The following is a 143,719-nucleotide window of genomic DNA, read 5'->3' on the forward strand; positions in this document are numbered from 1 at the left end:
TATTCAAATTTAAAAATATCATTTATTATGAAACCAAATAAATAATTTTTAAATATAATTTTAAATATATAAATAATAAACATTAAAATTTAGTTAATACATTAATAATAATAATCCTACGATATACTATTAGTATTATGATCTAGCTAATTTTTACAATAAAGTGAAAACTAATGAACACATTATTTAATATATAGTAAAATTTTTTTTACTAATAACAAATTTAATTTTTATCTCTTTAAACTAAATTAATAATTCTATTTGATATCTTTACACTAAAATATACTATGAGTAGGCTATTAATACTAAATGAAATAAAATATAATAGAGTTATTAATTTAGTTTAAAGAGATAAAAAATTAAATTTGTTACTAGTAAAAAAAAGTTTACTATATATCAAATAATGTGTTCATTAGTTATAATACTAATAGTATATCATAGGGTTATTATTATTAATGTATTAACTGAATTTTAATGTTTATTATTTATATATTTAAAATTTATTTATTTGGTTTCATAATAAATGATATTTTTAAATTTGAATAACTTATTAATTAGTTTGTACTTTTTTATTAAAAAAAGAATATTAATATAATGAATAAAAATATAATTAAAAATATTGTTTAAAGAATAATAAGGATAAATAAACCCCTAACCAATTTAAATTTAGAAACAATTAGATCCCTGTCTATTTTTTAACCTGACACGTTAGCAATTTCCGTTAAGTTTTTGCCGGAAAACTGACAGAAGGACCGAGTTGACAGACGGAGTACAGGGTCAGGGACCGTAATGAAACGTGTTTTTGGTTAAGGATCGTCTTGTCATTTTGAGAAATGGACAGGAACCGGGTTGGTATTTTTTTTTTTTTGGTTTCCCACGGTATCCCCCAACCCGACAGGTCAAGGACTAATCCGTCGCGGTACTGAGCTCCATTTAAGGGTTTGCCGCTGGCCAATAGGTTGCTGCATGCACAAGGCGACCGGGTTGGTATTTTACTCTCCAATATGTGGGTGTTTCACACACTGGTCTGCTGTCAAAAAAATAATTAAAAAAAAAAGGAAAAGGAAAGAAAGAAGAAATCCCGTACAGTTAGACATTTAATGGGCCAAGAATATTCTTATGGAGTGGGTTTGATTTTGGGCTTTTACCAATGTAAAAAAAAATACTGAAAAAATTATGAAAAATAAAACCAAAAGAAATTAGATAAAAGACACCTCTTTCTGGTCAAGATGTCCAAATCCATCTAAACGATTATAAAAAAAAAAAAAAAACATAAAGTTGCAACATTATATAGGTGAATGATTCGGTGGTCCTCACTTGTTTTTTCACCAATTGTGGTGAAAACTTAAATCAACGGTTAGATCATTATTAAATTTGATCCAACGGTGGGTTATATTTTGTCAATTATAATCAATTTTTTTTTTTGCAATTAATGGTATATGAACTACGGCCCAATAGAATTTGTTATTTTCATAAAAAAATTTGCTGAATCCTAAATTTCACCCACACAAAATTAAATTTCATAATTTTCAACTAGTTAAACACACAATTATCTCCCTTCGTCAACATCAACATCAACATCATTATCTTCTTCTTCACCACTTTAATATTAGTTCTGTTGATGTTCAACTATACATCTCCTAAGTTTCATATTTTACACCCTTACAAGCTTATTTCTTTATCAAATTTACGGTGTATATCTTATCTCTCAATCTCTGCGAGGAAGCAATCTGAATCTCAATGTCTAATGAGGTAGGTTTTTCATCAATCTGAAACCCTAAGTCACACTCTTAGGATTAATTTTGATAGATTTCTTGCATCATGCCATCAAATGCCTAGTCTAAATTAATTTGTTCATGTAGGATTATGTAGATGAAACCAATAATGTTGACGGGTTTTACGGAAATTTGGAGAATCCCTTGAGAAACGGTAATGAGCTCCTGGACGACGATATCTTCATGGATGCTAACTTGGCAAATGCAGAAGTTGGTGCTTCTGAACCCAATGAAGGTGCCCATTTTGATCAATTGGATGAATCTTATAAGATTGATGGGTGGGAGGACATAGGAAAGACTGAGTTCTTGAATATTGTAGATGTTGATATAAAAAGATATCATTTCAGTGATCTAGGAGTGGCTTTTGATTTCTACAATGCATTTGCCAAGTCAAGGGGATTTAGTGGTCGAAAAAGTAAGACGCGAAAGCACAATGGGATAATCAATCGACAGAATTTTGTTTGTTGTCGCGAGGGCTTCCGACAAAAAAAGCCAGATAATATGCATACCAGAAAACAAGAGCCTAGAGCTGAAACTAGATGTGGCTGTAAGGCAAAGGTTCAGGTGTCGTTTGACGCTGTTAGTGGTCGCTGGATTGTTTCAAAATTTTCTGATTTGCATAATCACGACCTTCTTCCTCCAATTTTTACTGCAATGCTTCCTGGTCACAGGAAAATACCTGCTGCAGACATTGAGCAAATAAATATAATGAGGAAGGGTGGATTAGGCACTGCACATATTTTTGCAGCACTCTCAAGCCAATCTGGTGGTCACCACAATGTTCCCTTTTTGCCCAGGGACTTGTACAATCAAGTCGCACAACAACGTCGACGGTTGAAGGGTGATGCTAGTGCGGCTCTTCAATTTTTGAGGAAGATGAAGTCCATTGATCCTGTCATGGTTATAAGATATGAGGTTGATAGGTTTCACTCGATAAAGAATTTATTTTGGTGTGATGGAATAAGCCAAATGGATTATCAATTGTTTGGTGATGTATTGGCTTTTGACGCTACTTACAAGAAGAACAAATATCATTGTCCGCTTGTCGTTTTTTCGGGTGTTAATAACCATAACCGCACAGTTGTCTTTGCAGCCGCTCTTGTGTGTGATGAGTCGGAGCAAACATATATTTGGTTGTTAAAAAGTTTGCTGGAAGCAATGAAGGGGAAGGCCCCAATTTCAGTTATCACAGATGGTGCCCTTTCAATGAAAAATGCAATCGAAAAAGTTTTTCCTAATGCACATCATCGCCTATGTGCTTGGCACCTTATTCGCAATGCCACGAGTAATGTAGGTAATCCTAGGTTCACATCGCAGTTTAAGAAGTGCATGCTGGGTGATTACGAGGTTGGTGTATTCCGTAGTAAGTGGGATCGGATGGTTGAAGAGTTTGATGTGCAAGACAAGCAATGGATAATTGATATGTATGATAACCGTCATAGTTGGGCAACAGCACATATCCGTGGGAAGTTCTTTGCTGGGTTTAGGACCACTTCTCGATGTGAGGGGTTGCACTCAGTTATTGCAAAGTATGTCAAGTCCAGGTATAATTTAAGAGATTTTGTAGAGCACTTTGATAGATGTGTTGCCTACATTCGTTTCAAAGATAGTCTAGCAGACTTTGAATGTGCACATGGAGTACCTGTGATGCAAACTCATTTATTGTCATTGGAGAAGTCTGCAGCTAATTTATATACAAGAGAGGTATTTTTTCTATTTCGCCCTATTATTATAAGGTCTGGTTCAATGAAAGTGTTAGATTGCATTGATGTTGGTTCTTATATGTTATACACGGTGGTTAAGTATGGTAGTCCTAACGATACATGGCAAGTATCTTTCTGTGATTTACCAATGGAGTTTACTTGCTCCTGTATGAGGATGGAGTCATTTGGCATTCCTTGCGAACACATTCTATCTGTTTTAGTTACACTTGACATTTGTGAATTGCCAAAATGTTTAGTTCTAGATAGGTGGACCAAAAATGTGAAACAACAAATACAAGATACAAGGGGGTTCACTTGGGATTGCTTAAAGTCTACCCAATACTGGTGTTTGATGGACTGGTTTAGATTGGTGGCTACACTATCAGCAGGTAAAGATGATAGGTTCAGGAGCATGAGGGATTGGGCAATAAACACAGTGGATAAAATGAAAGCTGATGATATTGCTAGTACAATTGCTTCTAGTAGTGCAATTCCTGCCACTCATACAGATCCTCGTGACCCCCCAATTCGTAGAAGAGCTAAGGATCGTGCCGGACAACGGTGTAGTATATGCCGGGAGCTCGGACATAACAAAACTACATGTCCAGATCGGAGTAAGTATGATAGGGATTCACATGAACGGCATAGTCTACCTACAGATGATGATGCATATGAGGCTATGTGGGATGAGGAAGAAGACTTCATTTACGAGGAAGATGAAGGTGAATGTGCGGTAAATTCTAGTTCTGAATCTAGCAGAGATCAAGTGAGACATTTCTCAACTTTGATATTTTATTTACTGGCTACTTTGGGATTTTTCATGTGTTGCTCATAAATTTTGTGTTATTTCAGGATATGGAGATAGATGACTCTAATTATGAATTTGGAAATGAGGACGATGGAGTCAATGAAATTAATTAGTCCTATATTATTTTTGTTTCATTTAATTTGTAATGTGTATTACGTATTATTTACTTGTTCCAGCTCAAATTACCTTTGATTTAACCTTTAGTTTTTTTGTCTTTTTGAAATATGGATATCTTCTATTTAAATACAACACAAATGTGGAAAACTAATCCTGTCTAATTTGGTGTATATTGGGTTTAAGTTCTAACTTTTAATTATGTCTAATTGATTTTGTGTAGTTACTGATTACCAATTTTAGGCTACATTGATGAAAGATGAAAGATGAAAGCTGGGAATAAATATGGTGTTTATGTTAAAATTTGAGGGATTTTTTCATCTTGTCTTTTGTTTTGGGTAATAGTGTTTCATAAGTCTGAATGCTTGGATCTTATATTACTCTTCATATAATAACAAGGATATTCAAATTCATGCACTAGTAATGTTATGTAATTTAGTTGGTGGTAGATCATACAATGGCAAAACTCAATCCTTTTAACTTCAATTCATTCATTAGTTATGCTATGCAAGTTAGTTAGTGATAGATCATACAAAGACAACAATGGACTCTTTTAAATCCATTATTCTAAGTTGTCTACTATTTTGTGATTATATTTCTATTTTAAAGTGCTACTTTTTCACTAGTGTGAGACACAAGAGACTTACAAAAATACATCCTATTAGTAAAAAATAGTCACTCAATTTTTTTAATTCATCTTAATTTTTGAGAAATTGGGATGAGTTAATTATTTTATCACACATTGAAGTCTCTAAAAATAGAAGAAAATAATGTAAAATAGTCCTTTGTTATCCTCTATCATCATCTTTGTGACTATTTCTATGACAGGTTTCTTTTTATGTTAATAACATAGTGCTTTAAACTATGTGCTCTCATTTCATTGTTCTTTAATGATGAGAAGATTTTTAGTTATTAGTTCAATTCTAATATTTTTTGCACCTTGCAGCAAGATTGCTATGTGCATCAGTTTAATTCAATGTGAAAATGAGTAAAAAATAATTTAAATATGATTAAAATAGTTTAAATCATAAGCATGGATAATTATCTTATCCATAAGCAAAATAAACATTTTGGAACTTAAATTCAAATATCCAAGTTAATAACCATATGATAGAAATATTTTTGCACTCAAATTCAAATATCTAGTTAATTTTTTGCCACAACCGCATTCCACCATCGATCTGTGCTTATTTGAACGTCTCGCTTCCTTTCGTTGCTCTCAGATAATACAAGCTTCAAGGTGCTACTCATGCGGACCTTCTCATCCTTGAGCTACATGTTCACCAAATTGGCACTTTAATAATACAATGATTATAAGTAGAGCTAAGACAACTCAAGGTGTGTACCCTTACCACTCCAAGGACAGATGGGGTGAAGTGAGATTCCATATTCAGCCATTGCATAACCCAACAAGCAGAATTTTCACTGTGTCAGATTGTTAAAAGTTTGATTAAAACCTCAATGGAAGGATGTGCATTGACAAGAGAAGCGAAAACATACTAATAAATGGTCTACCTTGATTCCAGTTGTGGTAATCCATATCCTCTAAGTATATCCCATTTTTCAAAATGGTCCTTACCTGGCATTCCATGTTTGACATAATCTTCCGATAATATTATTTGAACAAGCACTTGTTCCTGTAACCATGGGTTTATGAGATACAATGGATCTTATTTTAGCATATCATGTTACTTGCTATATTGAGATACTTACTATTACTTTCATGTTCTGGAGCCTTTGTTCCTCGCCATGTTTTGGTGATAACACATCGAAATAATAGGTTACCTTGTCTACGATGCTAAAGACTATAAGATACCAATGACCAACCTTCTCCTTAACTGGTATATATACCTAAAATTTGAAAATTTTTTTGATTTAAATATCATGTACACAACAAATGATATATATACCTAAATTAGTTTTGTCCTCTAATTTTAAATACTTAAATTAGTTAAGGTCAGTGGATATACCCACTTAATATTCTTGTTGGGTTGCATAAAATCTTTCCCATAGTCTCTGAGCAAGTCATCCAGTGTTTTATCTCTAAAGATGTCCTCCTGAAATTTGATAAATAATGTATAGCATAACACACAAAATATGAGACTAGTCAATTCAAATTGTATTAAATCCAGTTAATCATTTACACAATTGTACAAGTTTCTCGACATAACACTCATATTAGACTTACTATATGCTACATTGTTACACATATTTAGAATTGTTATACTTAATAATTGAGATTACCGCAAACAATGGTGGTAAGCTCCATAGTATCCTTTTGTTACTCTGTTCATGTGTTGTTCTAATAACCATCAGCGTAAACACCTGCAGTTTTAAGGTAATTTATATTATTGTTTCGATGTGTAAATCACTGAAGAATTAATGAGTTAGTGTTGTTAATTTTATGGAATTTTAATTCTTAAATGCAAACCTCTTCTGAAATCTCATGCCCCGGACACATGCATGTTAGCTGCGCTCTAGAGATTCTGCAGTCCCCATGCTTAATGATATCCTCTCTACAATAGAGTTCAGTGAATTGGATAAACAAATTTTAGTTCAATGTCATCTTCATGTAAGGTTTAGATTGGAGACACTTAAAAAGCAGCAACTTACTCCCCATCAAGTGATGAACAAAAGATATATGCTCCGATTTTCTCATGTTCTTTTCTTAAATTCATCTCAGGGACTGGTTTGAAAGTGAATGATAACTCCACTAACGATGCAACATCGTGATTGACTTTTTTTCCTGATAGGATTTTCCCTCTTGGTGCAGCAGCTTGGAGATGGAGTTGAGTACTTAGTGTTTCAACGAGGGTACTGCGATGGTTATTCTTTGGTGGGACAGTGCTTGAGGCATTTCCATTTGACAGCATATGCTACGTTTTCCCCATCCATCAACATTAGTAACAGAACCATATCACAAGATAAAAAATGATAATACAAATCGGAAAATTCATAAGATGCAAAGTGTTACCGGTGTTCGAAATCTTGCCGTGCTACCTATTGCCACTAAATTTCCCTTAGAATTGGTGCCAGTGGGAGCTTTCTGGGTTGGCTTAATCCTATGCGGTGGATGAGACATGGTTGTAATCACGTGACTCCTTGGAGTTACCACCCTGTTAATGGATTTTGGAGGTGGCATATCAACTGTATTGACTTCAAAAACTTCCTTTGGGTCCTCATCGACATCAGTAAGCAAGGTAATCAGGTCCGTTTCTTTATCCGTGAGCTTAAAATTTTTTTCCTGTGCTTTGAGTTTGGTAGTAGATGCTGATTTTAGTTGTTGTTGGACCCTCTCAGTGGCACCTTCACTGAACACACCTGGATGAGGTGACCTCATTCTCTGTTTCTTCCTCCGCCCTCCTTTGATCCCACTACTTGAGTCACCGTTGGCAAGAAGGATAGACTCGACGTGAGCCAGGGCGTTTATCTGCGTATCAATTTTTTTTTCAATGTCGTCAACCTTTTCCCGGAGTAGTCGTATCTCAGACAGCAGAATATCCATCAATGTGTTATTCCCCTCCATATTGAAAATGGATGAATCGATGATCCTTGCATTCTATTGCGTACGCATTCTTTTGTGGGGGTGATTTGCTACTGAGGAGTGTATGTGTCTTTTCGACTTCAGCCACCTTATTTGCTTACACATGGCTACACAAATTCGCCAAATTAGAAAAGCACATGTGTAGACACTAATGTCCTACTACTACTGCCAGTGAGTGTGACATAATTTTGTCTCTTTTGTGAGCCTTAGCAAATAGTACTGCATGCTCTCTCTTTTTTGAGTGTGTTTGTTGAGGTTGTACCTGTATACCAGTCGCCCAGGCTGTATTGACAAAGTTGTGGACATATATGTGGTCTGGTTTGTCCTTGACATAAGCTTTTGGGTGGTGATGATATGAATTTTTGATTAAAAATCATGCCTTTTCTTAGAAATTTATTCTAATAACTGTGGGTGGTAGTGAAATTAAAGAATTTAAATGACCTAAAAAAGCTTATGTGGAAGTGTATAGACTAAGGTGTCGTTAGCTTAATTAATAGTAAGTTTAGACATTAGATAAAATTACATTAAAAATAAGACATAATAAAATTAGATTAATTAACAGTTAACAATTTGACAAGAGGTGAACCCTTTCAAAAATACTAAATGACAATCAAAATTTACCATTTTAAATAAATATTTAACCAATTATAAATCTTAAATACTAAATTTTAAATTATAAACTTATAAAATAAATTCTTGTATGATATTATTTTATTAGTAAGAAAAATTTAGCAAACTCTTTCTATATTACTTTATTTGATCTTCATTTAATACTCCCTCAATTAAAGACAGGATCAGATGTGTGGGATACTGGTATCACATAGGCTGTATAGTAATCCGATAGTAAGTAACTATTATAATCAAACAATAGGCTATTATCATTATGTAATCATATACTATGACAACCATAACTCATGCGACCATCTCTCGCATTTGTCCTCCCAACTGCATTGCTCAATATTCATACATGATCGTGCCTTGTCCAGAAATTTTCTGCACAACCATATTTTGGCGCCAATATGAGTCCATACAACTTCCTATATCCCATATTATTCCCTATATAACATATGTTTCACAATTCACTATTACACAGAAGGAAAACCAGTCACAGAAAAAACTCTTCAATGGAATTCCTGAACTTGGAGGCATTTGACATCACTGGCTCTGTTTCACAAGTTTACGACAGGTAACAACATTAAGATTGCAACTTCAGTGTGTATTTTAATAAAAGTTTTTATTTGTTGGGTCCAGGTATACTAACTTATCTAACTATATTGTTCACCATATGCTTGTAGTGATGCTTTTGCCAAGGTTGAAAGCAACCATGACCATGCTGTCCCAGAAAAAATGGTGGAAGTTGGACAAGTTGACAACACCAATGGAACAGAGTCTCTGCATGGAGAGTCTAAAGAAGGGACACATGCAAACTTCAATTCTAATGGAGTTTCGATTGAGACCCCGCATGATGCACAACAATTGAATGAAGTAGTTGGAGGTGGACAAAACATGCTCTTCGTAGGCTCGAAACAGCTGGATCCTTCCCAACACGGCTTTCATATGTTTAAGGAGAGTTTGGCCACTGGGACGTGCCAACAACTGGACATGGAGACAAGGCAATTCATGCGGCAGCTGATAAGACTCTTTGAGGTAAAAAATTCAAAATAAAATTATTATTATTATTATTATTATTATTATTATTATTATTATTATTATTATTATTATTATTATTTAATGGCCTGTCATTCACAATGCTCTCTGAAGTTTTTTAAACATTTATATCAAGCCAAATGCTTCATTGTCTTGTAGGAGCAACAAGTTCAAATTAAAGAGCTGAAGGGCTCAGTTGAGAAATTACAGGCTGAGAAAGAACCAAAAAATGATCTTACTGAGAAGCCTGCAGAAGATTTAATATATATTGATTCTGATGACAATTTGGTTTACACAAACAAGGAAGAGAAAACCCCAACTAACTTGGTTCCTTCTGGAATTCATAACATCTCTCCTATAGCTCCCGATACTGAAGAGAATTTAGTGCAAGCTCCAGCCTACACCAATATCATAAGGAATAGGTTGTTCAGGACCCCTTTTACTAGAAAACCAAAAAAGGAGAAGGGAACAGGTTTACCTACAGTTAACAGTGCAGGTAATCAGGGGCCAACCAGGAAAAGCCCTCCGTTGAAGAGGCGTTGTGTAGGCCAAGGATCTCGTCGGACCAATGCTACCACAAAGGTACCTTGTTTAATTTTGTGCTAAACTCAATCACAGTCAATAATATAGTTGCATTACTTTGTCTCTATAACTTGTATTAAATATATTTTTTGTGCAGAGCGGGAGAAACAAGTTCAAGGTAACACCTGCAATGGACTTCAATGATGTGCAAGCCAGGATATTTGCATACATTTTCAACAGCGGAGTGTATCAAGAGTAAAAATCTGAACTTTATGTGTTTGCAATATCATAAAAAAAGACAATAACCACATAGTCAAATTATAATTATTGATTAATCCATGTGTTCTTGTTGACTCTACAAAGGGAGTATCTGGTGAAGATGGGCGAAATGACAGCTACAAGAAAAATCATGCATAGCCTTCTTCCTGAAAATGATATAGATGAATTGGTCGTGCAAATGCTATGCAAAAACGTGACACTTGCTCAATTTGCTTACCCTGACCCCTACATTTGGTGTCTTCCTCCCACTTTTGCGGTTAGTTAGTCCAATTGCATGAAATATTATGAATATTGTGATCATAACATAGCATATTTTAATAGAGTTTATCAACTATAATCCAATAATTTATTTAACATAAATTTTGATTGATAGGAGGATGTGCATGAGAAAAAGAGTCAAGCACTCATGCAGATGGAGTATATGGACACTTGGATCAAAGCATCAACACAATTGCAATATGTAAGATGACCCTCTCCTTTAAATTCTACAAAATCTTTAATTTGGATACAGTATTGTTTATTGTTACCTTTAAGTTTAAAGGTCCTGTGTATTAAGAGTAATTATGATATGTGAATATCCTATATGCTATCTAATTAATCCAAATTTCAAGATCTATGTGCCAATTGAGGATCTCGGTGCCAATTGGTTTGCGATGGTAATTGGAATGCACCAAGAGGCTTTATATTACCTTGACTCTAATCCACAACCGTACTTGGTTAGAGATAGAAAGGCTCGGATGCGCGATGTTGTAAGGCTTCTTTTCATAAGATCAAAAATTACAAATCAGGTGCTTGCTATCAAATAATTTAACCACTCAAAAATTCTTGGTAATTTGTAGGCCAGAATGTTGTTCAAAATAACAAGTGAATGCTTTGACACGGATGAGAAATTTCTACCCCATGGCTTACCGGATTGGCCAATTATAGATGGAAAGGGCATACCAAATTGTCGCAGCGGGTAGTTGTTAAGCCACAAAAAAATATTTAGCTGATAGTATAATTAAATAACATTGTATAGTAATTGTTTGTTGTTACTGCAGCACCAATTCTGCTAGCTGGGTTATTTCATGGATCAACATGGAAAATCAGTTTGATTATGATCTCCCAGGCATGGTGAGCTACCTGGCTTTGATTACTAATTCTTATCACTATATTAATCAAGGCAATTTCTTTTATTATTTTATTTGAAAAGATAATTGAGTTTCTCGTATAAAGAAAAACATTATTCATTGGATTGCAATGGGGAGGACATTAAGAATGTTAGAAATTATCCTATCATTTATCCCATCAAATATATATACTAATAGATAACCAAACTCTAACAAAATATAAATTTCATGAAACAGTTGGAACACAACTTGCTTCGTGCTAAGTTAGCGGTGGACTTGGTTACTAGTCCCTTCAATCAGTTGAAGAATGAGATTCTTAAAGATGCAATTGAGTGGGAGAAGCACCAGGTGGGAGCATGAAGGACCAATACCTAAGCATTTTCTTTGTGGCATATGTAGCCCGTATTATGTAGTTTGCTTTAATTATAAACTAGTTTTATTTTCAAGCTTTAATTATCATCTAATTTTATTTTAGTTGTGCTAGTTTGGATATTATGGGTGTACTTACAAAGGCTTTAACTTTAATTATTATCTATATTATGGATGAATCACTTATTTATCTTTCTCTTTTATTTTATGGCAATCAAAATATTGGCTAGTCAACATTCATTATTCTTATGAGTTCTTTCATAAAAATGTTATTAAATGCATGCTTTTAATTTTGTAGTTTTATTATATGAAATTTCTCCAAATTTATATCTATTTACTGACTGAAAGACTTGTATGTGAAGTCATGATACTATTTATTTTTAGAGTTCATGAACATATTTTTACAAAACTAAACATGTATTGATTGCCAACTATTTATGTTACTCAGTGACACAATCATATAATTATAAAAGCATTAAATATTAATTTATGCACAATAGTACATAACATGACATTACATCACAATCCAAGAGTATTAGCAACATGAAATTATGGCCTTAAGTTGGACATAAAGTGAAAGATACTAATTATTGAGTCTTAATTGGCTGCATAACAATGTCAGTTACACAGAATTATGAAATTAAATTAAATAGCATAAATCAAGCTCTAATTAATGGTCCTTTGTTTTGAGACTCATAACTAGTAAAAGAAATGGATATTATCTATATTAGTGATCCAAAATTCCAAACTGTGCAACCTGGGAAAGAAGATAAAGAAAAATATTTTAGAAACATAAATCTAAGTCACAAAGAACAATGTAACAGTTTCAAATCAGATGTTATATAACTTCAGTGTTGATAATCTATATTATAGCATTAAGAAAAATATAATATTTATTTAAATTGATTTATTTATATTAAAAGGAAGCTCATTTAAGCTTTACATATTATGCAATTCAGAAGAATTATACCAAAGCCCTTCAATTTGTCTTTAACACAATGAATGATAAGTATTATGAGCGAAATTTACTTCATCAACTCACTAAAAACTCAGAATCATTTACCTTCAAAGAAGAATGCATTAATTAATGTAAACTACTTCAGCAAAGCTGATAATTATATACACAAGGAGATTTGAAGCCAACCCCTCCTCAAGATTTGTATAAGTTCAAAAACAATTGAAGATATATATGAATGCATAATGTATTCTTAGTTAGATTTTCCGATAAAGTGGAACTAATTTTCAATTTGCAGCATAATAAGCAACACATAATCTTTATCCTTTTCAACACATTATTGCAGGAAGTTAAGTTGTAGTAGTTACTTTAAAATCAAAACCAGTTTCAGTTGAAGTCACAATTACAATAGAATAATCAATAAAAATCATAAGTTAAACATGAAGTGACAAAATGAAAAATACAAAGAACAGGGTTAGTGTTATCTCATAGAGGTGAAGCTTTTTTTGGTCTACTGCTAAGTCATGGAGATAGAGGAGTTTGCTAGATTTGGTCCACCACTGTAATGTAGAAAAACTATCTTCTCGTCCACCACAACAAAAACTACAAAATTAGAAAATTTTATGTCAAAACCGAACAGGGGACAATTCAGATAATGGGAACGGGTAGTGCAAAAGAGAGCATTTCTAGAACAATCGATGAGTCAACAATACTCGTCGCCACTATCGTCCCCATATAGGTGACTGTCTTCCACCGATGCTATGCACCCAACAAGAATACAATTTCGACAGTTTTCTCCTTATCTAAAGTCGTTAATAATTTAACATTGCTTGCAGTTGATAAATAATAATCTAATTACATAAGTAAATAATGCTAGAAATAACCTAATTTTAGGCTAGGTATTTGATGGCATGATGCAAGAAATCTATCAAAATTAATCCTAAGAGTGTGACTTAGGGTTTCAGATTAATGAAAAACCTACCTCATTAGACATTGAGATTCAGATTGCTTCCTCGCAGATATTGAGAGATAAGATATACGCAGTAAATTTGATAAAGAAATAAGCTTGTAAGGGTGTAAAATATGAAACTTAGGAGATGTATAGTTGAATATCAACAGAATTAATATTAGAGTGAAGAAGAAGATAATGATGTTGATGTTGATGTTGACGAAGGGAGACAATTGTGTGTTTAACTAGTTGAAAATTATGAAATTCAATTTTGTGTGTGGGTGAAATTTAGGATTCAGCAAAATTTTTTATGGAAATAACAAATTCTATTGGGCCGTAGTTTATATACCATTAATTGCAAAAAAAAAAAATTTTGATTATAATTGATAAAATATAACCCACCGTTGGATCAAATTTAATAATGATCTAACCGTTGATTTAAGTTTTCACCACAATTGGTGAAAAAACAAGTGAGGACTACCGAATCATTCACCCATTATATACATATTTCATGGCCAAAAAAAAAATCATATACATTTATTTCGGTATTTGTAAGCCTAACTAAGAAAAAATATATAAAAGTCATTCCATGCACTTGAAGTAGTTTGTTTGATTCCCATGTATTCTTAAATTTTAACACAGCTACATATTTAAAACTTAAAAATCAAAGCTTGTACTTAAAATTAGCATAGCCCTACTTATGCTGAGCTAAGTATTCAATGGTACATTCTCATGGCTACACACCATATGCAAATTCACTAATCTCTTTTAAGTTTTAACTTTTAACTTTCCATGTGCTGTGGCACCAAAATAATATTATATTTTATGGGATTCATAAGCATGTTTCTCTTAATAAAATGACCAACCTAGAAGGAGATAAATTTGTTATTCTCTAAATAGTACATTTGTGCTATTTTATAAACGCAAGGATTGGTTAAAAAGAAAAATATTAAGAAGTTAATTGTTATAAGTCTTGAGGAACAAATACTTGAAAAAAGAGTCTCATATTGAAAGGCTAACACATAAAAAAAATAAAATGCTGAACTCCCTTATCATAATAGTTAGTTTTTATAGTGACAGTTCTATAAATCATTACAAATGATGTTTTTTAATGAATGACTATATTTTGCAATATTTAATACAAAAAGTTATAAGATTCTTGATTTTCTTGTAATATGTTTTTTTTTTCTAGGAAAAGGAAAAATAAAAAACAAATAGTAACACTTCCATAGTGGTAAACTAGTTTTTTCAAAAGCATTTTGAAGGTGGGTGGGGATGTTGAGCAACCATTCCATCTTGTTACACTGGTTTGGTCTAGTGATAAATAATAAATTCATCTCATTTTTAGATACAAAAAAATAAAAACTCGTCTTAATTAAACCCTAAATTTTAAAGATATAATCACAATTTCATGAAAATGCTAAGATCATTAAAACAATTAAGAAATTGAATAGTGATAACAACAACAATAATTTCTCTGAGGCAACAACAATAACATAGAAGAAGAAGAAGAAAGAAAGCAATAATAATCAAAACAAGTATCATGATTCACCAAATTACAAGACTCTTAAACCTGATCACACTGTGTAGGAACAAAAGTAATAGTCTCCTTCTGAAGATCATGATTCACCAACAAATTCTGCTGTTGAACATTTCCAAATATTGACATGCCAGTAGAAGAACTACCCATAGCCAAACACGCCACACCCAAATTCACATCACCAATCATGTAATTCTCAGCAGGAAGCTCTAAATCCCCACCTCTGAAGTGAAAAACAAGTTTCGGAACCTCGATTCGACCCGTAGCAGACTCCAAACTGAAGCACACATCAAGCCCCGTTGATCCAGAATTATCCACTGGCAAATCCATTTGTGAAACAAACTCCTTCTTCAATGCATCAAAAGCATTTTCTTCAATGTATGTAATTGTTGTCCCTGAATCAATGATCAAGCCACCACTTCCGTTATTGCCGAGTTCAAACGTCGATTCCTCAATGCTCAATTGAGTTCCACCAACCGAGATTCCTTGCAGATCAAGGAAGTAAAACGAAGGCTGCATCGGATTCTTAAGCAACGGTGTCGTTACAGCTCCTTTCGCGTTTTTCGTTTTCGGCAATGATCCTAACAAAAGAACACTGTTTTTTCTGTCATCAATGGATTGTAAGCAATACGAAAATTTCGGCTCTTTGAGCTGCGAAACAAGCGATAATGGCCCCCGGCCTAGTCCGACTAGACCGGAAGCTTGTTCGAATCCACTTCCTTGGTTATCTTCGCCGCATCCAAATCCAATGCTTTTAATCTTAGAACTGCCAAAAGTAAAAGTCTCCGTTGCTAAAACGCCTTGTGTGACGGAATAATCGCCGTATGAGTACATATACTGGCAGCCTTCGCTGTCGCCGCCGCCGCCGCTGCTACAGCTGGAGGAAGGTAGAACGTTGCATAGATTGCTTCCGCAAGAAAGCTTCGAGAAACTCGAAGATTTCTTGGGGTCGAAGATAGGTGTTGGTTGCTTGTAACATTGGGAACAAGGCTGGCATTGTGTCCATATGAGGTCGCTACCAGTGTCCAATATCGCGGGGTACGACTTTGGAGGAGTACCTATGGCTAGTTCCATTAGGTACTCCCCGTTCCCCGCGTGTATTGGAGACTGGATTTGCGAAGAACTAGATTCAGATTCTGATTCTGAATCTGAATCTAGTTCTTCGCTTTTAGAGAATTGGGATTGTTTTTTTGTTACCATTGCGTTGAGCCGCTGGAGGCGGCTCTTGGCGCGCTTCATGCCGTGTTGGACACGCTCCAGCTTGGTTAGGTTCTTGCCGGAGTCAACATGGCGAAGGTTGACTCTGATGATCCCTTCATGGTGATTCTCATCAAGAACTTTTCTTGATGTTGAGAATGTTGGAACAATGAGGAGAAGAGATAGAAGAAGTGGAGGAAGTAACATTGAAGATGATGATGAAGATTTCAATTTAGACATTGTGGTTATTATGATGAGTTTTTTGTGGGTGAAATGGTGAAGGAAAATATAATGAAGTGAATAGAGTGAAGAACAAGGATTATAAAAAAGTATGTGTAATTTATATATATATTAATGTATTAATGTATATGCATATAAGGTTGTGTAGCTAATAATGTGCTAGAGAAATGGTCTTAGTCACACTTGAGAAAAAGAAGTCATATATTGTAACGTTTTTCCATCTAATATGGAGGAGAAGATAAAGGGTTTTTCTTTCTTGGAGAAGACCAAGTGTGTGTGTGAAGAGGTTGAGTTCAGGGTTGGTTGTCATGAAAAAAACAAGGGAAATTATTATGAAGGAAGGAAATAGTTTTTGTTCTGAAGGGAAAGAGAAGAGAGAGAAATGAAAATGAGTTTGATGAGTGTGGAAGTTGAAATATCAAAGGGCATTCTCTTGGCTAGAAATAGATTTTTCTTAATTTTTCATACTATAACAAAAGGTTTATTATATTTTCTTTTTTCGTCTCACTTAAATCTTATATAATGTGATATCACATTTAACAAAATCAATTGAGAGAAAAAAATGTTTTTTTTTTTTTAACTATTTAGGTATTTTCAATGTTGATGTTATTAATAAAACTAAGAATGTCGCTAAATTCTTTTAAGATTTTATAAAAAAATATATGTATAAATTACCCATTAAATTACATTAGTAGAAAAAAATTAAAGTTGAACTATTGCAGGATTAAAAACTATTTTACCAACTTTGTTAACGTTCTATTCAAATATCAAGAAATATATTAATTATACTTATTTTTAGATTATATACTAAGTCATTGTATATTTTTTTATTATTGAATGGGACATATCTCATTCTAGGAACATCATAAATTCGATAAAAAAAAATACTGGTCCAATTTTAAATCAATATGACTGAATATTTTGTGAGGTTTCTCTTTTGTTGTTGAGCAAATATTCAAAGAGGCATCAAATATGGCTGACCAATCTAAGCGTAATTATATTACAATGGACCGTGGTTATTATTATCGATGTTGATCATGAATTGGGTGAACCACATACTTCACATAAATCATGGAAACCATCGATAAAGTGTAGCACTATATTATTTCCATAGTATATAAAAACTATACAACAAGCTTGTCATTCAGTCATTCCCTCTATCCTTACCCTTTTTGGTTTTACTCTTTCTTTAGTTTCATCAATGATTAAATTTTTGTATAGAGTTGTGATGAAGGGATTGGATTTGATAGGTTGGGTGGACAAACATGTTTACCAATTGCTCTAAAGGAGTAGAAAATTTAAAAAATAACATAAATGAATAAATAAGTAGCTTTGTTTCAATTCCACGCATCTGTGTAGGAAAAAGAAGTAGGTTGACGATCCTTTTTTTTAGTTAGGTAAGAAGACCTTATAAGACAAAGATATGGCAATCTATTAACAAAACCTTCATATTTACAATTTTATAGGGCATTGGTCAAAACTTCATACCAGTATGTAACACCTTTGTTTTTTCAGCAATTATCCATTATCATGTATTCTGCTAAATATTTAAACAACATACACAATTTGAGAAATTAACAGAAACGCCAGGGGGGGGGGGGGGGGAGGGGGGAATTGGAAACCAAATGATCACTTAACCTAATGATTCCCTATAATTAGAATGAAAGCATGACCTATTTGTCCCAAGCAGAATTAATGGAGCAATATCATAACCTTAGTCTTTTTTTTTTTTTTTTTTTTGGTTTACTCATAAGTCATAACCTTAGTCTATTTTTTTTTTGTTTTTGGTGAAATAACCTTATGTGTTTTGGGAAATTATATCAAAGTGTCCATCTATTTACATTTATATTTAATTAAATTAATTGTTTTTGGGAAATTATATCAAAGTGTCCATCTATTTACATTTATATTTAATTAAATTAATTGTGTACCATAGCTACCTCGTTCAAGTTTTGAACAATAACAATCATGCTATGCAATAATTAACACCAGCTGTGTTAAAAAAAATTAACACCAGACTTCAAATATGATAATACTTTGGTTATTATTATTTTGATTGGAATTTGGACACTCTTGTCTTGTAAGACATATAATAGGACTCAACCTGTGTCAATCAAGGACAGAAAGGAGAAAAAGAAAAAAAAATCAATTATGAAGATCCACTCCCAACAAGTAATATGTTGATTTTTTTTTTAGTTACCACGTAGGAATTTGTTTAACCTTTTTTTCCCATTTTCAGTTAGTAAGTGTCCATTTGATCTTGAGTGGCGCAATCCAATTAGTGATAGATTTAGGAAGATCACCTACATTAGCACCAAACAATTTTAATAAAGAAAAGGGTAAATGTTCTGGCGGGTCCGGAAGCATTTTTTACCTGTTCCCATTGAGTAAAGTTACCTCTTACTCGATTCAGGCATGATATGAATATGATTATTAATTGTTGGTATTGAGTGCCATTCTTGATACATCATTCCTCTATCTCAATTTAACTATGAACCTATAAGTCTCCAACATAACCCAACAATACGCTTTAGTTTGAGCTTATAAGATCATCAGATGATGATCATGCAACTCACTTCATTTCAATTTCTTGTCACTGAACCACAGATCAATTCATAAAAAGCCTACATGGGTTGTAACGAGTGTTTGTTGTTGGGAGAACCCAACTCTGAAAGAACAAGGGTCCCAAAAGGTGCTGTTCGTTACAATTTACTCGGTGATACTTCACTCGATCACAATCAATTCTTTCGGCTCTTAACACCTAAATGAGATCTCAGAATAACCTTCCCTCAAGAATAGGAAAAAGGGGAACAACCTTGGGAAGAGGAATCAATTAAGTAAGAATTGGAGAAATTAATCCCTGAGATACGTTAGTGGTTGAATATTTTTAGTCATTTACATCATATTGAAAGTTCATAGTTTAAAAGTTCTAAGCAAGTCCATATGGTTAGGTTTGTAATAGAGAAGCATATGATGTGTGGATTGATAAATGATCACCGGTTTTAATTTCAACAAAGTAACTAAATATACTTGTAAATCATCTGATTCTAATGTAGATAACCTGCCCATCATGACATCAGATAAGAGAACTAATTGAAATGTGTCAAACAAACTATTTATTATTTTAGAAAATAAGTACTGCAAACATGGAAAACTTTCTAAGCTGGTGCACTTATATGTCTGACCTTTCTAGATAACAAATATCACAACCCTAATTCAAATACGCTACATGCACAGGTTGCATATAATTGTCCTCCCAAGAAATTCACCATAAAAATTACTTGCACTCTTAATAAGTTTAGATAACAAGGCTTCTAACAGCGCAACTAGGTTTTGATTTTCTATTATTCAAAGCCAATTGTTGACCTTTCATTGTGAAGCAGTACTGGCCTGTCAAAGAAAAGGGGTATTATTTGGCTGTTGTATTTTCCTTTGCTCCTTCATATAGTTTTGGTAGGTATAGAAAACATGCTTCTGCCCTACAAGAAACACTTGTATCCCACAGGAGAAAGTTTGATATATGCCAAAAAAGATTTCCAAATTTCAACCACTTGATTTCATATATATGTATAATGTTTGAAAATTATTCAAAGAACAAAAACAAGTGGCTATGGATAATTTTGACACACTACAAGATGACGAGTATTTCTCACATCTTAACACAAGACCTATGGTATATTTTTGGTTACCAGCTACTGCCTCCAAACTAAAATTTGAAACCAGCTAGGTGTAGCTTCCAGCCAAGCCGGGGGACAGTAGTGTTGTCATGCAACACAAATAAAATTGAGCATAGCACCTAGAATACAGAATATTTATAATTTTATAAATAAATTAGTTGCAAGCCATGGTTTTTAACAAGGTTACAACAAGTTGGGGAAGGACCCCAGGGACAATACATAATAATAAATAGATAACTACAAACCGTAAGATTTAGGCCTAGGTTTGTTCTTACCTAACGAATTCATTCGATTGGCATGTTCTTCTTCCTCCTCCAGCTTCTTTCTCCGAGCAGCCTCCTCTTTCTGTCTCTGGATCATCTCTAATTCTCTCTGCCGTTCCTCATCCTTTCGTTGCAGCTCTAGGGCTTCTCTTCTCTGAGCCTCTTCCACCCTCCTCCTATTCTCTTCAAGCATCTTATCCAGCTCTTCCCTCTCTTTTCTAGCTTGTTCCTGCATCATATCAAGAATCCCCAACCAAATGAGGACATTCTCTTTTCTTAAGCTTTGAAATCATACATGTATCATAAAGATGTTATGAGACCAGAAAAACAAAAAGAAAACTAATTAGGACCTCAACCTGCATTTCTAGAAGAATGCCATATTTTAAGAACATTAAGCAAATTTAGATACAACAACAAAACCTTCTCATCCTAAATATGTTGGTCCTAATTTTCAGATGCAAATGGCAAAGTAATATATTGGTCAAGCTTTTCACAGACACACGTTCAGTACAGTTTCCTGATGATTGATAGTGTTAAGGAGTGAAGATAGTGAAAGAGATAGTTATTTATGTAAGAAGGTTCAGTATTAATCTAGAATTAAACCTGGAAATAGCATTTCCTGTCTAACATAGTAATTTGATTAATATAGGACACTGAAAGGGATTCATTTAAGGATGAGGGATTTGACCATATTTTAAAGATACTCAAAGGTACCAAGATTACTACAAAATTTATTCACACTAAAACAATTGTTGAAAATATGACAATTTTAGTGCTTGAAACTCTCTCGCACTATAATACTATATATAATATGGGCTTTAGAGAATAAGTAATGACTTGCCCCTGATATTTCTTTCCACTAGCAGAGAAAGACGGGTAAAAGAAAAAGGAAAGTCCCAGTTAGCCTACTTACTTCTTTCCTTCGAGCCTCATTAAGAGCATCTTGCTTTTCCTTTTCAAGTTGAACTTCAACATCATCAAACAATTTCTTCACACCCTCTGCTATGCGCCTTTCTATTTCCAATCTAACTTCCTCTGAATCAAGCTTCTCCTCAACATTTTTTCGAATTGCTTCTTCGATTCTTCTTGCGGTCTCTTCTTCCAATTTTTTCAATTCCTCCTCGTGTTGACGCCTGCTAGCAAATGCAAATATTGAGAAGATAAATAAATGTTCTTTGATGAAAAAGAACACAATCAATCTTTTAATTTAAGATAAAAGCATAGTATTAATATAGAGAGCTAAATAATACAAACAGAATGGACAACAAGAGATCCTCCTTGCAGAAACAAGAACTAACAATGGAAATAAATAAAATAAAAAATCAAAATAACTTTGCAATCTCTCAACACATCTGAAAGGGAAAGTTCTCTAAAACAATCACTAACTCTGCACCAAACCGAAGTCAAACACCTAAAATCTTACTCCACAAGCAAGTCATAATAATTTCTAGATCCATACAAGAATTAGATAAAATAAAGGCTTCACTTTCACATTTGTTTAATATTTTTCTAGCCAGTTCATCCATTGACTTGGAAAATATGAGCTTTTTATGCTCACAAGGCATACCTCTCTAACAAGTTTCTGATCCATAACAAATGAAGTTTCAAGTGGAACAGTAGATAAACGATGCAGCAATTGTTTCATCCTAATAAACAAGTTGGACAAGGCAGTAGCTTCCTTCAGAAAAGCCAGTAGCGAAGAATGAAAACAACCTGTTGCATTTTCAAATTGGCATCACTTACCCTCAGAGAAGAAGGAAATTCATTCCAAAAGATCTACCTAGATTGCAAGCATGCTACATTTAACTTTCTAAAACCATTTTAAAAAAATCTCTCACAGTCAAGAAGCTTTTGATGATAATCGATTTGTCAGACAAAAACAAGCTTATCCTAATTCGCACACATACCGAATCTCCAAACTGCTATCAGATTTATATCTTCATATTCATGTTAACTGTAGAAATACAAAGGCTCACCCTCTCGAAATTATATTTGATGTCCCCAAAAACCTAGCAAGCATTGAATAACTGCTATGCATTAATTTCTCATATAAAATTATCACGCATTTTCAACCTACCGAATTTCCAGCGAGGTGTATTCTTCGTAAATTAAAGTTCAAACTAGCAAGCACGAATCAGAAATTGCTAGTCTCAACCAATAGAATTCTCTTCGTTTCACATTTTCTCACCAACATTACACACTAAATTATCAACCAATTCAGGAACAAAATCACGAACACAAATTACAAAATAGATAAATAAATGAAGGCATAAATAACAAAAATCAGTTACCTTCTCTTTTCTTCTTCGTCTTTTTTGAGCTTGTGATGGTTCGCAACGACACTGGGACTGCGCGATTTAGGAGGAGGAGGAGAGGGCGAGGAAGTGCTTCTGCTTCTGTGCCTTCTGCGGCGCCTCGGCGAAGACGGTGACCGCGTTCTGCTTCTGCGGCGCCTGTGGCTAGGGGATCGGCTTCTTCGCCTGAAAATTCGGAACTAATCGCATGATTCAAAAGCAAAGTTGAAACGAAAACGAAGAGATTGGAAATGGAATTACAGAAGAAGAAGATTGATAGCGGACCTTGAGGATGTTCGATCCCTTCGAGAGTGAGAGTGAGCATGACGGTGAGAAACAGGGGAACGAGAGTATCTTCTTCTGTGGGAAGGTGAACGCGAACGAGACAAGCTCCGAGCCATGGATGAGCGAGTTTTCAAAACCTAACTCGGTAACTCGTCGACAACTCGCAGATCCTCACTCACTAATCACCACTGATAATGATTCAGGCTGTCCTTCAGTCCTTCCACAGTTCCAACCATTCAATCCTCGCATAATTTTTTTTCAACTGAATAAAAAAGGATTAAAAGCTAGACCAAAAAAAAAGGATTAAAATGTAGTCTTACTTTTTTTTTTTTACCAAAATAATGTATCAACTATCGAACACCAAATCCTAAATTTTAATGAGATTTGTAGAATCTAAATTTAAAAAATTATATATTTGTGTAGAAAATAATCATTAAAATTTTTGGTGGAATTTAATTTTTTAAATTTAACAAACAAAAATATTAGATAAAATCAAATTTATTCAAAGATTAATCCGACTACAGGAATGCAATTTTATCTTTTTTGAATCGTAATTATACTGAGTCTAAATGATGTAAAAATCGAATTTAGATTATATATCTTGATATTTTAGACTTAAATTAGATTATATAATATGTCAAGACAACATACACTAAACTAAAATAAAGATAATCATGATTTTTAAATAAGTTAAAACCTTACTTGAATACAATAATTTTATTTTTTAACAAAACATAACCTAAAAATATTCATTACTTTTTAATCTCTATCACATCATTTACTATTATTAGGCTTAAACTGAAAACAGCTAGTCCATGTTGCAGCATCATAATACAATAGAAAAAAAATGTTCCAACAACCTTACATATTACATTAACAACTTTCTTACATATTTTAGTTAAAGCCAAAACTTCTAATTCATTTTTTTTTTATTTTGGATTTAATTGAAGTCAGAAAACCAAAACCTTAGTCCTGATCCGGTTGAATAGTTTAGCCGGACCAATTTTTTAAGTTTTGGATTTGATCGAGTCATAATAAAATTGGATCAAACTTAACTAAAAAGCTAAAAAATTTGGATATATATGGAAGTAGAATGGGTATTATATCTTAATATGATAATTTTTTTGGTGTTTTTTAAAATAATAGTAGGTACACAAATTTGACCATCCGATTTGTGTTTAAAAAATTTTAGAAGTTTGTACTCCAAAATTTTTAAATTTTTTCAACAGAAATCGGACGGTCCAATTTATGTAACTAAAAATCGGTCCAATTTGTACTCCGTACATTAAATCATCCCCCATTTTAGAAAAATACCACAGTAAATCATAATTTAAAAAAATACCATTATTAATCCAATATTAAAAATAAAAAAATGTAATTAAAATTGGTCTTGAATATTTTAATGTGTATTTTATATTATAACATATATTTAATATGAATAATTAATTTAGTAATTAATTTTTAATTTATATATAATATTAATTGATTAGCAATACTTTAGGGAAAAAATATAAAGTGGAATACTTCTTAGTTATCTTATTAACAATTAACAATTAACAATGTCAAGCCTAGACAAAATTGTAGAGAAAGTGAGAAACTAACTTGAAATTCATGATCTGGCTAATTAGTAGGTAAAAAGTTTAAAATCAAGTTAAATGTTATATCTATGCTTTAAATCATGTTTTTTTTTTTTTTTTTTTGAAATTAAGAGTGGTAATAAACTAGTCGGATCATGTCAGATTAAATTCAAAATTAACTCACAAAAATTAAATTCAGTTGACTACCCAATTCATTAACAATTAAGTTTGAATGTAAGATTTAAATTCAATTCATAAAAAAATCAACAAATTACCTCAAATTTACGAGTTAGTTCAAAATCACAAACTTACTCAAATAAGATACACATAATTTTTATAGAGTATAAACTATATATAAAAAAGACTCTTAACTATATATATTGCATTTAGCCCATCTCCTCTATCATAATAATTCTCTATGTATATAAAGATAATTATAATCTTTATATCAAAAGATCATTACAAAATATGTTTCACATTTATTAAAATTTAAAAGTATACAAATGATTGATATATTTATCAATGTAAATATTTATAATAAATAATAATATATAATTATAATTTTATATATAAAATAATCGAATTAATTTATGAGTTATGAGCTAAATTTATCTAAGTTTAAGTTCGTCTGCTAACTTAATAGTTAATATACAAATTTAAATTCAAGCTCAAATTCGATTCACAAATTCATGAACTTAACCTATTTGTAACGCTATTTCTGTACAAAAAGATGTATTCTACTTCCAATAGGAGTAAATAATAAAATGAACTTCCACCCTTCATGGGTTCATTGGCAAAATCCACCTCATATGCTTGTATCATGTTCAAACTTTTGTTGAAATGCCGTTTCTTCATATAAAAGTTTCATGATCCAAATCCAATGCTCCTCCCTCGCCTTCAGAAACCACAATGCATGCATTTTCTCTAAAACATTTATGTACCAAAGTATCAGTAATTCAGTACAAAATTAAAATAATTAGCAATCTTTCTATACAAATATAAATACTACAAGCTTTTCTACATAGCCTAATAACGCAAATATATATATCTATATTTAATTTTACAATAACACATACATTTAGACCCCATCATCAGGTAGCTATGCCCTTTTTATCTTGCTGCTGAAAGCCTTATAGCTTCTTGATCAAGGGTTGAATATTCAGCAGTCCAAACAAACTGGTGAGACATGAGTTGATTACTAACCTCTTCTTCATTATTATGTTGCTCCAATTCATTCCATCTCTCTTGCAAACCCACTCCTTGAAGCATTTTCACTATCTCTGACATTGTTGGACGTTCCTCTGGGTAGTTTCTTGTGCAAAGCAATGCAACATGAATTATTCTCTCTACTTCCTCTGAATCATATGTCTCTAGGTTTCTATCTACTATGTCCTTCACCCTGTCTTCCTTCAATAGTTTTTTTATCTGTTTCCATAACATTCATCAACATAAAAGGTAAACAAGGTAACTGAACTAAAATTTCATTTTGGGTGTCGACTTTGTATGCACGATTTATTTTAGTCCTTAACGTTTTGAAATCACTGTTTTGGTTATCGATATTGCACTACTTAATCTACATTTCAGTCTCATCGTTGTGAATTAGCTAATGTGTCACATTATCATGACCACATGACGCGCCACGATATTGTAACAGGTTAGCAAATTTGTAACAATGGAACTTGAAATAACTACTAGTACACAGTTACAAAGACCAAAATGCTAATTTTAAATTGTTGAGGACTAAAAAGAATTATATTTACAAAATCAATGGCCAAATAAAATTTTGTTCATCCACTTATTTTTCTATTCAAAACCTCAACTTATAGAGAATCAATTAAGTAGAACTAAGATCAACACCACCTATCTAAGCAGGTAGTAAAGTTAATTAAATAATGATAAAGCAGGTGTGATTCAGACATTACATGATCAAGCAGAAGAACATCTTCCTCCTCCTCTTGAAGCCGAAACAAGTCAACGGCGCGTTGACCGGTGACCAATTCAAGAAGTGTTATACCATATCCAAACACATCAGTCTTCTCTGATGATTTTCCGGTGCACAAGTATTCAGGTGCTATATGACCCATTGTGCCTCTCACTTGAGTAGTAACATGAGTCACCCTTGTATCAACAAGTTTAGCTAGACCAAAGTCTCCAAGAACAGCTTCAAAGTTATCATCTAATAAAATATTTGCGGCTTTCAAATCACGGTGAATTATCTTAGGGTTGCATTGATTATGTAAATAATCTAATCCATGTGCTGTGCCAAATGCCACATTTTTCCTCATTGCCCAGTCTAAACCTTTCTCACCTTCTTTTAAATCTGATGCAATATATAGATACACAAATGTGTTACAATCCAATATGATTTACCTTGAAGTTTGAACCTACATGATAATGTAGATAACTGCAATATATTAGGGGTAAAATGTCAATTTACCTCTCAATTGATATGCTACACTTCTATTTTCCATGAAAGGGTACACTAGGATTCTTTCAGTTGAGGTTGTACAGTATCCAATTAATCTTAGCAGATTCTTATGAACTGCAACACTTATAAGTTGAACTTCTCTTTGGAATGCAGCTTCTCCACCAGGAGCCTGATAATCGGCGAGGCGTTTCACAGCCACTTTTGTGCCATCTGAGAGTACTCCTTTATATACTTTTCCAAATCCTCCTGTGCCAATTACATTGCTTTTGCTGAAATTTTTAGTCGCGTGTTGCAGTTCACGCCATGAAAATCTTCTCAGTTGCCAAAAGGAAATTTGGCTCTCATCTTCACCTGCAAATTTCATAAGGTACTTAACTTCTGTTATAAGTTTTCTAGATGCCATCACATTTATTATGCTTTGAAGGTATCTAAAATCATTCATATACATATATGTGCACAAATGTTTTTTTGCATTTTAATTAATAATTAACAGAGACATATTATAGGTTGACAATTTAGTTAAGAAAAATTTAGTATGTGAAAATTTCGTTTCTAATAACGTGGGTATGTGAAATTTTGTAAAGAAGTGTCTTTCAAGTATCATGTGCTTGTTTCATTCTTTCAGGACGAAATTATCAGCATTTCAAACTTTATTAGCAGATAAATTTGTGGTTTACTTGTTATTAATGTGTGCTATGAGAAAAGAAACTTGCATTGAAGGGAATGCTTTTTTTTTCTTACCTGAAACATCAAAAAAGACATCAGTTTTATGTCTGTGCATGTGATGGTATCTATATACAAAGATAGCCCCAAGAATTATCAGTGCAAATAAACCACAACTTGCAAAACCAACAATCTTTACAAGTTTTGGTTTGTTGGTTGAACCTGCAATAAGAGGGAAAAATATAAGCACCACTTCTTCTTTCTTAAACATTACTTAAAGCTATGTGGACAGAACATAGCAGTTTATGCAAACAAACCAGGAAGTGAAGGTTTAGAAGCACAAGGCTGATCCAAGCTAGAGCCACAACGAAGAAGTGTGTTCGAAAAACTGAAAATTAAAATACAATAAAAATGAAGATTAGAGGGACATCAATTGAAAGTCAGAAAATACTCAACAAGTTGTATATGAAGTTGTAATGAGATTTACTTAAATATTGGAATTGAAAAGAGTGGTATTGGGACAGTTCCAGTAAGACCATTAGATGAAAGATCCCTGTGAAATAAAAAACATTTATAAAATATATAGAAGCGCCATAGTGTATACAATATAAGGATAAGTTTCATGCAATCATGAGTAGTGTTCTTACAATTCTGCCAATCCAGTAAGGTTTGCAATTGTATCTGGAATATGTCCAGATAAGTCATTCCCTTTCAACAACCTGGATCACAAATGAAATCATCACGTGAGAAACTCGTTCTAATACTACCTCCGGTTACAATAACGTTCATTTTAACTTCTGTTTAGTACATTCATAAATTTATGTATCTTGATTCAGATTGTAGTGATGTTATTGTGAATTGGAAGGAGCATCCTTTTTAGACATTAAGGAGGAAAAGGCCTTTGGAAAAGTACAGATGCTTTAGACTCGAAAGTCGGCCCCAAGTAGCCGGGACAGAACCACTGAAATTATTGTCAGCAAGATTAAGATATTCGAGGCGCGTTAAGTTGGCGATGTAGTCAGGTAAAGGGCCTGCAAGATTGTTGTCCTGCAACTCCCTGCATGTAGAAAGAGTACCCCACCAGGTAACTTTTATATACCAATAAGTCAATAACATTTGATCAAACACTTGGTGAGCACTTTATACATGAACAATAACATTTATAGCATACAGGAAAATGTACTTGAGATAAGTTATGGTAATCTGATTCTTGGATTCGTACAATATCAGAATTATCAAATCTCATAAAAAAATGTGAATCTATGACAGAAACAACATACAAGCTAACCAAGTATTTCAATTTGGCAATTGAGGGAGAAAGTGTTCCAGAAAATCCTTTTGATGCCAAGTTCCTGCAAGAAGCAACTAATGCATTGTCAAAACTCAAAACCAAATAAGAAAAAGAAAGGGAACACAAAAAAAAAGAATATATATATACAGATTTTGAACCTACAGAGATATAACATGTTTGTTGCTACAATCAACATTAGACCAACTGTAGCAGGGGCTCACAAAAAAACTATTCCAATCTTTAATTTGATTATTGGAATCATTGAGGGCCCTCAGAAATTCAATCAATGCTTCCCCTGTATATATATGAACATCCAAAATTGATAAGTGTTAACATAAATATGGAAGAATTAATCGTATCTTTATTATTATAACACTCGTTAATAATTTGTAATTCAATTAACACATCAGTGTAAGTGCTGAGAACCCTAATAATTTTTCAATAAGAATTTAACTTACGTGGACAAATTTAATTAATTACCTTCCACATCAGGATCTGTGATTGGATAACTGTGCCTCAATACACTCAGAAATATCAACCAACTTGAAAATATTTTGAGTTGAAACATATTATAAACTTCGCCTGAAAAAATTAGAAAAAATCAGCTTAGTTGACAAAATTAGAGGTTCCAAGAGGATTAAAAATTAAAGTTGACAAAATTTTTGATTAAGATAAACTATTTCAAACACAAAAAATTAAACAAGGTAATGATTTGATAAAATAATACAAGCTTTCATGCAACTTATTAGAGTGACAAGTAAATGACTAAATTTATTTGTAACTTTGCAATTTAATGAAATAAATTACAAACTTTGTAACCATGCAAATAAGTACTTCAATTCATTGATGAGAATCAGTATCAGCATAGAAATGAAAGTGACAAAACTTATATTACCAGTTTGAGTCAAATATTATGCTTGAATTTGCAGAAGAAGAAAAAGCAGCAAAGAGTATAATGAATGAATGATGCAACAAAGATCAAAGTGATAAATTGAGTCACCTGAGGTATATGGTTGTTGGTTGAGTGCATAATAGGGGGGACCCACATGCCAATGACAAAAACCGAATCATAACTAAATTTAAATATATACAAATTCAAGTTTAACACCTAGCCTACACGGCTACACATAAAAACATATTAATTCTTCTATTGATTTATATAATTTTATCAAATTTATAATTAAGTTTTATATATTTTTTATTTAAATTTTTATACTGCTTTTAACTTTATAACTAGAACTTGTTTACGTCAAAAATAATAAAATTAACTGAATATTTTTCTCAAAATTTTAATTAGATTTTTAATTGTAGATATTTTTAATTTGCAACAAAATATTTAATTAATTCTAATATTTTTTAGACTAGAAAAGACCTAATTATAAAATTAAAAACAGTATAAGAACTCAATTCAAAAAAATTACAAAATTAATAAATAAGGACCAACAGAATAATTAAATTTAAAAAAATTTAATAATACTATTCTCACACCTTACACTTTTCGTATTTGTATAAAAATATAGATATTATTAATTAATTAATTAATTAGATATTTAAATTATTATTTAGTTAATAAAAAGAGTACTTGGTAATTGTTAAGAAAATACTAATTAATTAGATATTTAAATTATTATTTTGGATTTTGCTTAAAAAGTTAGAAACACTTGTTAACTTTTTTCAAAATAAAGTTAAGTTTTGTATTAGAAATTAGAAAATCTAAGGGCTTGTTTAGTTTTTTTATTTTATTTCTTGTTCTTATTTTTAGTATTTCTTAGGCTTAGATGTTTTAGTGAAAAAATAAATAATTGAAAATAGAAAATAATGAAAACAAAAATATGAATAAAATATTTTCAATGTATTAAATAATAAAAAAATAAAATTATCCCTTTTTTTTAATATTCTCAATAGGTATCCAAAGAATAGGGTAAAAAACAAAAATAAGCCAAGGGAGAAATGAATTTACGTGAATGAGCCAAAACGAAAATTGCTTCATGAATCCACCAATGCACGTTTATATGTAGTTCGAACCAGCTTGGTTCGAACTCCATTTCTACATAATTCGAACCAGCTTGGTTCGAATTATACACAAACACATGCACACACATAATTCGAACCAGCTTGGTTCGAATTATGTAGAAACACACGCACACACATAATTCGAACCACCTTGGTTCGAATTACACACAAACAGACAGACACACTAATTCGAACCAGTTTGGTTCGAATTACACACAGTAATTCATGGTATAATTCGAATTATGCTGTTAAAAAATTAATAATTTATTAAAAAAATTAATTAAAAAATTTATTAAAAAATTAATAATTTAAAAATTAAAAAATATATATTTTTATTTCATACGTTAAAAAAAACTAACAAAATATTTAATTACGAGACTTCTTTAAAATATTAATGAGTTATCAATTCGAATTCCATACAATACTTTTTTGTCCATTTTTAATAGTTCATGAATATTTTTTAATAAATTTTTTAAAATTATACTACAAAAAATATTTTATCCTATGCAAAACAATTTAAAAAAAATGGTTTAAAAAATGTTAGGAGTACTATAAAAATTTGTAATGTTATAATAACTTAGGTAAATACATGCATGTACTCAAATTTTAAATAAAATATTCTACATAGTCAATAATAATTTAGAAATAAAAAAAAATTTATTCCATACAAAATAATTAAAAAATATATTTTATTCTATACAAAATAATTTTAAAAAATGGCTTAAAAGATGTTATGAGTACTATAAAAGTTTGTAATATTCTATGCAAAATAATTTAAAAATTTTCGTTTTGGTGAATATTTATGAACAAACTCATTATTGTATTAGACATTATTTAGGGCATATCTAAATAAAGTATCACACATTAGACATAAGAGTTGAAACATAAAGTATTGACTTGCAATGAAGGTGAACTCTATATAAAGGGAAACCGAGAACATGTTCTTTTCTTTGTTTCTCACTTTTTCCTTTGAAAAAGTTGAAAACAAAATGGGATTTTATTTAGTTATAGGATATTTAGTAGTGAGGGAAATGGATTCTCTCAATTTTTTTTAATAATTGAGGAAGTAAAGTGTGATTTTTTATAATTAATTTTATAAATAAAACTAAAATAAATATAAAAAATAATAAAAAATTAGAAATCACATTTTATATTCTCAATTTTTGTTTAACAATTGAGAGGATCCATTCCCAATAGAGAGAAGGTAAATGGGCATTAGTAGTGGGCGAGAATGAGAATCCCACTAAACTTGAGTGATTTTTATTTTGACCTGTGAATCCACTGAACGGTGGATAAAAATCTAGTGAATCCCACTTTTCAAGTTTTCATACTTTAGATTTTATTTTTGATAAAAGGATAAATTTTTACGTCTCTTCAATATAAAAAACTTTTTGACTGTCTTAAATCATCTAGGTTATTGTCAATCATAAAATTTGTGAACTCATAAAACTCATAAATCATCTATGGAACCGGGAGATTAAACATAAATTTAGAGAAGCAAATAGTTGTGTGGATAAAGTCATGGGTACAATTTATAGTTTGACTCTCATATTTTTTATAATTTATTTTCGTGTATTTCTTTATGTTTTATGGTTAATATTATTGGGATGATTTTTTGTTTAAAGTGATTTTTATTTAGTTTGTTTGTTTGGGCGTTCGACCTACTGTTTATCAAAAGATATAAAAAATTTTGTTATTATTATTATGTTAGTAAAAATAATTATTTTTTATATTTATTCTGTGAATAATAATCTAAAATGTTGTTTTATGATTGTTGTTATTGGGATGATTTTTTTTTTCTAAAATAATTTTTATTTAGTTTGTTTTTTTGGACGTTCGACCCATTACTTATAAAAAAATATTATTATTGTTATGTTAGCAAAAATAATTATTTTTTATATTTATTTTATGAATGATTATCTAAAATATTGTTTTATATTATACTCTTCTATATTTTTTTCTTCTCGTACCTCATAGTAATTCAAAGTAAATAAAGTTATTTTAGCTCCTATCTTTTATGTGTATTTTAAAAATAGAGTTAATAGTTAAATTAGTTTCTAAAAGATAAGGCATTTTTTAAATTTGTCCTTAAAAGATTTTTTTAATCAAATTGGTCCTTTAAAGATTATTTCACTCACAAATTTTGTCAAAGATTAATGATGTGAAATGTTAACTGAAAGCATATATGACACATAACATGTTCAATTAGACATTGACTAAATATATTTACAAAAATTTATCAATTTAGTTACTAGCTAGGTCATATTAGGAATAAGATTTGTATAATTGAAAAAAAAATAAAATTAATAAATTTTTATAAATATATTTAGTCAATATTCAATTAGACATATCAGGTATTATATATGTTATTAATTGACGTTTTACAACATCAATCTTTAAAAAAAAATTGTTAATGAAGTGACTGAAGGACAAATATGATTAATTCGTAATTTTTGAAGGACCAATTTGATTAAAAAAATCTTTTAAAAATAAATTTAAAAAATATCTTATCTTTTAAAAATTAATTTGACTATTAACCTAGCAAAAACCCAGGAAGAATACTTTGAAGATAGGCTGTAACCAAATATAAATTAAAGTATCTCAATCTATTTATATATTGATATGTTACTACATATCATGGGGAATGGATGAATTTTTTTTTTTTATCTGAATCTCTTGTTTTATCTAATAATAAAATAAATATAAATTATACATTAATATCATATACGAATAATTTTATGCAGCTGTAACATACAAATGCTCCATGTTACTTTATCATGTGATGATGAGAATCCGAATGAAAAAGCATGTATTTGTGGTGTAGTTTTAATCGAATAATGATATAGGTAGGTTCAACTTCAACGTGAATATGATTGGGCTGTTTTCTTTACTTGCAGATAATTTTAAAAAATCAATTTTCCAAATAAAAATATATAAAAATTAACAACATATTTTTATTTATGGTCAAATTTTATAAAATAATATCAAACTAGATTTATAATAATAATAATAATAATAATAATAATAATAATAATAATAATAATAATAATAAATTTTTAGTATTCATAACAAAATTTGATTATTTTGCTATAAAAAATATGATTATTCTATTAAAAAATATTTTAATTATTTTAGTAATTTATTATAAAAATGAAAATGTATAAAACATGTATAAATATATACAATGACCTAATAAATCTAATTTAATGACTAATTTCTAATGTTTATAATTTTTTATGTATTTTCATGAAAAGGCCGATTCATCAAACATCAATCATCATGCTTTTTAAAAAGAAAAAAGCAGTCCACAAATACTTTATTAGACGTATATAAAGAAAGGGTCGATGTAACCTCACTCAAGGATAAATTGCTGAAGACACCCTCACTTTAGACTTTACCCTATGTATTTAGGGCTTAGGACTTTATATCAAATATTAATAGACCTATCTTGTGATGGACCCACAGAGGAGTTGAAAAAAGAATACTACTTTTTCCGTTTTAAAATATTTGATTATTTGTTACTTTAAATTTTTGTTATATTAAAAATTTAATATATATATATATATATATATATATCAAACTTTCAGTTTATTAAATTTTTAAAGTGATAATAATATTTTAAAGAAAAAGAACACTAAATTTATTAGTTTTATCAACCATTTTTTTAATGATGCAAAGGAAAATTTGGAAAAAGAACAAAAAAATTAATCGTTGACATTCTTTCAAATGTTGGTGGATGAAATGAGAAAATTTATATATGATAAAGTATTAAATTGGTATTTATGTTTGGTTTTAATTCTGTTTTGATCTTTAATGTTTAAAGTGTTCTATTTAAATTTAAAAAAAATTTATTTAGATTTAATGTAGTTTCACCGTGAGGTCAAAATTAAATAATTAACGAAATATCTTACATGACAGTAATACAAAAATAATGTTGATAATATGAAGAATAAATACAAACTCCAAAGGCACAAGATTCACTGTGGATACATCAATATATTTATTTATTATTTTTCTTAGTTTTATAGAAAATATTTTATTTAATTTATAAGAAAAATGATAAATAAATGTATTGATGTATCTACAGTTAATTTTTTTGCCTTCTGGAACTTGTATTTATTCTCCAGATTATCGACTTTATTTTTGCACTGTTGTTATATAGGACATTTCGTTAACGGTGGGACTACATTGAATTTAAATAAAATTTTTTTGGATTCAAATAGAACACTTTAAACTTTAAGAACTAAAATAGAATTATACCTAAACATAAGGGATCAATTTAATATTTTATTCATTTATATATTAATGATGTTTAAAATATTTAAAAATAGTAGACAGAAAATTCAATTAAAAAAAAGACTGTGATTGTGTTATCGGAAGCTCTACCGCTGCAGACAGAAATGCTACTAGACTGATGCTTAACTTTTTAAATATAAGTGAATTTTTTTTTGAGATAAGAAAAAAATTATTTATTTATTAAATATTACAAAAATTATAAGAAATTGAATTTTATTTATTCAAAATTAAATAATTATTTTATTATAAAAATTCTTATTTTTTAAAAAATTAAAAATTTAAAATAAATAAAATCATTTAAAAAGAGATTAAGAGTGCTGTTTAATTTATCTCTCAACATAATAATTAACTACCTTTTTAACTCGACTTACCTTAGCCTAAGCTTAATAAAAGTTCATTGTTAGATAGACAGCAAAAAAGATAACCTATTTTTAGATACTAATTTTTGATACTATATATTTTTAGATTTTTATTTTTTTAATTTTTTTTATCAATAAAAATTTTAAAAATTTTAGCCAAAATTTTTTTATATCATATTATAATAATATTTTTTCTTAGAAACTTGAACTCATAAAAAACGCACTTAACATATCTTTTAAAGCTGTTTTTTAAATTTTTGCTAAATTTTTTTTATATATTAAGGAAAAAGCAATTTTTCTTCAATATCAGTTGATTATAACAAAATACTACTAAATAATAAAAAAATAATATAATAAAAATCAAATAACTAATTGTAATCAAACGAGAAATAAAATATATTATAATCTCCAGAGACGTCAATTTTCTTGAATTTTGTAGTTAAATCAACATTTTTGGAGAATTGTAAAATTAATCCCAGTTATATTCTGTTGGATTAAAATTTTCTAAAGTGAGTAATTAAAATAGTGAGATACAATTTTTATAAAACTTATAAAATCAATAATAATTTAATTAATCCTTTATTTTATTATTTTTTAAATTTTTTATTTTAGAGAATCTAAATTCATTTTGGTTTGATAAGTGGCAGAACTTAAAAGAAAGCGCAAATTTTTAATTTTTAGAAATAATAAATATTACTCAGTCCATTTGAAAATATTGTTTTTTTTTTATTTAAATAATAAAAGTTTAGTACTTCCAGCAATACGTAAAAGCCAAAAATATAAAAAATATTTGGACATATAACTACTACCTAATTTTATCAATTAAGGTAGGTGAAGAAAATTGATTTTTGATTTTCAATTAACACACTTTTTGTATGAGGGTATTGTAAAATGGGTTATTTTTTTTTTAAATAAATCCCATTTTGCAATAAAAGGTAGATAAATGAGAGAGTTTTGATTGCCCTAAAAATCCAATGTGGTAATGCAAAATGTGTTGGGAACTCTCAATGCAAACTCTTTTTTGTTGCAAAATTTCCACCGATTTTGCAACACCACCATGTGGTTTTATTCACACAAATCATGCCTCACTTTGCAACCCCACCCTGGAATTAGTTTGGATACCAAAAGCAAAATTCATTTGGTAATATCTCATTGGGGTTTTAAAGTAATTAAATTCTCTCTCATTTTGCCAAACCCTATTCTGAAATGTGATTTATTTTGCATAAGAAAGTTCAACCCATTTCACAATACCCCCATACGAAATGTGTGTTAAATTGTTGATTGAAAACCAAAACTGAGGTCTCTACACACTCATACAAAATGCACATTAAACCATGCACATATTAGAACATCTCTAATTCTATTTTGAATTCCATATAATATTACATAAGTATTTGTAAAATTATACATCATAAAAATTAATTTAAAATTTAATATAAAATTTGTCATTCTAATACTTGATTTTATTTCAATTTAATAACATTACATAATAAGATTATAATATTCATTTAATGAATTTAATAAATATACAAATGATAGTATTTTATTAGTATTTCTTCAAAATGATACGGTATCTCATTATTAATACCAGTATCATTTCAAATATTGTATTTAATACAAATTTTAATTTCAAAATACCCAAAAAATATCTTATTGAAAATTGCTCTTAAAATATTGCAAAATGGTCCCAGTTGTATATTCAAAACAACTTCTCTCATATTTTGTGTATTTTTGCAAATAATGAATTATTTATTTATTTAAATAAAAAGGTTTTTTTAACATTAATGATAATGTTTCAATATTTTTTAGTAATATGATTAATTTAGTTAAAATTATTTAATTGCATATATTCGTTTATAAAAGATAAAATTTTTATAAATTTTTAAAAAATTAATAATATATTAATTTTAGCAAATTTTATAGAAATATTATGTTTTAATTTTTTAAATGAAATTCCTTAGAACATATTTAATTGCATATACTCTTCTGTTTATTTGTTATTTTAGCTAAACACATATTTATTTTAAAAATGTTAAAATAAGAAATCATCTAAAAAATTATTGAAAATTCTATTATTAATATAAAAAGAGTAGTAAAATAGTTTTAAATATATTTGTTACACTAACATTATATAAAATTTACATCAAATTCATTAATTAATATAATAATTTAATAATCATTATATATAAAAAAAACAAGAAAAAGAGAGACTTTTGTTTTTTTTTTATAAAAGTAATATCAGAGAATCAATCTTTTTTAATACCAGTTACTTTTTTTTAAGATAATTTTATTTATTGAGAAACAAAAAATTGGTTGCTATACAGGATACAGCCTGTACTTTCTATTTTTTCAAAAAAAAAAAAGCCAAATAATAAAAGAGTAGAAACTAGAAATAGAAACTTTTTTTTTTTTCCTTTTCTTACATTTATTTTCAATAGAGAGAATATTTTCTACCTAGTCAACGGTCAAACCTCACAATTCACTAGTGTGGTTTTCGGCTCTTCGCTTTCACTTGTCACTCTTCTTCTGTAATCTGTACTTCATCTTTCAATATTCTTCAAAAAAAAAAAAAAAAGAACACGTAAAGATAACCGAGTTTCTTCAATCTGCAACTCTCTGTTGAAAATTAGGGTTCAGGTTAGCTACATGTACCTACTTTTTAAAGTGCTTCTTTTTGTTTCTTTGTACTAACATGGTTGCTGCTAACACCTTTTCCCTTGTATTTCATTGTTTTCTGTTTTCAAGTTTCTCATCTTCATCCTTATATCATATAATAATCATAAAATAATCTGAATTGTTTTATATAAAACGCAATGTAATGAATAATTTGTCCTTGAGCTAAAGTAAGTGGTATCCTGTAACCATGAAACAATGTTATAGAGATTTGAAAGGGGGAAAAAATAATTTGCTAGAAAACTTCATCTTACCCCCATAACCTGTTTGTTAAAATGTCAGTCATGCTGGTCTCTATTTTGTGATCGTTTTCACTTTCTTTTGTGTGAGAAAAGACTTTTTGGTTTTCTTTTCTATTTTTAATTGATATGATGGCTAAAGGTGGTTTTTTTTTTGTTAGGGAAGATGGGTTTTTGGTAGTGTTTGAAAACTGTAAAGTCAAGACAAAGAATTAAGAAGAAAGAAAGTGTGAATTTTTTGTCTAGAGAAGTACAAATGGATTGCAAGAAGAGGAGAAGGACATTGGAGAAGAATAAGGACCTTGCAACTGCTAATGAAGAAAGTTCAATGGATTCTTACAGCACCCTTTTAAGACACATGAAGGAACCATCTGGTTCAAGGAGTGGTAATAGAAAAAAAGGACTGGAGCCACTCTGTGAAGATGTATACATTAGTGTGAAGAGTCCATTCGATTGTCTTGCAGCAGAGGAAGATGACACTTCTACTGACGAAGATTACAGGTATTGGTTGGATTATGTTTTCGTTCCTGAGGAAGACGAGGAGGATGATGGTGTTTTCGTTCCTCGGGAAGACGAGGAGGATGATGGCGTTTTCGATCCTCGGGAAAACGAGGAGGATGATGGTGATAGATTGGTTAATGTGGCTGAGGAACCCCTGATTGGAGATGTGGCTGAAGATCCCCAGTACAAATTATTTTTGGATAATGTGAAGGCTCGTGGAACATGCTATGTAATTGAGATCCCTGAGCAAAATATTTATATAGAATACCCTGATGTGGCTCTTACTGTGGCTTCTGAGGCACAAAATAATGTTGGCAACTATAGTGGGAAGCGCAGGGGTAGGAAACCAAAAAATTTGAGACAAATAATTGAGGATTCTCATGTTGTGTCTGCAAAGGTACAAAATAATGTGGGTGACTATAGTGAGAAGCGCAGGGGTAGGAAACCAAAAAATTTGAGACAAATAATTGAGGATTCTCATGTTGTGTCTGCAAAGGTACAAAATAATGTTGGTGACTATAGTGGGAAGCGCAGGGGTAGGAAACCAAAAAATTTGAGACAAATAATTGAGGATTCTCATGTTGTGTCTCCAAAGGCACAAAATAATGTTGGTGACTATAGCGGGAAGCGCAGGGGCAGGAAACCAAAATCTTTAGGACAAATGGTTAAGGATGCTCATGATGCATCCCCAAAGGCACAAAATCATGTGGGTGAGTGCAAGGGCAGGGGTAGGGGTAGGAAACCAAAAGATTCAGGACTAGTCGTGGTTAAGGATTTTCATGGTGTGTCTCAAAAAGCACAAAATCATGTTGGTAACCGCAGGGGTAGGAAACCAAATGGTTTGGGAAAACATGCTGTCAAGGATTCCAATGGCGATGGCAATGCCAATGTTGTGGAGGTTTCTAGGGCACAAAACAATGAAGGTAAATATAGCGGTAAGCGCAGGGGTAGGAAACCAAAAGAATTGAGAAATGATGCAGTTAAGGACTCTAATGGCAGCTACGATGGCGGGGCTTCAGAGGCAAAGAAGAATGATGTTAATGACAAGGGTACGCTCAAAGGTGAGACACCACAGAAGAATGATCACATAGCAAAGGGTGATCACATTCACCCTCCATCTGGCATAGAAATAAAGGTAAAGGAGGAGATTGAAGAGGATGATGACGATGCACTCTGCAAAAGAAGGCGAAAGGTTCCAAGTGTATGTATCTATAATTTTATATATGAATTTACCCTTACCCTTTACTTTGCATTTGATATTATGCCTTTATGTGTTGCTTTGCAGTTGAATTTGGAACATTATTGGCATGATGATAAAGCCAATGCAACGAAATACACAAAGTACAGAGAAAAACTCATGCAAGAGCTGGAGAAGCCTTACTGTGAGGAAGAGTATAAGAAGCTTTTTAAATATATGAAACATAGAAAGCTAGTTGAATACCATAAAGAGCATCGCAGCGGCCCTAGGACCTGTAAGAGAAATTATCTTGGGAAATCTCTTCTTAATCATCATGTTGGTAAGTTGAATTTTCAGTCCCTCCTTTTGATATGCAAGTATCTTTGTATTTTTGTCCTTGAATAGTCGCCAAATGTAGCTCAAAGCTGTATACTTCAATTTGAATTAGAACTGATTAATTCACTACAATCAATTATTTTAATAGAACATGGAATCACTTAAATACATGAAATGGAAAGATGCTTTTGTCTAGCTTCATTAGATGTTTCAGAAGACTAGCAACAATGAGTTATACTTATATGCTTATCTTGCAGATCTGAACAAAAAACTAAAATCAGTTAGTGGTGATTATCCTAAACGTCTGACGCTCTTACGTGGATTTGTTTTTTGGTTGACGGTATGTATAACTTGATATTACAGCATCCTGCACAATTTAATTTTCTAGCTCTTCGTGCCCTGCTCAACTAATAATGTTGATCTGTCTGCTTATCCACCTAACAACATGTATAACCATAGCGCGAAATAATTAGATTCTCTGGGAACAGGATAGAAGTTTTGCTACATGCCATTCATCACTTAAACACATTTAACATTAAGGAAAGTTGGAGATAATGAACAATCATGTCCTATAAAGGCTCACATGTTTTACAATTAATGGTATTGAACAAAACTTTCAAGAATGTCTTGACTAGTTTGGAGCAGTTTATAAGTTACTTTGCAATCAATTTTTCTTTTCCAATCTATTTCTACTAATTATGTAAAATATTCATGTTATTATTAATAAGTATCTGTTTTTTTATTTCTTTGTCCACATGATCCTATTTCTAATACTTCAGAACTATATTTCTTTATAGTCTTGCATGTATGATAGAGCTGATAAATTATGATAACTCTAAGAAGTTAAGTATAGCTGAAAACACCCTTTAAATCACTAAGTTTTCTCTAGCCCTTGCCCTTTCTATAATCTATATATACATTTTGACATTTATAATTGGTTTTAATTATTATGTTGGTTACACTCAGCATTGTGCGGATGATGAGGCGTTCAAGCCATGGATCTATCCTGAATATTGTAAGCCAGCACCTAAGATGTAGGAAGTGTTATCTGATGTGTATGGTCATGTTCATTGCATGTTTTACATGGCGTCTCAGAAAGAGTGAAGGCTTTAAGAGCTAGCTTGTTAACTTTATCAGTTATTTAGTTGACTTGATGTAGAAGTTTCATATACATGTATTCATGTATGTATATAAAACACTATTAACTTTGGTAGAAGATGAGATTCATCATTCATACTTTTAATACACTTCACACATTCCGATTTATTGCACTTCCCTCCATTTTCACAGGATCAATAATTTTTTATTTCATAAGGATTTGTAATGCACGTTATTGCTCTCTAAAATGAGAAAACTTCATAGAAAATTATGGGCTTCTGAAGAATTCGAAGAACTTCTAATCTTTCACTCAATATTGAAAAAAACATGTCCTAATTTTCTTTCTTAAAAGTAGTTACTTATATCTCTATAGTTACCCATCTTGTTCGACTTCAAGATTCCAGATTCAAATCTTACAATTAGTAACTTATATCTCTATAGTTACCCATCTTGTTAGCATTGTTTCATTGTTTTTTTCCTTAATTAAACTATAAATTCTTATTTAAAGTTACCTAAAGAATTTATGTATTGATTATTAATTTATGCATATTTTGAAGACATCAAATGACTATGATTTTTTTAGTAATTTTAAATTATATATATTTGTTTATATGAGAAAAATTATACTTCCAATTTTTAATATAATAGTATTTTGTATTATTACTAAAGTATTTGCTGGTAGCAAATTGAACAATTACTTTAAATTCATAACTTGTTTGAATTATTATTTTTAACAATAAATTACTAAAAGTAACAACAAATATTATATTTCAACTAGGTCTATTGTCATTTTTTATTGCTCAACAATTATATATGTGTTTTATATATTATTTTGTACATTTAAGAAAATATTATTTATATAATTAATATGTTTATTATTACTTTTGTTCTTTTTGTTATTATTTTACAAATATTTGTTATAATCTGTTTATTTTGGAAAAGATAAATATTATGTAAGTTACAAATAATATTTATAATTTACACTAAGGAACTACTATTTATCACAAATGTGTCGGGATGCATGGAATATTCTTAGACATGTTCAAAGTTTTTTTTTTTTCATTTTTTTTCAACTTTTTTGAAGGATGATTTTCATAAATATATATATTTTTTTACTTTTTTATATATTATACCTCTTGTTATAATAACAAATAATACTAATATGTTAGATACATTTATTCATAAGTTATTTTACATAATATTTTATATATTTTTCATTTTTTAGAAAAATCTCACTTTTCAATTTTTATGAGGTTATTTTAAAATCATATAAATATATTTATCTATGACATAGCATTTATTGATTTTTAGAACAGGAAACGAAGAACGATAAAATAATATAATATTAATTTTTATCACTAATAAAAGTTTAATTTTTAGTAAAATTTTATATATAATTATTTTTATATAAATTGGTAAGTAAAAAAAATTTATATTATAATTATTTAAATTAAATTATTTAATAATTTTTAATTATTAATTTTACATAAAAATAATTGCATGCAAATTTTTTTTTTACGCACATATAATATAACTAAAGCAATACATATTATTTGAGATTAAATAGATATAAAATAATATAAGCTCTATTAACTTGAAACCATAAGATAAGATATAGTTTTACGAGCTAACCGGTTTGTTTAATGATTTTTTATTGTTTTTTTATATTTTATTTTTTTTAACTATTTTGTTCAACGAAATTTTTGTGGTTGTTATTTCTACTTTTTAATTTCTTTCTTTAATTTTTATATCTATTATTTTTTAAAAATATACTTTATAATTTTTATAATATTACAAAAAAATCACCCATTTAGCAATTCAGATTATATTTAAAAAGCCTAATCTGTTTATAGAATAGGTTATGTTTTTTCTATATTACTTTTTTTATAGTAAAATAAAAAATATAGTTATGACATCACTTAAAAAATATTTTTTTAAATATTAAAAAGATCACTTATAAAATGAGAGAAATTTTTTCAAAAATAAAATAAAAAATAATTATTTCTTTATACCTAATTTTTTAACTTTAATTTCTCAAATAAGATTTTTTTGTATTTAGCACAAGTTCGCTACACTCACCGGCAAACTCTATAATTTATATAGATTTTGCTTAATATGCTTTTTCAAAAATATTAGATTGGGTAAAGAAAAAAAAACGTTGGAAGGTTAAGAATGACAACTATTATCATCGTCTCCAAAATATATAGAAGTACACAGGAATAAATTGTATTTTTTTGAAAAATAGTGATTTTTTAATTTATAATTAAAAAAATTATAATTAAATATGACTTATATCGGTGTATCTGTGTATTTTAGAGACGATGATAATAGTTGTCATTGGTGTCGGTGATATTGAAGAAGCTATGTTTATTGTATCATTATGTATGTGTACATTTATAATTTTATGTACTCTTATATTGATGGAAATTATGATAATAGCTTAAAAATTAGAATTTTAAAAAATTTGGACGGAGTTTACCGGAATTGAGCGAATTCACTCTTAAAAAAAATGACATTTCTGAAATTAAATTTAGAATATTGGGTTTAGAAAAATAATAGTTTTTTTATTTTATTTTAAAAAAAATCCTAAAAGTAAACTTTATTTTAATACATATGAATATACTTTTCTTACTAAAAAACGTTTTTCAAAAGTGTTTCCTATGCTTTGTATGCGCTTAATGAAAATTTTTCAAGGCAAGCTTTCAAGTTACTGAATTTACCCGCCATTCGAATTCACAGAGGTTTTCTTCTTCACCTTCCTTCGTCTCTCGCCGTTGCCGCCACTCACCATCTCCGTCTCGTGCGCTCACCACCGTCGTCTCGTGAGCTCACCGTCGCAGCTCACAATCGTCGTCTCGCGCGCTCACCGCCGCTGCTCCCAATCGTCGCAAGCCTCCTTGGCTCATCATCGTAGCTCACATCGTCGTCTCGTCGCTCACCATCGTGCACTCACTAGATAATCATTCTCTGATTCACTCTCTATCTTCTCTTTCTTGCTCATTACCTCACTTCTTCTCTCGTTTCAGTGTCGAAGAAGGTGCGTGTGGCTATGATGATGATGATGATGAACAACAATGGCCAAACTAGACAGAAATGGTATGTTTCGTTTTTCCTAAATTTGGTTCTGTGAATTGTGGAGGTTCTGCGATTATAGGGTTTTTAAGTTTGGGGGTTTAGCTTCTGAATGTGTATTGTTTCTGGTTGTTGGGGTTCTAGGTTCTGATTGTTAGGGTTCTAGGTTCTGATTGTTAGAGAAGGTATATTTAACTGCATTTTATATATAATTAAGTGCTGGATTTGAGATTTTTGTGGTATAAATAACTGAATGCCCTGGTTTAGATGGTCAAACTTGTAAGGAATTGTATATTTCAGTGGAGGTGGAATAATTGGGGAAAAACATCTATATAATGAGAATATAGAATGAAAAGTGAAAAGTGCCCTTTTGATTAAACATCCAGTCCGATTCAATACTCTTTCAAATGTCGTGGTTCATTCTTGTGCAACCTGCAGGTAGCTGAAGTGATACAGAGAGTTTCTAACATGGCAGGGGTTACGACAGAAGAAGTTCCAATTAATACACTGAAGTCTTCTACTGAAGATCAAGAGAATCAGGATAAGTCTGCTGCACTGAGCTTACTTAGCATTCAAGGAACTGCATTGATGTCTATTGCTGTTGGTTTTGTTGTAGTAGCAATGATATGATGGACTTGAAGATGATCATCATCCATTTGGTTGCTTCACTTGTGAAGAACTCTTCTTTTCTTGATTCTTTTAAATTTTGCTTAGTTTTCTCTTTCTCACTTTCTGAAATGTCAAGAGTATGCATTGCTGTCTGATTTGTTCTTTTCAACTTTTTGTTAGTAAAATGTCTGATATGCTTTGATTAATTTGATATTAAAATTCGCAAAACCTGTTCACCATAAGTTCGGCAAAATGTGATATTAAGGCAGGAAACTCTTCAGCTTGGGCCAGTTTAAGGGGTTTGGACTTCTGTGTTTTATTTCTTCTAGAAACTTCAATATAATATAATATGATACATCAGTGTAAATCCTAAACCCTTTTAATGGTAGTTACTTATCTGGAAGTCTTTTAAGACCTTTTAAAAGCCATATTTATGGATAATTGCAGAGAAATACTAAGAATGCAAGCATGGAAAAAGGGAAATTAAATTCAATCTCTTCTCTAAGTCTCAACTAACTTGATTTGTATTAATCATCATCCATGTTCTTAGAGTTTATTAACTCAATGATTGATCTTGAACACAAGTTTTATCAGAAACGTGATTAAGCAATGCATACCAGAGCTGTTTACTTATTCAATTTCCTGGCAGCTTTCTCATGTAATTTCCCCTGAAATTCGAATGAGTTCTATTCCACTGTTTGATAAATGGTCCCTGGGATTTTATCTTGTATGTGTTACTTTTTCAGGAGATTTTGAAGGGCAAGTTCGGTTCAGGTTTATCAGTGATCATAAAGTCTTGTTGTTTTCTCCTAAGTATTTTGTTGAAGTTTTCACCCCATTACTTGTAAAATTATCCTGTCAGCTGCATTCACTCGGATGTGTGCCACTTCTGTGGAAACAATTAGTCTTACAACTTGGGCCTAGTGTCAATTGTGATATTAACTAGCTCGTTGGCATTTCAACTGTCAGTTATGATCTTGTGTTATTCTCATTTTCATTGTTGTATCTTTTCTTACCTTCTCTTCCACTTTATATTAAAAACCTTGTTTGGCTAGAGATTTCTATGTATATCCTTGCTGCCTACTCGAATTATGCATTCTTTTATTAATAATATGCTGAGTTACTTATCCAAAAGTGGGGAAAAAATAATTTTCTGCAGACTGAACAGAAGCAATGAGGCTTGGTATCAATGGACCTTGGATCACCAAATCATATCTTGAAATGATCCTTGATAAAAAAAGGTTGGATTTGGATGCACTTTGACTTTGTCTTTTTGCACTCTATGACTTCTCAATTAATCGAGTTATTTTTTATTGTTTGATATTATTTCTTGTTATATACGCTGATGACTGCTCCAATAGGATAATTGTTTTGAGAATAATGAGCCAATTGGCTAAGCATAACTTAACAAAAGTAGATTATATTAATTATCAAGATAAGCTCAATTTCCTTGATGATCTGACTCATGCTAAACCTGATATTGTTTTTTTTTACCACTTACAGTTGTAACTCAAAAAGACTTGTATGTGTAGCAGGCCTGTATTGATTAAGTGTTTATTTGTTCTGGAACCTAACGTGGCTAAGTGTTTATTTATTCTGTTGTTTTTGATAAATTCTTACAAAACATGCATGCTTACACAAGGATTAACAGCTTCAATTTTTTCTAAAAAAAATTTACTAACATACGATTATCTCGTTGCTTCAGAATTATCTGAATTGGTTACATATGAAACTCTATCTCATGTATCAATGTAATATAAATATTGTTAATTGTTAAGTTTTGTTATCTTTTTTCTTGCATGAGTGATTATTATTTTTCTTCTTTAGTCATAAACTTTGGTATTTGAACTTTTATAAACTTGTTATGTATTATTTTTTCAGAAATGCCTTCCTCGATGCTGATTGGTCACTGGTTGAGAAGACCAGAAGAAATACATTTTTGCCTGCCAAGGCACTGCAATCATTGCACCAAAACCAATTCGTGCGACTCCTGACCTTGTTACCGGATTGGAGGATTTTCTCAGCCATGGACTCGGTTCCTCAACTGATCAAATGGCTATTTGCTCGCAAAACCTCTGATAAATTGTCTTTGTAAAGTTCTAGTCCAAACACAGTAGGAGAGGAGGGAGGAGAGTTAGCCACAAGAGCTTGTTTGTAACTCACATTCTGTATCATACATTTATTTTTTTTATATAATATTTGATTAATTTAATTAAAAATACAGAATTATATATATGAAATTAAAAAAGTAGCCTCTGTGAATTGGCAATGTCTGAGTAGGCATTTTTCACTAAAGTGTCTCCAAAATAAAAAAAAAGTAGCCTTTGACAAAGGCATTTTTTTTTTTCATTTTTAGCTATACTTTTCAAGAATTACTGAATGAGTGATTTTCTTGTAGTAACAAATCCTGATTGAATATAAAAACATGTGCATAAAAATTAAATTATTTTCTCACTTTTTTTACTTATTTAAAACTAACAAAATTAGTTAATAATGTGATTTCTCTAATAAAATCTAGACTTTAAATTTTCGTTTTACATTGAGAAATATATCTTTTAATAAACATTTAAATCAATTTTTGATTAGAAGGCAGGCAGTCGGGGAAAAGCTTGTTTCATAATCAAATCAAGAACTAAAAAATAACTACTAAAGACAACAAATCTCACATTATCATTCTTTAAATTCATAGCTGTCAAGAACAGAACGCTTCATCAAGCCATTTCTCGGCTTTTATCTCTTTCCGGTTCGAAGAGTTGATGCGATTAACTTCACTTCATCAAGCCAGGAAAGAAGCTCGACATCCTATTAGAATACTTTCTTTATTTAGTTAAAATTTTCCAAATTTACATTACACAAAAATTAAAAAATTCTAAAATAAAATTTTGAAGATGAAATCTTTCTGGATTTTATCCATAATTTAATGTAATCTAAACCACTTTAATTTAAAAAATGAAACTTATATTAAATGTGAAGAGAAAAAATCTTGGAACCAAATGTAATCTTTGTGGAAGTTCCCTTAATTTAATTTAATCTAACCAATTCTAATCTAAAGTGAAGTTTCCATAAATGAGTTATTAAAGGATTAAACCAACCCAGTCACCAAAAAAATAAGGATTAAACCAAACGAAAGAAACTCTCCAAGAAACTAAGAAGAAGAAGAACCAAGAAACTCACCAAGAAACTAAGAAGAAGGGAAGAAGCTGGGAAGACCTACAGAACACAGGAATGATTGCAGAGGAAATATTTGATGCAGCAATAACTGAAGAGGAGCTAGATGCTCTCTTAGCGATGGATACCAAGGAGATGATGAATGATCTGTTTCCCTTGGACTTGGACGATAATCAACTGCATTCTTGGGATGACACTCTTCCAAAGATGGTAATGGAGGATAACCCAGAAATGATGAAAGAGAAACTGGATGCTCTTTTCATGATGGATAGGGAGGAGACGGAAGCTACCAAGCATTCTCAGCCTCAGCCTCTCCAAGAAACTCTCCAAGAAACCAAGAAGAAGAAGAACCAAGAAGCTGACCAAGAAACTAAGAAGAAGGGAGACCTACAGAACGCAGGAATGATTGCAGAGGAAATATTTGATGCAGCAATAACTGAAGAGGAGCTAGATGCTCTCTTAGCGATGGATACCAAGGAGATGATGGATGATCTGTTTCCCTTGGACTTGGACGATAATCAACTGCATTCTTGGGATGACACTCTTCCAAAGATGGTAATGGAGGATAACCCAGAAAAGATGAAAGAGAAACTGGATGCTCTTTTCATGATGGATAGGGAGGAGACAGAAGCAACCAAGCATTCTCATCCTCAGCCTCTGCCTCAGCCTCAGCTCCAGCATTCAACGAACATGGAAGAGCAATATGCTATTGACGTCCATATTAATCAACCACCTCAGCTAGAATGTCCACCTCAGCCTTGCTCCCAGCCAGTGGTGGAGCTTAGTTCAGACAAGGGGTGGCCATGGCCCCCCCAAACTTTTTATAAAAAACTTAGTAGTACTTTTTCAAAAGATAAAAAATAATTCAATTGACTTAAATACTTTATTATGACTTAAAGTATCTAATAAGTTCAATAAACAACACTCTCTCTATCTTTAGGTTCAAATATAAAAAATTAGATATCTTTTATTTATTTAATTTAATATTATTTTATATTTTATTATTTATTTAATTTAATTTTTTATATGATAAAAAATAATAGAATATTCAAAAAGTATTAATATTATTGTATTTGTATAAATTGATAAAAAAAATTCAATAAATATTATAAATTTTAATATTTGTCCTTCTAACTTCTTCTTTATATATTTTACAAGATATATATTCAAATTTTTATATAAAATAATAATGAAAAATTAAAAAATTGATATATTTTTTAAGAGGAAGGCTAATATTTAAGAAAGAGAACATATAACTTTTACAATATCAACACATGTAGATAGTTCTTCTACTTTAATGAATCACGAAGAAAGCGAGATATAACCTTCAAAATTTCAAAAAGTTATATCTGATGACTTTAATTTTAACTTTTTGGAACGAGATCTTAAAAAAGGGCTTTAAATTTGGCAGTATCACCCAAATCAAAGAGATGAGATTAGACGAGCTTATCTTAAATGAGGTCCATATAAAAAAATATTTTGACAATTATTTTCTATTTGGCCCCCCCAAAATTTTGTTTCAAGTTCCGCCACTGCTAGTCCCAGCCTCTGCCTCTGCCTCAGCCTCGGTTAGAATCTCTGCCTCAGCTAGAATCTCAGCTTCAGTCTCAGCAACCACTTCAATCTCAACCGCAACCTCAGGTCTGGACTTGGGAGGAGAACAAAGCCTTTGAGTCGGTTATGGCCAATTGTTTTCAGGATGCTATACACAATCACTGGAAAACCGTGGCTGCTCAACTCCCTGGAAAGACTCCGGCACAGCTGCAAGAGCGATTCTTGAAAGTGATGACCGACGTTAATGCCATCAAACACGGTTATCCTCAGAACATAAGCATCACGATACCTGTGCCTGCTACCCCATTAGAACACTGCCCTCTCTCCATTTCCATCGTCAATGCAACACCACCACCTCCACCGCCTCATTGGACTCATCATCATCACAGGTGGCTCTTCTAAATATTTTCATTCCTTTTTTATTTCTTTATTTATTTTTTGCCCATACAGATATATGGATACTCAGTGATACACTTACATTCAGATCCAAATTGTTAGCGCTCCTGCTAGTGTCTGCGATGTGTTTATAACTAATTTTGCATCCCAATCATTCTTAATCAAACAAAGAAACAAAATAAAAGGCAAAAAAAAATTATATTGATATATGGAGACTCGTAAAACTATTCTTATATCAATTAAATACAATTGTAATGTAGAAATGAAAAATTTCAAATCTTAGTTATATAATTATATACAATAGAAGTTGATCCATTGCCATTTTAAAATAACCCCAATTTGTATTTACAACATAATTAAAGCACAATTCATATTTTTTTAATTTGTGATTAATCAATATTTTTTAAATTTTTTGGTTAAGTCTTCTATTCTGTTTTGTAAATCCATCTTAGTAATATTATCATGGTAGGATGGAGGCAATGGCGCCTGCGACAGACATGGCATTGCCAATGGATATTACCTTACCTTCATCAGCCATGTCAGGGGCAAGAAGAGAACAAAACCGACATGCCAACACCACCATAATCCAACATGAAACTTTACCTGTGGCTTCTAGTGACAACATTCAACGGCGACAAACAATTCATTGGACTTTACAAGAGCACAAGTACGTATTAATTATATTAATTATATGTTTGTTGAGTCTGTAAGGCGGGGTGGCAGTAAAAATAGCAATGTAATTCCCATTTGATTGGGCAACAAAAGTCGAATCAAATGGATGGCACCTTATACACAGACAAGTATAAGCTTCTGCATAAACCTGATTCAAAAGCAATAATAAGAAAGTTATAATATAAATCATGGGTTAATGGTTATAAGGGTGCTTGAAATATCACGTATGCATCAATTTAGTCCTCAAAAGATCACATCTCAAACTGGTCCCTAGAACATATAATAACCTCAATGCGGAATAAAAAGTTCACATCACATCATACAATGTTAAGGGAGAAAGCAATAACGGACTTGTTCTTCTAGTGCATGCTATTAGTTGTAGTTAGATTAAGAGTGACAACACAAACAAAATTCTTTAAACAGTGTATACTATCATTGGACTTTACAACAATAAAAGTCAGACAGAAAGAATTTCCTATAAAATCTGCTATCATTCATTATATCAAACTATCTCTTTGGCAGGTTATTTCTCAAAGGCTACGAAGAATTAGGAAAATAATGGTCAAGAATTTCAAGTGAATATGTTAAAACAAGAACTTACGCACAAGTTGTTAGTCACTCTCAAAAATTTTTTGAACGCCAAGAGAAAAGAGCTAGAGGAGAAAATCTAAAAAGAAAGAGTATACTTGACATAACTGATTATCGTACGTGGTTTTTTCACTATTCTAAAAATTATTTAATTTATTACTCTAAACTCTTTAAATTATTTAGTCATGGTAGTTATCTTATTTTAATTAATGTTTTATGTAGGAACTATAATATAATAGGTATATTTTATTGGACCAAAGAGAATTTACGAAAAGAGGAGGAGACTATTCAAGCAAGAAAAATATATAAATAATAGACTGAATATTTGTTTTAGTAGTATATTTAGTTTGGTTTAATTATTATCTCAGTTTTTTTTTTCTAAAATGTGAATTATGCCAATTTGACATTATTAGAGGGTAGCATATGGCTTAGTTTGATAAATGGTATAAGAATATAGGTATGTATAGAACAATGGTGTAAGTATTGCTGTATTGGAATATTTGATCCCCTAACTCTCTTGCTCTGATGGCAATGCCGAAGGAGTGGTGGGTTAGGTCTTATCTAAGGTCTTGATGGCTTTGCCGAAGGGACTTTAGGTGGGAATAAGGTATCTTTTTAAATAATTATTAGTTTAAAATATATTGATTTAAGGACTCTTTGAAAGTTTTTTATAATAGAATATAGAATATTTATATATAATTTTTATCAAAAATATTATATACATACTAAAAATTAGTTACTAAATTAATCATCATATATTATATATAAATACTTATATTGTCTAATTTAATTTTGCTTCTTAAAATATATTAATTATATACTGTTAAATGCTAACTAATAAAGTCAGAACGATAATATTGATAATAGCTACAAATTACAGGAAATGGTTATTCACTATGATTTGACATTTCTTTTAACTTCTATTTAAATTAATAATGTAAAAATATTAATTTAAAGTAGAATAAGTGTAACTCTGGCAACCATTTTCTCCTCAAGTTCAAAATAACACGCTTGTGATATACAATGATCACTATTATAACTAAAGTAACTTTCATCCAAACCACAATTTTAAAATTCAAACTAAAATTCAAAATACTATTAATACTAATTAAAATGACATTTCGAAGCATTTTCCATAATAGAATCAATGTTCTTGTATAGATGGCCAAGCAAGTTCATTGACCTATCTCCAAGACATAGCTCAACTCAAATCAAACAATTAAAGGCTGAGTGAGCAGATTTACTTTCGTTCAGAATCTTAATGGTGTTAAACCATAGATGAATCAAAATTGTAATATATATATATATATAAACATTCATAAGTTTCAAATGATAACTAGTTAACTAATTAAAATTACACTAATTAATTTACATGGATTAGCTCCCACAATCAGAGGAACACCAGAATATGAACACAAAAATTAGCTAAAAACTAGGGGGTACAACTTGGGAAAAGAGCACCAGAAGGTAAAAATAATGCAAAATAATAACAATACAAAAAAAATACAAACTTGGAGAAAAACCACCCAAGAATTTTTGGTGATTGTGCACACAAGCTTTCATTTCACACGCTGCCACGGAAACAAAATCCTCCGAAAAAAGGAAGCACGACTTATCTACGAAAACGTGATAGGAGCCTCTTGAAACTTGTTGCAAAACCAGATAGATGGAGTCACAGAGTAACACTGCCACATTTATGTAGCTTAATGTAGAATCAACCGAAGAAAAATGTTATTGGAGTATGGGGGCTGTGTCTAACTCAAGGGCAGCATTAGGTGATTCTAATTTGCAGTTCTATCACTTAATAATCCAGTATCACGTGAAATGATCTTGCCGTACAACTGTAATTAAGTTAAAAGGTGCTGCCCCGTCTTCTTCCTTCTGTTTCCAAGACTCACCATTGCCTTGGATATACCATGTTACTTTCGGGGACAACGGACTATACAAATCTGTACAAAAAGGGTAATTAGGCGATGATCATTTCCAGAAACAGCATAAGTTTCTTAACTGAAACATTACAAGAAAATAGGAAACAATGAGGCATTACCTGTAGAGACTGGAGGATCTGGCTCTCTTGTACTATGCAATACTACTGTGCCAGATAACACAGTGATGAAACCACATAGCTCTGACGCAATGCTGCTTATACTTTGACCAGAATAGTCCTAATAAGAAAAGCAGTTGATGTGTCAGATAACTCATTCTTTTAGGGCACACTTTTCATTTTGTTTTAGTGAATACTAACCTTAAACATGATTGCACTAGCTAATATTGTAAAAGATGTGAACAAGGCATAATAGATTGGAGACACAACTGCAGTGTTAAATGTATCCAACGCCTGCAGACATGAAAGTGTTTGTCACCATATAACTCCACGCAAATGATGCAAACAAAAGTTATGGGAAATAAAAAATTCGAATCTAGCCTTCTAGATCATCAATTGTTAGTCTAGGTCAAACATGACATGGATGTTATTTGGGTTAGAGGGTTACACATTGAGCTTCTAGATTAGCTCTTAGCTTTCAAATCATTTCTTCAATTGGAAAGTGACTTTAGCTAAAATCTTCAATATGAACATGGAACAGAAAGAAATGCAAGAATGATAATCAGTGGTGATCAAAGAAAAATAAACTGGACTTGTAGTCTATAAAACTATAATCACCTCCAACAAAGAGAGGTGTTTCCTCATATTAAGCAGATGACATATAATAGAAAGTCTAACCGTGAAAGCATATCATTTCTTACAAAAGGAATACAAACTTATGTGGCTCTAAGTTTTTATTTTGAATGCAAAAAATTATGTTCACATTTTAAAGGAAACAAAACCAAAAGTGATACTAAGTCACTAACCATGTTAAGATAATTTAATTGAGTAATGATGCAGGAAACAGCGACCATAAGAAAGATCCATGTCTGATAGTAGACAAGCTGATTTGCACCTTCTAATGTAAGTTTTATAGCAATTCCGATTGCTTTAACACTCATGACCTGAAAGAAAGAAAAGAGAAAAGAAAAAATTTATCAGAAGTGTAAAGCAAAACATGACACGAGGTATAGAATTCTGTCAACCATTAAAATGTAAAGTAGATTGGGTTGGAAGAGTCGCTTACAGTCAAGGATCCAATGACAGAGCATATTCCAATATAAACGAGAATATTAGTTTGGCCATAGCGCGGAACACAATACAAGATCAAGAATAATGTTACAGCCATAGCAGAGGCAGTGTACAAGAGGAATGCTGCATGGCAAAACAGAAATCAGCACCACTATAAGGGGCAAAAATGGAGACAACAAAACCGGAGTCTTCATGTCATAGTGAATATAACAGAGTGAAAGAAACCACAGAACAGATATACGGGCAGCACACCTGGTTGAACAGCCAATAGCCAAATTTCTTGAACAGAAGTAAGAGACTTCTCTTGAGGCGCATGGAGTACAATAACAGTCGATCCCACTATGCACATAAGACACCCCAGCATGCCCATTCTCTGCAGCTTCTCCTTAAGCATGAAATGTGCCAACACAGCACTACCCCATTTCCACAAACCACAAAAAAGTATTATAATTACATAATCATATATCTAACAACAGATTGTAGCAAAAATGGCAGAAACATGTAGGATAAAGTCATTTCTCAAAATTTAAAAATGGCAAATTTGTTCCCATTGTCCAAAAAAATGTGCCAGAATATGAATACAAGTATGTGGTATGATACACAAAAACTCAATTTTATGAAAGGAAAATAGGTACAAAAATAAGAAGTTTAAGGTAACAACAGTATTTGATGTAAATACTCATGCAGACATACTTGAGTATAAAAGAATTGGAACATTCAAATCCTCAATAACTCTACTTTATTGATTCCTCATTATTTTAGTTTACCAAATTGGGAGTCTACTCAAATTGAAAAATCGGAGCTTTTACCTAACTATAATACTCAAAGCACCAAGAGGAGTAACAAGAACAGCTGGGGCATAGATGTATGCTACGAAATTAGCAATCTCTCCAACAATCACTGAAATCAAACACACTCCAAAATCAGCTAAGAAAACACAAAAAAGGTTGAACTTTGAAATCATAAAGGTTATGGCGCAGTGTAATACTAACTAGTAATCATTCCGAGCCACCAGAGAGGCTGAAGCAGATAACCATAGCCTCCAACACCTGCAAATGGAAATCAACACAATGAAAATGTTAATTAATTAATTAATTGAGTAATTAGAGTGAATTAGAGAAGAAGAAGAAGGGGAAGTAACTGGCACGAGGGCCATTGGCGCGTGCGCGTTGAAGGCCCTTTTTCTTGATGATGAAACTGGAACCGATGAAGGCGCTAGAAACCAACGCCAACACGAACCCAGTCAAATTGCTGGAGTACATCTAAATGGATGAATGTGGGAATTCGATGCTTGCATGTAAAGAAGAAGAAGAAGAAGAAGATGAAGGTGTACGGATGGAATGGAACCCTAGATTGGAGTTGGAGTTAGAAGTTGAAAGTTGGTTGCAAGTGTTGTGGTGTGTTGGTGTTTGGTTTTTCCCTCTTTTTTTGGGAATCAAAAGTTAAAAAGTGTGGCGCTTTCTTTTATTCGTGTTTTGTGTGTAACTGCTGATGGTGGTGTTGTGCTGTAGTGTGTGTCCTGTGTCGTTAATCGGGGCTGCTTTGGGATTTGTGAAGCGTCCGGCTTTTGGTGGTATTCAATGGAGGAACCAACAATGCAAGCTCCTTAGCCTGCCCAGTTAGACTCCCTCATACAACTCATTCTAATATATTTTTTTTAATTTTGTAAAAAATAAAATAAATTTTTTTATTTTTACTGTTTATATTTTTTTTACGAAATCTAAAAAACAGAAAATATTGAAAACGAAAATAAAAAATAAAAACGCAAACTAAACGTACCTTAATTTATTACAGATCTAAATTTTATTTAAGAAGTTACCGCGGGTGAATAAATTGTTGCATACTATAATTAGCATTCTAATTAGATTAATACTTATTTAAATAAATAAATAAATTAATTACTCGATCAATTGAAATTAATTTACCATTTTATTTGGCTAATATTATAGGTTAATATTTTATTTTTATATTATTAGAATTTAAAATTTAAAATTTAATATAAAAATATTTTTATGGCCAACAATAATAAAATTTATCGATTTTATTGTATGTTTTCATTTTTTTATAAATTTAAAATTCTTAATATTTTTGAATGCACTCATTTTATTTTTATATGTTATTTAAATACAAGTACTTTTGATATATATTTTTTCAATTTTAGTTTTAATCATACAAATTTTTTCACAGTAATTTAATAAGAATAATTAGGTGATGGTGATGTGAACTAACTTTTTATGCAATAAGGGAAGAAATCACACACTCACTTAACATAAGATCATCAACTTACTAAGTCATCATCTTTTTCTATAAATAATCCAATAAACTCATATATTTTTCAATCCAATTCTCATATTACAAAAATAATTATAATAAAATATAATAAATTTAAAATTTCTCATAATTTTATTAATAATAAAAAAATTATTTATATATTTAATTATGTGTTAACAGGCCTAGGCAGACCTGACAAGCCAATAAAATTAATTAGTGAGTTTGGGTCTGGCGGCCTCGCTTATTAACATATTAAGGGTTTTACAAGAGTCAGAGCTTGTATTTATTTTATAACAGGGTCAAGCAAGTCAGACTAAACACAAACCAGGCTGTAGAGTGCAAATCCTGACAGACTACCTCGCCTTTCCACCCATCATATAACCAATTTTAGATAGCTTGGTAACAATGATTATATTATTTAATAAAAAATTATATAATTGATTAAAAAATATATTTTTAAGTCCAAAAACGTGTATTTTATAGAAATTAAAAAAATAAAAAATTCTATTTTGATTGTTGGATTCTTGTTAAAAATTCACGAGTTTTGGATGAAAATAAAAAAATATGTTTAATTAATCGTATAATTCTGTTTTTTTAAATAACATACTTGTATATTATAAATTTTTTTAATATTAAATTATTGTAAAAAATTTGTATAATTAAAAATATTTTATAAAAGTACTTGTATTTAAACGATATGTGAAAAAATAAAATTGAAATTAGTGCATTTAAAGACATCGACAATTTTAAATTAAAAAAAATGGTGAATGGACTAATTTGATACACGATTTAAGAACTAAAATAAATTACTTAATATAAAGTCAGAAATCGATTTGGTACATCTATATTAATGACATAGCAGATGATATGTGAACGAATAATGTTGTGGCATGCAGCACAAGCAGACACATACCTAAATAATATTTTGATATGTGACACAATTGTTCATGTCACCATGTCACGTGTCACTTATCGATTTATCATTTTATCTTTACATGTGGCCAAATTATAATGTAACACATATCATTAATGATCCACTTTATAGACCACATTAATTTGTCTTAATAGAAAATTGGTCAAAAAATAACATAATATACTTTTTTTCAATATAAAAAATATAATTAATATAATTAAAATTTTATGAACGATTTTAGTATACGATCTCAATCTTAAAAATTAATTTAAGGTTTAATTCTACTATTGTAGTTCTAATTAATAATCATTAAAATTTGTCTATTCTAGCATCATTATTGTTATGATCTTATATCCACAAAAAATGAGATCGCTGAAGCTATTATCAAACAGGAAAAATTGCTTATTATACAATTAGTAAGTTTAAGCTTGCTACATCATGAATTTTAGTTAAAAAGATTATTAACTTATCGTTAATATAGAATTGTAATAACCATAAATATAACTACCAATCTACCATAAAATTTTGCCATCTTCCATTTATTAATTTACTCATCATAAGAACTATAAAAAGTGTTCATTTAAATAACTACAAAAGATGTAAAGTCATTTGGTAACCACACAATATTATCTCCATTTATTACTGACCAAACTTTAGTTTTGCCACTAATGCTAGGTAGAAGATAATGTGACACGCAAGAGCATCTTCATAATATTTTATTATCTTTTGTAGGTATATTTGATATATAAGGCAATAGTCCATCAATTTTTGAGAAATTATTCCAATCAACTAATTTTCTAAAACTTGATCAATTTTTATTCTAAAATTCGATTAAACCACTAACATCTAGAATTTAGTACTAACAATTCGATTAATTTGATTGATCAACTCAATTAGTAGCAAATTATTTTATTTTCAGAATTTAATCTTTAGAGTAAAATAGTGGTTTATTTACTCTATTTTTTTTCTTTTTTTATTTTTTCTGGTCAAAATTCTGAAGAGTTTTTGACTTTTTGTCCTTGTGTTTTTGTTGGGTTGTTCCAATTTTCTTTGTTTTCAAACCGTTTTGCTTTGCCCCTTCAGATGGCTCATAAATTCGGTCTGGTCTGTACGCTAAGAAATGGTTGGACCGAATATTGTTATTAATAAATAATAATGGTCAAAATACCAATTTATTTAATTGCAAGCTTTTCTTAGTCTCTAATCGGCTCTCATATTATTCTTTTTCTTTAATCATTAATATTTAGAATTTTAGATTCCACTCAATTTTGACTAGAATAAGTTAATTCAAGTTGATTTTTTTTAAAAGAAGCATTTATATTTTAATAGGGATTAACTGATTAAGTCACGGAAATATATATGTGAATGTGACTATCCAAGTGTCACTAATATTCTTCTTATAACTAATTTCAAAAGAGAAATAAATAAATAATTTTGTACTTATGAACAGAAATAAATAATTTAATAGTAATATATAAGTATATTTATACGTAATTAAAATTTAAAATTCTTTTGAAATTACACTATTATATTATATATCGATATAAAGAATTAAAGACCATTTTAATACTTGATTTGCAAATACAATTAAGTATTCAAAAAATTTTAAATAATTTATAATTGTCGTCGACCTTTCATAAGTTACTTATTCCCCTAATTGCGCAATGAAAAAATCTAGGAACCAGCAATTTTATTAAATTCTAGTCAGCACGTAACCAGTAAAAGAAAAGTGAGCCATTAAATGAAATCTTACACCAATCTCACACCATTAAAATTATCATTGATGATTATTTGATGGCTACAAATCACAAAAATTACTGCTGTTTTAACACTCCTCTTGAGCAATTGTTAATGGTAAAAACTAAAAAAGGCTGTAAAAGAAAATGGATGCTAAAATGGGATACATGTGATCTTAGTACAACAAGATACATTGATACAATTAAAAAAAGTGGTAAAGTAAAATTCTCTGGCCTCATTTAAGTATAAAAAATAAATCTTAATAACTAAGTAATTAATTAATTGATTAATAAAATATTGTTTTGTTGGCACCCTTTGAGAAGTAGGTAGACTTTTTTTCCGGTATTCCCAGCTCAAGTTGTCAAATGATGTTTTGTTTTTATTTGATTTGTCTCATTGCATCACTTTTCTTTCTTCTTCCCATGGTTTCTCTTTCATTTTTTTTTTTATTTTCCAACACTAATCTTACTAAGAAATTGTATTGTCTTTTCTTAATTAATAAATTACGAGATCAATATTTTAAAAAAAAAAATTAGTAAAATAGAAAAAAAATAAAATTTGTATAATTAAAAATATAAATTAAATACATAAAACTTAAATTTTACGATATTTAAATTGTAAAATCTTTTGTTTTATCGAACACATTTAAAATTATAATGTCAAAATATCTTAAGACTTAAATTAAAATTTTAATTATTATGTTTAAATGTAAAATAAATATAAAAATATTAATTATTTAATATTTTTATTTTTAAATTAGTATTAATAATTTTCTTATCATTACAAAAAATAATAAAGATGAAGAATAATTTAAAAATAATTAACAATATTAATGGGAGCAATAATTCACTTCTCTTAGTTAGTGTCATTGATTGATTAACGACTACAAATCCATAATCCATAATAATAATAATAATAATAATAATAATAATAATAATCAACTACCAAGTCCAAAGGAACAGAGAGACACAAAAACACAACACAAAGAAAGTAAACAAAGATCAAATGAGTCATGGGAGAGAGATGGAAGGTGGTTCAAGCTCAAAGATTGAGTTTTTGATCTGGCTATCTCAGGTCATGGGAGGTCTTTGTTCAAGGTCTTCTTCACAAGATGATGACATGGTTTTTGTTTCCAAGACTGGTGTTGGTGGTGGTGGTGGTGGTGGAAATGTTATTGTTGGTGGCACCACCAACAATGGTGGTGGTGGTGGTGGTGGCAGCACCAATGGTGGTTCCTCTTTCACTACTGCACCTGTTGTTGGTGAAACAATGGAGAGGAATATGAATATGCATGCTGAGATTAGTGGCAATACTAATAATGATGAGGAATTCTATGATGGAATTCCAAGGTTCAATGATACTTGTTCACACAACAAATCTAGGTCTGGAAGGTCTAAGGTTTGGTTTTCAACTTTCAATTCTCTAATTTTTGGTTTTTAGATATGTATTAGTGTTAGTAATGTTGATTGCTATGTATTTTGTGATGCTGTTAATCTCAATTTCTGCTCAATTCGCTCACAAATATTTAACCTGGTGAGTTTATTAGGGTTTGGAATGAAAGTTGTAGGACTATACTAGAGGATAGGTGAGGTGTTAGTAGTTTTAGTTTCAGAGTCTTTTAGGTTATTATATAATGTAATCAGGAATGAAAGGGAGAAGAAAATCTTTAGTTTGTTGGTTTAGTTTCGCGGTTAATTTTCGCGGAATACTGTTGAACATGGAAAAGGGGACAAAAGATTGATTTATTTCTATGATGAAATTGGTATCTCAAAATATTCATAACAATACTAATGCTTGATTGGCTTAAGTAGTTCGGCACTTATTTTCGATTAGCGAGTTTTCGGGTTGAAAATAACTAGCCCTGTGAGAATCAAAACCCTTAAGCTTAGTTTTCGATTAGTTGATGCTTTAGATAAGTAAATTAGAATAACCATACCAATCACAAAGGTTTGGTTTATGGTTTTGTACTTCTGGACTCAATTGACTTGCTTTTCAATCTGTAGTGTATGAGGAATGAAAAAGGGTCTTCTTATTTCAGGTCTCAGAGGTGGGTTCACGCCTCGGTAAAGCTGGTACAATTGGATTTGGGAAGGCAGTTGAGGTTTTGGACACACTTGGGAGTAGCATGACAAATTTAAATGCCGGAAGTGGGTTTGTTTCTGCGTCAGCCATAAAGGGGAACGAGATTTCTATCTTGGCATTTGAGGTGGCAAACACTATTGTCAAAGGCTATAATCTCCTGCAATTTCTTTCTAGCAAGAACATTCGACATTTAAAAGAAGAGGTGCTTCTTTCAGAGGCTGTGCAAGATTTAGTGTCAAAAGATACGGATGAACTCCTATGGATTGTTGCTTCTGACAAGAGGTAAGCATAAGATTTAGTCGAAGTTATTTGGTTTATGTTTCATTAGGAACCTCACTTTCAACTTTATGACCTATGTACCTGTGTATGATTTCGGATCTTGTTTTCAGGCAGGAGTTGAAAGTGTTCTCTGATGAGGTGATTCGTTTTGGAAATCGATCGAAAAATCCTCAGTGGCACAACTTAGAGCGTTACTTTGAGAAGTAATATAAATTGTACTCACTCAATTCTTCTAGCCTTTCGTTCATTCAAACCAAATATGTTTAGCTCCTCATATATTTATTCTAGCTGCTTTTTTGTTGTAAATTTTGGAACTAGCAGAGAAGCAAATGCTCCAAGACAGTCAAGAGACGAGGCAGAATCAACGATGGAACACTTGATGACTTTAGTTCAATTTACAGCTGTGAGTGTATTCCTCTTGAATCTTGATACTTTTGAAGCTGAAAATATAAGGAAGTTGCAATAAGAGAAGAAGGGACTCTGTGTAAAAGTATATTTAGTAACAATGTAGTCAAGTGGCTAATTAAATTTAAAAATTATTGCTAAATAACCACTCTTTCTATGTTGTTAACCAGTTAAGGGAATGCTTGTTTTTGAATGAATATTGTTTTTTTTTTTACCCCTGAGGATTCCATTTCCATAATTTTCCCAAAAATGTTTTATCAGGAAAATTGATTGGAAGATTTTTCACTAGCTTTCTTATATTGTTGTATTACATGCAGAAATTGATGCCGTTTACATATATCAGGATTTAAATTAAGCTTAAAGTCAAATGACAAATTTCTGTTTTTAACCACTATAGCTGTTTAGTTATCTGTTGGATACAGTGGCTTTTTCTTTATTTCTTTCTTTTTTTCAAAGGGGTATTCAATCCTAAGAGAAATTGGGTTATGCTTTTGGCCACAGGAATTATACCATGAATTACATGCTTTGAATAGATTTGAACAAGATTATCAGCATAAATGTACAGACGAAGATCAAAAAGGTAACCATGGAGTATTATTACCCTTTGAATAATATGTAAAACTTTATCTGAAAAGTTTGACAAGAAATTTTTAACCTAAAATCCAAAGATCTTGGAGGAGTCTTGATCAAATACAAATCAGACCCTTATTTTTGCAATGCACACAACTTGATGACAAGACTTATTCAACACTGAATTATCGATCAATTAATTGGATCTAAGACAGTGAGAAAGATATATGCAGGACTCTAAAGTGGAAATTTGAAATAGAAATCTATATGTTATGCTTCAAATGTACCCTCTTTTGTTACACTCCTTTTCCATCTGCCTTTGGGTCTCATAAAAAATTCATAGTTGCCAAATCACCTACTTTGGGTTTCCTCTGGTTATTTCTCAAACTTTTATGGAGCCGAAACTATATATTCTTGTTGGGAATGTGTTTGAAGCCCTAAACCTTATAATATATTGCACACTTTTGAAGAAATACTCAACTTGATCCATAAGTTTCACCTTGCAACATGTTATATATCTAGCAGTATTTCTTTCTTACAGATGTAGATTTGACCTTCAATATTTTTGTGTAGGTGATACCCTTGCATTCTTGAAGGCAGAAGTTAAAACTCAAAAGAAGCAAATTAAGCATATAAAGAAAAGGTCACTTTGGTCTAGAAGTTTGGAGGAGGTAATTTTTTATTGTATTTGATCCACTTATAATTTCAGAGATAGTAAAGAAAACTTTCTATTTATACATTCATGTTCTGCATAACTAGAGAATTGAGATAAGTTGTATATAATTCATAGTCTAATATATTGCAGATTATGGAGATGCTTGTAGACATGGTGCAATTTTTGAATTCGGAGATAAACGATGTCTTTGGCACTGCAGGTATGTACCCTAAAGGCTATTAGATCTTGTTTGATTCACTTTATTATGATTTTCTAGCACCTAATGTTAATACTTTTCTATTATCTATATGATTAACTTGGTTGACATTATTGATAAAAGTTAGTTCCTTTTTTGTTTATCCATGGATACCTGCAGATGTCCATAGACCATTAGTTGGACACAAGAACAATCACCAAAGATTGGGCCCTGCAGGCCTTGCTTTGCACTATGCAAACATAGTGCTCCAAATCGATACTCTTGTAAGTTATCGGTCTTTATCGTGGTTACTTCATTGCAGTTCTGCTCTCTTTAGTGCCTTCTGTTGAACTGTGTTTAGATATAACTAATTATAATTCTCGAGTGAAATTGGATGACATGAAAAGCTTAACTTTTTCTAATGAAAAAGTTATCAGTGTTACTTAGCTTTCACTAGAGTTAAAAGAACAAGTTAGTCTACACTATCATTGAAATTCTCTGGTTCACAAAGCATTGACTATATGTTCATCTCTTGATTGCACTCGTTGACTTCTTATGACTTTGTTTGGAGCATATTGTTGGCTGAGCTTAGTCGAAGCTAAAAATTGATAAACAAGGGCTCGACTCAAGTTCAAAATAATAGGCCCGGCCTAAGTTTAATAAGCTAGGCATTTAGTCATAAAATCAGTTGCAATACTAATTACAATATTTGATAATATATGTACCAGAAAATTAATAATAAAATAGCTCACAAGCCATTGAATTGGATATTGCCTAGTTTAGGTTTGATTCATTCAATAAACGAGCTGAACTTGTATCGTAAACTCAATTCCTAAGCTTATAATATAAACTTATTGAGCTGGTAACACACCAAGTTTGGAAATTAGCTCACTAAGTAGTTTGACTCACTTCCAATCTTAGCTGATACTATAATTTGGTAGAATCATTTGATTAAAATGAAAGGAGCTAGGTATCTATTTGCTTAATTCAAGAACTTATATTCTTTAAGTCAGCTTGTACTTTTATGTTTGACTATATGATAATTCAATTTATTCACTGCTGCCATGCTTTAAGTTTTAAGAGAATTTCAACTTTGTTGAAATTGTTCAGGTATCCAGATCCAATTCTATGCCTGCAAATACAAGGGATGCATTATATCAAGGCTTGCCTCCTAATATAAAATCAGCACTACGTTCCAAATTATCGTCTTTCCATGTTGCAGAAGAGGTGTGTTCATGTCTGCTTCCTTCAGCTACTTTGTTATTTTTGGTTATACTGCTTTCAAAGATCATTTTGATTCCCTTTTATTGAGCTTTCCATTTCAATTTTCATCTCCTTAATCTTTTCCCTGGATTTCGTGCTCTTTCCTCATAGATGCTTTCTGTTTCTTGCAGCTAACTGTAGCAGATATCAAGGATGAGATGGAAAAAACATTACATTGGCTGGTTCCGATCGCCACAAACACGTCCAAGTAAGATGTCTTCCTTTTTATTTGTCAACTATCTCCTTATGCTCATATGGGAAGCTTTCATCATACTTTTATGGTTTAAATATGTTTATAGACCTATAGTCTCTATTATAAATCATTTTGATTGGAAACCTCTAAAATATCTTATTAGGTTTTGGTCCCTTTGTTTGTAGCTATTAGGTTTCTGGTCCTTATTGCTTAGATCTAATGTTAAATGGTTATATTTATAGACAAGATGATGTAGAAAATTTGTATACCAGCAAAAACCAAAATTTTTAATAATTTTAAGATTAATTACCTGCTTTTAAAGTTTTTATATGAACCAAAGTTTGAAAGAACAGGGACTAAAAACAACAAAAGGGAAAAGAAAGAGGCAAAAAACTCTTGCAAGTACCAAAATCAAACGACTTATATTTATAGGGATTAAACATATTTAACCCAGTTTTCATTTACTTGATATGTAAGCTAACTCTTAATTATTTCTGTTTTGGTTGTTTCTAAATTGTATCAGAGCGCATCATGGTTTCGGTTGGGTAGGAGAGTGGGCAAACACAGGGTGAGTACTGAGTAGGAAGTATATTCTTTTTTGTGAACTAGAAACTTGTATGCTTTTCAGCATTATACCCTTTTCTGATATCGAATATTTGCTCGGTTCTTGAAGCTCCGAGGTGAGAAAGACTTTTCAGGCCGGCGTAATGCGGATCGAGACGTTCCACCATGCGGATAAAGACAAAGTAGAAAGCTACATTCTCGAACTTCTCTTGTGGCTTCAACAACTTGCAATCAGAAGCAAGACCAACAACGATACGGGAAAAGTGAAGCCTGCAACCAAGTCTAACCAGCAGAAGACAATTGACCAGCCAACGAACTCTCTGTCGCCGCCGTTGCTAACAATGGACGAGCAAAACATGCTGCAGAACATAAGCGAGAAGACACAAATGAGAAGGTTAAGTAAGAGCTTGGACTTTGATACAGTGAAGACTAGAATCACAAGGAGTTATAGTTATTCATCAAGAAGCAGTAGAAGAAGCAGTGAAGTGAGTTTTAGTAGGATTTGTTCTAAGCTTCTTCCTGTGATTGATTTTGATATTGATAAAGAGAGAGCTTTGGATGTGATTGATAGAGTAGATGTGATTAGAAATGAAAAGGTGTAATAACACACAAATTACATATATGGATAGATGAGTTGGACCTTTGTGTAAGTATATATCATGTTCATGTTGTAAGAGTTGAATACCAAAATTTTGTAGCACTTTTGGTATGTTTGAGTTTCTCAAAAGGGTGTCAATTATTTTTTCCCCTTAGATTAGACAATTTTTTGTCTTTGTTCTTTGTAAATGGTTACTAAGATTCATATTTATAGTTGTGTTGAGGTATCACAATTCACAAAATATAGAGAGTAGGTGTAACATTTATGTTTGGTTAAGGTTTGAAAACAAGTTACAATGGAAAATTGGAAACTAAAAAAATTTAAGCTAAGTGATGATTTTACCAATTTGATCTCAAGTGTCAAACCTTAAATACTATAAAAAAATCATTCTATACTCATTTGTAGTTTTATCACTTAAAAACAACTTTTTTCATACATTTCAAACACAGATTATTTAAAAAAAAAAACATAAATTAAATGACCACATAATTGGTTATTTTAAAAAACAAGAACTATTGAAATAAATGTAATTTTAAAACATATCCTAAAAAATTAAAGACTGATTTTCTAATTAAAATTTGTAAGAGATTAAAATATCAGACTTAACCTCTTTTTTAAAAAACTAATTTAGAGTATTAAACTTTATTTATATATTTTTTGTTCAGAGGCCTAATATCATTTTTTTGGACAGGGGCCTAACATCATTTTTCATTCTCATAAGTATGAAATGGTTATGAGCCTTACCCAGCAAAAGATCAGCACCCCCAGATCCATACCTACAATAGACAAACGAAAGAATAATAAAAAAATCACCACCAAAAGCTTAAAATAAAATTTATGCAAAAAAAAAAAAGAAAAGAAAAAACATTTCAAGAAAACCAAAAGCTGAATTGTAGGCTGACTAAAAAAGAAAACCTAAAACCTCAAGGACAAAGTAGTTTTCCCACATCCAATTTTCAGAAAAATATTTACAAATCCATTAAATAAAAAAGAAAAAAAAAAGAAAAGAGAATCCAAACAATAATTATATATTCTTTATAAAAAAAAATAAACAGTGATCCATCAAATATTAATTATTGTAAGTACTAATAATGGAAAATAAATTTCAAATTGTTAGTTGAGAGATGGAAAGAATTTTATTTCAACTAATATATTATAATGACTTGAAATACTCGTTTAATTCTTTGAGTTTGGAAAGGAATTGGCTTGTATAATTTGTTCTAGAATAAGGTGTATTTTTTATTTGTGTTTTTTTTTAAATATTTCTAACGTTTAATTTTATTTAATTTTTTTTTTACGTTTTTGATTTATTTAATTTTATTTTTAATATTTTTTATTTATGTCAAAATTATTTTTGAATATTTTCGATTTTATCTCTAATATTTTAGATAGAATTAACATTTAAGGATAATTTTAATACAAATTAAAAATGTTAAAAATAAAATCAAATAAAATTAAACTCTAAAAATATTTTTAAAAATTACGAATATTAAGAACAAAAAATCCATTTTATTTTTTTTATTTAACAAAAAAGAAAATAAAGTAAACATGAGAAAGAGCATGAAATCTTCAGGAATAATGGACAGCAGCCTGTGACATTTTCAAATTTCCGTATTAGTTTTTTTTTTTTCTCTTTTTTTTTTTTTTTTTTTGTCGTGGAATGCTAGACAGTCAATTTAGGTGTTTCAACTTCTGTATGATTATCTACTAGACTCCAATGCTTTATTATTTTCAAATACAGCAACCTTCCCTTATCATTAATTTTGGACTTTGGTGTCATAAATTTTTTAGGAACAGTATAGGTAACAAACAAGATTTTTGAACAATGTGCAAACAATGTGAATTAGTAGGGTTAAAAGAGTAAATTTAATTAATAGCATTAAATTAGAGTGTTGTATATTTTCATTTGATTGGTAGTTGTTCATGTTGTTCAAAATTTTCATTGTCCCCCTAGCACTTCCCAATTTTTTATCATAGTCAAATAAATAGTTTATCAATCTGGTTAGATGAACAATATAAAATACAAACAATGTGAATAATAAGCCATAGTTTAGATCTATTAACTATTTAATTTCACTTTTTAGTCCTTGCCTCAGTTGGATGATGACGTGTCACGTTAAGTGCTACGTGGCAGGTCAGTGACACGTGGCACTTGACATGTAAAAAAAAATTTTACTAGTCAAAATAGTCCTTGAAAGTCCAGACATAAGTCATTTTCATCCTTCAAATTTTAAAAATTACTCAAACTAGTCCTTATATAATTTTTTTATTTTTCTTTATAATATTAAATTTAAAATATTTTTTGATACTACTAATTTTAATAGAAATGTAATTGACAAACAAAATATTAGTAATTGTATCTTTTCTTCTTAAAAATTTTTTCAATAAAATTATCTCTCTCCTTTAATTCTTCTCAAAATCTCTCTTATTCTTTTCTATTCTAAAACCTTTTACTTACATTATTGCATTTTGCTGGAATATATATATATATATATATATATATATATATATATTCAAAATTGAAATGTATGTATTTATTAACCTAAACAAAGTTATATGCTCAAAATCAAAATTTATGTATGTTAACCTAAATAAAGTTATACCACTATTTTTTTTACTACATCTTTTTTTTTTTTTTCATTACGGTATTACGAGGAATGTTAGAGGGCCAGCAACTTTTGTGATTTGTAGCCATCAATGATAGTTTTAATGGTGTGAGATTTTATCGAATGACTCACTTTTCTTTGCTGGTTACATGCTGGCTAAAATTTAACAAAATTGCTGGCCCCCTAGACTTTTTCCAGTATTATTACCATTAGTATTACTTACATATAGGATGTAATGGTAGTAATACTTAGAGTCAAAATTTAAGAAGATCCACAAATTTTACTTCAATTTCTATATAAACTGGTAGCGATAAACCAGTTTTTCAATTATTGAGTTTTACTATATAAATTAAATAATAATAAAAATTATAATTTTAAAAATTTTAAAAGATTTAAAATTTAAAATAATTACTATATTATTTAGTAAAATTTAAAATATTAAATTTTTAAATATATAATCAACAATAATTTGATAAACTCATTTAAATAAAAAAAATTCACATAAAAAAATTACAATTTAAAAATATAAAATTTTAAAATACAAATGACAAAATAACTTTATAAAAATTTAATTATTTTTATTATTTTATGTAAAGAGAATGTTGTTTATTAAGGTTTAAAAAATAATATTAAAATTAGTGATATAAAAAAATATTATAAATTTAATATTATAAAAAAATTATATAAGGACTAATTTGACTAATTTTTAAAATTTGAGGGATGAAAATGACTTACGTATGGACTTTAAGGACTATTTTAACTAATAAAAAACTTTTTTACATGTCAAGTGACATGCCACGTGTCACTGTCACGTCATCATGCTACGTGACACTTAACGTGACACGTCATCATCCAACTGATAGAAGGACTAATTTAATTTATAGTTTATCTTTCAGGACTAATTTAATTAAACAAATTATTCAAAAACAAAAATAAAGATCGTGTAATCTTTTAGAACGAATTTGAGCATTAACCCCTCATTTGGTCTCCTTTAATGAATATATTGTGTAGAACTGCTGGCGGTACATTATCTGGAAATGGTAGTGCTGCATGCAAACAATATCATAATATAAATTAATTTATTAAGAATTATATATGAGATCGAGGAAAAATAAATTGCGCTTTGAACTACACAAATTAAATTAGTAAGCATGCTAATTTAATTTATAAAAAACTAGTAACACTATTCAAAAGAACTTATTGTAACATTATTTTATTTGAAGTATAAGATGCATGTAAAAAATAAATAAAATAAGATAATTTGTTTTAAGATTTTATTATTTTCATACAATTAAGAGTTTTAAGATTTTATTTGTATAAATTATATACATATATAATAATAAGATAATTTATTTAACTTTTTTTTTTGTAATAAAAACCATTATATTATTGGTTTTATCTTTATATATGTATCTTCTATTGAAACTATATAGAACTTATTTTCATCTCAATTTATTTTCCTTATTAGTTTTTTCTTCCTTTTTTTTTTGTCGTGGAATGCTAGACAGTCAATTTATGTGTTTCCACTTCTGTATATATGATTATCTACTAGACTCCAATGCTTTATTATTTTCAAATACAACCACCTTCCCTTATCATTATCTTTGGACTTTGGTTTCATAATCTTTTATCATGGTCAAATAAATAGTTTATCAATTCCGTTAGGGAACAATGAGAAATATAAAAAACATAAACAATAAACTATATTTCAAGCTCACTTATTATTCAATTTTATTTTCATTCTAAATTTATTATTTTTATTTAATTTCATTTTGACCTAATTATATCCCCTTCTAACTCAAATTTTCTTTTTACCACAGTCAACCGTTTGTCACCTGCTTCAACGCGCAGCCCCCTCGCCCGCGAGGAAATTCCTGAAATTATTCTTCTAAAAAGGACAGCTCCCAAAATATATTATCATAATGAGATTAATAAGTAATAATTATACTTAATGATAATTTAAAATAAAATTGACTTTTATGTAAAAAAAAAAAAAAAACGTATTAAATTATTAATTAGTGATCTTTTTTTAGTGGCTAAGGATCTTTTACATTTAGTGAGAGGTCTTTGATTCAACATTCATTTAAAACGAATTTTTATATAAGTATATAATATATACATATATATATATATATACAATGATGGAAATTCAGGTGCAGTCAACTTCACGCTGTAACAGCTTAGACCACCTGCTAGCACGATATTATCCGCTTTAGTACACAAGACCTCAAGATAGGGAGAGGTATCGACACCCTTATAAAACATGCTTTATTCCCCTTAACTAAATGTGAAATCGACTGTACTTGAGTCTTCACCTTTTCTTTTATCAATTTGAAATTTTAAGTGAAGTAATTTGATGACAAAAGGATAGCTTAAAGCTGCTCAAGAGGCTGTCTTGAAGGGGAAAAAAATTGAAAAGAAGAAAAAAAATAAAAAGGATATCCCAAAGTAGAAAAAAAAAACCCTCTCTTTTCGAAGATTTGATCTCTTCAACTCAGTTTCTTCCACTTCTTAAATCCTTACCCAGCTTCATACCCTACTCTTTAATTAGCTTGTTACTCCTCCCACAATCTCAATCTTTTTTTTTTTTGGATCTGTTGAGCTTAGACGTAGAATTATTAGAAATTATGCATTGTAGATTATATTCATAAAATTTTATATTATTATGAAATCATTTGAAATACTCTTTTCATAAATTAAAATTGACGCTTATAGAAATATTGAAAAGTACACTATACTATGAGTATGAGTTTTGGAATATAATCCTGTTGATGTTTAAATTTTATAAAATCATTACAAATAATAGTCACAATATATAGATTATTGTAATTCAATGGCAGATTGGATTAATAAAAATTATTTTCTATAAAGAAGACAAAATTGTGTAACTTTACTTAGCATTACCACATGATAATACCATTGAATTTGAACTCCAACTCATATATTTATTTTATTGTAACTCATCATTTGCTAAATGATGTATAAAATACAATAATACATAATATATTGATACAGTAATTGATCAACTTCAATTCTGTCTGTTCTCTTTATTATTGTGATGAAACTCAAGAGCACAAAAATAATAATGTTTAATTACTCTGTTAGTATCTATAGTTTTGTGAAATTTTCAGTTAGGTCCCTATACTTTTTTTCTTTTTAATTAGGTCCCTGCACCAAATTTTTTTTTCAATTAAGTCCCTCTTAGTAGTAATTGACTTAATTTTATAGGGACCCAACTAAAAAAAAATTGGTACAAGGACCTAAATAAAAGGAAAAAAAAGTGTAGGAACCCAATTAAAAAAAAAATTTTGGTGTAAGGACTCAATTAAAAGAAAAAAAAATATAGGGACCTAATTAAAAATTTTGCGAAACTATAAAGACCAGCAGAGTAATTAAACAAAATAATAACTCATCCAAATGTGGCCAATTTAGGTTTTGGAGCATTAACCAAGCAGAGATCAAGGTAGGCATCAATAGAAGTGTATTTGTATTCAGGATATAATTTTGAAGCCTCAAGGTCATTTTTGGAAATTTCATAGCTCATTTGGTCTCCTTTAATGAATATATTGTGTAGAATTGCTGGAGGTACATTATCTGGAAATGCTAGTGCTGCATGCAAACAATATCATAATATAAATTAATTTATTAAGAATTATATATGAGAGGAAAAATAAATTGCATGCTAATTTATTGTAACATTATTTTATTTGAAGTATATGATGCATTTAAAAAATAAATAAAATAAGATAATTTGTTTTTAAGATTTTATTTGTATAAATTATATACATATATAATAAATAATAAGATAATTTATTTAACTTTTTTTTTGTAATAAAAACCATTATATTTTTTAGAGAAAAGGATAAATAGGTCCCTAACCTTTTGTCCCGCAGATATTTTTGTCCCTAACCATTGAAAAATGCTTTTAAGTCCCTGACCTTCACAAAACTTGGACGGATCAGTCCCTCTGTCTAAATACCTCCGTCAGGGACTGATCCGTCCAAATGCCTCCGTCAGAGACTCATCCGTCCAAATTTTGTGAAAGTCAGAGACTTAAAAGTATTTTTCAATAGTCAAAGACAAAAATATTTGCGGGACAAAAGGTGAGGACCTCTTTTTCTCTATTTTTTATTATCTTACTCTCAGTGAGCTTGATAATTTCTTCCTCTGGAACATGAACTCTTTTGAAAGTTTGACCAGTCTTCTTTTCCCACAAAGATAATAATTCCAACTGAGTAATTATATTTCCTTCGGGTCTATATATAATTACTCGATTTTCAGCTCTTGGATCTGTTGCTACTTTGAGAGTGTAAGCAGCCACATCTTTTTCGTAATTTAATACAACTGCATGCAAATTAATTAATATAATAAGATCTTATTAAATCCGATTTTATGAAAAATTAATATATATTTAAGGTTAATTAATAATATTTTATTTTTATTATTACCCTTGGCTTGGCCAGTGCCATAAAGGGTAATGTGAGGGAGGGTAGTTTTGTCATTTGGATGAAGCAAGTAATCAACAAAGTAAGAAGCAAATGAATTTGCAGAGACAAAAGTGTAGGGAATGTTTGCTTCCTCAATTGCCCTTCTTATCTTCCTCTTGTTCTCAAGAATTGCCTCAAATGGTGGAAGCCCACTCACCCTATCAACTTCATTTCCAAATTCTGATGGAATGAATCTCTGCCACACATATATATAAATGTTATTATTTAGGTTCTAACTTCTAATCTCTCACACTCATCAATTATTATAAAGAAATAAATTTAATTTTGATAATGTACTGATAGTATAATAATTTATATATATAATTATTTAATTATTTTATTTGTTTAGATTAATATTTATGCATTAATTATTGAAAGTAATTATTTTGCTGATGTAATAACACGTACATAATTTGATGTACGTTAAAATTTTTTTACACTGATAGTACAATTAAAATTAAATTTTAAAAAAGTGTATCAATATTAAAAATAAATGCAAAAATATTAATTTCGTTTAAAAACAATACTTACATGTATGTATAGTAATCGGCAATAATAACAATCTATCAAATAATTAAAATAATTATTTTAACGATTCTTATAATTTTATTCAATTTTTAATTAAGTGAAAACATCAACTTATAGTAAAAAAAAATTCAAACAAGTAGTTCTCATAATTTAAACATTGTGCTTAACCCTCTAGCTATATTGTATTAATTTAACTTTTGTTTTTACAAAACAAATAAGGATTTATCTTGCAATATTCGAACTTGATTATAACATTTTAAACCAAAAGGGACATGAGTGAAAAATATTCGTACAAAATATAAACACTTAATATGATTACAATATTTTGCACATAGAAATACATACTTAATTACAATATTTTTAAAATAATTAAAATTGAGTTAAATTATAAAATTTTATCTAATATATGTTTTGCTATGTATGTGAACTCTTTGTAATATAGTAAATTCTATGGTGTTTATAATTTGATGTTCAACTTTTAGTTAGTTTATTTTTATGATAAATTTTAAATATTTAATAATTATTTATTTTTATATTTTTAAAATTAAATATTAATTTTTAATAAATTAGACAAACATATTTACACACTATAGCAACTACTATCATTAGTAGGGTTGGCGAAACGGGTTGAATCTGTCGGACCGATCTGGTAAACCCGTTAAAAAGGGCGGGGCGGGCTAGGATTTGGAACCCGCCAAATTAAAAAAATCTGCCAAACCCGCATTGCTAAATTGGCGGATTTTGGCGGGGCGAAGTGGGGCAGGCCGGTCCGCCGAGCCGAACATTTTTATTTTTCTTTTTTTATTAAATAAAAGAGTGATTACTATTATAAAAGTAATAATCGTAGAATTTTCAAACACTTTTTTTTGTTTTTATTATTTTTTTAGTTATTAACTTTATTTATTTTATTTTATAATTTTGAATATTTGTTCGAATTATGTGACTTGTTTTTTAAAATAACGATAGTTCTATTGACAAATATTATTTTGAACAATTTTATTGAAGTTAAAAATAAAAAAAAGATAGTAAAAAAATTATATTATAATTTGACTATTTTTTATTTGTATTTGATTTTTTAATTATTATTTTTTAGTTAATTTTAATAAATTTTATTTAAAAAAAAAAACGAGTCAAACAGACTAACCCGCCGACCCGCTAATCGGCCAATTTGCAATAAAATGAACGGACTAGCATTTTAAATTCATTTTAGTTGGTGGGACGGACCGGCCCGCCCCATTTATGAGGCGGGCCTAGGCGGGGCGGGGCAGGTTAGGGCAAGGCGGCCCACTTTGCCACCCCTAAATTCTATCATAAACAGTTTAAAAATATATCATCATTTCTTGTTGAATGTATTTAGAGAGAGAGAGAGAGTCACCTTAATATTATTGGCTTGTTTGATAGCTCTAATTATCTTGAGCTGCTCTAAATGTTGTGGAACGGCCAAAGTGGAAATGACAATATCAACCTCTTTTAGAGCCGACACAAGCTTCTCATGTTCATCAAGCTCACCCTATTATTATTAATTATTTCACCATTCAATTCATTATTACCATACAATAATAAAATGAGGTAACTTAATCAACAAACAATAGAGTAAATATTCTGCCTGATTTCTGTTCATACTTCTTAAAAAAATTGCTCGGTTCTTAACATAAAATGCGTGATAAAGTGCATGTAAATTATTTGTTTTCCTTTTAAAACTAAAATAAGTGGATAATCACAAGTACAAGATATTACTACTAAAAAAATCACTTTTAATAATAATAAAAACAACTACTAATATATTTACTGATAAGTAAATATTATTCGTCTTATACTTTGTCGCTAAAAAGTTCTAATGTCAATTATATAATTACTAATAAAATATTTTTTAATAGCCGTAAAAAATATGTATAATTGTCATTATTGTATATATAATAATAAATATATAATTATCGTAAAAATATAAGTTAAATAGATATATAATAATTATATATTATGTTATTATTATTAAAAATTTGCACTAAAAATAATTTTTATTGTAGTGTATAATTATTAACATATGCATATAGTTCAACTAAAAAAATAAATCAATATTGATGACCATAGAGTGTAAATAATCAATTAATATTTAGCGTATTTATGTAATAGCAAAGGCACATTAGAACGCCAACGAGTTATAATTTAAATGGTATAGTCTTTTTTTTTCATCTAAAAGTCTTGAGTTCGAGTTTCACTCTTAACTTTAGACAAAAAAAAAAAAAACACAATAGGACCACTCTGTTTAAAAGATCATGCCAATTAAAAGAGAACGTAAGTAAATTTTGTGAAGGAAAATTTTCTCACTATCAATAATAGTGACACTTTATACCGTCGCTAATTGGTCGACGCTCAAAAAGGAAGTAATAATAAAGAAGAGGATGCTCTTAGAAAACCAAAAAATATTATATGTATCTAAGATTATATACATTAAATTATTAATTACTTGGAATATGGTGACACCCAAGGATTGAAGATCCTTGAGAACTTGAAGCTTGGAAGAATCGTTGGGTTTGGAAGGACGAACATAAACATAAGTTGGATGACCCATGGAAAGGCTTGCCTTCACCATGAATTTACCAAGATACCCATTTGCAGCAAAGATGAGGATCTTGTTCTTTTTCTTCTCATTATCATCATAATTAATAAGAACCATGGCTCCTCTTTTTAATTATACCTTCTTGATTTGATTTCACCAATAATAATACTATTGCTGCTTAAGGTGTCTAGAAATCTCTCTTATTATAGATAGATGATTCTCGTGGAAAGAACGAAGTCCTATTTATAAAAAATGAGGTATATGCATGGTGGTCAGCAAATGGTGTGAAATATATTATATTATATGATTTTGGAGGAGACAATAACTTTTTCTTTTGGATTTGTATCAGGATATTTATCAGGTCGGAAGTCTAATGACTAATCCCTCGACTACTGAAAATGCATAAAGTAAACGATTCTCTCAAATAAATAATTTATATTCCCATCCTTCACGAGAGACTGTGTAGGATCACAAACTCTTATTCATTGGTGCCAACTTGCATTGGTGAGGAGATAATAACTAAGTTGTCAAATTTTATTTTATTTTTTAGTTTACTTAATGAGCTTTTATATATAATAAGTATAATTATTATACTAGTTATTTTATATTATTTAATTCATACACAATGATCTCGATATTAGTTAAAATAATATAAAAAAATACGTCAAGATTATATATCAATTTGAGTTTTAATGAAAATAAATTATTTTGTTTTACTTGAACTATGATTTAAAAAGAATTAATAGTCAAATATAAAAAGATTTCTAGGGTTTAATTGGTCTTTAATATACTAATATATATTACTTTGCAACATTTGTCCATTCACTCCATTGGATAGCTATATATTATTTGATCTTGATAAAGAGTCCGTAAATTTTAGTTGAAAAAGATGAAAGAATGACACATTAAGATTAAATATTTTTCAAAAACGTATAAAATATTGACTTCTTTCTTTATTTAGAAATATAACAGCAATAAATATTTTCTTTGTTGCCAAGTGGGCATATATACACCACTCGTCATCAAAGTACTTCTCTATCATGCATGCATGTGTTCCTCATGTTTGAGCATAATAATAATGATAATAATAATAATAACATTATATCATGCATGCATGTGTTCCTCATGTTTGAGCATAATAATAATGATAATAATAATAATAACATTATATCATGCATGCATGTGTTCCTCATAATAATAATAATAATAATAATAATAATAATAATAATAATAATAATAATAATAATAATAATAAAGGTGTTCCATAATGCAGATTTCACCTGGATGCGATAATTAGGAGTTGTTTTAGCAATGTAGATCATTATTATTTAAACCTGAAAACTATGATGGCAGATTTGAGAAAATAAATTGAATACAAGTTTGAATTAACTAACAGTATGACATTATTCTATATTTTCAGTTAATTAAATTAAAAAATTTAAATAATTATCTAAATAAGAAAACTGACTAAAGTGTGACGTCACAAAACAATATCCTATATCATCATATGTATTCACATTAAGTTATTAGAACAAAAATTAATGAAGAAAGTGGAGTTATATATTGTTATATATGGTATATCATCATATATATACTACTATATTTTTTAATTTCTCTGCTTATAAACTTTACATATTTTAACTTATTCATTTATAATAATAAACAATTAATGATGATGTTATAAATTATCTAATCCGTTTTTTACTCCCCTTAACGATGTTTAAGAAAAAAACATTTTCATCTTTATTTGATATATAACCACCCAAAGTGTTTACAAATGTTTAAAATAAAAGCTGCTTTTACTGAAAAGCTAATAGCAAGAAATAAAATAAAAAACTTCTTTTATTCATTATAAAAAGTATTTATAAATTTGATTTAATATTAATAAACAATTATTAACTGATCGTTCATATATTGTTAATTATAATAATAATATATAGTATTATTTAGTTAAAAAAATACATACAATTCTTTAAGAACGGTGTATATTTAAAACATTCTATCTATTAATTAAAAAGACACAATTCTTTAAAAATGGTATATGTTTAAAACATTCTACCTATTGACAATAGAAGAGTTATAATAATTTATGTACATAACAAATTATAATTGCTATGTACAATAAATATAAATAAAATCTTTGTTCATTATTTATACAGACTAAAATGTATATTTTAACTATTAATTTTTTTTTTATTCAAAAGAGCAGATTTTTTTTTAAATCAATTTTACAAGATTCTCGATCACAAAGAGAGAGGTGGCATCACTATAGATGCTAAACAACACAAAAAAATCTCAACCAAAGTATATAAAAGATCAAGCACAATACATCATTTAAAACAAAACATCATCTATCATATTCATACCACCACAACCCCAAACAAAGTACAAACCACTCCATTAGAGAAAAGATGCCTTGTCCCAAACTCTAATGTCCCTTTGACATGGCCATCAAGACAAAAAGAGAATGGTTATCATACACAACTCAGAAAAATATGTATTGCTAATGGCAACTGCTTTATCAGGAACACTCACATCAATAAATTTTTTGGCAATCTTTAGATTTTGCAAAGTTTTTTCAAGTACTGAAGTGATTGAAGTCGTTTAAATTTGTACAATGAATCTGTAAAATTTTTTAAATTATGCAGCAGATTCAAGAATTTATTTCTTTCAAAATTAAAGTTCCATTGTTTGTAGTCTTTTCTTGATGTCCAATGCACTCATCTTTGATTATTTGACATCACCTGCAGGTTTTTTATTCTTCCAATTGACTCTTCCAAAATAAATTGTTTCACTCTCTGAATTTCATCTGCCATTAAGTTACCTGCACGCATCATAGAATCACAGAAAAAAGCCACCAAATAATTATTTGCAGTTATAAGATATCCTCTAGTTGCTACATTTGTTTTTCATGGATAAATTCTACACAAAGCCACCAATATAAACTATTTTGGTTATTCCTTTGAATGATATCTTTCTTCATATGTGTTTCTTCTACCTGCATCCTCTCTTGTTTCTTCCATTTGATGTAGCCATCCCATTCTTTTCAATGATTTTTTATTTCCCTCCAAATATCCTCCACTTGATCTACTTTATTATGGAATATCTTTTGATTTCTCATTTTCCAAACCACCTAAATAACTGCAAACTAGAGATAGATCCATCTCCTCTTTCTGCACTTAGTTGCTTCTTGATCGCACCAAGCCTCCAAAAATTATTTTAACTCTGCTGATTTAACCCATTGTATCCCACCATATTGAAATACTTTTGTCCATAGAAATTTCACCAACTTGCAATGAATAAAGAGATGATTTTCGTTTTTTTCATGTCGTTCACACAGCCCATAAGTAGTCTCACTGTCTCCTATAATATTCAACCTTGCTAACTTTTTCTTTGTATTCAGACCTCCCAAAATTGCAAACCAAGCTATCATTTTCATCTTTGGGGGAACGGCTCCTCTCCATATATTATCAAAGAAGTGTTTAGATTCGACAAAACCAAAGTTTTTCTCTACAGCATTTATCATTGACTTGATAGTGAAGCTTCCATCTATCATGAACGTCCACACCACTTTATCCTCTGTACCTACATTTAAGAAAATATTTTGCAAAATAAAAATATAATTTCTCACGGTGTTTACGCTCCCACTAAAAAAAACTCCTCCTCCACCGAAGGTTCCAGTTCTAGAAGAGATCATCCCAAAAACTATAATTTGCAATCACATCATTCTTGTTACTCGATATGACAAAGAGTCTCAGAAATTTATCTTTCAGGCTAAAGTCTCCTAGCCACCTGTCCTCCCAGAATTTCATTTTATTTCCATTCCCTACACACATCCTTAATCCGTGATTCGCAATAATCTCCATAGGGACATTTTGCTTTACCCCATTAATTATGTCTTTCCATGGTCCAGCAGAGTTTGTGACTTTAAAGTTATGAAGAGAAAGCTTCATATCATTGTAAAAAGTCACGATCTGCTTTCATAGGGGTTTATCTTCCTACACATATCTCCACCACCATTTGAAAAGTAACGCTGCATTTTTGATAATAATGTCTCCCACTTCTAACTTCCATGTTCTTTTGGTTTTTGAATTTGACTCTAACTGATAGTTGGCATCTTCTTCTTACCATCCTTCTCACCCCAAAAAAATGCTGATTGGAGTGTAATTATTTTTTTCTCCGCTGCTTTGGGCATCTTGAAGAGGCTCAAATAGTATATTGGGAGATTATTTAAGACCGCCTTAATCATTGCAACCTTTCAACTCTAGATAGAAGTCCTGCCTTCCATTTGGATAATTTCTTTTCTATATTTTTTAGCACCAATTTCCAAGTTACTAACTCCTTTGGATTAACACCAAGAGGGATGCCCATGTAAATTATAGGTAATTTTTTCACGGAACAGCTCATTTCATCCGCCAAGAGCTTCACTTTCGATACTGCCATATTTACCGAGATCAAAGTAGATTTATGATAGTTTATTTGCAAATCCGACATCATACCAAAGCAATCAAGAATTCTCCTATAGTTCTCTAAAGTATCATGATCAGGAGGACAAAACAACATTGTATCATCAATGAATTGGAGATGGGACAATATAATTTTTTCTGTCCCAATCTCCAAGCCATTAATGAACTCTTTTTCCCTTGCCAAGCACAACATTCTATTCGACATTTCAACTGCTAAAACGAAAGGAAGGGCGAGATAAGGTTACCTTAGTGCAGTCTTCTCCTCATTTGGAATGGCTCAGTTCAGCTTCCATTGACAAGTATTAACATTGTTGCTGTTTTGAATAGTCCTTGTATCCATCCCCTCCAAATGGCACCAAATCTCATGCGTTCAAGAACATGATCAACAAAGCTCTATCTAACAATGTCATACGCTTTTCTAAAATCTAACTTCACAATGATTTCCTTTGTTTTCTTCTTTTTCAGCCATGCAACTATTTTGCATGCAATAAGGAGTCCATCAAAGATTTGTCTATCTTGTATAAAAGCTGTTTGAACTTCACCTGTTAAACTTTCCAACACCGCCTTCATCCTTTTTATCAGAATTTTTGAAATGATTTTATATATGCCTCCAATCAGACTGGTAGGTTGAAACTCCTTCATCTCGCTCGGAACGTCCACTTTTGCTGCTAAAGTGACCCAAGTCATGTTTAGCGATCTCGGTAAGAAGCCTAATCTAAAGAAACTCATCACTGATACACTAAATTCTCCTCCAATAATTTCTCAAGTTTTCTTAATAAAGTACATATTGAAACCATTAGGACGGTGACTTTGTAAAGCCACAATTCCAGACCGCTTCTTTGATTTCTTTCATTATGGGTTGTTTTTCAATCTCATCCGCCTACTCACTAAATATTCTACTCAGCAATTCCTCCTTGATTTTTATCTCTAGCATAACCTTTTGGTGGTATAAGTTCATGAAGAGCCTTCGAGCTTCTTGTTTGATTCTTCTAGGATCCTTTACCCTTTGACCACCGCATCTTAGCTCCACCACTTGTTTTCTTCGATTCCTAATTGTTACCATAGTGTGAAAATATCTTGAATTTTTATCCACCTCTTTAATATATTTCTCCTTTGGCATTCGCTTCCAATATTCCCCTTTTCCTCTTATACCATAACTCTAATTGACCTGTCAATGCCTTCCTTCTACTCAGATTGATTTATACCTCCTCTCCTTTCTCTAACTTAATCTCCACTTTGGCTATTTCTTTTTCAAAATTATTTATCCTTGCATTGATGTTCTCAAAAACCTTCTTATTCCATCTTGAGATCTGCTTCTTCAACAATTTCATCTTGTCCTGAGTTAGAATGTTACTATTGTTAATTAAGAAATTCAGGTTTCATTATATTTTAGGAGAGTATTGTCATCAATCCTATAGCAACTAAGTGTAAAGACAAATATCTCTCTAAAGAAAGTAATCTAATTGTGTCTTGAAACCATCTTCATATACCCAATAATTTTAGAGAGATATTTGAAGATGGCTCAAGATCAAAACACCACATTCAAGGTCATGAATCAAGAGTTTGTCAAGTTGGATCACTTTGATGGAATGAATTTCAACCGTTGAAAATACAAGATGATGTTTCTTCTTTCGGTTCTCAATCTTGCATATATGATTGACCCAAAGACTACACCAATTGCCTATGCTGCTGAAAATGTCACACCGGAAGAAAAGAAAAAGATTACTCAATTAAATAAAAAACGTGATGAAAATACTTTTGCATGTCGAAGTTATATTTTCAACACTTTATCCGACCGATTCTATGATCTCTACATATCAATTCAATCATCATTGGAGATTTGGAAGTTTTTAGAAGAAACGTACAACACTGAACGACAAGGAACATATAAGTTTATTATGATGAAATATTTCAAATTTATTATAAATGATACTATGCATGTTATGGATCAAATTCATGAATTATAAATCCTTGTAAATAAACTTCGTGATCTACAAGTGGTGATCACTGAATCATTATAAGTTGGAATAATTATTTTAAAATTTTTTTTATCTTAGAATGGTTATAGGAAGAAACTTTTATATCTTGATAAGGACTTCACAATTGATAAATTACTAAGACATATGTATAGAGAAAAAAACTAGAAAATATGATGTTGTGTATCTCTCTCAAAGTTTTAAAGTGAATCATATTGGTGAAGACAACACCAATAAGAAGAAAAAAAAAGTTATTAAAAGATTCAAAGAAAGACAAGAAGAGACAAAGAGAGTGTCATCATTGTCACAAGAAAGGACATTACATCAAAGAATGTAGACTTCTGAAAAAAGAAGTACCAAAGACCAACTTAATGGAAGAGAAGAATTTAATTACTATGATTGTAGAAAAAGTACAAAATATGCATAATGACATGGTTATAGAACACAACATGGCAACAAAAGAAAAAACTGTACATTAGTGAATATGGTTAATTCAATATTACTAAATGTAAATTTGTCTTACAATTTATGGGGTGAAGCATTATTGACATCATGTCATATTCATAATAGGATACCATCAATACAGAAATATTTCCCCTTATGAAATTTAGAAAGGAAGAAAACCTAATTTGAATTATCTGAAAGTGTATGGGTGTTTATCTTTTTATTGTGTTCCTGATCAAAAGAAAACTAAATTGGGGCTAAGAGCCATAAAAGACACTTTCATAGGATATGCTTAAAATTCTAAAGCATATGGAATATTAGACTTAGTGTCTAATGTAGTTGTTGAATCAAGAGAGGTAGAATTTATTGAAAATAAATTTATCAATGATTCAACTTTTAGTTCAGAATATCCCTAAATGATACTAAATTTCATAAGAAATAAATAATCAAAATAATAAATGTCTAAGTGACAAAGAATCAATTGAACCAAGGAAGAGTTTGAGAATGAGAAAAGAAAAGGACTTGGGTCCAGATTTTATTTCTTCTCAGATTATCACCTTTTTGGTAGAAGAAACTAAGAATTCTGTGACAAAAAAAATTCCTATTGTGATGAATATAGAGGGTGATTCTTAAACGTTCAAAGAGGCTATGACTTTAAGGGATTCTATTTTTTGGAAAGAAGTAATAAATAATGAAATGGATTCAATATTATCAACAATACTTGGGTCTTGGTTGATTTACCTCCAAGATCAAAGCCTATAAAATGTAAGTGAATATTTAGAAGAAAGTATAACACTGATGATTCATTACAAATCTTTAAAGCAAGGTTAGTGGCCAAAGGATTTAGACAACAAGAAGGTCTGGACTATTTTGATATCTACGTACCTGTGGTAAGAATGATTTCTATTAAGACTCTTGTAGCATTAGCATCCATTCACAAGCTTCATATACATTAAATAGATGTTAAAACAACTTTTCTAAATAGAGATCTTAATGAAGAAATTTATATGGAGCAATCAGAAGGCTATATACTATCCGAAAATAAAAAGAAAGTTTATAAATTAATTAAATTTTTGTATGGTCTAAACAAGTGCCTAAACAATGGCATGAAAAATTTGATTAAGTGGTGTTATCAAATTGTTTCTCACTTAATAGTACGGATAAATGTATTTACTCAAAATTTATTAAAGATTATGCAGTAATTATTTGTCTATATGCTGATGATATGTTAATCATTGAAACAAATTTAGAAAGAATTTGTGTAGCGAAAGAGTATCTAACTTTTAAATTCAAGATGAAGGATTTAAATGAAGTTGATATAATATTAGGCATAAAGTTGCATAAGAATAAAGTTGGCTTTACTTTAAATCAATCTCATTATATCAAAAAGATATTGGAAAAGTTTGATCATTTCACAGTTAAAGAATCCAATACACCCTATGATCCTAAGTTTAAATTAAAAGGAAACATGGGAAGACCTATAGCACAATTAGAATATGCTAGTGTTATAGAAAATTTAATGTATGCAATGCATTGTACCAGGCCTGATATAGCATTTGTTATGTATAAATTATCAAGGTTTACAAAAAAAATCTAGCAATCAATATTAGAAAGTTATAACAAGAGTTCTTGGTTATCTCAAGAAAACCATAAATTTGGGATTACATATAGTGATTATCCCACAATTTTAGAAAGTTATTCTGACGCAAGTTGGATTACAAATTTTAGTGATAACAAATCCATTTCAGGATAGATTTTCACCCTAGATGGTGGAGCTATAAGTTAGGCCTCAAAGAAACAAATATGTATTACACATTCTACTATGAAGGCTGAGTTGTAGCTTTATCAGCCACAGGTAAAGAAGCAGAATGATTAAGAAATTTGTTATATGATATAAAGTTTTGGCCACAGTAGACGACAACCATTTCAAATTTTTGTGACAGTGAATCAACCATGTCTCGATCATATAATAAGGTTTATAATAGAAAGTCTAAACATATAAGTTTGAGACATGAATTTGTGAGGCAACTAATAGATGATAGTATAATTACCATCACTTATGTAACATCTCAAGGAAATTTAACCGACTTTTTAACTAAAGGTTTGTCAAGGGATAAAATCAAAGAGACTACTGCTAAAATGGGATTAAAACTTATTATTGTTAAATGATGATAATCCAACATTATTCTAGTAGACCACTAGTTTTAAGGTTTAACGGGTAATAACAAGTTATTTAACAATTGAAACACTAAAGTATAGGATTTAGTGCTATTTACAATAAATTAGTAGGGTGAGTTAAAACTCTTAATGAAATTATGATATTATTTATCAAAAGATTCCACCTATATTTATAGGAGTAGTGCAGCTCTAACCGAGAAAGTTAGAGATTTTATTTTTGTAATTCGTAAATATTCATGAAACTAGGATGAGCACAAGGCTATATAAATGTTTAAAATCATAGACTCTTGAATTTGGAGGGTATAAATAATGTGTGTGATTTTTGATACTAGCATATGAATAATAAGTTTAATCGATTAGACATCTATTACTTCGTTAGAACTTTAAAATTTATACAAAAAAATATTTAATCTTAGTGACACATTTTTTATGCATATACTTGTATGATATTTAGAATTTTGTAAATAGGAAAGAATTAAAAGATATTCACAAATTTGATTAATTAATATTTATTAATATTATTATTAATATTAATAAACGGTTACCAAGTGTTCATATATTGTCAATTATAATAATAGTACATAGTATCATTTGGATAAAGGGACACAACCCTTTAAAAATGGTGTATATTTAAAATATTATACTTATTAGTTAAAAAGACACAGCTCTTTAAAAATTGTATATATTTAAAATATTATACCTATTGACAATAGAATAGTCACAACAGTTTATATATATGACAAATTATAATTGCTATGTGCAATAGATATAAATAATACTCTTATTCATTATTTATATAGACTAATCAAGTGTGTATTTTAATTATTAAGAGATTTTTTTTGTTCAATAAAGTTAAAAATTTTTTACTATTGTTAATTAAAAAAATTTTAGAATATTATATCCTGAAAAAATATTGTTATCAAGCCTACAGTAATTAAGTATAAAAACAAATATCTTTTAAATAAAAACGATTTAATTACCCAACACATTGTGCCATCATCTAATATAATAAACATATCGCATGGAACTAGGTTGGATTAAAAATATTTATTATTTTAAGGTAGGATTAAAAATAGGAAAATGTTACGTCTACATTCATCACTTTGTACACCCAGCTAATGTTTACATGCATTATAAAACTTAGGGCTATAATATAAGTAGTAATGGTTTTTAAAATGTGGAAACTAATAATAATAATAATAATAATAATAATAATTTTCTATATATCATTTTTTGTCTCTCATAATTTATTTCCTTTAAGTTATATTTCTTACAAATTATTTAAACACTAAACTATAATTCTTTTATTATATTTATTGTATTATATTAAACATAACCAATAAAAATGTGATTTGATAAATATAAAATATCCAACTAAAATAATTTGTTCACCTAATATTTTTCAGATCAATGTTTATTCGGCCTTTACTAGTTTAGTAGTTATATATTCTTAGCTAAAACTAAATAAATATTACAATAAAAATGATTATTTTGCCCATTACTAACGCATATTTACTCTTTTTTAAATCCTCATTCCCCACATCCTAACCTTCTCTCTCAATTCCTCACTCTAGCCACCAACAAAATCTTGGCCTCATCATCTAGCCGCTAACTTTACCCTGACAATGATTTTTATCTCAATAATAAATTTAAACATATTTTTAAAATAATTTTTAGGTATTCAATTATTCATACATCTTGTCTGCTAAAATACTCAACAATACTTGTTTTCAATACAATACATAGATCGAATACATAAACACCTATAGGTTTCTAAAATAATAATAAAAAGGAATAATGTTATATGAACGCCTATGTTTAATACCTAAATTTGACACCACACAAAGTTCTCAAGTATTCTTTCTTTCTTTCTTTTTGTGATTGTGATTCTAACTTCTTTTAATTGAAATTCCTACCTTATTATTTTTTTAAGAAAAGAAAAGGTGAAATAAAAAGAGGATATATAAAAGTAGGTGTTTATTGTCTTTGATTGTACAAACAGACTTTTCCATATATATATGCAATGCGAGCATTCACTAACCTTCTCTGTCTAACCCCATGATGTTAGCAAGACAAGTTGGGGGAAATTTAGTGGTGGGGTCGAAACAACAAACAAGTCATTGCAACATATTGGCCACTAATCTATTTGATGCTACACACAGCTTATCTGATATGGAAATTGTGATCTAACATAACTAAAATAAAAATAAAAATAAAAATAAAGATCTAAAACTCACATAAGTTTCCAGAGTTTAGCATTTAGATTAACTTAAATTTATAAATCTCAATTCGTAAAGTAATAAGAATTTATTCATAATGTCGCCAATTTAGATCTAGAAAACTAAACTTGTAAGTTGTAACCATTGAAAATGTTTACTAGTTATTTAAAGAGTTGATAACATTGATTTTGATGCAACTCAAATTTAAATACAAGAGCATTATTAAACATTATATGAAGTTCATTATTGGATCTAAAGTCAGCAACATTATTTAAAAAGTCAAGTTTACATTGTAGATTATTTTCCTTCATTTTCGTTCTCCTTAAGCTCTCCATTAGAAATTAATATAACTTATGTACTCAAGGATAATAATCACACCATAATATCGTTCTTCTAATTAAACTTACTAGCACTTCCCCATGTATAAAATGATTCTTACCAATTTCCATCAATATTTCTCTTCTAGTCACTCATTCGAAATTAAGAAGCTATGCTTTACTCACAATGAAATCAATTATAGCAATGAACAGAACCGAAACCCATGAAATTCAAATCAGGATGACAGGATATCAGAACAAGAAGGATAAATGATGCAAATTAGTAATTACCACATTGGCATGATGAAAGAGATGTTTCGCAATAAATAAAGAAAAGACATGGACAAAATTGATGGATCATAAATGGGGATAATTGAGAACTTTGTATAATGCTAAGTATATACTTTTAACACAAACATTGATTGTGAACGAAGTTGATAAACAATCACATGAAAGCATTTTCTATACTCTTATTAAAACAAAGCACAAAAATTGTTTATCACCATTCCCAAACAGAGACCCTGATCAAAATCATTTGCATCTTCACATTGTGACAATGGAGGATTCAGCTTGAAGTCAATAGTGCTCAAGGAAAAGATGCGAAAGTTATGCTTCACAGAAAACACGGGACAAAAATTGGAAAAGTTTTTCAACATCACAAGTTACCAGCCAAAAGGAGAAGAGGAGACCATACACTCATCGCCAAGAGCTGTCTTGATCTCGTCATTAAACAATGCTGGTGCGGCGTGAATTTTGAGCATACCAAAAAAGGTTCAGAATCCTGCAACAACTGCTGGTTACAACACTTGAGGCCCAAAGGCAACTGTCCAGATTGCATGTAAGAACAATTGCGGTACGATTCATATGACAAGTATTTGGAGCACATGAGAAGAGGATTAACAACCTGCGGAAATAGTTACTTAAAATACATTAGACTCATAGATTACTTCCTAAGGAAACAAAGCTTCACCGAAAACATGACCAATATTTATATGGCAGGTAAATCAACTAAATACAAAGCAGGCATGATGTTGAGAATGTTTATTTCTCACTAGTTAGTTCTAATGCAAACCACAAGATGGCATCATAAACAATACTGACACACACTAGTATCTTAATTCGCTAGCACAAATGAATAACACAGAAGTTTTAGCTAAATCTATGAGTATAGAATCAAAAAGCAATGGAAGTGTTGGGAAGCTCTGAGGAGCAGGGCACAAAGGCATGGGATTATCTCGAATTGGACTCGTAAGTTGTGCCAGAAATATACAGAACTAAGCTTTAATAACACGGCTTCACTGCCAAGGCTCCTAATCAATCTCAATTAAGACAATAAACTTAAGTGAATGGCTGAAGAAAATTCAAAGTGATCATCCCTCTATCTCCTCAGTTTAGAAGAACAAAAACCATAGGAAATTCGTGTCTTGCAACACATGGTTCGTTTCACATGTTTCTTGTTGTCTAAGCTACCTAATGCAATCTAAGTATCTAACTCTAAGTATTGTTGTATACAAAGAGAGAAGAATTGCAAAGGATGAATCAAACTACCAAAACCCTTACTCAAAAAGAAAAAATGAACACAATTACATAGCAAATTACACAACAAAAATGACTAAACAGGATAAGAAAAAACAAGGAACAATGTAAACTTGACCTTCAACTTAGCAACCCCGTCGCTAACCTCCTTCATATCTCCTTTGGTGAAAATCAACGCTACATTTCCCTGATTCAATTCAATCCAATTCAATCTCAAAAAGAATCCTCTTCAAAACCCTAATTTTTTAATCTTGAAATTGTTAATTCTTAATTCTTACCCTAAGAAGAGGAGTAAGGTTGAGGAAGGAATTGTTTCCAGCTTGAAGCGTGAAGGAGCGCCTCATCATGGAGTTCTTCCCCATAACGACAATGGAGTCGCCCTTTAAACTCCTCCGTATGCCATTGATTTGGTTGGAACCAACGTTATCGGTGGTAACCACCACCACCTGGCTGTACTCCTTCAAGAGCTTCCACATCTTCGCATCGAATGCTGCCTTCGACACTTTTCCCGCCATCGCCAACTATCGTCACCAATGTCACTGTGAGTATGTGTGGCTCACGCAGAAGACTGGACTCTAAAACAGAAGAAACAGTGGCGGATTGTGTGGTCGTCGGAGACAGCGTAGAACGGCGAGGTGCCGGAAAATTGTGTAGTGCAGTGGTTGGCTCAGAAAGAGTGGAAGGAATAGTGAATGAAGGACTGAAAAGTGATGAATTGGGCCCAGGCCCAAACTCTTTATGGGCCTAATCCGAAGCTCAGAAATGGAATATTTTTTTTTTGTGACTAGAAATGGAGCATTTGATTTATGGGTAAGACTAATGTAATGTGAAAAAGTAAAATTTTAATGAAGAACGAAAATTGTTTCTTTTAATAAAGAAAAAAATCTAAAAAGAAAATCATATTTTTTATTCCTTTGATGAAGCAAGTAGTGATGGTAGTGGTGGTGCTCCACTTGATAATGGAGGGGATGGTGGTGTTGATAGTGGTGCATTTGATGGAGGAGCAGGTGGTTCTCCACTTGATGAAGGAACTGCTGGTGTTGGTGGAGGAAGTTGTGGTATAGGTGGTGCTCCACTTGATGAAGGAAATAGTGGTGGTGGTGTTTCAAGTAATTCATTTAATGGAGAAGAATGTAGTGGTGGCGGTAGAGCCCTACTTGAAATGGGCGGTGGCGGTGGTGGACATGTAATCAAGGGAGATGGAGATTGTGTTGGTAGACATTCAGGTAAAGGAGGTGGTAGTGGATTACTATCTATATTAGTGAAGGATGGTAAAGGCAAGGATGATGGTGGTAAAGGTGGTGGAATTAGTGGGGATCGGCAAGGGAAGATACCGTGGATCTTCTTGTGTAGAAGGAATATGGAGAGGGGAAGGTGGAGGAATTGTTGGAACTCCATATTTTGAAAAAGGTGGTGGTGGTGGAGGAGGAGGAGGTGGTGGTGTTAATGATGATGCTGGTGAATTAGAAAGGGAGACTACATTTGATAATTCTCCAACTACGGTTACGGATGAATAAACAGACTTGTCTCTATGGTCAAAAGATGATATAGAAGGGGGTGGGGGTGGAGGTGGAGGGGGAGGAGGAGGAGTTGTAAGTAATCTACTAGATAGAGGTGGAGGTGCGGGTGGAGGTGGAGGAGGTACTGGCAGAAGCATTGGATTTGAAGTTAAGTTGTGGTTGACTCAAGAGGTGGGTCATTAACTGATGAATGTAGTTTATGAGCAGAATGTGACATAGAAAGATCATGCTTTTCCTCCCCTTCATCAAAATTTTTCTGCATAATTGTCACCTCCTCATCTTGCAAATCCATATTGTCTGCAGTTGAATTCGACTTAATCTCCACTTCATCGACAACAATGTCTCTAACCTCATGAGGATCCGAATCTGTCATCCCTTGAAACTTATATTTGACATCATCAACAACAATATCTTTAACTGTGTTAATACCGGATTCTACCATTCCAACCTCCTGTTGGTGACTCCCATCATCTGAAGTAGAGTCTTGAGAAGTAAGAGGATCTGAAGGAGAGCCAAATTCTCCTCTACCTTCAAGTGCATCAATTGTATTCGTAAAGATCTCTTCCACTTCAAAGAACTCATCTGATGAATCACTTTCAGTGTCACTTATATCTCGGCTTACGTTGCCTGGGGATAGATTATGTACAAGATCATAAACGTCCAAGAAAAGCACCTGATGCAAATATGAGTGGTTTTAAACTCCTACTTCATCAGAAAATGACGATGACAATAAATAAAATTACCTCTGCTTCAAAGTCCTTGGGAAACTGCTCCTTTGAATCCCACACAACATCAATATCGTCACGCCTCAAGATCAATATGTTTGAGTGAACAAATGCAGTATGAAACATTATTCTAAACATCATTTCCTCGTGAACTAAATCTTCACTCAAATGTATGCATTCAAGAACAACATCCCCTTGAACACAACAATAGATATCAATTCCCACGGGTGTACATTCTGCCTGTGGTTAAAATTTCTTAGAAGACATGATATCGAATTAATTCTCATCAATTGAAGAATAACATAATTTTACATAACCTGCGGGTAGTGTCGAATGAGGGAACCTGGAGTTTCAAAAAGAATGTTAGAGCTACTATTGGCAGGTCTTGTAGGGTCTGGACCATAGACACGAACAATTGGCCTGCAACCTTCTCCACCACCAAACAATGGAAGGTCTCTGAGGATCAAACAGTACAAAAGCAAGGGTGTTTCTTGTGGAGACCACTCAGAACCCAAAATTCTGGAAACATACTGGAGATATCTCAACTGAGAAGGTTGGGGATTCAAAGGAGATGCGAGTTGCAAGAGTTCTTTAGATGCTAGCTTGTACAGCATTTCAAGACTCCTCAACTCCGCTGTATACCACTTCCTGTACAATTGAAGACCTGCTAGCATGAACGCCAAGACAGGCCAACCCCCCCTTTCGCAATGAAATAACACCACGTTTTGCTGCCCCTCCACAGACAACCAGCTTTCACTTGATCGGAGGAAATGGTGCACCATCTCCAGAGGGAGTAATGGACAACCCTCATATTGCTGAGGGTACTCCATAACCGTCATGTCAAATTGTGCCAACACATCTGATATCTGGCTCCGCGTTCCCCCTTCTCTGAAATTGAATACCATGATTGAAGCATCTGGAAACAGATATTGTAGATCTGCTACTATTCCCCCTATATAATCTTTGTACGCTTCTTTTTCCATCACATTCGTCGAGAAGCAACAGTCAAATACTGAAAAAAATACATAACAAATATAAGTAAGCAAGAGTTCTCTTTCCATTATGATCAGAATCTTAAAAATCCAAAGACCTTAAGTGCATATCAGATAAACTAATTCAAGCTGGCAAATACCTCTTTAGTTTACTAAAATTTAATTGAAGCAGTTATCTTAGAGCATAAATAAATATAATTGTCTAGGAACAATAGTCTCACAAAGAAAAAATAAATTGAGTTCGATAGCTTGCTGATGTGTAGTGGTCTTAACTCTAAAGCATATCTTCCAGAATTACCACCACCATGGGGAAGAAACAAAGAAAAAAAGAGAGAGAAGGTTCAGTGGTAACATATTATGGCAATAAAGTAGTTGGTAACCAGAAGAAACAAATATCCACATTCAATATTTTATTACCATTGAAGTCTTTTACCTATATTCCACTCTAAAGAATGCCTTCCAAAATTACCACAAAAGGAAAAAAAAAACCCTTCAATGAAGAAAGAGATGGAAGTATAAAACACCACATAAATAAATGTTATAAAGCTGGCACATGATGGTTACAGAAACAATACACATTTCATATCAAGATGCAGTAACAAATAGACTAACCATTCTATTTATTCAAGATATATATGACCACAACCAATAATATCATGCTCAAGAGCCAGCAAATTACAGCCTTAAGACTTTTATCAAAATCTACAACTACAAAGCCACTATGCAAACTCTCACATTCCAAACTCTACTATCATAATGCAAGAATCATTCAATGAATAATTGATGTATCATCATATGTTCTCTAAAGTAGTAGCTTTCATATATATATAAACCCTTAATTAGTATCTGATTCCAGATTCTATCTATCACACTCTGAAGAGGGAATGAATGCAACAAAATCCAATCCATTCCATTCTTAGAAGCACAATATAACAGTAGCTCTCAACTCAATGGAACATAAGACTCTGCATTGTAATAACTATATCTACCACATTACCATGTACGTATATAAATCTACATACATATGCATTGTTCCAAAATTAAACAAGAACAAGCGTAACGTATCAGAAGGAAATGCATCCTAATAAGAAATTGGAAAAATGTAAGAAGGGGAATGTATGCGTACCAAAGACCCTCTCGGAGACCTCAAGGAGTCGATCCGGCGGCTGCCGGTAGAAGAACTTTTTGAACAGCGACATCCAAACCGATCAAAATTCCAATCCCTTAATCCAAGATCTATACTCTCGCATCCTATACGACTCGTTTTCGAAATGAATCGATGATACAAATTAATCAACCCGTACAAAAAGAAAGTGATTATATTAATTATAGCCAACAAATTCTAGAGAAATATAAATATATATTTGTAAGTAAAAAGGAGGGGGGGGGGGGGGAGGGGGGGTTATGAAAGGGTAATGGAAATGGTGAGAGATGATAAATAATAATTAGAATAATAGAGGAGGGAATTGAAGAAGGGTAGTGTTGTAGTGGAAAGAAGAAGAAGAAAAAGAAGAAATAATTATCTTATATAGTTATCGTATTACAACAAATAATTACGTTTCTACTTATATCACTTACACATCCATTCAAATAATCACTTTATTCATCGCGTCACTTTCAAATCACTTCCTTTCCTTACGGAAAACATGCATGTCCATCAATGGAGTATCTGTATGTATACAATAAGTTATATTGCGTTCGATTTAGTAGGATATCAGATGTCTTTAATATTCAGATGGTTATTTTGAATAATATGAATGTATTGTGTTTGATAAATTAGTGGTATTTTACTCTAGATGTTTATTTTTAACTCATATTAAATCAAATAAATAATCCATTATACACATTGCACAAATACTCTATTAATTTTCTAACGGAATTCTTATTCATATACTCCTATATCATATATTCATATGATTCTCAACCCCTTGCCTTGCACATGACATTATATATTCTAACCCTCGTCAACATTACTAGCTATCGTGGTGATTAATAATTTCTTCCTAATGTAGCTTCCCTTAATATAAATTGAATAGAAATAACACCTCATATTTCTAACTATACTTTTAGCTTTGTACTCTATACTATATAACTTTTATTTCACAAAAAAGTTGAACATAAGAAATTAAAACTGCATATATATATATATATATACACAAAAGAATGTTAACAAATATTTCACAATGCATCTAATATAATAAAAATTCTTATATAATTATTTTTATATAAAATTGATAGTTAAAAATCGATAAATAATAATTTAGTTAAATATAATAAATTATCTAATAATTTTTAATTATTAATTTTGTAAAAAAATAATTTAGTTCACTAGTCTAGTATCGAAAATTCGAATCCCGTCTTATACATGCAGCATCTTATTGATGGTCTATGATATTTATTAGAGAAAATTACACTCCCCTCCCCTATGAGATGTTAAAATGATACTCCCCTCCCTTTTATTTTATAAATATACATTTTCCTCCCTTTTAACTTTTAAAAAACCTATTCTTTAATCCATTTTAAACTTTTTGTGTTAACTAATGTTAACTTTATCTATTATTTAAGAAAAAATAAATTATTTTTTAAAAAATACTCATTAGTAAAAATTTTATTTTTTATCATTAAATTTTGCTTACCAAAATATCCTTTAATAAATTATTATTTTATTGATTAAATTATATATATTTTTTAAATTTAATAATTATATAATTTTTTTTCTAAAATACCCTTCATATAATTTTTTAATTATTAAATTATAATTTTACCAAAATTTTCGTTAACAAATTTTTTTATATTTTACTATTAATTTTTTTATATCTATATATATTATTTAATTTTAACATTAAATAAAAAATTTTAGTAAGATTATTTTTCAATATCAATATATATTAATTGTTATATATATTAATAGTGGTAAGATTTTTTTATTTAATGTTAAAATAATATATATTGATATTAAAAAATTAATAGTAAGATATAAAAATAATTGTTAACAAAAATTTTAGTAAAATCTCAATTTAATAATTAAAAAATTATTGAAGGGTAGGTATCTTAGAAAAAAATAATTTAATTATTAATATTTTTAAAAATATTTTAATAAAAATATAATTTAATCAATAAAAAAATAATTTATTAAAAAGGTATTTTGGTAAGCAAAATTTAATGATAAAAAAAATTTGTTAATGGTATTTTTTCAAAAAATAATTTATTTTTTTTAAAGAAATAGATAAAGTTAATATTAGTTAACACAAAAAATTTAAAATGAATTAAAGAGAAAGTTTTTTAAAAGTTAAAAGGGAGAAGAATGTATATTTATAAAATAGAGTGAATTAAAGAGAAAGTTTTTTAAAAGTTAAAAGGGAGAAGAATGTATATTTATAAAATAGAGGAGAGGAGAGTGTTATTTTAATATCTCGCAGAAAAGGGGAGGGGAAGGGAGGAGAGGGGAGGGGAGGGGAAGGGAGGGGAATTTTCTCTATTTATTATTGCCTATAAATCTTTCTTTCTTTCATGATGAAACTATAAAGAGTATCTATAATCTAATCATGGGTTTATCACCAAATTATATCCCTCTATAATTACAAATAAATAATAAAGAATATGATAGAAGTTGGTAAAACCGTAAAAGTCACAAAATTACAATTATAGTGTGAAATGTTGGGGAAAAATACATAATCGAAGTTCGATAACAAATTAAAATAGACATATTCGACTTCTCAACCCTAAGGTCCTTAATGTATATTTTTTCATTTATGTTATAGTATTTACTAATATTATCATTAAAACAATATTGGCTAACAATAGGTATGAAAAACATAATATTGAAAAGGAAAAAAAAAAAGGACCAAAGCCAAATACAAAAGCTGACTAAAAAAGAGTTGTGATTAACAATTGAATTCTTTCAATACTTGTATCAAATATTAGTAAGAATGAAGAAAAAAGAATAAGTGATATGATATTATGTAAAAATAGAATATAAAGAAGAGATGTGAAGTGAATGTAGATTTATATGAAAACTATAAAATAATAAAAATTAAAGAAATAAGTATAAAAAAATGATAAATTATGTTTTATTATTTAATATATACATATTAAAAAAATAATATTAATATTAAAATTATCTAATATTCTATATAAAAATAAAAAGTAAGAGAATATAAAAAGTATAGAGTAACTTAAAAAATAATAAATGACATAAGAATGAGAAAGAAAATAAAGGAGAATATGCTAAGTTGTAATGCTATATATAATAATCATAAGAAAGAATGAGTATAAAAGAAGATGAATTATATTTATATCTAATAAAAAAAAATTATATTAACGTTGATGAAGGCAGGCATGTAGCATTCCATATAAAAGTAAAAAGGAAGAGAATATGAAAATTATAGAATAATTAAAAAATAAATAAATATCATGAGGGTGAGAAGAAAAATGAAAAAGAATCCTAAGCTATAATAATAAGACACATAAGAAGTAGAGATAAAATAGTTAAAAGTAATTCAATTAGAAACAAAAAGGATTAAAAAGTAATTCAATTAGATAAGTAGTAGGTAAATTTTTTAATTTTTTTATGACTCACCATAATACTATGTATTTTCAATAATGTTACAATTAAATGATATTTAAAAATGTAAATAGTTGAAAGAAAAAAAAAAGTGATACATGGATGATATAATTAATGAATGCAGTTAAACTAAAAATAGAAAAACTAAAAAGAAATTGTAAAGGACATGATATATAATTGAAATTAATATTCAATTTTTTAATTTTATTTTTCATGACTCACGGTAGTACCATATATTTTTAACATATTATAACTAAATGATATTAAAAAATATAAATTATTGAAATAAAAAAAATAATATATGGATGAGATAACTAATAAATACAATTATACAAAAAATAAAAAAAAATAAAAAATTGTAAAGGTATAGTATTTTAGGAATATATTACCTAATACATATGTTTATCAAACTAAAAAAAAAAAAAGAGTTATGGCCATTAATCGAATTCTTCAAATATTTGTGCAAATTATTAGTAAGAATAGAGGAAAAAGAATAAGTGGCATGATATTATGTGAAAAGAGGAGATAAAAAAAATATGTGAAGTAAATATTGATTTATATAAAAAAACATAAGAAAGAATAAGTATGAAAGAAGATGAAAAATTATGTTTTATTATTCAATTTATACCTATTAAAGAGAAATAACATTAATATTAAAACCATATAATATCTTATATAAAATTAAAGAAAATGAAGAAGAATTCTAAGTTGTAACACTATATAATAATCATAAAAAAGAGTGAGTATAAAAGAGGATGAATTATGTTTATAGCTAATAAAGAGAAATAATATTAATATTGAAGACATATAGTATCCTATATAAAAGTAGAAAGTAGGAGAATATGAAATTATAGAGTAACCTAAAGAAAAATAAATGTCATGAGAGTAAGAAGGAAAATGAAAAAAAATCTTAAGCTATAATAATGAGGCACATGAGAAGTAGAAATAAAATAGTTAAAAGTAATTCAATTAGAAACAAAAGGATTAAAAGTAATTTAAGTTAAGTCTTCTTTTTTATAGTTGGTTGAGTCACTATTATTTTTTTCTTTACTTTTTTCCTAATAAATACAATTACATAGTTACTTACTACATATATTTAGCAAAAGTGGTAGGAAAAAAAAAAAGAGATATGAGATTATGTGAGGAGGGATAAAGAAAGTGTGTAAAGTGAATGTTTGATTTATATAGTAATATAAAAAAGAGTAAATATAAAATGTGAGAATGAATTAGAATTTAACTCAATTTATACCTATTAAAAAGAATTTATTATCATTGAAAGGATATAGTAACCTATATAAAATCAAAGAATAAGAGAATATGAAAAATAATATTTAAAAAATCTTATGAACATTGAAAGCATAGAATAATTTATATAAAATTAAAGAATAAGAGAATAAAAAAATAATATTAAACAAATCTTATAATATTAAAAAGGTATTACAGAAAATAGTAACATATGTTTTTATTCTTTGTAACATTTGATTACTTTAATGGCTAAAAATAGTAGAATTTTAGAAAATTAAAAATGAATCTAGAGCCACTTAAAACTGACCTAGCATCATGCTAGAAACCTAAAAGGATAAAAATGAATATAGAAGCTACCTTTAGCTTTTTTTAGTATATTACTAATAGATAGATAGATATTGATAAGGTACTAACTACTGAATTCGCCACTCTTATAGTAATAGGTTGGTTAATATTCTTATATTTTACAAGAATGTCCATCTGTTAACTTCAACTATGATGATTTAAGTAACAGAATATTTACTGAAGTAGAGACCTAGTAATAGTAGTAATAGTAAGAAAAGAATAGCTATGACTACTAGTAATAAATCTGGCAAAAAGACATGAACTTAACTTAAACTTTACTTCTAACATTACAAATTTGGATCTTAGAATAATCAGTAATCACTTCAAAAAATGCTTTACCTAACTAGTAACTACCATTACATATATAGCAAATATAAGGATCAAACAAATAAATGGTGAGGCAGTCCTTAATGCCAAAGACACCACAGAAGCTTCTCTCAAAAGTAAACCACATCAAGGCATTCCCAATACAGATTTGCACAAATAATGGCAAACATCAACTAGTAAGCTCTAATGAATAGAGAATATGCATGTACAATATAAAAGAATAAAAAACTACATCAATCATATAAACATCTTTCTCATTTGTCATTTTATTTTCAATAACTTGGAGTCTCTTCATCAGGTAATATCACAGTCAGAAGAGAATATTTCACTTTGAGTGATATTTTACCCTTCTCCACTAGAAGCCTTGCACCAGACACAACCCAGTATCCAGGGGGGTCTTGTGGCCCTCTTGTCATTTCTGTTGTGTCAACAAACTTCAGAAGCTTTGGCATCTGCGTAGGCACTGGAGGGCCGCCAGGATACAATGCAGAGTTAACTATTACATCAGACGGTCGTGGTGGCGCCGGCTTTTGCACGGTTGAGAAATGAGTACTGATCAAAGTAGAGACTATTCCGGATTTCTGATTCAAACCAGGAGATCCTTCCCACTCTGGAGCTTTCACGCGCGTTGCTCTGATAACTCTAGAGAAATGGAGCTTTAGGAACAGAACTTTCTTCAAACCAGTCTCTCTAACTTCTAAATGTGCTCCGGTCACTACCGAATTGTCTTCATAGGATTCGACAGGGGCCGTGCAAACATGCGAGAAACTCTTCCACTGGACCTTCTCATAGTACTTGCGTTCCGCAGAGTGATCGGATACATTCCCATCGAGATCATCTTGAAGTTGGAAGGTCTTTGGCATGGAGGAAAGGTGCTGCAAGTGGATAGCCAAGTGGTTGCTTCTCTTTCCTTCTAAATACAATCTAAGGCCGGTCACAGGCTTCTTGCCAACATCAACCTGCATGATGCAAAATTCAAAGCTTTTCAAACTAACCACATTAATCCAAGAATGCACAAAACCTGAGACTTGCCACCACCTCAATATAATATAAAATCAATTTTATACAAGGGTTTTGCTAATTCCTTTACATAAATATAGGGCCTTTATTCCTGAGATTTTCTCTAGGATGTTCTACAAGGGGGAAAAAAAACAACAAATAATTTTTTTTATATTTAACTATTGTACGGCTGAAGTGTTATGTATATGTAAATTCAGTCAATTTGTAAATAAATGGCCACACCATGACCTCCAACTTCAGTTTACATTGTCTTTAATTCAGAGGTCTTAATTTGAAAATTATAAGAAAATTCCATGATCCTAATTTGACCAATCTTAAAGACATATGGAACAGGTGTTCATCTGGCTCTACTGGCAAATTGACAGGCACGTTATGCCTAGTGAGTTGAACTTATTTTTACATGTTTCTAATATTAAAAAACATGCACTTAATCTGCAACAGCAATTTAAATAAAAGAATCAATTCAAAAACTAATTCCAAATAACTATGCAGCAATAGTAACATGGTAGGAGAGGAGGTGGTTCCACATGCATGAGTTTAAGATCGAACTCTCAAGTAAAGTATGAGTGAATTGGAAATTAAAAATTGTAACCACTATGTTTGGTAAGTGTCTTGGGATAGTAAAACAAACAAGTACTAAAATAGATACAAGCCAGAAAAGTTGTGTTTCTGTGTCTATCGAAAATAGTCGTATTATGGTTTACAATAGTTATATAGTAGTAAAGAAGATAAACAAGTAATAACCATAGATGACAGACAATAACTCATTGTGAGAATCCCATGAAGACATCTTCACATGAAGATGTCATTGTGAACCGTTAGATAATTCAGCCATACATGTCAAACCATCTAACGGTTCGCAATGCCATCTTTATGGGAGTATCTGCCTAATTCATTTGGATGGAAAAAGTTCCACATTATAGAAGAAGCATTACCATTGCTGTGTTTACATGAAGCTTTGGACCCATGAAACTGAATTGCAAAGATGCAGTAGATTTTGGCTTCCTTTCAGGACCAAGAGCAAGCTCACCAAATACAGGGGCCCATTGCCTTGGAAGTTGGAACTCTAGAAATTGATGCAGTTCTTCAACTTGTGGTTTATCTGCATTCACAAGAACCACACAATGGTGGTTAAATTCACTATTATATGTTTTCTATGACCTACCATATGTATGGATTAAAAGGGCTGCATATATCAATTTGATTTAACCTCTCCTGAGATTTAAGTTATATGACATCACTACCATGTATTTTATTATTTTATAAAATGTGATGTATAATATCACCTAATCTCAAGACATTATTGAAATGAAATTTTGACTTTTGAGCAAAAATTAAATAAGTAGATGACTAAACATGCCATGCTTACACCGAAGATATAGATTAATGGCATGTGTTAAAAATCCACTCCCATTTATTCCATTAAGTAGAGATGTAATTGGTATGAATGACATTGAGATAACATCAGGCTGAGATAAAACACTTTGACACCATTCCTTATGGGACAAGTTATTTTTCCCACTTCCACCTTTCCTCCTGCACAAGAACTTTATATCTTGCACCTAAAATGTTTGAGGAAGAGCAATAAATTAAAAAAGAATGAGAATTATGAGCATAATGTCAAACTATATGCTCTAGTTAGTAAATTAAGTAAATTTATAAGTAGTGAGAATAAAAGTTCTGTAAGTGGCTGATTAAGGAAGAAAATTATCCATGGTAATGATATTAGAATCTGTAATATAGAAAACATAAAAATGTTTGTCATATAACATGAAGACTCTGAACCCAGCAGAAATTCAAAGTTATAAAACAAACTTACCTCTAATTCGGAGTACGAACGAGATCGAATGTTCATGAGAGGTAACTCATTCTCCTTCATAATCAGAAAAAAAAAATGATGGAGAAGAGAAATTAGACTTGGCTTGATGCAAATTAGAAGAACAATAAACATATTGGAAAACTTCAAACCTTTTCCTTCCCATGAAATCTCACATTATTTGTGCTATAATGTCCAACTCCATCACTGAAAAACTTGTCTGCTATCTCCTTCAATTTTTTCTGTACATCAGCTGGTTGGAGAGTAGACGAGTACTGCTGCTTCGCGAAGATTATATCCGTTCCACCTACTTTCACGCCAACTATAACATGGGTTCCATACTTCTCAATGAACCTGAATTATAATATGAAAGAACATAAGTTAAGCTACAAGAAACACAACCATTGGCTGAGATGTTAAGCCCACCGAATCCTATAGGTGATGCTGGCTAAATAAAACCAACAACCATTTATAAGGTTTTGCAAATTGCAACTATGAAAAGCCTAGGATGTGCTAACTTGCTATGCAACAACATAAACTCTAGTTCTTGTTGTATTTAGCTTTCAAGATATCTTTAGGTTTTACGGTTTATAATTTAGGGGTTTGGGATACTTGTTTCGACACATCAACATTGCACCATCTTGAGTACAGCCTATCATATTCTTTGCAGCTTAGATATACTTTGAGACATAAACATCATCTTGAATAGTTGCATAGAATATAAGGCAAGGGGTCCAAGAATCTCCAACAATAGTTACTAGTAAACAAAAGATGCAAACACTACAAGAATCTCCAAATAAGATACTTCCTTTGTTCTCTTTTATTAGCACCGTTACATTTTGGTATATCATCGGATAACCTGTACTTAGATACATTGATCCAACGATATACCAAAAAGTGACACAGATAGATATAAGAGAACAGAAGAAGTATTATTTTGCAGAATCAAGGAAGTACCTCGCCAATGCAGCCGGATCCCAGGATGAAGGGACTGCATTTTTTACATAATCTTGAAGAACAACCTGGGTTTTCTCAAGTGCTATATCACATAGTGTGATGGAGACACCATCAAAAGCAAGAGTTTTTGTATTTGCTGCATCTTTCTGCCAAACACCTGTAAACTCAAAAGCATCATTGAAATGGCCGGTCGGAATTTTACCAGAAAGTGACAGATCTTGGTTGAACTGCTCTGACATCTACACATTGAAACAACCCTTCTTCATTAGACAAACAACACTCTATATATAATAAACAATATTTACACAGAAAAGAAAGCGAGAGCACTTGAATTGTAACCAATCAAGGATGCTACTCCCTCCATTCATAGGTTCACCTTTCATCTTGAATCAATCATGGGATTCATAAATAACTTTCATGTTTTTCAATTGGGGAGGGGTTAACATAAATGTAAGACTCGGTACACTTAAACCACTCGATAATATTTTAAAATACAACTCTTTGAACTGTTGTATGAACTATCTATCATTATGCTCATTTGTGGCAAATTTAGAAAACATTAAAATTAGATACCATCAAATACTTTTATCTGCATACCTGTAAAAAGTATCGATTACACCAAACTAGGCAATGTATAAAGTGTATGGAACAATTTCAAATCAATATGCAACTCTATACACATAATCCATAATATGAATATTCAATCCAACAGTGATTTTATTAAAAGCTCCTTCATAAAAAACTTCTCCAATCATATATGGTTTACCAACCATGCCAGGTGTAAACCAAAATTAGCTACTAATATAAAATACATGTCGAAATACAAAATACATATTGAAAATGAGTTAAACAACACATGTATTTATACACAAATACACGATAGCTGATTTTGGTGATTGGTTTTAGTGTACACATAGCATTGTTAATGTTCTATTTTAGCTTAAACAATCATGCCACGTGTACACAAAAAAAAGTTACCAAATCAGCCACAGCTATAAAATACATGTAGAAATACGAAATACATGTTGAAAATGAGTGAAAGAATATATATATATATATCCAAATACATGCTGACTGTTTTTTGTGTACATGTAGCATTTTTGTAAAAATAACTACAAAATGGATAAGTTAGTTCAAATTCTATGAATTTTTAGGATCAAATATAGATGTGGCAATCTCATATTATCATGACTCTCCTAATCTAAGATATTTCTATCCAAACTCAAACTTGAAACTATTGATTAAGGGAAAGAAACACATGTATCATTCCAAAAGTGAGAAAACTTCAACCAAGTTAATTGAATAATTTATAATTACCTCAACTCCAAGTAATGAAAGGTGCATGAAGAACAAACAAAAATACAAACCTGCTGAAAAGAGAGAACATCGGAACACAATCTGGTGCGGTCACCTTTATCACACTTGATTGATTTCGGAACATTTGGAATTAAAACACGACGAGCAACCTCAACACTTCGAAGCTCATCGTGTTCATCATTTTCTTCAATGCCTGTTATCAATCTCTGCTTCTTGCAGTGTCTTAGCCTCAAAGAGTTGCAAAGATCGTAACCCAGCCCTATTGATTTCACAGCACCTTCTATGGCTTCTCTTGAATCCATACCCTTCCACAAAGCCATGGTTCACTATTTCATTACCAAATCAAACTCTAGCTTCTAGGTTTAGCCAGAACTGAACAACTGAAGAATATAAAGAGGAAAATAAAAAAAATTTATTATTTGACTTTGGCGAAGGAAAACTTCAATGGAGGGAAGCAAAAGCTTTCAGGAACGAAGAAAAACAACGCAGTCTTAAGGAGGGAAAGAGTGCAACAAGAAGAAAGAGTTAATAATAATAAATGAGTTAATGAGTTAATAATAATAATTATTATTATTATTATATATAAAAAAATAATAATAAAATATTATTGTAGAACATGATAGTGTTAGAATTTAGAGTGCTGGTCAAATAAGTCAGGTTTTCATTTCTCTTTCTAAGTTTCAACTCTCGTATGTTTTCTTGTATTGGGGTACATTTTTTTTTTTTTCAATTTCTTTGTTTGCCGAATATTTTATTGTTTTTTGTTGACATATGATTGATGTGCAAGGTAAAATCTACACATATCTTACTCTCAAAGGTTAGGAACCAATAGAATTTATTATCTTTGATTAAGAATTATTTATTAATATTTAAAAATATTAATTAATATTATATTATTAAAGTAAAAAATTAAATTAATTGCTAAAAATAATAACAAAAACAACAAATTTTATTATTGTTGAACATTTCTTTATCTTAAATATTTTGAGTCTTATAAACTAAATTTAACATTAACTCTTATTTGTCATTATTGATATTTTTAATTGTTGTACATTTCTACTTATGTTTTCTTTTTGGAATAGTTGAGTAGTTTTGAATTGAAAACTATGATCCATGTATTATGAATAAAAATAATATATTATTTAATTTTAATACATTAATCATATAAAATATTTTATATAATTATTTAATTATATTTTTTATAATTATTTATACAATTAATATAAAAATAATTATTTTTATTAATATAATATTACGTGATTAGATATATGTATAAAATTATTTTATGTTGAATATATTAAAATTAAATTCATATTGAGTTTAGATAATATTATTTTTAGCTAATACATGTTAAAATTATTATAAAAAATTTTAATTTTTTTATTTAACATGTTTTTTTTTTTTTGGCTAAACCCTATATAAAATTATAATAGTATATTGGCAGCATGGTTGTTTAATCAATCCAAGGGTTAGTAAGCAATTTTAAATTTAATTGAATGTGGTTTTCTTTCTTCTTTTTTAATTTTTATTGAAGTTTCTAGAAAAAGTCAAAGGTTGAGGGCTGTTGGGTGCTGCAACTCAGAACAGCAAGTTGGTCGTTATAGTCCGCGCCTTCTGCATTTGTTTTTAATTAATTTTTGCATAAAATAGTTTTCTTTTTCCTTCTTTTTTCCCATGCATGTGAGATTTCAGATTTGAGTTTTCAACTTGTTCTGTTGTGCTAGTGTTTCATTTATGTGATAATATTTTTGTACTGATAATAAGGATAAATTATTAAAAATGTTTCTGAAAAGATTTAGATAGTAATAAAAATAATTTTAAAAAATCAAAATGATAGGAATATTTTGAAAAATTTTAAAAACATAATAAAAATATTAAACTAAAATGTTATTTTTCATTTTTAAGTGGTAAACAATTTTTATATTTGACTAATCTAAATTTTTATCAAAATATTTATATAATTCTTTAGAAAGTACAACATAAAAAATTCAAACGATTTGATTTTTATATTTCTTTTCAATTTTAAAATTTGGTCATTAACAAAATTTAAATTGCAAAAAATCCAACGACTTCAACTATACATATTGCATGGTGAGATGACGATGTTTGAACATTTTATTGGTCTCCCAACAAACTAACAGAACTTTTTTTATTTCCGGTCGGATCCAGGTAGTCAGGTGGTCCCGTCCCTCACGAATATCCTCCAACATTTGCTGGAGTCGCGACTCATTCTATGGTCGAATATCTTCCTACTAGTAAGATTGTGCTCAGCGTTCGTTTCAAAGAAAGTGCAGCTGCAACAAAGAAACTTTAAAATTAGTTAATTAAAATAGAATATATAAACTAGCTAAAAATGATTAAAACTAAAAAAAAAAAAAATTACCGCCCATTTCTAAAATCATCGCTCTCTAGTTTCAGCGGGAATCTTCTTGTAGTTGGGCCAGGGATGGTCGTACATCAGCTTGATCAGCGGGGATCTTCTTGTAGCTAGGTCAGGGATGGTCGTACATCATCTTGATGACATTGGTCATATTTTGAGTACATGAATTGTTGTTCGACGCAAACCCAACAACAATCCACAAACATCACAATAAGGCAATTCCATAATCAGTAAACAGGAAACACTAATCAAGCAACCAAACCTAAATCCACTAAAAAAGAAACAATAACCAGGCACTTGTTACAATAACTATAATCAGTAAACAAGAAACACTAACCAGGCAACTAAACATAAATCCATTAAACAGGAAATAGTAACCAAGAACTTTCAGTAATAATCATAATCAGTAAATAGGAAACACATTGAGTCATTCAAACCTAAATCCACTAAACAAGAAACAATAACCATGCACTTTTAGCAATAACCATAATCAGTTACCTAGAAACACTAACCAGGCAACCAAACCTAAATCCACTCAACAAGAAACAATAATCAGGCACTTAATAAACAAGAAATACTAATCAGGCAACCAAACCTAAATCCACTCAACAAGAAACAATAATCAGGCACTTTTAGCAATAACTATAATCAGTAAACAAGAAACACATTCAGCCATTCAAACCTAAATCCACTAAACAAGAAATAATAACCAGGCACTTTCAGCAATAACCATAATTAGTTACCGAGAAACACTAACCAAACAACCAAACCTAAATCCACTAAACAGGAAACAATAATCAGGCACTTTCAACAATAACCATAATTAATAAATAGGAAACACATTCAGCCATTCAAATCTAAATCCACTAAATAAGAAACAATAACCAGGCACTTTCAACAACAACCATAATCAGTAAACAGAAAACACTAACCAGGAAACCAAATCTAAATCCACTAAACAGGAAATAATAATCAGGCACTTTCAGCAATATCCATAATCAGTAAACAGGAAATACATTCAGCCATTCAAATCTAAACCCACTAAACTAGAATCAATTTTCAGGCAATTTTAACGTTAACAATAAACAAGAAATATATAAGACTCAAAGTGATACTTACCTCGTGCCGCCATCAGGTCAAATGGTCAACCATACGATGGGAGGTGGTGGAGAGGCATCAGCTGCCTCACTTCCGTGAGAGGACTCCGGGGTCGCGACGTCTGTCGCTAGAGGTGGCGTCGCCGTGGTAGCGGGCTGCTGAACAGTAGGAGGCGGCATCATTGTCGTAGACGGAGGCACGTAGCAGGGGTTCTGGACTATGATGAACGGCTGATTGGCTAAACCCGCAACCTGTGACGCCACCAGGGTAGTCGGAGTAGAGGGAGAAGATCTAGAATTTCCAGGGGTACCAAAAGAAATCCTCCCTCTACCACGACCACGACCACATCCACAACCAGTAGCTTGATCTACAGCATCTCTATCTGTCGTCTTGTCTGCAAAAATCAAAACCAGTCGTAAACACAGTGAATCAACATATTTCAGACAATCAAACAACTCCAGCAACAATATTCAGTAATTCAGTTCAATAATTAAAACACCTTTCAAAGTTGAAATTCAAAATTCAAATTCAAATTCAAAATAAGAAAAACCAATTTAATAATCAACAAAACCTCAGCATATTCATAATCAGCAAAACTACTGGAGATTCATCATATTCATAAACAAATTTATAAACTAACAAAATTAACAGCAATAACATCAAATCTGCCATTTTTTTAACCCCCACTTTTCATCAAATCTATGGACACTCCATGCCAAGACACTTGTGTAAACGAAAATCAATGCATTCATACTGACACCTATTAGTCTGCAATAGAACTAAGGAGAATATAATGAAAATTGTGATACTACAATTAAGTCAAATATTAAAATCTTTCATAAATAAGATAACTATACAGTTTTCAGATTCTCTCATTAACTCAAATTCAGCCATCTTCAAACACGTATAAAAACGCAGTCTCTATACTCATCATATACATCATCTAAAGGAAAAAAATAATTAAATAGAAAACACAGATTTTTTACTCTAAAAAGAAAATCTGTTAGGATAACATTTCATTCAATATATAATTTACACACATGTAGATATAATCTATTAAAAGAAAAATAGTTGGATATAAGCAACCAGACATAAACACCCATTTTCACTATCATCAAACAAAAGAAAAGGTTAAATTAGTTTTCTTTTCAAACATGCATCCTTAATAAGTAACATATGCTTTAATATAACTTAATTTCTCAATTATTTTTGAATCTGATAAAATAAACAACTTGACAATTTTTTTAATTTCCAACAAAATATTTTTGCTTAATATAGATATTTCAATTAACTCAATATAAAAATTTCAATTAACAAAACAAAGTAAAATCTAATCGAATTTCAACATGTATCAGCATTAAGCAGTTCTATGCTTCTATATTAATAGTCGGAATGAATCTGTTATCTATTGTTGCAGAGGCAGAATCGATTCGAAAAGGTGGATGACGGTGAAGGGAGGCGTGGCGAGACGTGAACAGAAAGCAAAGTCAAGCAGAGACGTGAGTGAGGAGGGAGAGAGGCGCAGCTGGGCAGCTGCGGCGGTGGTGGCTCTATGGAGAGATGAGGGAGAAGAAGAAGAATGGAGGGGTCTCGGTGGTGGATGGGCTGACAGCGACGGAAAGGGGGCTGTGATGGTGGCGGTGTCGATGGTGGCAGATGGTGGTTTTGGGGAGAGGGGAGGAAATGGTTTAGTGAGAGAGAGAGAGAGTGAATCTCGAATAAGGGGCAAGAGGGTTCGCGATTTGAATTTATGTCCCAATTATCGTTTTGATGGTAAACCATTGCGGGTCACTAAAACGCAGCGTTTCACTAATTGGCTTTACTGTCGGAACGGTAAAAAACTCGTCATTTTATTTTTGTTTTCCTCCAAATATTACCGGCGGATTTACCGTCGGAAACTAAAATCCGCCGGTAATTATTTAACCTTACGAATTTGATACCGCTAACGCCGGTAAATCTGACGGTAAATTTGTCCTTACACTGCGACACTAAATTCGATAGTACTCAACGTTTTTCTTGTAGTATAGATATTTCGGTGCCAGAGAGTGAAATTTTGCCCCAAATTTAAATGTCGTTAAATATGTTGGTGATAAAGAATACAGTTGCAATCTGCACACTTGGTGGGAATTTTGCTTTTTGGAAAATAAGAGCTTACATTTCTATCCTTGGGAGTCTTATCGGGTTCTTTGCAAGATGATTGCAAACTTCAAAGCCTAGTTTATTGTAATTAGGACATCTGAACAATCTTGATCTTTTCTCAGATGCAATCATTAGGTGAGACTACGAATTCATTAGTTCCACCAAGACAAAAAATGAATTAGAAATTATTCAAACTTATAAGGAAGAAATGATATTTAATTTTAGGATATTTTGTATTCTGTGATTGTCATCGATACATTTATCTTTTCACCTAATAAATAATAAATTTATCCTATCAAATGATCCTTATATATATATTTAAATTGACCAGAAAAGTCAAAAGTAATTGAATTGTTCCATCCCAAGTTGGGCAGCTTTTATGTCTTGACTGCATGATTGTCTAATAAGCTTTTTGATAAGGAGATTGAAGATATTGACAGGACAACGAAGCATATGATGCCTGTTTTAAATTGTTGGAGAGAAAAGCTAAAGTTGTTCTTAGTGAGGCTGGCTTTCTTATGGAGAAATTGAAGGTCATCATCATGTTTACTATCTCCATTGTGTTCATTGGTGGTAATAACTGTCGACATAAATCCAAGTAATAAAGAATAATTGCTGCTAGTGCATGTTTGCATGATATATTGGTTAATTGTGCAGTAACACTCTAATTCATTGCATTTTGTCATCATTTCTAATTTTAGTGCACATCATCTAGGATTCTGTTACTTTTGTTTTAATATTAGTTTATAAGTGTTGTCTGCTTCATAATAAAGTTAAAATTGATAAATTAGTGGCCTTTGCTTCTGAAGGAAGTAATTTTTTTTTTTTACTCTATTGTCGTAATGTATAGACGGTTGTGATAGAACTGATAAATATAATGGCAAAGTAACAGATTCAAATAGTGAAGCATGTTATTTACTCTTTATTGATGGCGAAACATTGTGATTAAAACTCAAACTTTTTATTTTATTTTAAATGAATTTTGAAATTCTCATCTTTTGGTATGTGCATATACAAGAAAAAAAAAAGACTTTTTGATCCTTTTGTTATTCTGATAAACCTCTTTGCTCTTGGTTGTTGTTCATGTTTCGACTGAAGTCTCTAACAAATGTGAGGATGCTCTAAATCTGTTGATAAAGGTCCATGTTTATGAAGTAACTTCATCATAATTTCGTGTAATTCATGATTTTTTTATGAAGACTTTTTCATGATCAATGCAAGCAATTGTAAATAGTATACAATTCTTTGATATTTGTAGATAACAGAAATTGTTAAACCAGATTTTTATGAGATGCGAAATGTCCATGTTGTATATCAATATTCCTATTGTTGATCTAATTCTGTTATAATAAGATACAATCTATTAACAGTGTCAACCAATGAAAATTTGATGCAAAAGTTTGGAGATGGAGATTTAGCCAATGTAAATAAAAGAACATTATAAATTGAATTCATTCTTTTTATTATTTAAAAATTCATAAAATTATATCAATTATGCAGATTCTTTTTTAATTTGAGTTGTAAGAAATTGACATCATTAAGAATGATTTGGATGAAAATTATATTACTCCTAGCACTGATTGGTCTGTCACTTTTACAATAGTAATCTAGCCCATTTTAATAAATTTAAAATTATTATTTTGATTATTTAATAGTAATTTTTTACAGTTTTTCTCTTATTTTTTAGAAATTATTCATTGAATATGTGACCAGTACAAAAAATTTGGGTAGTCATATTTATCTTTTAACCTTTTGCTACATAATATCTTATTAAGTTTGCTTTTTATTTAGAATCAATTTACAAGTTGCTCCTAATGAAAAAAGAAAAAAATTGATGCTACTATTTCAAGTAGTATAGCATGACTATATCTTATTAGGTAGCATGTAATACACTAAATTATTAAAAATAAGAAACTGTATTAACTTTTTATTTATATATACTTTTTTCTTTTTATGTTCTATGAATAAAACAAAGACTTCAAATTGTAATTTAGATAAATTACATAACATTTTTGTATAATAGAAACAGCACTAATAATAAACAAATTTATAGTCTTAAATAATATATGTTCTTTACGTGAATTTTGCAAAATGAAAAAGCTTTATATATTAAGAAATAGTACATAAAAGTTATCAAATATATATACATATATATATTTTCTAAATTAATTTTTTGATGTATTTAAAAAAATTAATTAAATATTTTTACCTTAATGCAAATTAAGATTACAAAGAGCAAGAGAAGAAAAAAATATAATTTATTTTTTTTAATTAAACACATGACACACATATACACAAAGTTATTTTATGTATCTTTGAAATTTATATAATACAAATGTTACAATTTAGTTTTGTTACAATTTATATAAATTTTAATGATATATACGTATGAACATGGTTCTAAATATCGGACTGGTCATAGTCTCCCCATACTCAATTAAGAGGTTGCGAGTTCGAGTCTCATATATTTGGTAAAAAAAAATAAATATCGGACTGGCCGGTCAAATCGGAAACCGACGATAAAAGCGGTCTGATCCATTATTTATAATTGCTGGAGAGAAAACTGCCGAATCGGCTAAGAACCGATCGGTTGGATCGGATTAGTAACCGGTCGATTCGAATAAAACGATGCCGTTTTGTTTATTTGTGAAAAAAAAAGCCCCAGAACCATTTGTGAACCAACCCCCTTCTTCCCCCAATCATTCGTGCACTCCCTAGTAGGGCTGCACACGAATCAGATCGAATCGGATATAGCCTAAAAATCTATCCGATCCGTACTGTACTCATCGGATCGGATTAGATACGATATCCGCATTTTTTAGGCTAGATCCGATCCGATCTGATCCGCAAGTTTGCGGAACTTGCGGATCGGATCGGATATCGGGTATATCCGCATAATTTTTTTAAAAAAAATATTTTAAGATTTTATTGGCTATTTTTACAAAAAAAAAATCCATAAAATTCATTTTTCATCTGTTTGAGCCTATTTACTCCTAAAATATTATCAATAAAAGTTTTCTTGAATAACAAAAAAAAAATAATAACACAAGATTTAAGTTTAATTATTCTAAGTTGAAGTACAACATAAAAAATTAAAAACAAGATATCATAAATTCATAAAACAACACACTAAAATTCATATCACATTAGGGTTTACTTTCTTAAACTATGCTATTTATATGAGACGTGTGGATATGCAGATTTGCGGATCGGATCCACGGATATCACAACTAAATCCGCAATCCGATCATACCTTAGTGCGGATCGGATAATATCCGCAAAATTCGGATCGGATACGGATAATTACCGCGGATATTATCCGATCCATGTGCAGCCTACTCCCTGGAGACCTCTGAAGCAAAGCAAAACCCTAGCCCTTCAGCGCTGCCGGCGTCCCCAGGTCCTCAGCACCGCCACTTCTTCTTCTTCTCCGTGTCCGGAACCCAGGTAGCTCGGTACGTCATCTTCATCTACGCTGGCTTCTCGGCACGGAACCCAAGTTAGTGGCCTTGCTTTGTGTTTTCAATTCTTTGCCTCCGCTTCGGTCTTCTTCTTCGTTTGAAGTTCTGAAATTGTTGTTCAATTTTTGTTCTATTTTTCTTGTAATATTTTGTAATTCCCTGTTGCTGATAGATCTGTCTTGTATTTGCTGGTTGCTGATGGCTCGATGGTCTTCTTGCTGCTAGCCTGCTACTCATTGATTTTGTGCTGTTGCTGTGTTTTTAATTTCTGAAATTTTTGTTGAAATTTGGTTGCAGCTGCTAAACATGGAAATCAAATAATTACTGAAATTTTGTGCTTCCGCTCATTGATTTTGTGATGCTACTGTTTTTTCAATTTCCTAAAGTTTTGTTGAAATTTTCCTGCTGTTGCAAAAAATAGATGATGATGATGATGATGGTAGCTTGTATTTCTCTGATGCAGAAGACGACGGTTCAAGCCATTCTCATTTCTATTCAACACATGGTGATGGTGGTTCAGCATTTGATGATTATAGCTTCTCATGTGTCTCTGATCTTGAAGCTGCTGCTGTTGTTCATGATTCTGGGAGGGAAATTGTAGAATTTGTCATATGGGTTTGTGATTTGTGATTTCCGTCATCTTTTGTTATGCTGCTGTTGTTGTTACTTGTTATGCTGCTGTTTTGTTATGGCATGCTCTGTGATTTGTAATTTCTGAATCTGGATGAATTGGGAGTACTGTTTTGCATACATTGATGATCCTTGCAGTGCTACATACCCTTTGATGCAAAAGCTAAGGCAAGTTTTGGTGGAACAACCTTTTGAGGAAGAATTGTAGACCCTTTTGCCTAGGGGTGTGCATGGCCCGACCCGGTCCGAAGACTCGGTCCAGCCCCGAACACTTTATGGGCTATTTTGGTGTGATTTCACCGAGTCTAGGGCTGAGTAAAGGTCTCAAAAATAGACCCGGTCATTATTTCGAGTCAGATCTGGGTCATGGCTCGGGTCACCCGAAGTCGGCCCGGTGACCTGGTCATCATACATAATTAATATTTTGTGTCATTAGTGATGGATGATGGCTATTCTTATGTGGAATTTTAAGTATTGTAAACCTTAATATTTTGTGTTATTAGTTATTATAAGACTATAAGTTAATGTTTTATGTTTAAAATGCATAAGATTTTAGACTAATGCATAATATTGTGTTATTTATATTGATTTAAAATTTGGTGTTATTAGACAATATTAGTATTGATTGTCGTTATGCTTTAATTTTAGAGAAGAGTTGGTTCTTGTTATATTTTTCTAAGTGAATTTTACTATGTCAAATAATGGTTGGAGTCTTGGAAATTTGGATATTTTCACATGCTATCTTATAAGAAGGTATCAAGGTAATGTAATGTTAACGACCTGGTTTTCACCCGGTTTTTACCCAGTATAATCGTGGCCTAAAAGTGTATAGGTTTAATTGGGTCTAGGACCGGGTTCGGGTCTAACAAATAGGCCCGATATATATTTCGGGACAGATCTAGATCACATCAAACCCCGTTTCATCCCGACGCATGTACACCCCTACTTTTGCCTAAAGAAGTTGAGGGTGCAAGAATTGCATATGAGAATGGACAAAGTGTGTTACCAAACAAGATCAAGGAGTGCAGGTCCTATCCATTGTACAAGTTTGTGAGGGAGGAGTTGGGGACTGAGATGCTAACTGGTGAGAAGGTTAGGTCACCTGGTGAAGGATGTGACAAATTGTTCACGGCAATGTGCCAAGGGAAGATCATTGATCCTCTTCTAGAGTGCATTGCAGAGTGGAATGGTGCTCCTCTTCCATTATGTTAGGTTTAAAGTTTGATTCATCTTTTTCTTTCTATGTTTGTATTTTTTATTAAGTCTCGTTAGGGAGACAATGAACTATTTGTACAATGTGTATAATGGACTATTGATTTACAAAATGAACATCTCCCATACTATTTAGAATAACCATCCGAGTATTATGGATAATAAACATCTTCCCAAAAGCTTAAACTGATTTTGGGGTTCACCAAAAATCGAATTCTTGACCTTTCGGATCTAGCACTCTAATACCATGTCATAATATCACTCATCCCAAAAGTTTCAGCTGATGAAAAAATATAACACTAATGGTTATATATCTAATACTCCATAAACCTCCATTATACACATTGTACAAATATTCCATTGACTCCTCATACTTTTTCTTTTTTATTATATTGCTAAGAATTTGGTTTGTTTGTTAAGCATGTGGAAAATCAGATGCAGAGATTTGTTAAGCATTAAGAGTGAGTGTGATTGATGATGTAATAGATAATCTCTCATTTGTTTGCCATTGCTTTTTGGGCACAGATACAAATACCCGGCCTTCTATGTAAAGGAAGTTCTTTCACTTAAATAATGCTTCTAATTAGTCCAAAAAAAAAAATAATGCTTCTAAATTTTCATGTTTTATTTGTGTATTCTAATCTTTTAACTAATTGTCTTTTAACTTTCTTATGAATAATTATTAGTAGCGAATTTCAATGGGAATTGTCAAACGCCTCTTTATGATGCATCTCTTGATTCATCTGCTCAAGAGGAGGGAAATAAAAGTGAAGATAGTCCTACCAAAGAGGGTAAAAATAAAGGTGAAGATAATCCTACCGAAAGTGTAACAAGTTCTTGTGAATTTTGATTTTTGATGACTGATAAATTTTTATAATATTTAGATATTTCTTTTTACTATTTAATTTTTGAGATTGTATTTTGATAAGATTATATGGTTTGGTTGACATTTTATGTAATGTTTTAAATTTAGAAGATATTTAAGATTTATATTAAATTATAATTATATTTTATGATATTTATTTATAATTTATTTATTATTTTATTCTAAAACGATTTTTCTGATTGAACTACCGATTAAACCGGTTAAACTAATAAACCAATAAAACAATAATCAAAGCAGTTTGATAATCGATGTAGTTTTTCGAACCTTGCAATCAAATTTTAATTTATAAAAATTATTTTCGCACCACGTGCGGGTTCGCTGCTAATTAATTTAATCAAATAAAATATTAAAAAGAACTAATGAAACTCTCTTCATATCCACACTCAACCCTTTTCAATAAGCTCTTTCAGTTTATTTAATTAGCATATTTTATATAATAAATTTTTGAAAAGATATCTCGTCCCATTCATAGTTCTTTTGGTATAGTCTACTATAGATCGGACCTAGTACACCGTCTCCTTTAACACTGCCATCAAAACTGAAAAACTAAAAAATAAAATACTATTAATAAACAAATATCAAGTACAACCAAATCTACGATTTTTCTATTGTCACGTACTTCTACATTATTTTTGCAAACCTGGTTAAGCCATCTATTACACTATTATAATACTTTGAAATCAAAGAAAACTAAGCTAATAATTAATTCAAACTAAATATATTATCCTACTATATATTCAACTTAAAAAAATATTTTCAATGCATTTAAGTGTTCTTCTTACTTCAGTAGTCTTCTGTAAACAAATTCTCCATCGATTAGCAAACTCAAATGATGGCACAGTTCCTACATAAAAAAAAATTATAATAGTTTAACTATTGTGCATAAATAATTTAAAAAGTTTAAAATAATCAATTATATATTTTCTAATTTAGTGGAAATTGGATTACACAACCTAATTAACAGTGAGAAGATGACTTCCTATTATCCGTTAAGAATATTTTTTCTTCTGTTTTCTTTAGCTACTTTCTCCTTATGTTTCTAAGTATGGCTAGCAACTTGTTTTTCGGTTCTTGTCTTGACATAATCTTGGAAAATTCTTTTCCACTTAGATTTATAACCTAATTCTTCATACGTTCTAACAAATAAGCTGTCAAGACACATTTTTTGAAATAATTGTTAACAAAATTGTGCTGATATAATAATAATAATAAAAAATGAGGAATACTAGGGACAAGTAATTTTAGTATTTTATAATCATCAATTGGCCATCAATAATATTTTTAATGGTGTGAGATTATATTTAATAGTGGGAGATCACTCATTTTTATTTTGATTGTTAAGTGTCCAGAAAATACAAAAATTGCTTATACCCTAAATTTTTCCATAAAAAATTGTGCTGATATAAATAATAATAAAAAGAAGAGAAGGAAAAAGCAATAGAATAATACATACTCATGCTCTTCTTGAGTCCAATGACCTGTGTTTCTTCTATCACTAGTCTCAGGTAAAGTTGGTGTTCGATTATGTTGGTGTTGACAGGTTGGTTTTGTTCACTTGTTCCGGGGAGGGAGAGTGGATTGCGTTCCAATGTGGTGGGAGGTGCAGGCATGTTGTGAGGTGCAGCAGGTGCAATAGAGGTGTGATGTAGATTGATATAAGATTTATGGATGAGATTGATGTGGGTGATGAGCTTCTGGAAGCGTTCCTGTATCTGCGCGGAGGTCTTGTCGGGGAGACAAGCAGCCACAGCATCCCACCGATTCTGTAGAGCTTCCGGAATTCCGGAAGACATTCAGCAATAAGCATCTCAAACTCTTTGTTCTCATCCTCACTCCAGACGGGCTCAGCTGTGCCTGAGCTTGTTGATAGCCACACACGTCAGCGGCAGACTGCACCACAGGCACATTGGTGGCAAGCTGCGAAATAGAATATAAATTAATTAATTAATTAATTAATTATATTAAATATATATCAAAATTAACTATTAAAATAAAATATAAATTAAAATATAAAATATATATATTAAAAATAAATTAAAATATATATGTATTTATATAAATACATAATGATTAATTTTAATATATAAATAATATTTTTATTAATTAATATATAATTTTAAAAATTATATATAATAAATTAATAATTTTAGAATTTGAAATTGCTAACAAAAACTATTCATGTTATCTGTTTTGTTAACATTATCTTACGACATTATTAACATTTGTTAATTATTATGAATTTTTTGTTTATATTATTATTAACATTTTGTATATATATGTTATCTGTTTTGTTTATATTATAAATATGAATGGATGAATTTGAGTGTTGTAACCAAATTTTAAATACTAATTTAAATTAAAATTATTGTGTGTCCATATTAATGTATATCAAATTGTCAACTTAGTATTTAAGTGTGGTGATTTTTGGACCAATCAAGATTTAATTTCTGAAATTGAGGGATTCATTTTTTTTTACGGAGATTCGAATCCATAACTTTTTAATTGAATATGAAGAGACTATGCCATTTGAACTATGACTCATTGACAATTGAGGGATTCATATGTTTATTTTAAAAAATAAAAAACTTATTTAATGCAGAGTTAAAAATTTTAATAACTATTTTAAATATTACCTCATTGATAATGATAGTTCTAGTTTTATCAATGGAATTTGTCCAACAAACATTTATAGACTAAGACAATCAATAAAAGTTGTTGATAATCCTAAATATTCTATTAGTTTGCAAAAATATTTTTTGGGGGTAACAACTTATTATATTTTACCTTCATTTTCCTATTTGAAGCCGTCATAGTATTAGTATGTACGATTTAGACTTCATGAAAAATACTGTTGCAAAAGCCACTTATTCTAAAGGGAAACAATAACATTAATAAAGTAAAATTTCATAAGTGGCATCAGTTAAATACAGTACAGTGATTCGGGATAATTTTGTAAATATGTAGCTCCATTATGGATAAAAAACTATCAAATAGACAAATACTTTGCAATTTGCATATAATCTTATACTAACTAACACAGTAACACTCAACCCTCTTATGATGACTACCATATTAAGTATTAAAAGGAAGTAACCAAACTCTTCTTAAGTTCTTATAGTGACATTCAACCTTTTTCAAATAGCTATTACTGTTTGTTTAATTAGTATATTTTAAATAATAATTCTTTAAAAGAATATTTCTTTCTATTGATAGTTGCTTTTGTTAGGAATAAAGAGTATGACTACAATCCAATCAATTATGTGTCAATATAATTTGTTATTACTATTATATTAAAATATTAATATAATAAGGTTCTTGATTAAATTTAGATATTTATCATTGTGATAGTGATCATAATATTGAGAGATAAATCTTTTATAATTTAATCTAAATTGTTCTTGGTCATAGAATTATTAAAAAGGACATTAATAATCCGAAAAGATCAATATATATATAATGATCTTCATTGGATGAAGATTAATAGATCTCATTTATTAAATTATATATATAGATGGTGCATATAGAGATATGACCATTGAACTGACACACTCTGAAAATTCCTAATGGTTATAATTACCGCATATTTGTTAATAGGATATTCTCAAGATGAATATAGTAATAGAGTTTCCTTTGACCTGCGACTGTGATAGTAATTAACAATGTATTTATTATACTTTGATACCGGACACCTAATACCCTAGGGTGCTAGTTGAATGGATATTGGGTATAATTTAAATACTTGTAGAATTAATGATTAGTCAATAAGGAATCCGTCAACTCTCGGTAAAGAGTTTGAGCTCTATGATTATAATGACTGAGATGAATAAAACCTTGGTAAAGGGGATTGAATGAATGAAGAAATGAGTTTTTTAAGTCATTCACAGTTCATTATAATAATGGTAACAAGTTAGAGTTTGACAATTAAACCATACTCTAAGAGTTAACCAAGAGTTGGAAAGATGGAAGGAATTATACTTTGTTCTTCTAAGGTTCTTAGTAAAAACATATTACTTCATACTATTGGGTCGTTGAGGAATGTTGCTAGATGCCAACCTTGATTAGTAAATTTAGTATGACTAATTTACTACCCGCTTAATATTGAACCAATGGGGTCACACACTAACGAGTGTTCTAATCTTTGCCGTAAAATTATTTACTTATTAATTTGATTTGATCAAATAAATAATTATATTAATTCAAATGGAATATTATTATATTTTTTACTAGCACCAAGAATATAATAATAGTATGATAATTGAGAATATTAAATGAGATTTGAGAATAATTAGTTATTTTATTTCTAAATTTGAATTCTAAATTTGGATGAGATCCTAATTGATTCTGTTTCAAATTGAGTTATGATATGATTCATAAAATTTGAAAGATTCAGATTTGGAATTTCAAGATATAATTTAAATTTGAATTGAGAATCAAATTTAAAATCAGTAACAAATCTCATACTATATATATGTATGCCAAGAGTAGAGGAATGTAATACAGATGAGAATAAAACATAAGAGTTTTATTCCTTTACCTCTACACACATAAACGTATGTGAGCCTGATTCTTGGAGAAGAATTTTATGGCGTGCAAAGAGTTGCAAGAGGTTTCTCAATTTAGATCAAATGTCCATTGGTCAAGGAGTTGATAGCAAATGTTGGTCTCGGTGTGGATACACATAGCGCCTTCATACCATTGAAGGAGAAAAATATTTTTAATAGCGTACTCAGGTATTTAGATCTGATCTATACATATGTTATATTATTGGAATAAAATTTAAGCACAAAATAGATTTTTAAGGATTACTTTCTTTTCTTCTATTACGTGTTATGAACACATGGTAATCCTTCAGTGGTATCAGAGTTTTGGCTTTTTTGTGTTTAAATTTTTATTCCTATTTTCTAAAAGTTTGTGAATTAATAGGATTAATTCAAAAATTTTAAGTATGAAATATATTTATTTTCATTGAGATGGTCTTTTAATAAATTAATAGTTAATTTATTTTAATTATTTAATTTTGATTAAATTATCATTCTTTTAATATAAAAGTTATATTTATAATCAAATATTTTGTTTGATTTTATTTATTTATTAAATTTTATTGTAATTTTTATTATATATATATAAATAAATAAATAAGTGCATATATAAAGGTCAAATTTAATTTGATAATTTTTTAAGGCTAAAAGTTAGTATATGAAAAATTAAATTTTGATTTGATTGATGTGTTTTGAACACTATAATTTTAGAAATTAGTTTTTGTAATGTTATTGATTATAAAGAGCGGCCTGACAACCATGAGTTTTATTTTCAAGATAATATCAGTATATACATTTGATGTATTAGGGATTTAATTTTATATTTTACCTAAATAACTTAAGAATATAAAATTTAATCCATGAATAACTGATAGAAATTCTCTTACAATTGAGATAAATCCTAAAAGTTAGGAGTTTGCTAAAAATAAATTTATTTCTTGTTTACAAGGAGCAACCTGACAACCATGACACTTGTACTCAAAGATAGAATTTATTTATGCATATGATGATGTAGAAGGAGAATTAATTTTATACTTGAACCTAGACAACCTAGGGGTATAAAATATAATTCAGTTAAATAATTGTCTGACAACCAGATAATTATTTGGGATTATAATTGTATGGGATACAATTTAATCATGTTTATTTGGAATAGGTATAACTAACAACTTGGCAACTAAGATACTCATTCGTGATTCTAAATAATTTTTCCAGAAATATAAATTTCTTGTTTATTTTTATATTTTAAATTTTTAAATATGTCCATCTTTAGTATGACATACTTGAAAGTAATAAATTGGCTATACATTGAGAATTGTTCTTATGCATGAAAAGGTTATCATGGACATGATAATCCTATTGAAATAATATTGTCCAATAAAATTGGTGATGGAATAGTCAGTACTTGTGAAGTATCTAAAATATTATTTTACTACAATATGGGTTATTTTGACAACCATGAGTTCTAATTTCAAAAACATATACCCACTGTTTATTATTGAATATTTTGAGAAAATATATGGTGCCCAAAGTAAGATAGTATGACTATCAAAGATTTTATTTAAACTAGTGGGAGTATTGGACGATATATTTTGAATTAAACAACTTTAGAAGTTGGAATGCCATTAACTAAATGACTTTAGCGAGAATTGTTCTTGCAAGCATTTTTAGAGATTTATTTTGTTACAAACAATTTATAATTGGCCCTAATATGATTAATGTTTGTGGTCTTTTTGGAAAAGCTCAATATGAGTATTGAAGATGTGTATCAAAATTACTCTTAAGGGTTGGTTTGACCAATAATAAAGATATTGGATATTTTTATTATAAGAGTTTAAAGTCTCTAATTATCTAGTTGATATTCTATTGAATATAGAATGAGATTCTCTCCATGCACAAATACTAGTATTCTATGTACTCCATCATGTTTAAGAAACATGAAATTTGATTTAGTTGAGTATCACTATTTGTTAAATATTTGCACTACGTTTTAGAAATGTTGCTAAATTAAAAAAAAATTCACTAAATTAATTTTTTTTATCCATATAAGATATGGAAAAGACATAAGCTGAAACTCAAGAACATTAGAATTTGGAGATGTCTTATATGTATTAAAAGATTACACAACAATAGAATTGATATTAAGTTCAATAAATGAGATTTATTGGTTATTCTAAAAAAAATAATAATGAGATTATTTTTATCATTCTTCTTATGACAAAGTGTCTGTGATAAGATGTTAAACTTTTTTTTAGAAAAGGGATTCCATCTTAAAGAAAGAGTGGGGGTACAATTAATTTTATTAGAATTGTATACCACTCAATAGAGGATATTCTTTCTCCTGAAAGTATAAAATGTTTGATCGTCAAACTAACTTTTCGAAAAAGTAGCCTATTTGTATAATGATACAATTCTATAAAGATAGATCTAATGGTTACTTAGATTTTTTATAATCATGTTCAATAAGAATTGTTCTTAAAATAAAATTATGCACTATTATAGTGGGAGATTTTATATTTTGAGAAAACGTGATATTTATTATGCACTAAGGGTATTTTATAAAAGGTCAAGCGAACATGTTCAAGAATAAAGGTGTTTAAGATCAAAAGAGTTTTGATAAATACAAATGTGCATTGAAAAATTATACACATGATTGATTGACTCTAGTGCAAGTGGGAGATTATTGAGATAATAGTATGTACAAGATCTAATCTATCATGATTGGCTCTCGTGCAAGTGGGAGATTGTTGGGAATAAGGAGTATGACCACAATCCAATTAATCATGTGTCAAAGAATTTGTTATTACTATTATATTAAAATATTAATATAATAAGGTTCTTGATTAAATTTAGATATTTATTATTGTGATAGTGATCATAATATTGAGAGATAAATCTTTTATAATTTAATCTAAATTGTTCTTGGTCATAAAATTATTAAAAAGGACATTAATAATCCGGAAAGATCAATATATATATATATAATGATCTTCATTGGATGAAGATTAAATGATTAATAGATCTTATTTATTAAATTATATATATATAAATGGTGCATATAGAGATATGACCATTGAAATTACTCACTCTGAGAATTTCTAATGGTTATAATTACTGCATATTTGTCAATAGGATATTCTCAAGATGAATATAGTAATAGAGTTTCCTTTGACCTGCGACTGTCATAGTAATTAACAATGTATTTATTATACTTTGATTCCGGACACCTAATACCCTAGGGTGCTAGTTGAATGGATATCTGGTATAATTTAAATACTTGTAGAATTAATGATTAGTCAATAAGGAATCCGTCAACTCTTGCAAAGAGTTTGAGTTCTATGATTATAATGACTGAGATGAATAAAACCTTGGCCAAGGGGATTGAATGAATGAAGAAATGAGTTTCTTAAGTCATTCACAGTTCATTATAATAATGGTAACAAGTTAGAGTTTGACAATTAAATCATACTCTAAGAATTAACCAAGAGCTGGAAAGATGGAAGGAATTATACTTTGTTCTTCTAAGGTTCTTAGTAAAAATATATTACTTCATACTATCGGGTCGTTGAGGAGTGTTGCTAGACGTCAACCTTGATTAGTAAATTTAGTATGACTAATTTACTATTCGCTTACTATTGAACCTATAGGGCCACACACTAACGAATGTTATAATCTTTGCTGTATAATTATTTAATTATTAATTTGATTTTAAATAAATAATTATATTAATTCAAATGGAATATTATTATATTTTTTACTAGCACCAAGAATATAATAATAGTATGATAATTGAGAATATTAAATGAGATTTGAGAATAATTAGTTATTCTATTTCTAAATTTGAATTCTAAATTTGGATGACATCCTAACTGATTCTGTTTCAAATTGAGTTATGATATGATTCATAAAATTTGAAAGATTCAGATTTGGAATTTAAGATATGATTTAAATTTGAATTGAGAATCAAATTTAAAATCAGTAACAAATCTCATTCTATATATGTATGCCAAGAGTAGAGGAATGTAATACGGATGAGAATAAAACATAAGAGTTTTATTCCTTTACCTCTACACACATAAACGTATGTGAGCCTGATTTTTGGAGAAGAATTTTACGGCGTGCAAAGAGTTGTAAGAGGTTTCTCAATTTAGATCAGATGTCCATTGGCCAAGGAGTTGACAGCAAAGGTTGATCTCGGTGTGAATACACATAGCGCCTTCGTACCATCGAAGGAGAAAAAATTTTTTACTAATGTACTCAAGTATTTAGATCTGATCTATACATATATTACATTATTGGAATAAAATTTAAGCACAAAATAGATCTTTAAAAATTATTTCGTGTTATAAACACATAGTAATCATTCACCTTTAGCATATATAGCCACTAAAATTATAAACTATCGAGTATAATTCACCATTTTTTTGACATTATCATCAAAGTCGAAAAACTAAGAAATAAAATATTAATAATAAACAAATTATTATTATAATTAAATCTACTATTTTTCCATGATCACATTTCTACATTACTTTTTACAAACTTAGGTAAGCCATTTATTACGCTATTATAATGCTTTGAAATAAAAGAAAACTAAGTTAATAATTAATTCAAACTAAATATATTATCCTCTTGTATATTTAACCTAAAAAAAAATTCTTCAATTCATTTAAGTATTCTTTTTGTTTGAGTAGTCTCCTTTAAACAAATCCTTCATCCATTAGAAAACTCACGTGATGGCACAGCTCCTACATAAAAAATAATTATAATAGTGTAACTACCATGCATAAATAATTTAAAGAATTTAAAATAATCTATTATATATTTTCTAATTTAGTGAGAATTGAATTATATTAACCAATTAAAAATGAAAATATAACTTACTATGATTCATCACCAATGTTATTTCTTCTGTTTTGTTCAGCTAATTTTTTCAGAACTTTTTGTGCATGACTAACAACTTGTTTTTCCGTTCTTGTTTTGACATAATCTTCCGAAATTCTTTTCCACTTGCGTCCTAATTCTTTATATCCTCTAAGAAATAACCTATCAACACACATTTTTTGAAATAATTATTAACAAAATTTATTAAAAAATTACAATGGGTATATGATATTTTTAGAGGATTTTTTTCAGAAATAAAATAAAAAAATTAATTATTTTTCTATACATAATTTTTTAACTTTAATTTTTTAAATACGATTTTTTTTTGGATTTAGGGCGAGTTCACCTAATCCCGGGCGAACTTCATTTCAATTTTTTACAAATCGACATAACTCAAATTTTTAAGCCATTGTCATGATCTTCAAAGGTACATAGGAGTACACAAAAATAGACAGACAACAACCAAAACTTCTTCAATATTACTGACAGCAATGACAACCATTATCATCGTCTCTAGATATATACACAGTATACGGGAATAAGTCATATTTAACAAGGATTTTTTTTCATTATAAATTTGAAAAAAAAATAATTATTTTTATTAAAAATATGACTTATTCCTGTGTACTCTGAAGACGATGATAATGATTTCCATTGTCCGTGAAGTTTAAGAATTTGAGTTAGCCATTTTTTTAGAATTGAAGGGGAGTTAGCCGGGTGCGGCGAACTTGCTTTAAAAAAAATCGTATTTAAGAAATTAAAGTTGAAAAATAAAATTTAGGGAAATAATAAATTTTTTTATTTTATTTCAGAAAAAAAAAAAACATATTTTTAGATATCAAACCTTTTTTATTTGATTTATTTTTCGGGCAAAACAGCTCAATAAACCAAATACACATCAATATTACTTGAATGTCCCAAGTCAGAAAATGCAACGTCAAAGTCCCAAAGCATATTTCTATATAAATCAAATTGATTAAATTCGATTTAACGAAACACGTAATAAATCCAATCCAATAGATTTGAATGAGGTGAAAAACGTTAATTGAATGAAAATCGAATCAAGTGGATTCGAATTAAGTGCAAGGTTAAAATGCTAGTAAATCGAATGGATTGGCTTCGATTTACATGTTTGCTTCGACTCTAATATATTCAATTTGCGTAGACTTTGACTATAAAATTTTTAGTATTTATTTTTGATAAATTAAACTAAAAATAATTTTCAATAAGCACAACTAATAATATTTATATTTAATAATAATTTTTTAATTTTAATAATATTATAATAATATAAATATATAAAAATTAAATAAATTTATATATTTATTAATATATAAAATTATATTAAATTTTTTAATTTTAGTGAGAACAAATTAATAACTTGTAAAAATATTTCTACAAAAAAAATAAAAATATATTATACCCACTCTATTATAGACTTATTCACTCAACATATTCTTTTAGTATTCTTTCTAAGTATTTTCAATAATCTTATTATTATTATTATTATTATTATTATTATTATTATTATTATTATTATTATTATTATTATTATTATTATTATTATATATGATCAATTTTTTATTTATTTTATCCAAAAAAAAGTCAACAATTCATACATAATAATTTTATTATTGAGAGTACCTAAAAAAATACTAAAATATGTTATTTTATATGTTATAAATATTTATGAGATTTTTTTTATACTCTTTTTAGGTATTCTCAATAATAAAATTATTATGTATAAATTGACCCTTTTTTTTAACAAAATAAATAAAAAATTGATAATAATAATAATAATAATAATAATAATAATAATAAAATTTTAAATGCTAGAAGTTTATTTAAAAATTATCTTTTAAAAACTAATTTAACAAATTATTTTTCAAAACAAAAATTTTATGGTAAAAACTCAGGTGAAGTCGACTTCACGTCAAGTTGATACCTGACAGCCGTTGGATGAAAATTTAGTCAAATCAGTCAAATTATCTAACAATTTTCAGGTATCAACTTCACGTGAAGTCGACTTCATCTGAGTTTCCACCAATTTATTAGCATTTTAATCATGCACTTAATTCGAATCCACTTTATTCGATCTTCATTCAATTAACGTTTTTCATCTAATTCGAATTCATTGGATTTGATTTACTACATGTTTTACTATATAGAAATGTGTTTTGAGACTTTGACCGTGATATTATTTTCTTATTTGAGACATTTAGATAATATTAATGTGCATTTGGTTTATTGAGGTGTTTTTGGTTTCTAAGTCAAAGAAAAGATATTATGCTCGTATAATAATAAATAAAAGAGAAGGAAAAAGCAAAAGAATAATACATACTCTTTCTCTTCTGGAGTCCAATGAACTGTTTTCTTTCTTTCACTAGTCATAGCAGGTTGGTTTTGTTCACTTGTTCCGGGGAGGGAGAGTGGATTGCGTTCCAATGTGGTGGGAGGTGCAGGCATGTTGTGAGGTGCAGCAGGTGCAATGGAGGTGTGATGCAGATTGATATAAGAGTTATGGATGAGATTGATGTCGGTGATGAGCTTCTGGAAGCGTTCCTGTATCTGCGCGGGGGTCTTGCCGGGGAGACAAGCAGCCACATCATCCCACCGGTTCTTTAGAGCTTCCGGAAGACATTCAGCAAGAACCAATTCAAACTCTTTGTTGTCATCCTCACTCCAGAAGGGCTCAGGCTGTGCCTGAGGTTGTTGATAGCCACACACGTCAGCGGCAGACTGCGGCAGAGGCACATAAGCGGGAAACTCCGGCAGAGGCAAATTGACGGGAAACTCTGCCGGAAGCTGAGGCTGAGGCTGTTGATTACCACCCACATTGGCTAGCTGCGACAGAGGCAGAGACTGAAACTCAGAGGGCGACTGAAACTGATGTGGTGCCATGTCGAACTCTTTGTTCTCATCCCCACTCCACACTGTCTCAGGCTGTGCCTGAGGTTGTTGATAGCCACACATGTCAGCGGCAAACTGCGGCGGAGGCACATTGGCTGCAAATTCCGGCAGAGGCAGAGGCTGAGGCAGAGGCTGTTGATTGCCAATTGGAAACTCCGGAAGAGGCACATTTGAGGATGAGGGCGACTGAAACTGAGGTGCTCCCACGTCTGCGGCAAACAGCTCTGCGTCTGTCAATGGAGGCAGATATTGAAACTCAGGCAGTTGATCATCACCCATGTCGAAGACAGGCAGGTCCATCACGTTCCACAATTCCATACTTGAGAAAGTATCAAACTCGTCTTCACTCTTTCTTGGATTAACTACTTCTTCTTCTTCTTCTTAGGATTTTAAATTAGATTATCGCTACTTCTTCTTCTTAGAAATTTATATTGACCAATTATATAGTATGTACGAGGGAGTTCTCTAAACTTTCCTTTTTCGAGTTATCTAAAAAGATATTATGGAAAAGTAAACTAATTTTATATTTAGATAAAAAGATATAACTATATAAAAGTACTTTTTTATTTATTTATTATATAAAAAATATTTTTTTAAGAAAAAAAAATCTTTTAAAAAAAAGATGTAAATTACAGTTTCTTAAAAAAGATATTTTTTTTTATTTTTCTAGCGTTTTTACTTTTACTACTAGAAATTTGCTAAACACGCTAAAAAAAATTTATTAAAAAAAAATATTTTTTTATCAAGATAATGACGCTCAGATAAACACTTAATTTTAAAAATAATTTATTTTTATATATTTTAAATTAAATATTAATTTATAATCTTTTTAGATAAATAAGCACTATTTTAGATTTTCTTATTAGAATTTTCAATTGGCCAATTCTATAGTATTTATGAGGTGTTTTCTAAATTTTTTTTAACTTATCTTTTGTAATAAGTTTTAATTTTAAAAATGATTTATTTTTATATCTTTTAAATTAAATATTAATTTATAATCTTTTTAGATAAATAAATACCATCTTTTAAACACCATTTTAAATCTTCTTTATTAGAATTTTCAATTGACCAATTCTATGATATTTATGAAGAGTTTTCTAAACTTTGCTTAACATATCTTTTATAAGTTTTAATTTTTTTAAAATTATTTAATTTTGCTAATGAGTAATAGCTCAAATGGCATAGTCTCCCCATACTCAATTAAGAGGTTGCAGGTTCGAGTCTCATATCTTTGGTAAAAAAAAGCACCGTCTTTTAAACACCATTTCAGATCTTCTTCTTATTAGAATTTTAGATTACATTATGAGTACTTCTTCTTCTTCTTAAGATGTTAAATTAGATTATGGATAAATCTAAAAAATTTCATCAACTTAAAGTTACTATTATCTTTTATCAATAAAATCTTAAAACAGTTTTTGAAACATAATAGTACCATTAATCCAAGTCGCAATAGTTTAAATTAGACTATATTGATTTTGCTTTTTAATCTAACACCCCTTATGCAAACATACATCCTATTACAATTTGATTGAATGAAAAGTGTAAAATAAAATTGCTCTATAAATACTAAAAATTAATCATTACGTATTTATATTTTTATGTATATTATACATATATTACATATATTTTTCTAATAAATTAGTTCGCCAATAAATAAGTAAACATTTTACAGTAAAATAATTAACCTCATTATGTTAGAATAACAAAATATTTTTAGAGTAGTATAATCGATTTTTTTCTTGAACATCAAGTTGAATGTAAAAATAATTATTTTAAATGCTGGAATTTTTTTTTTGGAATAAATACTAGAGTTTAAAGTAATTATCTTTTTATTTTTGAAGTACAAACACTAATACAGATATAAAACATACCAATTTTAAATTTTTATAAGATATGAGACATGAGATATATACATATAAAATATAAAGTATTTTTAAACGAATGCGTGTCTAACATACGAACACAACTTAATATGATCAACACTACCTGACAGAATAATTGTGCTATGTTTCAACTTTTTTCTTTTTTTCCTCCCTTAAGGGAACCGAGTCAAAATCACAAAATCTTGCACTGTATGCAGCTTAAAATCATTGAAGGACAATACTTGGACCGTTATACCAAAGCAGTAATACATCGAGGTTTTGAATTTCCACTTTATATTTACAAATTTCAGATAATGCTGCAACTTACGTTACATGTATACGTGATCATATCACCTCCTTTTCCAATTTCAAGACCGCCATGAAAGCTTCTTGAGGCACATCAACTTTACCAATGGACTTCATCCTTTTCTTTCCTTCAGCCTGACAGCAGAAAGAGAATGATACCATTATGAACAATCTTCAAAAATAACACTAACATCAACTTGCTATGAAACCAGTTTCATGTTTCCCTGTTGATGCAAGCAAAACCATTTTCTTTGATACAGGAAGAAATACTATTTAAGGTGAATGCATGATGCTATCTTGATTGATAACTGAAACTATCAACTTATATTGATCGGGCAGTACCTGTTTCTTAAGTAACTTCTTTTTCCTCGAAATGTCGCCACCTAGAAAAATGACATCGAACATGAAAAAAATTGTCAAACAGCAACCCAGGCAACCAGAAAGGCAAGGGAATCAAAGTGAAACTTTGTCATGCAAAATATTGTTCATAAGATTTACATGGAAGGAACATTCATTTTCAAAATGGAGAACACAATGGAGAAAACCTGAACATGTTAAAGAAGAGACTTGACACAATCAGAATTCAAACTGCAAATTATTTAAGCCTCCTTATTCGAAGTATAGTTTTCTTTTCTATTACATGTGAGTAATTATTCTGCTAAACCAACAAGGTTTGCCACTTGTATTACCATAACATTTGGCTAATACATCCTTCCTTATTGCAGATAAAGCTTCACTAGCAATCACTTTTGATCCTATGCATGCCTGCAACAGAGACAAAAATACATATATTATTGTGGTTAGTTTTCTGAATGAATTCTTATGCCAAATAATAATAATAATAATAATAATAATAATAATAAAGAATAATTAACATCTAGTAAATAAAGCATTTCTTGAGCAGAAAAAGAAAAAGTAAAATATTAAAATGATATTCAAAGCATATAAAGAAGGAGAATTAGAAAAGAGAATATTATATTGTTTTTAAGATAGCGTTAGCACGAAATGAGTGCCCAATTCTTACTTGGATTGGTACTTTAAACATTTGACGTGGTATGAGCTCCTTCAGCTTTTGAGTCAAAGCCCTTCCCACAGAATATGCCTGCCACACAAGCCTATGTCAAATTTGTAAATTTATGACGTCAAATTATAAGCATAAAATAGTGGACTCGATACTCTTGGATTCAGGGTTCAAATATCAAGGACCAACTATATCAAAGTAGTCCTCAAACTCTTTTGAGTGACCACTTCAGTCCCTGATCTTTGTTTATTAGACCGGTAGTTCCTAAATTTAAAAACTACGAGATAGATCAGTCCTTAAAACTTACAAAATGAGATATTTAAGTCCCTCCTCCAAACAACCAAAACTCACAAAAAAAAAAAAAACGATAGATCTGTCTTACAGTTTGTAAGTTTAGGGACTAAAGTGCCCACATAGAAAAAGTTTACAAAGCTCATTTTTCAGCACTGATAATTCAGCTTAACTATAAAGAATGGAAGCTGAAAAACTTGAACCACTCACTATTTCATGATGAAATATGTACCATGTCAAGATCAAACACCAAAATTTATTAAACAGAATCTCAAATATATTCAACTACTGAAGGTATTCTTTAAAACTGTAGTGCAGAAACTCATGATTACTTGATAATTTATTTTATTTCAAGTGCTTGAACACGTGCAGCTAAACAACTGCAATGCAGCTGATGAATGGCTAACTCCCCCCCCCCCCCCTCCCCCTCCTTTTTTTCCCTCTCTAACCCAAAAAGTAGGCAGTGAAATTAATACATCAATTATTTTTTCCAATCCAATTTGATCCCTTAATATATCTATAAATTCAGAAGCAATTTATATTAATTAAAATTTCTAGAGGGTCAGATATTTATCTCCAAACCATGTATAGACTGCAAAATAATTACCTTATCTCTGTGGACAATCGTAGCCAATGGCTCCACACTGTCACCATTTATCAATATGTCAAGTTTAATTAAATCACTTTCTCTGTACCTGATAATTAAAGAATAGAAAATATTAGAACATATTGGAAAAAAAGCTTCTCAGACGGACTATACAATTTCATTTAACAAAGGAAAAGGATAGCTTAGAATTATAAATCCAAGTATTACGCGCCTCAGATTGAAAAATTCATTGGAGGTCCATATTTAAATTTGAGAAGCTGAGAGTAATTCTGGATAAAAGGGATGTTAAAAGTAAGATGAAGAATATTGTTTGAAAGTGTAATATGAGAGTAACGTTTTTATTGTAGGTAACAACTGGGGATCATATCAAAATTGCCGGGGTCAATATTCAAAGCTGGATGACACGGAGAAAGGTACGACAATATGGATCCGGACAGAGCCAAATGGCATGACTTTTCTTATGAAAGCAAGCTTAATTAGATATGGCATGGTTAACGTTGTATAAAAAGGATATTGATAAGGATTGGCCTCTGATTAGATATAAGTGGATAGTATATTAGTAGGCAAGGGAAAAGGAAAGAAAAGGAATAAGTTATTGGTTGAGAGGGAGATAAAGGATCTCTCAAACCACCTTAACATCGTAACCTATTCTTCTACCTCCAGATTACTTTGATCTAGGGTAGAAGGTTGACTATACTCAGATATTCAGTTTTTCTCTATTTATTGTCTCTTTTCTAGGTCAGCATATTAGATATAACAGAGAACTGAATGCCAACAGTGGCAACCAGCAGCTTACTTGAATATCTCAGCATTATTTTATACTAGTGTCAGCAAATAATTAGATACTCCCAGTCATTTGTTTACTAGAAGATGACAAAATCTACATTAATTTATAATCCCAAAATTGCTGGATTTCCTATTTAACTATTTATGAATAAAAAAAACGAGGGATTTTAACAAAAGTCAATAGTTTTAATCCAACAGAATCCCTCATAACTATTATCAATAAACTATACTTCCATAAACAATTACCCGATAAAGGTATACTCCATACTAGCATAACCTTTACTTCTCGACTTTAACTGGTCAAAGAAATCACCAACCATCTACAAAGTTGATATTCAGAGAGATTCAGAAAGTTGAAAGCAAACACTTACAAACTAAGCACATGAGTTTTAAGGGTAAATTGTCAAGAATGAATGCGAGAGATTACCTCCGCTAGTGGTATTTCGTAGGTGATTGATGCTCTATTTTCAGTGATAAACTTCATTTCTTTAAACAATCCTCTTCTGTCTTGTCCCAGTTCCATAAGTGACCCGATATAATCCTTTGGCGAAAGCATCTCAATCTGTACAAGTTACATTACATCCAAGTAAAAATTTGTTTTTTTTTTTAAATAAAGAAAAGAAAAGAAGAAAAATAAAATAAAAATCCAGTACTGCTTTGATTTAGCGCAGCAAATTACCTTAACATATGGCTCCTCAATTGATCTCCTTTTTCCAGGTTCAGGAAGTAAAGATGGATTCGAGCATTCAACCTTCAAATAATTTTCACAAAATGATAGTCTTCATATGACAAATATATAAACAATATAGAAAGAATTTTATTTTAATAAATAGTTCACCGATAAAAAATACAATAAACTGTATTACATAGAAATGGAGCTTAGGAATAAGAAGAAATTACAGTATCTCCATCTACACAGTTCACTCTGTAAACAACACTTGGAGCGGTAGTTATCAAGCTCAGATTGTATTCTCTCTCAAGTCTTTCCTGTAAAGATAATACAAGGTTTCTAACGTTACTCCAAGGTACAAAGTACAAACCATGCGTCAAGGAACAGTAACGTATAGGTATTCTATGAAAGTCAAAGAGCATATGCTTCAAAACAAATCCAACCTGGACAATTTCCATGTGGAGAAGACCCAGAAACCCACATCTAAACCCAAATCCCATGGCACTTGAAGTCTCCGGTTCAAACTGGAAACCAGAAAAGAATAACATTTTTAAATAACCAGCACAAATCCTACCAAAGTCAGCTAAAATATAAGAAAATCGGAAATCATAGCTGTGGAAAAATTGTTTACCAACAAATGTAAGATAACTAACAAATATATGAAATCAAGAGAAATCATGCATAAAGATACCACTTGGCATAATTTAAAGAAAATTCTATGCATATTTTCTTGTATATCAGTTCAAGGCCACCTTCAGTGCAGCATCATTAAGTTGTAGCTTCTCAAGGGCATCACGTAGATCAGGAAATCTGCCATCAGAAGGAAAATAAGAAAACAATTAATTCCAGAGATATTCAAGGGTAAATATAGAAGTCTCAAGAAAGCAACGGAAACCGCAGGGGGAATCAAATAGGGGATTAAAAGAAAGAGGTAAAAATAAATCAATACTGGTCAGCGTCAACAGGAAACAGGCCACAAAACACCATAGGAGTCGCTTCCTCGTATCCAGGGAGTGATTGATCTGCCTTTCGACCATAGTGAGTCACTGTGTCACCCACTCTGGCATCAGCTACTGTTCTTATTGACGCCGACAGGTAGCCCACCTGTTAAAGCACAATAAAAGATATAGAAGTCTAGAATGGATTAAAAAAATTACCAAGAAATAAAAATAAAAAAATAATTCCATTGAACAGAATTGTCATGCTAGCAAAATATGTTGCAAGAGATTGTTTCAGTTTAAGAAGGAGCCTCGTTGGTTTATTGATGATCTGTTGTATACACAGGAGAAACAATGCAACAGTGTCATGTACTTATAAGTTATAATTGTTATCTCACTATTTCAAGTCATTTACATGATATCAGTTATTCATGCTTCATAGAATGTGCACATATGACAGGATGGAAAGAAAAGATGGAATAACCAAATATACAATAAGCAATACGAAATCCATAAACCTGATAATTATATTCATCAGAACTATTATTTTACCTCTCCAGCATATAATTCTTTAACCTCTTGTTGATTCGGAGACAAAACTCCAATTTCATCAGCAAAATAATCCTATAGTTTAATAAATCACATTAGTTTATTGGAAAATGGAAGTGAAAACAAAAGCAAAGTTTTAATAAAGTAAAGGGTATTTGGAACTTATTCTAATTTTACTTAAAACTTAATGAACGAAACTACAGATAGGAAACTATGATAACATGTTTCATTCCACTAAACTAAACTATGATACCAAATGTAAGAGATCATTAGAAGTAATTTACCTTCCCACTAGCCATAAAATAGACTCTATCACCTTTCTTTATAGTCCCGTCCACAACCCGAAAGTATACAATAACACCTCTATATGGATCATAGTAACTGCACTAAGATTCATGTAAACAAAACATGAGTACTTGAGGGTTCAATAGTCACATAAAATAAAGCTGGCACAACATGCAAAGGAGATTTAATCTATCCTACTCATTAAATGAAGTTTATGCACGCGAATAGTATACTTTTGTGAGGAAGTCTTGCATTACACAACAATAATATCTGCTAATACTTGTCCCACTAGTTGGGGTTTGTTACATGGATCAAGTATCTCCATGATGCTCTAAATATGCTTTCATAAATTCCCCTAGAGTTTTCTTCATCTTAACGATATTCTTCATTTTATCAAAAGTAAATAAATTAGTTAAAAGTAAATAAAAAACATATAGGATTTTTAGGTCTCTCTCTACCTACCTTGAGTTATAGGACTACTAATCCACTCTCCTTATTGGGGTCTTTACCTTCTCCAAACATGTACAAACCACATAAGATGAGGTTCTATCATCTTCTCAACAATTTTCCCTATCTAATATAGTCATTCCTAATCCTATCCAGTCTAGTGTGGTGCCCACTCATCTCTTGCAACACCCTCATCACCATCACATCAAGCTTATTTTCTTGTTGGCTTTTACTGCCCAACATTCAGCCCTATATAACCATTGCATTATATGGACACATGACATTCCAGCTTGATGCACTAAGTTATGATCCTTGAACATACATGAAGCTAGGTATGCAAAAACAAAACTACATGGAAACAAATTAGATAAAATATAATTGGACCTTACGAATGGAAACTTAACCCTTGAATAAGCCAACTGAGTCAAACTTGAGGTGTCAATGTCATCTTTTTTAGATTATATGAACCTTACCAAACTTATTTCATATTGTCAATGTCATTCAAATTTTAAATGACAATGATGTGATTCCATCGTCTATTGGCTCCATTAAGTCATATATTCATCATCAAATGGCATCATTTGATATCATTGTCAGATAGCAAGTGTACCTATCAAATATTAAAGCCCTTAATGGCCTTTGTGATGTATCAGCAGGTGGTGGAATTCTCGCAACAATTGCATTGAGAATATCAATTATACCTATTCCTTCCTACACAAGAATGTAAATGAATTATGTCCTAATAATGGTATATACAGTTACACATCAAAGATAATAAAAAATATTGAACCTACTTAAACCATACAAAAGCACTGGACATAAAAGTACAATAACTAACCTTTGCGGAGCACAGAATAGCATTGCTACAATCCAGACCCACAACCTACAAGAAATCAGCTCAAGTTAGAATCTCCTTATGAATAATGTAAGCTTGTAAATACAGAATAGAAAAATAAGCAATGCTCAAGCAAGGAAGCCCCAATAGACATATTCATAAATTTCAAAATTCCCAATGCATAAATTATAACCACTCTGATTGAAGTACTTAAACTAGGGCATGCCAGATTTTAGGATGTTGAATGAAAACAAACTTCAATCGAGAAAGAACACATATTTATGTCTCTCTCCCCTTCAAGCAGAAAAGTTACAAGTATGACAACATCAGGGAAATAAATTGACATTTGACAAACAAACCTCTTCAATCTCCTTAATAACTCGATCTGGTTCAGCACCCGGAAGATCTATCTTGTTCAAAACCTGTCAGACAGTCTTACAAAATCATTTGCAAAGAAGTAGAATTTTTGTGGATGTGAAGACATTGCAGTGGCCTTTTTTGGAGGGAGAAAACACTTAAGCTTTTAATTTCAAATAACTTCAAAAATAACATTCATAGAGGATATAGCAATTCTCAATGAATTACTATAAAACTACATATAAGAACAGTCAAGAACAACATACTTACTGGGATAATTTCTAGATTGTTTTCCAAGGCCAAATAAACATTAGCTAGCGTTTGTGCTTCTACTCCCTGTGATTTGGAAACTAGTTTCAGTGAAGAGCAGAAGCTGGCATCTACTCCAAGTAGATCACCCTTGCATGATAAAGGACAAGCAACCAAAGAAGAGAACAAAAGAGAAAGAATCACCTGAGAAGCATCTACTACAAGAAGAGCACCCTCACATGCAGCAAGTGACCGAGAAACCTAGCCACAGATGATATAGTCATAAACCATAGTATTATTATCATTCCAATAATGTTTGAGCAGTGAGTAGATTCTACTCCCTTCCCCCACCCTCCAATCCTAAAAGGATAATAATAATAATAATAATGTACTCGGGGAGGTCAAACTTAATATTAGTAACAAATATTCAAATAACGATGTGTAATACAGAAATTCAATTTTGTAAACTGACAATGTGAAACATAATTCAAAAAAGCCAAAAAATAAGCCTGAAATGCAATTGATTTAACTGATGTTTTTAGCAGCCTTTGTTCTCAAGATTGGCTAAAATAGAAAACAACCAAAGACATCACAGACTAATGAATTTTATAAGAATGGTTTCTAAGTGACAACAGAGGATGAAAGAAGAGTGAATGAGAGGTAAAAAAGAATAATACCCTTTTCCCCATTTTGTTCAAGTATAGAAAAATGCAATTTATTGTAAAAAAAAAAATCATTTAAAAGAACCGTATTTGTGCCTAGGCTTTCTTTTTTTTCTGAATTAATTCTTGACAACACAAAAATAGAAGCTCTAACTATGGAGTTACATCTGATTGAGGTTCATAAGTTTGAGCAAAAAGAAACAAACCCATACAAGATAAAAGGCATACGACAGTATTATTTTACAACTTTACATACCTCATACGAGAAGTCAACATGCCCTGGAGTATCAATCAAATTCAAGCAATATGGTTTATTCTCAAACAAATACCGCATTCGAGCTGCCTGCCATGATTAAAATTAATAAAATGCTTTCTCACACACTACAGATTTTAATTTTGAAATGCAATCAAAAATTAATTTGCTCCAAAATGCCACCCATCTCTAACATAAGATACACTACTATTTAACAAAATTTTACGCAAGACTTCCTAGCCCACTTTACCACACTTCTGCGTAAAAGATTGCGTCAATCAAAGAAGAGTTCCTTTCCGTTCTAAAGAAAATGATTTAAAAAAAAAAAAAAAAGGGAGCATATCCATAATTCCATATAAATTTAACTAAGAAAACCATGAGAAACTCAATTAGAGTATCTGAAGCAGTATGAGCTCCCACAAACATGAATTATTCAGTTTCTCGGAAATTCCATCTCTCTCTTTGGTCTGTACTACCATTCCATTGCTCCTTCTAAGATTTTTCTCGCATTTCCTCACTAGTTAATTAAACATAAGATACCTATACTAATATTCACAACAAATTAGGGAGATGTTAACGATAACAAGAACCTGGAGCTTAATAGTGATGCCTCTTTCTCTCTCGAGGTCCATGTTATCGAGAAACTGGTCCTTCATCTCTCGCTGGTGAACGGTACCAGTAACCTGAAGCAATTTATCTGCTAACGTGGATTTCCCGTGATCAATATGCGCAATTATGCTGAAGTTCCTTATATTCGACACCGGCACCTTCCACATACGGAGGGGAAAAAAGGAAAAAAAATGAAGCAGAAAATTCAGTTCAGTGAGTTACTTCGGAATTCGCAATCCGAAGCGTACAAAAAAAAAGTAACGAGATGAAGAACGAGTAGAAAAGAACCTTTTCCAGACGGTCTTGGCCGGCTTTTGCGACGGAGTCGATCTCGAAGAGAGTGTTAGCCTGGCAGGTGACGGCGGAGCTGCGGCGACGGACAGCGGAGAAAGAGGCATTTAGATTGAGAACGCGATGAGAGAAGAAGGAAGTTTTGGAATGAGATGATGTGTGGAATCTGCTGGTAGTGGTGGTGGTGGTGGTTGGTGATGGTGGCGCGTGGAAAAGTTGAGTTTTAACGGATAAGAGAGGAGACGCGCGACAAATTTCTGCGGCCATTGAACTCTCTGTAAACTTTGGTCTCGGCTTCATTCTTGTGAATGTGCGCGCGTGGGGACCCACCACTTGCTTCTTGATTTGAAATTGGGCCTATTGGGCTGGTCTCGTTTTTAAATCGAAAGCCCAATTTGGATTGGCACATGTGGGCTTCGGCAACACGATGGTTAACCTGTTTCTCTTGGAACCACAATAAAAATTTATTTCGATTAGTTTTTTTTTTCTAAGAGTGAAAATTGATTGGAGTTAGAAATTTAAATATTTAAAATTTCAATAGAAGTTTAATCAAATATAACAAAATAATATATTTATATATAGTATATATTTTTTAAAAAATAATATTTTTGTATTTTATTATTTTTAATAAATTAATAATTAAAAATTGAGCCAGTTCGATTAGATTATCAATTTTTTGACTTTTTTTTTAAGTTTTGGCCAATTAGTTAACAACTGATCTTTACTTAGAATTAGACTAATTTAATAGATTAGTTCGATGAATTCAGTTTATTTTAACATCTTTTTACATTGCTAGTAAAATTAAGATAGAATATCTTCATTTCAAGAACAAATTCACTCGTTCTAACAAAGTATAAAAATCCATCTTTAAATATATTAGTAAAACTTTAATCAAATCAAGACATATTAGTAAATCTTTTTTAGTAAAATTGAATAAATAAATAAATCAATTGAGGAAAAAAGAAGCTACATATTTTGGAGGTTTACATAATTTTGCTCCTTTGCCTACTCTATATTTGAATGCCCTAAGTAAGTCCTATGTGGATTATATGTATGGTGCATTTTTCGTTGGCTATAATTATGGTGATTACGAGTTATAAAAAATTTAATAATATATTAATATTATAAAAAAAATTTACTACATGACGATATTTTAGTTTGAATACATAAAAAATTGGATCAAATTAAAAAATATTACTAAATAATAAACGAATATGATCTTAATTTTAGCTATATTTTTTAGATATTGTCAAATTTTTATAATCACCATAATCACAATTATTATAGAATTCACCTATATATATGTTAGTGTTTTATTGTCGAATATTTTAAAATATTTTTTACAAAAATAAAAATATATATGTTTTAAGATTTTGATTATTTAATACGTTAGAAACAAAAATATTTTACTTTCATGTGCAGAATATTTTACTTTTGGTTTCTAAAAAATACTTTTAGAATACTCGTTAATTAAATTAATACTCTGTTATTTCACGTTTTTCCAAATGAACAGGTTCCTCTGCCAGCCATTGCAGATTTGTAGGTGAGTTTAGTCCACTACTAGATATAGTGCGTGTGTTAATGATAGTTTCTGCATTTTTTCTTATTCGAATTCCAAAAAAAAAAAAAAAACACTTTATAATAACGCTTTAACAATTCTTAATTATAAATTAAACGGTCTAAATTTATGCTTATCAAATCACTCTTTTCATTTTTGCTTTTTTAGTTTCAAAAGTTTTGTAAATAATAACAATAATTTTAGCAAATAAATAGCTATGATAAATTGAGTTTTTAATTTTGATATTTAATTTATAGTAGTGCTTTTCAATAAGTGAAATTTGGTATTTTTTTTTTTTTTCATATAGAAATCACAAATCTCACTTTTCGATTTGTGAAGTTTAATTTTTTTTTTAATTTTTAAAACACAAAACTTATCTTTTGATTTGTGAAACAATTTGTGAAGTAACATAAAATCTATCCTTTGATTTGTGAACGTTAATTTTTTAAAATTTTTAAAACATAAAACCTACTATTAGATTTATATTTTAATATTAAAATTTTTTTTGAATGTGCAAATTAAACTCTCCAATTTATAATTATCTTCGTACTAAATTAAAAGGCACCACTTCTTTATAATGGAGAATAACCCAACAATTCCGTATAAAAAAAACAGCCTAGATTGATTAATGACCTAAAAGAATGGTTGAGTATTAGAATTACAATTAGTGTTTCAGTGAAACGAAGCAGAAAAGGTGATAAAAGGAAGTTGATTTTGCTTGACCAAACATAATATATCAATCAAATTAAAATGTTTTTAGAGACAGCATCAGATTCATACAAACAAACAAGAGCTGAGACAATTCAGGTTAAGAGCAGGCACAGCAGTGATGGATCGCCCAACATTGAAAAATCCCACTATTCCTTTTCTTCTTCTGACATGTGTTATCAGCATCACTAATTTTGTCCATTGTTTTGTTTAACTATTGATGCACATGATGATGCTAGTGTATTAATAGAAATTAATTAATATATTAATAAAAATAATAAACATATCATTAATTATGATATTAAATATTTTATTTTTTAATTAAGATATTTGGATTAAAATTTTACTGAGTAGTTATTAGATAATTGTGCATCTTTAATTATAAACAGATTAAAATTTTTATCAGTTTGATTATTCTGTAAATTTTTATAATTTCAATTAATCTTCAATTATTCTTTTTATAATTTATAATTTTGTAATCAAACATTTATTTATACAAAAATTTTCAATTAAATTTCAATAACCTAAACCCAGAACCATAGAATTCTAGAACCTTATTATTATTATTATTATTATTATTATTATTATTATTATTATTATTATTATTATTATTTTTTGCGTTAAGCTGTGTATAATCTGTCACGACTCACGAGAGTGAAGAAGATCACTAGAGGCTTATCTTTTGTGTCACAAGTGCCATCATTTTTTCGTTCTCGGTATTAAATTGCTGCAGCACAACATGCATGGATAGCTATCAGCTACCAGTCAAGTTTCACATGCATAGTTATTGCTATTTGGTATTTCTCTTCTCACATTAACCTACCTATAATTTATATCGTTCGTGTTATTACTTATTTGCTACTTGGTATTGTTCAAAAGAAGCAACAAAAGGACACACCCTTCACTCTTCATTATTATTTTTATTCTACTTTTTTTAAAAAAATTGGAATTACAGAGTGTGACAAAGAAAGAACATGAATCAAGGGAAACACACACGACACAACTCTTTCTTTCTTCTACTTTTATCTTCTTTTTATGCTCTCTCTCTGTCTCTCTCCTCTCTCTCTCCCTCTCTCCCTCTCTGAAAAAGTGAAAAAAAAACACCCCAATTTGAATGCATACCACAGAGAAAGTAAGAGAAAGATGTGACATGGGGACCTCTCTGTAGGAGCTTTCTTTCTTGTTCAACAGGCAAAACCATCTTTTTTATCTCTCCAACCCAAAAAAAATGTATGTTCATTCAATTCTCTAATAATAATATCATCCATCTTTGACTGTATATACAGTTATAAACCCCCACCACCAACCTAGTCAAATTTTGAATCCCTTCCTTC

General features: G+C 30.2%; 15 protein-coding genes and 1 long non-coding RNA gene across 27 annotated transcripts in view; 5 read left to right on the forward strand and 11 right to left on the reverse strand.

Annotated features, from left to right (window-relative positions):
• The first annotated feature begins 1,740 nt into the window (after positions 1-1,740).
• Positions 1,741-4,399, forward strand: LOC148550064 (protein FAR1-RELATED SEQUENCE 5-like). The gene is made up of 3 exons (XM_088495919.1): positions 1,741-1,752; positions 1,863-4,244; positions 4,331-4,399. The coding sequence occupies exons 1-3, from the start codon at positions 1,741-1,743 to the stop codon at positions 4,397-4,399; spliced, it is 2,463 nt and encodes an 820-aa protein (XP_088352045.1).
• A 10,784-nt stretch (positions 4,400-15,183) lies between these two features.
• LOC107614159 (Eukaryotic aspartyl protease family protein) lies at positions 15,184-17,065 on the reverse strand. Its single transcript, XM_016316386.3, has one exon. The coding sequence runs from the start codon at positions 16,749-16,751 to the stop codon at positions 15,342-15,344; it is 1,410 nt and encodes a 469-aa protein (XP_016171872.3). The 5' UTR covers positions 16,752-17,065; the 3' UTR covers positions 15,184-15,341.
• A 2,869-nt stretch (positions 17,066-19,934) lies between these two features.
• Positions 19,935-23,521, reverse strand: LOC107614006 (arginine/glutamate-rich 1 protein). Of its 2 annotated transcripts, XM_021110123.2 has the most exons (5): positions 23,271-23,521; positions 22,983-23,171; positions 21,605-21,824; positions 20,704-20,920; positions 19,935-20,141 (listed from the first exon to the last, which is right to left on the reverse strand). In XM_021110123.2, exons 1-5 carry the CDS (start codon positions 23,384-23,386, stop codon positions 20,050-20,052), a joined length of 834 nt encoding a protein of 277 aa, XP_020965782.1. In that variant the 5' UTR covers positions 23,387-23,521; the 3' UTR covers positions 19,935-20,049. The 2 variants fall into 2 exon arrangements, with proteins under 2 accessions (XP_020965782.1, XP_016171701.1); XM_016316215.3 differs by lacking the exon at positions 19,935-20,141 and having other exon boundaries at positions 20,549-20,920.
• Positions 23,522-25,742: 2,221 nt separating this feature from the next.
• On the reverse strand, positions 25,743-30,280 carry LOC107613874 (putative LRR receptor-like serine/threonine-protein kinase At5g63710). Of its 7 annotated transcripts, none has more exons than XM_088497175.1 (13): positions 30,230-30,280; positions 29,710-29,811; positions 29,392-29,524; positions 29,219-29,290; positions 28,852-28,995; positions 28,586-28,657; positions 28,426-28,491; positions 28,256-28,326; positions 28,017-28,160; positions 27,285-27,626; positions 26,770-27,167; positions 26,051-26,272; positions 25,743-25,771 (listed from the first exon to the last, which is right to left on the reverse strand). In XM_088497175.1, exons 2-13 carry the CDS (start codon positions 29,795-29,797, stop codon positions 25,745-25,747), a joined length of 1,779 nt encoding a protein of 592 aa, XP_088353301.1. In that variant the 5' UTR covers positions 29,798-29,811; positions 30,230-30,280; the 3' UTR covers positions 25,743-25,744. The 7 variants fall into 7 exon arrangements, with proteins under 7 accessions (XP_088353301.1, XP_020965789.1, XP_088353300.1 ...); XM_021110130.2 differs by having other exon boundaries at positions 25,924-26,272; positions 30,230-30,248; XM_088497174.1 differs by having other exon boundaries at positions 30,125-30,231.
• Positions 30,281-38,395: 8,115 nt separating this feature from the next.
• On the forward strand, positions 38,396-42,089 carry LOC107613921 (uncharacterized). 2 transcript variants are annotated; one of them, XM_016316116.2, is made up of 5 exons: positions 38,396-38,534; positions 38,971-40,511; positions 40,596-40,827; positions 41,081-41,163; positions 41,790-42,089. In XM_016316116.2, the coding sequence occupies exons 2-5, from the start codon at positions 39,066-39,068 to the stop codon at positions 41,859-41,861; spliced, it is 1,833 nt and encodes a 610-aa protein (XP_016171602.1). In that variant the 5' UTR covers positions 38,396-38,534; positions 38,971-39,065; the 3' UTR covers positions 41,862-42,089. The 2 variants fall into 2 exon arrangements, with proteins under 2 accessions (XP_016171602.1, XP_016171603.1); XM_016316117.2 differs by having other exon boundaries at positions 38,402-38,534; positions 38,976-40,511.
• A 2,488-nt stretch (positions 42,090-44,577) lies between these two features.
• LOC107614238 (uncharacterized) lies at positions 44,578-47,821 on the forward strand. Its single transcript, XR_001614341.3, has 3 exons — positions 44,578-45,017; positions 45,432-46,843; positions 47,484-47,821. It is a non-coding gene; the product is annotated as an uncharacterized LOC107614238 (long non-coding RNA).
• Positions 47,822-50,450: 2,629 nt separating this feature from the next.
• On the forward strand, positions 50,451-52,293 carry LOC110265791 (uncharacterized). Its single transcript, XM_021109053.2, has 3 exons — positions 50,451-50,713; positions 51,190-51,387; positions 52,203-52,293. Exons 1-3 carry the CDS (start codon positions 50,451-50,453, stop codon positions 52,291-52,293), a joined length of 552 nt encoding a protein of 183 aa, XP_020964712.2.
• A 966-nt stretch (positions 52,294-53,259) lies between these two features.
• LOC107614040 (putative magnesium transporter NIPA6) lies at positions 53,260-56,715 on the reverse strand. The gene is made up of 9 exons (XM_016316248.3): positions 56,237-56,715; positions 56,088-56,144; positions 55,905-55,995; positions 55,348-55,508; positions 55,091-55,218; positions 54,831-54,968; positions 54,226-54,318; positions 54,028-54,145; positions 53,260-53,929 (listed from the first exon to the last, which is right to left on the reverse strand). Exons 1-9 carry the CDS (start codon positions 56,355-56,357, stop codon positions 53,796-53,798), a joined length of 1,041 nt encoding a protein of 346 aa, XP_016171734.1. The 5' UTR covers positions 56,358-56,715; the 3' UTR covers positions 53,260-53,795.
• A 4,255-nt stretch (positions 56,716-60,970) lies between these two features.
• LOC107613990 (protein PSK SIMULATOR 1) lies at positions 60,971-66,980 on the forward strand. Of its 2 annotated transcripts, none has more exons than XM_016316201.3 (12): positions 60,971-61,414; positions 62,055-62,380; positions 62,488-62,580; positions 62,699-62,780; positions 63,284-63,362; positions 63,926-64,023; positions 64,158-64,227; positions 64,384-64,487; positions 65,314-65,430; positions 65,598-65,674; positions 66,183-66,227; positions 66,333-66,980. In XM_016316201.3, exons 1-12 carry the CDS (start codon positions 61,022-61,024, stop codon positions 66,823-66,825), a joined length of 1,977 nt encoding a protein of 658 aa, XP_016171687.1. In that variant the 5' UTR covers positions 60,971-61,021; the 3' UTR covers positions 66,826-66,980. The 2 variants fall into 2 exon arrangements, with proteins under 2 accessions (XP_016171687.1, XP_088353304.1); XM_088497178.1 differs by having other exon boundaries at positions 64,158-64,221; positions 64,378-64,487.
• A 5,366-nt stretch (positions 66,981-72,346) lies between these two features.
• Positions 72,347-77,243, reverse strand: LOC107611746 (isoeugenol synthase 1). The gene is made up of 5 exons (XM_088495945.1): positions 76,907-77,243; positions 75,818-75,952; positions 73,876-74,110; positions 73,568-73,771; positions 72,347-73,036 (listed from the first exon to the last, which is right to left on the reverse strand). The coding sequence occupies exons 1-5, from the start codon at positions 77,114-77,116 to the stop codon at positions 72,837-72,839; spliced, it is 984 nt and encodes a 327-aa protein (XP_088352071.1). The 5' UTR covers positions 77,117-77,243; the 3' UTR covers positions 72,347-72,836.
• Positions 77,244-88,963: 11,720 nt separating this feature from the next.
• LOC107614418 (large ribosomal subunit protein uL10) lies at positions 88,964-92,328 on the reverse strand. The gene is made up of 3 exons (XM_016316633.3): positions 90,414-92,328; positions 90,254-90,322; positions 88,964-89,503 (listed from the first exon to the last, which is right to left on the reverse strand). The coding sequence occupies exons 1-3, from the start codon at positions 90,648-90,650 to the stop codon at positions 89,255-89,257; spliced, it is 555 nt and encodes a 184-aa protein (XP_016172119.1). The 5' UTR covers positions 90,651-92,328; the 3' UTR covers positions 88,964-89,254.
• LOC107611748 (formin-like protein 20) lies at positions 90,958-94,898 on the reverse strand. 3 transcript variants are annotated; one of them, XM_016313643.3, is made up of 4 exons: positions 94,499-94,898; positions 92,698-93,392; positions 92,399-92,620; positions 90,958-92,328 (listed from the first exon to the last, which is right to left on the reverse strand). In XM_016313643.3, the coding sequence occupies exons 1-4, from the start codon at positions 94,569-94,571 to the stop codon at positions 91,804-91,806; spliced, it is 1,515 nt and encodes a 504-aa protein (XP_016169129.1). In that variant the 5' UTR covers positions 94,572-94,898; the 3' UTR covers positions 90,958-91,803. The 3 variants fall into 3 exon arrangements, with proteins under 3 accessions (XP_016169129.1, XP_020965794.1, XP_088353563.1); XM_021110135.2 differs by lacking the exon at positions 94,499-94,898 and adding an exon at positions 93,646-93,727; XM_088497437.1 differs by lacking the exon at positions 94,499-94,898 and adding an exon at positions 93,513-93,611.
• Positions 94,899-99,767: 4,869 nt separating this feature from the next.
• On the reverse strand, positions 99,768-105,508 carry LOC107614485 (MACPF domain-containing protein At4g24290). The gene is made up of 7 exons (XM_016316682.3): positions 105,014-105,508; positions 103,647-103,885; positions 102,842-103,043; positions 102,693-102,746; positions 102,243-102,435; positions 101,809-101,975; positions 99,768-100,812 (listed from the first exon to the last, which is right to left on the reverse strand). Exons 1-7 carry the CDS (start codon positions 105,281-105,283, stop codon positions 100,126-100,128), a joined length of 1,812 nt encoding a protein of 603 aa, XP_016172168.1. The 5' UTR covers positions 105,284-105,508; the 3' UTR covers positions 99,768-100,125.
• Positions 105,509-126,190: 20,682 nt separating this feature from the next.
• Positions 126,191-129,419, reverse strand: LOC110265393 (uncharacterized). Its single transcript, XM_021108376.2, has 2 exons — positions 128,533-129,419; positions 126,191-126,353 (listed from the first exon to the last, which is right to left on the reverse strand). The coding sequence occupies exons 1-2, from the start codon at positions 129,417-129,419 to the stop codon at positions 126,191-126,193; spliced, it is 1,050 nt and encodes a 349-aa protein (XP_020964035.1).
• Positions 129,420-131,088: 1,669 nt separating this feature from the next.
• Positions 131,089-140,431, reverse strand: LOC107612614 (Small GTP-binding protein). Its single transcript, XM_016314309.3, has 22 exons — positions 140,117-140,431; positions 139,810-139,986; positions 139,223-139,309; positions 138,509-138,565; positions 138,326-138,391; positions 138,058-138,120; positions 137,702-137,746; positions 137,474-137,574; positions 136,416-136,512; positions 136,135-136,206; positions 135,594-135,748; positions 135,397-135,454; positions 135,088-135,168; positions 134,875-134,961; positions 134,654-134,725; positions 134,402-134,536; positions 134,221-134,294; positions 133,189-133,276; positions 132,294-132,371; positions 131,959-132,034; positions 131,612-131,652; positions 131,089-131,404 (listed from the first exon to the last, which is right to left on the reverse strand). Exons 1-22 carry the CDS (start codon positions 140,417-140,419, stop codon positions 131,309-131,311), a joined length of 2,109 nt encoding a protein of 702 aa, XP_016169795.2. The 5' UTR covers positions 140,420-140,431; the 3' UTR covers positions 131,089-131,308.
• Positions 140,432-143,695: 3,264 nt separating this feature from the next.
• The window catches only part of LOC107612612 (phosphatidylinositol 4-phosphate 5-kinase 1-like), a 5,063-nt gene continuing 5,039 nt past the window's right edge, over positions 143,696-143,719 (reverse strand). Inside the window, exon 9 of the mRNA XM_016314308.3 lies at positions 143,696-143,719. This exon is cut by the window's right edge and continues 769 nt beyond it. The gene's annotated coding sequence lies outside the window, so the exon portion shown is untranslated.

The sequence above is a fragment of the Arachis ipaensis genome, chromosome B8 (genome assembly GCF_059453495.1).
Source record: "Arachis ipaensis isolate K30076 ecotype BB chromosome B8, ASM5945349v1, whole genome shotgun sequence".
Taxonomy (NCBI): Eukaryota; Viridiplantae; Streptophyta; class Magnoliopsida; order Fabales; family Fabaceae; genus Arachis; species Arachis ipaensis.

What these genes read in the sequence shown, in the direction of transcription:
- LOC148550064 (XM_088495919.1), top strand. An exon ending in CTGAATCTAGCAGAGATCAA is followed by an intron (nt 4,245 to 4,330) that starts GTGAGACATTTC and finishes GTGTTATTTCAG; the next exon opens with GATATGGAGATAGATGACTC.
- LOC107614159 (XM_016316386.3), bottom strand. Translation starts at nt 16,751, where the DNA reads ATGTCTAAATTGAAATCTTCATCATCATCTTCAATGTTACTTCCTCCA.
- LOC107614006 (XM_021110123.2), bottom strand. Translation starts at nt 23,386, where the DNA reads ATGGCTCGGAGCTTGTCTCGTTCGCGTTCACCTTCCCACAGAAGAAGA. An exon ending in GACGAAGAAGAAAAGAGAAG is followed by an intron (nt 21,825 to 22,982) that starts GTAACTGATTTT and finishes ATTTGCTAGCAG; the next exon opens with GCGTCAACACGAGGAGGAAT. An exon ending in ATGAGGCTCGAAGGAAAGAA is followed by an intron (nt 20,921 to 21,604) that starts GTAAGTAGGCTA and finishes GATATGATGCAG; the next exon opens with GAACAAGCTAGAAAAGAGAG.
- LOC107613874 (XM_088497173.1), bottom strand. Translation starts at nt 30,095, where the DNA reads ATGCTGATACTGATTCTCATCAATGAATTGAAGTACTTATTTGCATGG. An exon ending in TGTCTTTTTTGATGTTTCAG is followed by an intron (nt 27,627 to 28,016) that starts GTAAGAAAAAAA and finishes TGAAATTTGCAG; the next exon opens with GTGAAGATGAGAGCCAAATT. An exon ending in ATGTTCTTCTGCTTGATCAT is followed by an intron (nt 26,273 to 26,769) that starts GTAATGTCTGAA and finishes TTATGGAAACAG; the next exon opens with ATAAAAAAACTATTGAAGGA.
- LOC107613921 (XM_016316116.2), top strand. Translation starts at nt 39,066, where the DNA reads ATGGATTGCAAGAAGAGGAGAAGGACATTGGAGAAGAATAAGGACCTT. An exon ending in GAAGGCGAAAGGTTCCAAGT is followed by an intron (nt 40,512 to 40,595) that starts GTATGTATCTAT and finishes GTTGCTTTGCAG; the next exon opens with TTGAATTTGGAACATTATTG. An exon ending in GATTTGTTTTTTGGTTGACG is followed by an intron (nt 41,164 to 41,789) that starts GTATGTATAACT and finishes GGTTACACTCAG; the next exon opens with CATTGTGCGGATGATGAGGC.
- LOC110265791 (XM_021109053.2), top strand. Translation starts at nt 50,451, where the DNA reads ATGGCCAATTGTTTTCAGGATGCTATACACAATCACTGGAAAACCGTG. An exon ending in TGGACTCATCATCATCACAG is followed by an intron (nt 50,714 to 51,189) that starts GTGGCTCTTCTA and finishes TTATCATGGTAG; the next exon opens with GATGGAGGCAATGGCGCCTG. An exon ending in TGGACTTTACAAGAGCACAA is followed by an intron (nt 51,388 to 52,202) that starts GTACGTATTAAT and finishes TGTTTTATGTAG; the next exon opens with GAACTATAATATAATAGGTA.
- LOC107614040 (XM_016316248.3), bottom strand. Translation starts at nt 56,357, where the DNA reads ATGTACTCCAGCAATTTGACTGGGTTCGTGTTGGCGTTGGTTTCTAGC. An exon ending in GCTATTGGCTGTTCAACCAG is followed by an intron (nt 55,219 to 55,347) that starts GTGTGCTGCCCG and finishes TTTGCCATGCAG; the next exon opens with CATTCCTCTTGTACACTGCC. An exon ending in AATTAAATTATCTTAACATG is followed by an intron (nt 54,319 to 54,830) that starts GTTAGTGACTTA and finishes TCATGTCTGCAG; the next exon opens with GCGTTGGATACATTTAACAC.
- LOC107613990 (XM_016316201.3), top strand. Translation starts at nt 61,022, where the DNA reads ATGAGTCATGGGAGAGAGATGGAAGGTGGTTCAAGCTCAAAGATTGAG. An exon ending in CTAGGTCTGGAAGGTCTAAG is followed by an intron (nt 61,415 to 62,054) that starts GTTTGGTTTTCA and finishes TTCTTATTTCAG; the next exon opens with GTCTCAGAGGTGGGTTCACG. An exon ending in CTTTAGTTCAATTTACAGCT is followed by an intron (nt 62,781 to 63,283) that starts GTGAGTGTATTC and finishes TTTTGGCCACAG; the next exon opens with GAATTATACCATGAATTACA.
- LOC107611746 (XM_088495945.1), bottom strand. Translation starts at nt 77,116, where the DNA reads ATGGTTCTTATTAATTATGATGATAATGAGAAGAAAAAGAACAAGATC. An exon ending in TGGCACTGGCCAAGCCAAGG is followed by an intron (nt 73,772 to 73,875) that starts GTAATAATAAAA and finishes ATTTGCATGCAG; the next exon opens with TTGTATTAAATTACGAAAAA. An exon ending in AATTATCAAGCTCACTGAGA is followed by an intron (nt 73,037 to 73,567) that starts GTAAGATAATAA and finishes GTTTGCATGCAG; the next exon opens with CACTAGCATTTCCAGATAAT.
- LOC107614418 (XM_016316633.3), bottom strand. Translation starts at nt 90,650, where the DNA reads ATGGCGGGAAAAGTGTCGAAGGCAGCATTCGATGCGAAGATGTGGAAG. An exon ending in ACCTTACTCCTCTTCTTAGG is followed by an intron (nt 90,323 to 90,413) that starts GTAAGAATTAAG and finishes GAATTGAATCAG; the next exon opens with GGAAATGTAGCGTTGATTTT. An exon ending in ACGGGGTTGCTAAGTTGAAG is followed by an intron (nt 89,504 to 90,253) that starts GTCAAGTTTACA and finishes CTATTTCCGCAG; the next exon opens with GTTGTTAATCCTCTTCTCAT.
- LOC107611748 (XM_016313643.3), bottom strand. Translation starts at nt 94,571, where the DNA reads ATGTCGCTGTTCAAAAAGTTCTTCTACCGGCAGCCGCCGGATCGACTC. An exon ending in TCATTCGACACTACCCGCAG is followed by an intron (nt 92,621 to 92,697) that starts GTTATGTAAAAT and finishes TTTTAACCACAG; the next exon opens with GCAGAATGTACACCCGTGGG. An exon ending in CCAAGGACTTTGAAGCAGAG is followed by an intron (nt 92,329 to 92,398) that starts GTAATTTTATTT and finishes TATTTGCATCAG; the next exon opens with GTGCTTTTCTTGGACGTTTA.
- LOC107614485 (XM_016316682.3), bottom strand. Translation starts at nt 105,283, where the DNA reads ATGGCTTTGTGGAAGGGTATGGATTCAAGAGAAGCCATAGAAGGTGCT. An exon ending in GATTTCATGGGAAGGAAAAG is followed by an intron (nt 102,747 to 102,841) that starts GTTTGAAGTTTT and finishes CTGATTATGAAG; the next exon opens with GAGAATGAGTTACCTCTCAT. An exon ending in CATTAATCTATATCTTCGGT is followed by an intron (nt 101,976 to 102,242) that starts GTAAGCATGGCA and finishes TTGTGAATGCAG; the next exon opens with ATAAACCACAAGTTGAAGAA.
- LOC110265393 (XM_021108376.2), bottom strand. Translation starts at nt 129,419, where the DNA reads ATGGAATTGTGGAACGTGATGGACCTGCCTGTCTTCGACATGGGTGAT. An exon ending in TGGACTCCAGAAGAGAAAGA is followed by an intron (nt 126,354 to 128,532) that starts GTATGTATTATT and finishes GTGTGTTGATAG; the next exon opens with GTTATTTCTTAGAGGATATA.
- LOC107612614 (XM_016314309.3), bottom strand. Translation starts at nt 140,419, where the DNA reads ATGAAGCCGAGACCAAAGTTTACAGAGAGTTCAATGGCCGCAGAAATT. An exon ending in ATTTTATGGCTAGTGGGAAG is followed by an intron (nt 136,207 to 136,415) that starts GTAAATTACTTC and finishes ATTAAACTATAG; the next exon opens with GATTATTTTGCTGATGAAAT. An exon ending in TTAATGATGCTGCACTGAAG is followed by an intron (nt 135,169 to 135,396) that starts GTGGCCTTGAAC and finishes TCTGGTTTCCAG; the next exon opens with TTTGAACCGGAGACTTCAAG.